The sequence below is a fragment of the Pseudopipra pipra genome, chromosome 10 (assembly GCF_036250125.1).
Source record: "Pseudopipra pipra isolate bDixPip1 chromosome 10, bDixPip1.hap1, whole genome shotgun sequence".
Taxonomy (NCBI): Eukaryota; Metazoa; Chordata; class Aves; order Passeriformes; family Pipridae; genus Pseudopipra; species Pseudopipra pipra.
In genome coordinates, this window is record NC_087558.1 from 2,339,400 (window position 1) to 2,483,578 (window position 144,179).

Sequence of the window (144,179 nt, forward strand, 5' to 3'; positions counted from 1 at the left end):
TTTGAATTTTTTTATTTCTTTTATCATCTTTATTCCAAGGTGATCACCTGCTTCCTGCACAGTCTGTGTGAATGATAAAGCTGTGAACTGCTTCAGTGAAGTTGGTGTATTCAAATAATTATATAATTTTATTTGCTGTAAGGTTTTAACAGCATCTGAGCACAGGTGTAGAATAACTTCTGGAATGAACTTTCACACTTTTCCAGGAATCACGAGCAGGGATAACCACCTGCTGCTGCAGGAGCTGCTCTGGGGAGCGTTTGCTCCTCTTCCCAATCCTTTAGGAGCTGCATATTTTGTGATAGCTGTGGTCCTTTTTGGCTTGTCTGTGGGTTCATTTACTTAATTTCTCACTCAAATCAGTTTGCTCTGGTTTTTCAGAATAGATTTTCTCTTGGAGTTGTTCTCTAGGACTGAACTTTGAGAGCAAGAGTCATTACTCCAAGGTTTTGTATGAATGATAAGCTGTGAACTGCTGGAGTTAAGTTGGTGTATTCAAATAATTGTATCATTTTATTTGCTCCAAGATTTTAACAGGATCTGAGTACAGGTGTAGAGTAACTTCTGAAATGAACTTTCACACTTTTTCAGGAATCAGGAGCAGGGATAACCACCTGCTACTGCAGGAGCTGCTCTGGGGAGTGTTTGCTCCCCTTCCCAATCCTTTAGGAGCTGAAAACCTCGTGATAATTGCGTGATCCCTTCTGGCTTTTCCTATCTGTGGGTTAATTTGCTTCATTTCTCACACCAATCACTTTGCTGTGTTTTTTTTTTAATAGATTTTCCTTTGGAATTGTCTTCTAGGACTGAGCTTTAAGTGCTAGTGAGCCACCTTGGGTCGTGTGGTCTCTTGTATCCCTCAGGATTTTCCTGCTTGGCCCAGCTGGGAGGCACTGGTGGTGCTGGTGCCCTCAGGTTCCTTTGGATGCTTCCAAAACCAAACATCAGAGGCCTGAACCTCGTATTTGCTCCTAAGCACAGCTGTAAAGTCATGTCTGTGGTTTCTCTGTGCCTCTGGGGTGCAGGGGCTGCCATGTCTCTGATTTGTCAGCTCTGCTCCCTCTGCTAAATCCAAGGAATTGACATTTCAATTGGTTTAGGGCTTGGTTAAGTTCAATTTTCCCTGGTGATGTCAAGATCAACATTTGATTACATCATGAGGAATGAAGGATCCAGACAGTGAAGTGAGCAGGTTTGTTTGTTCTCCTGGAGAATTTCCATGTATTGCTTTTCCTTCTCTGTCTAAAATCCTGTCCTAGAGTGGATCTGCACCTAAAAGGCTCCAAATTGCTTCAGTAGACCGAGGTACTTTAGCCCAGTTTAAAGGAGATTTGCTTAAAGAATTTATTTGATCTGTTCTTTACTTTTGAAAGATGACTTATAAAACTTCAGTGCTTTGATAAGTTGGCATCATTGTTTGCTTCTTTTTATTTTACCTCTCATTTTGAGCCTTTTTAATCTTTATCCCAGTATTTGAATAACTGGTGTGTGTGTTTTGGCATCCCTATCCCAGGATTTGAACAACTACTGTGGGTGCACAGTTCACTTATGAAATTGGTGCCACAGAGAGATGCAAATTGTGAAAACAAAAGCAGAATTATTGTTGTTGCTCTTGGATGCCCCTGAAAATATCAGCAAATCTGAAATATATGTTAACTGACCTTATTAATACGTGAAAAAAAGAAGCAGATTTTTCAACCCTGCACCAAATTTCCATTGATTTTTAGATCACTTGCTTTTATGAGGTTTTATTGTTTGTTTGTTTTTAACATAGAATCGGGTAAAGATTAATTTATTCCCTCAAAAACTTATTGCTGCCATGAAAAGGTTGCATCCCAACCTCTTTTTTTTTCTCTTTTTAAAGTCATGAATCTGAACAAATAAATACCAAGATATCCTTTGTTATTCTGGCATCCCATTAAGTTACCAAGGGGACTTTATTCTCCTGATTTGTGTTGTTGCTCTGGTTTCTTTTTCACAGTTGCCTTGAAATGTGGATAAAAACTGGAAATAATGATAATAATAATGATAATGTGTCACATCTCTGCAAAGCAAATGTCAGTTGTGGTCCAGCTCCTCTGTGATCCAACATATGCTTTGCTCAGTGTTTTCCAAGGCTGATTGTCAGGCTGGAGACACTTGGAGTAAATAACTGGTAAGGAATATAATTGTGCCATATGGTTTTAAACCTTGTGGAGAAGTTTGTGAGTTTGAAATCCTCGCTGTTTTCTGTTTGGCTCCCAGCATATGGTGGTGGTGACCTTCTGCCATAAAGGACAGGCAGGTTAATGCCAAATATATTCCCCATATGTTTGTTCCTGTTGCTGTCACACAAGGGTTAGTTGGGAGGATAACACCCAGATACAGAAATAGCAACATCTATATTTTTTTCCCCATGGAAAAACTGCTGTTCAAACATTAAGGAAGAAGAACTACTTGTGATTCTTTGGAACAGGTTGGGTTGGGAGGGAATTTAAAGCCCACCCAGTTCCACTCTCTGCCATTGGCAGGGGCACCTTCCACTAGCCCAGGTTGCTTCAACCTGGCCTTGGACACTTCCAGGGATCCAGGGGCAGCCACAACTTCTCTGGGCAATCTGTGCCAGGGCCTCCCCACCCTCCCAACCAGGAATTCCTTCCCAATATCCCACCTAACCCTGCCCTCTGGCAGTGGGAAGCCATTCCCCCTTGTCCTGGCACTCCATCCCTTGTCCAAAGTCCCTCTCCAGTCACCTCCTAGATCATCTTTAGGTACTGGATGGCACTTAGATACTTTTGTAATAAACACCCAGGAGGAAAAGGAATCTTTATTTAATTAGAATAAGAATGTTAAGAATGTGCAATAAGTTGTACTTTGTTCGTGGGTTTTGGTGCAAGAAAATGAACCCAAAGTGTTAATGCAAGATATAAAGGTTGTTTGTTTTGGTGTTTTTTTTTTTTCCTGCATTGCTGTTTCCCTGGCCTTGGACACTTCCAGGGATGGGGCAGTTACAGCTGCTCTGGGCAACCTGGGCCAGGGCCTCCCCACCCTCACAACCCACAATCCCTTCCCAATATCCCATCTAACCCTACTCCCTGTCACTTTGAAACAATTCCCCCTTATCCTGTCACTCCATCCCTTCTAAACACTCTCTCTCCAGCTTTCCTGGCTGCCCCTTCAGGTCCTTCAGGGCCCCACTCAGTCACCCCAAAGCTTCTCTGCTCCAGCCTGAACAATCCCAACACCCAAACATCACACACCCCAAAACATCTCTGTGAGGAGGGGTCATTTTATTCTTTCATTACTATAAGAAGTGAATAGAAGCAAATGGCATCAGTCCAAATCCAGCCTGATGGGAAATCGAGAACTGGGGGTTTAATCCACTTGCTCACATTCCTTCATCCACCTGCCTGAGACCTGAACTGAACTTCCAGCCAAGGGTTTTAGGCAGCTCATTGCAGATTTCTCCTCTTTTCCCCACTGTTCTCTAGCATGTTTTCCACAAACACAAATCAACTTTGTGTGTCCATAAACCTGTGCACAAATACACACATCTCCATGGGAATATAGAGATGAGAGAGTCAAGATTAACTGCTTGTAATAAGTTCAAAATTCAAACATTTCCTTTGGACACTGTGGACATTTTGAGATGGAAAACTTTATGAGGAAAACAACAGATCTTTCCAGCTGGAATTAAATCAAAATTTACCTTTCTCTTTCCCAGGCTGAACAATCCCAACTCCCTCAACCTTTTCCTCACGGCAGAGCTGCTCCATCCCTCTGATATCCTGGTGTCCCTTTCCTCTCCATATTCTGTATAATGCATTACTGCAGCGTAAAAATAATGTTTCCCCCTCTACATTTATTGCAGAAATGATGAATTGTGTTTTCCAGCTTTCCCTAAGTGGAAGTTGCCTTGGAAAATGAGCATTTGAAAGCCTGGTGTGAGGTAGACCCTGTCAGTGCACATTAACGACGGGCTCTGCTGTTTGATGGAATTATCTTGGTTTGTAACATTCCTGGCTCATAACAATCATTTTAGTGCTGATAATATTTATGTTGGAGCTAAACATCAGAGTGCTGTGGCTAAAATGATTTTTATTAATAATATAATAGATCACTAATGGCAATTGTGCTTGAGAGGAACATGGCCCTACTGTAAATGAGCTCTCCTTCCATCTCGCTGCTGATGGGGCCATTTTTAAAATTGCTTGTTTTATTACAGGGAATAACGAGTAAATATGTAATGAGAACACACACAGGCACCTTGTGAGAAGTGTTACAGTGTGATAATGGGCTCAAACTGAGTTATGTGCAGCAATTCCCTGTGTTTTGTCCCCCCCAGCCAGAGCTGAGGGCGGTTTGTGGGGCAGAGAAGGTGGTTTTCTCACCTGGAGCAATTTTTAAGCTAATAATCTCCTCATCCTGGGATATTATCTGGATTATTTAATTAGTCTGAATAATGTCTTTGCAGGAATAATCCAGGGAGTCTGAGTTATGGTGGTGCTGTGGGGCTGGAGGGTTATCACTATTTCTAATTTCCAATTTTAGAGCCTCCTTGGAGCCTGTGATCTTCTCACCTCTGTTCATGTACCTCATATTTGGGGAAAAAACCCCAAACAACTCCCACCAAAACCTCAGAGAACCCCCCAAAAGACATGAGCTTATGAGAAACCTCCCCATACACAAACATTTAGTATTAAATGTTTGTAAGATTAGACTTAAATTTTTTAGCCAGGAAAAGTATTTTGAATGTTACAATATAAAAAAAAATATTAAAAATGGTATAAGGAAAGAAACAGGGACTTATAGAAATGATTGTCACCTCTCAGGCTCTGAGTTCATGGGACTTGACAATAACATCTGTGACTCCTTTTTTTTTTTGTAGAAAAAAGGTGTCAAAATAAGTGAAACATTTTGGTAAAACTGAGTAGGTAAAATGCTTATCATGAATGGATTGCATGTCTAAAAATGTATTGAGTTAAAATCAGTGTGATGTTATTGATTATTTCTCTTTAGAGAAGGTCCTGGTTTATAATCCAGGAGAAACTGGAGAGGAAGAAGTTTGTACTGGTGTGACTTGATTTCTTAAGAACTCTGCAATGGGAAGGATATAAGAACAGAAACCATGAGAAAATTCATATATATAAAATAAACATATCTTATCTATAGCTCTTGATTTATAGAAATGTCCTGCCCATGGCACGGGGGTTGGAATTAAAGGATCTTTAAGGTCCCTTCCAACCCAAACCTTTCCCTGATTCTATGATATACATAAATATATACGTATATATAAAATAGAAGGACTTATGCAGGAGTTTTCCATCTGTCTCCTCATGGACTATTTTATCCATAGATCCATCTCAAACCCTTATTTCTTGTGAACTGTATGATTTTATTGATTATCATCCTTCAGGACCTGTTGAATCCCCAGCTAAAGCCTGGGGCTCCGTTCTTGCCTTGCAAAGATTTCCACAACCTCCAAAAAAAAAAAAAATCCAAAAAAGGCCTCACAGAAGATGTTTTTATGGGTTTTGAGCTAAACTGTGAATGACCAGGGCTTTGGGCACATGTGCCAGCCTGGCCTCAGCTGGCAGGGCCCTGCTGAGGGTCAGAGCATCCCCACCCTTTGCTCTGCACTCGGGCACTTGTTGCTAATTTTAGGTTCAGCTCCTCAAACTTGAGCCCACAGGCTGGATTTTCTCAAGGAAACTCAAGGTCTCTTGATCTTTCCCAATAAATATTTAACTCCCCTCAACTTGCATTTCATGGGTTGGAATGATGATTTTCTCCTGTTCCTGCAGTTCCCCAGGCAGGGAGGCTCTGGGAGGAGGAATGTGGCACATCCAACTGTCCCCTCAGTCTCCTGCTCTCTGGATGCCATTTCATCCCAAACTCGCTCTCACACAATTATTTCTCCGTGCCAGAACTTTGCTCAAAAAGTATCTGCTTGAAAAACAAGAGGCAAAAGACCTTCAGGAGGCAGATCTTTATTATCCTGGATTGAAGAGAACATTTGGAATGCGAGGCAAAAGAGGGAGACAGCAAAATAAGATTAGTGAAAGACACAGTACTATGGACCAGCCCAGTGACAGAGACTGATTAGAGTTTAAAAGATTCTGTCCTTAAAAAAGTGAAGAGGGAAAAAAGAAGAAAAAATCAAGCCCTTCAATCAGAGCATTTCAGAAATATTATACAATAATTTATTTACCCACTCTCTGAAGCTCTTGTGCTTCCTGTGTTGTTTGAAATCTGTAATTTGATTTTGTTAAAAGTCTTCCTAATAAGAAAATTGCCTTTTTTTTTTATGGGTTTGGTTGGTTGTGTGGTGTTTTCTTCTCAGTTTTTATTTGCTGTGTCTTCAGGATGCTGTTTGAGGAGAGGATTCCCACACTGACCCACTGCAGCTCTCGCTGTCCCAAAGGAGATTTTGAGGGGACAAGAGGAGGAGGAAACTCCTGACAAAGGCTTCAAGGAAGGACATGGCAGAACATGGCAACTGCAGGTAAGAGAAGACTATTAAAAGTATTATTAGATCCTTTTTAACCCTCATATAGTAACCAGAAATGAAGAAATAAAATATTTATTAACACTTCATTAATTAGTTTTAAAAATAACCTCTTAATTAGTTTCTTCCGAAGTAGGAAATTCCAAATTATTTTCTGAATCGTTTTCTTCCAAATCTGTCTTGACTGAAATTTGAATACACTGGGTAATGCTAAACATTTGGCTTGATTCAAGCTGAAAAGATGTAATTTTTTTTCCTCATAAAGTTTTCCATCTCAAAATGTCCACAATGTCCAAAGGAAATGTTTGAATTTTGAACTTATTACAAGCAGTTAATCTTGACTCTCTCATCTCTATATTCCCATGGAGATGTGTGTATTTGTGCACAGGTTTATGGGCACACAAAGTTGATTTGTGTTTGTGGAACACAAAGAGTGGGGAGAGAGGAGAACAGTGGGGAAAAGAGGAGAAATCTACAATGAGCTGCCTAAAACCCTTGGCTGGAAGTTCAGTTCAGGTCTCAGGGCAGGTGGATGAAGGAATGTGAGCAAGTGGATTAAACCCCCAGTTCTTGATTTCCCATCAGGCTGGATTTGGACTGATGCCATTTGCTTCTATTCACTTCTTATAGTAATGAAAGAATAAAATGACCCCCCTTCACAAGAGGTTTTTGGGGTGTGTGATGTTTGGGTGTTGGGATTGTTCAGGCTGGAGCAGAGAAGCTTTGAGGTGACTGAGTGGGGCCTTGCAGGACCTGAAGGGGCTGCCAGGAAAGATGGAGAAGAGAGTGTTTAGAAGGGATGGAATGAGAGGATAAGGAGGAATGGCTTCAAAGTGACAGGGAGTAGGGTTAGATGGGATATTGGGAAGGGATTGTGGGTTGTGAGGGTGGGGAGGCCCTGGCACAGGTTGCCCAGAGAAGCTGTGGCTGCTCCTGGATCCCTGGAAGTGTCCAAGGCCAGGTTGGAGCAACCTGGGCCAGTGGAAGGTGTCCCTGCCCATGGCAGGGGGTGGATTGAGATGATCTTCAAGGTCCTTCCCACCCAAGTCATTCTATGATTACAAACCCCTCTGAAGATATTTAACTGTTTGCCAGGGCAGGTCAATTGGCTTTGATCATTATAGCCAATATTTCCCACAGTTTCTGCCCCCCAGTCTCAAGTAAAAGAATATTTTGAAGCTCATCCAGGTGTCCTGGTCCTCTGGAGAGGAGGTGGCTCATCCTGGGCGCTGAGTGGGAGCAGGTCCCCTTTCCAAAGTGTGTTTTGGAGAGCACTAATCCCAACAGAGCTCCATTTACTTGTTTGTGCCAGGAGGAAAATTCATATTTGGCATCTTGAAGTTAATATTGTGATTTCCACTTGTTTCCATTGAGAGAAGCCTTGGCTGGGGGTTGGATTTTGCTTCTCCTGCACTTTGCTGAGCAAACCAGGCTGATGCAGCCACAACTTGTTTTTGTTTTCCGGTTCCTTCGAACAAGCGATTCTGTGGCTGCTTGAACATGAATTTGGGAGGATAAGGAGGTTGCTTGGCAACTAAACTGCAATATTTGCACTGGTACCTGCCTGTGGTTTCCCAGGGAGAGCACAGAGCTCCCTGTTTTTATTTGTTGCTCACTGTGCTGGGTGCCAGGACTCACTGCTGCTCCTGGAGCCTGTTGCTGTCATGCCCTGGACCCCGAGGACCAGGAGGGCTTGTGGTGGGCACGTGAGCTGCTCATCCAAATTTCTGTCCCTTCTCACATCTTTTGCAAACTAATTTCAGTGAAATATTCAGCTTTTAGAGATGATAGGGCAGAGCTGTGTCTGTGGCTTGTGGAATCACAGAATGGTTTGGATTGGAAGGGACCTTAAAGCTCATCCAGTTCCACCCCCTGCCATGGGCAGGGACACATTCCACTAGCCCAGGTTGCCCAAATCTCCATCCAACTTGACTTTAAACTGTAGCCTGTCCTACTTTCCAGTCAGAAAAGAAAGATCTAGAGCTCTGTCCTTTCAAAATGATCCTTATCCAGAAGATCCTTTTATCTCAGTAGTATTATTATTCAAGGAGTTGGAAAAAAGTGATCAAGAAAGACTGACTATCTTTTTTCTTAGACTACCAACAAAGATAATGCTAAATGATAATATATATATATAAAAAAAAGTCCAGTAGAAAACCACCAAGTTTCCAGAAGTTATTATTCCTGGCAGGGGCTGGGCAACCAACAGGAATAGTTTTCAGAAGCTTCTGTGTTGTTTTATTTCTGTTTAACTGAGTCTTAAGGTGACAGTTGATCTTTTATTAATGGCAACTTGAGCTAATCCCCTCATATTTTCTTTTTTGGAATTTAGAAAAAGCCAGAAAGTATTCCAAGATTAGTCATGCTCCATGATATAATGTGCACACAAAGGCCTATGTTTTATTCATTGCTGATATGCAAAGAGTATTTCCAAATAGAAATGTTCCTCCCGTCCTCCTACACCACCATGTCTGACAACAGTTTATACAAATGCTCCCTTGAGAACACCTGCTTTTAAAAAAAAAAACCAAATAAGAAATAAACCAAAAAAACCCCCTTTCCCTTTTGTTTTATGGACGTTGTTGGGAGATTTACAAATTATTTATCCTGTATAGAAGCTAAAAATAAACTAAAATTGCAAAAAAAAAATCTTTACTGGAAATGACAAAGGTTTCTCTAAACTCTCTCTGTTCCCATTTATAAATCTGAAATGTTTCGTGCAAAGAACTTGGCAAAAACTTTCCTATTCTGAAGTTTTTAAGGGACTTAAACTCTAGTAAGCCTGAAAATGGGACTTTTGAGGCCTCTCCCAGATCTGGCCATGCTAAATAGCTGAATCCTGTTCCTTTAAGTTGTATTTTAAGAGGAAAAACAAATGGGGTTCTGAGCAGCACTGGTTTTTATTTTCAGACAGTACTTTGTAAACCCTGCTTGGAGAACTTTGATATCAGAGGGTATGGTTGGCATGACCAAGCCAAGTGTGCAGGGATGGCTGAGGAACTGCTCTCCAGGATGAGAGGGCACTTGGAACATCTGGAAACCCTTCTGTTCTCATGGTAGAAATTGCAGCTGGAAAATCCTTTAAGTGGAAGTACAGAATGGTGCAGGCCAAGGGACCTGAGAGCCCCTTCCATGGCCTAGAGGGGCTCCAGGAGAGCTGGAGAGGGATTTGGGACAAAGGATGGAGGGACAGGACACAGGGAATGGCTTCCCACTGCCACAGGGCAGGGTTAGGTGGGATATTGGGAAGGAATTGTTGGTTGTGAGAGTGGTTAGGCCCTGACACAGGTTGCCCAGAGAAGCTGTGGCTGCTCCATCCCTGGAAGTGTCCAAGGCCAGATTGGACAGGGCTTGGAGCAACCTGGGCTAGTGGAAGATGTCCCTGCCCATGGCAGGGGGTTGGAATTTGATGGTTTTTAAGGTCCCTTCCAATCCAACCCATTGTGAGATTCCCTGATAAATGTGGATGTAGGACAGGTAGGATGTCACATTCACCTCCTGGCTGCACAGCCTGAGCACTGCTGGGGTTGATGGACATGAGACAGCTGAAGGGGCTTCTTCCCTCCCACCCCCTTTGTGTCCATCTGTAGCCACTGGCTGTGAATTAAAGGAAGCAATCAAAGGGATTCTCAAATGTTAAGTACTTTGATCCTTCACCTCTCAAACTTTGTCTGTTTTGAGCAGGAGAAGTTGAGCAGGGAGGACGTTCTTCCCTCTGAAGAAATCATCAAAATCTTTAATATTGAATTTATACCCAAAGTCCTGCTGCCATTTGTGCCCCTAAGTGCATCAATCCACCTTTCTGGGGAAAAAAAGCAATCAAATAAAGGCAAGATGAGTAATTTTATTGCTTATACAGCCCCTGTTTCAAATCATCCAGGGTGCAATTTAAGGGAAGGTCCCATCATGTGGGACCTCAGCTTTGTCCTTGAGCCTGTAAAAAATAGAGTACAAGTGTTATTTTCTTTGTCAACGTGGGCATTTCGGTGTGGAAGGCTCAGTAATTAGGGAGGTGAACTGATTGCTACCTCCTACTTCATCCTCCTGAGGGAAGGTTGGCTCATCAAATTCAAAGGCTGACCTTGGTTGGGGTCCTACAAGGAATATTGCATTTGGGTTGACCTTCACAATCTAGATCAGAAAAGATGAAAGGATTAGCTGGAATTGAACACCGAGCATCCAAGGAGAGGGGGAAGGAAAAAAAAAGCAGCTAAACCCACAGAAATATAAATTATACATGAGAAGCCTTGTATGCTAATGTTATAATCTTATGTCACCAGACTTCTTGCATTAGCTGGGTGTGTAGGTGTCTTCTGAGGTGAATAGTAACAGAGCCTTTAAAAATAACACCTCCAGCGAGCAGTCCTCCTGCAGGGAGGGAGATCTACTTTTTTTTATCATAAGCCAAAACCCCTAAACTACATAAAATATTTGCTGTTCCTGTAAGTACAAGATTTGTGGGTGAGCTGTGGTGTTTTTCCACCTGTTTGGTGGTGGTTTTGTTTTTTTTTTTATCTTGTGAGAGCAGCAAAGGTAAGTAATTGCAGATTTAGGGGAGGGAACGTGCTGTGCCCTCCAGTCCCCACTGAAGGTGAAGCTTTGTCACAGGCCCTGCTGGGCTCCTTCAGGCTCCCACTGTGACCGTGTCACCCTCACCTGGGGGTCCTCCCAACTCCTGAGAACAAGGTACTTGCAGTAATTAACCTGATGGATGGTTTCTATCAAAGGCCTCGGATCCCGAGGAAATGCTGCCGAAACACCGGGAAAAATAAAACCTGACCCTAAAATAGCTCCCAAATTAAACAAATCCCCCGCTTTCCCCTCCCTGCTCCAGGTTTGCTCAGCACGTGGCGAGGTTGTTCTGCAGAGCTGCAGGTTTTGGAATCAGTTTTTACGGTTTAAATGATGATTTAAAATGCGCTTCTCTGTTTCTGTCAAGATTGCTGATCCTCGATAGAAATGTTATTTATTGAGTGGCAAGGAGTAACAGAGTAGAAAGTTTTTTCAGGTAGACAATGGGGATTCTCAGGTTTTTTCCACTAAGATGATTTATTGCCACAGAAAGGGAGTTTCTGGAGAACTTACTGTTCCTTAGCACAGAAAAATCATGTTAAAACTTCTATATTGAATTTTTTTTCTTTGTCTCAGGGTATAAAGTCTGATGGTCCATACAGTGATATGATAACGTTATGTAGAGCCACTGCTTTCTTGAAATGCTCATAAACTAATAACAACCAGCATGGCAGTATAAAAGTTATCTATATTTTTTTTTATTGAATCATTTAGTTCTGTTGTTTCATTCTCTGAAATCATCTTTCCTGTCCTGCAACCTCCTACTGCTATATTTTCAGGATAATTAATATATGTAAAAGTTAGCAGACTAAGATTTATATTTTTTTCTCTTTCTAATCCTCAGCCATTTTCTATATTTTTTTTAATTTTTAAGTCTTGCTAATTCCCTTCCCCAGGACTCCCATTGCTGATACGGTGCCTTTGCAGCACCTTTGCTGTCACCATTGGGATTTTTTATCTTGGCAGTAAAAAACTGGGAGATCTCTGTAATCTTCAGCACAGTTCCAGTGCTGATTTGATTTACTCTTAATTCTGACACTGTCTCTGCAGAATCTGCCCATGGATTAAATCAAGGGAGGGAAGACATTGATAACAATGAAAAAATAGAAGTTCTCTCAGGATGGGCCAGAGCTGCTGGTTCACCTGCCCACCCTGAGCTCTGCAGGAGCTTTCAAAGCCTTGTAATGTGAATTAAACTGTAAAATTAAGGGCCAGAAATAAGAAGTTTTTCAACTCCAAGCAGATATTTTAATTTTAAGGGTGTTTCAATGGGTTTCCTCCATCCTGCTGTACACCTCGACGAGCTGAGAGCAACTTCTCTGCACAAAGGTAAACTTGGTTATTGTTAAAATACCCAGTAAGGCAGTTCAGACACCTAAAATATTAATTTTTTCCCTTTAAACTTGGACTCTAAAGCTGGTCTGCATTGCTAGAAAAATCAATGATAATTCATATTAAATTTAACTGTGGTGTTTCCATAGAGATGATGTTTAACATGAAAATAGCTGAAACATTTTGTCACCGATCCTGAGCCTCTACTTTCTAACATCTTTTTGAAGCAATGCTGAAGTATGGAAATAAATCCTTCATTTCAATAGGAAAACCCATGTGATGAAATATGGGAAAGTAACAAAATGTGTCTCTAATTTAGGGTAATTAAAGGCAACTTCTCTACGAATTGGAATATGTGACTTAGCTTGTTCTGTCAAGGATGAGTTAAAAGGAATGTTGTAATAGAAATGGGTTAGATGTTTATAGGGCAAGGAAAGAGAAAATGTTGGTCAATAGAGATGCTGGAAATTTGTGTTAGAATTGATTTTTGGGGGGTTCACTTCACTGGCAGCAACTGCAGGAACACTCAGAATCACTTCAAGTGTTTCTAGAGGTGAAACAAAATTATCTCCCTGAACAGTCCACTGAGCAGCCGATGGGAACACAGAGATTTTTTTGGGTTTCATCCTGGAAAAGGAGCCAAATCTGATAAACATGGTGAAACTGAAAATTCAGTGATTATAATGTCATTACACAGGAAACTTAGTTTGGGTTATTTGTGCTGCATGGGAGCTTTTAGCAAGGTGGAGTTGGAATAGCAAGAGGAAGGAAATGCAGGGCCTCAAAATTTCAGGATAAAGTGTTTTAGTGGAAAGAGAGAGACTTAAAATTACAGAATAAAAATGGACAGTTGACCACAAGTGCAGGTGGCCAGTCTGAGATTCCAGAGGTCAGGAACAGAAATGGGAAATAGAAATGGAGAACCTCTGAATTACTGAAGCACTTCAGTATAAATTTGATCTGGAATCCATCATTTATAAGCACCTGGAAAGCCTGGATGAGATGTAACAATGCAGATTGCTTGAACCACGCATGTGTTCCACCAGTTTCAAACAGGTGCAAATCTGCAGGGGGAGAGGATTTTAGGATATGATTTAGGCTAGGATTCAGGCTGGATTTAGGCTAGGATTCAGGCTGGATTTAGGCTAGGATTCAGCCTGGATTTAGGATTGCTGCAGCAGGATGTGTCTCCAGCTGACTGTAGCATAGAGCTCTTTAATTTCCTTGCATTAAATACCATATGCTGTCTCTTTGTGCCAAACACTTACCAAACACTGGCATGCTGCTGCCACTAATATTCCCTCTAGGAATAATGCCATGTCCCTTAAAACCCCCCTCTCTAGAGCTCTGCTTTGTTTCTGTGGGACTTCCTGCTCACAGGCAGTTTTGGTGCAGGAGCAACATGACTGTTCTTCCTTTTGGGTGCAAAAGCACTTCCATAATTCAGGATGTCAACAGAACTGTGTGGGTAGGTTGGCAATGCCCCTCTGCCACTGAACTATGGGGTTTTGTGGCATTGTATCCCAAATAAAAAGCTTTTCTGGGAAAATGTACGTTCCTCCTTTTGAACTCTGTGTCCTAGTTCATGTCCTGCTGTGCACAAATCCCCCCAAAACTTAAAATCCTATGAAGTGCTGTTATTTCCTACTCAAAATGATAAAGTAAATTTTAAAGCAGCCTTTTGAGGTGAATTCTGCTTTGCATGTTTGGGGCTTTTGCTGTACTTTTTTCTGTGGCCCTGACAAGTGCTGCTCACAGGGCCCAGTAAAGATCTTTTTGTGAAGAACCCAACAAAGATCATACCAATGTCTCATTACTTCTGCTTTTGAGTCCCCAGATAATCACAGGGAACTTATTTGGGTACTAATGTGGAAGCTGTTAAGTGGCTGTGCATGACTTCCACTGAAAATCAGCGTTAATTAAAACATAATTACTTTAAATTGTCGTGATACTTTAGAAACAATATTAGAAACACGGAAGGGGAAAGCGACTGAATTGATTTCAGATGAGATCCTGCACGTCCAGGCAATTATGAGGATTTTAAATGGAATTCTCCTGAAACAGGGGGTGGAAAAGCAGAGGTCAGGTACTGCCTGAAGCAAACTAATGACCTTGGGAAGCTTTCCTGGGCTCCAGGCTGACTAATTGCTGTGATTTGTCATTATTGGAGCAGAGATGGTCTACCAGGCACTGGTGCTTTTCACCAAGTTCTGCTATAAAGAAGCCATAAATAACTAATCAATAAATGCAATAACCATTACAGGACCATATTTGCAGCCACTGAAAAATTGGGAGAAGTTTATCCAGTCCTTGCTACACTAAAGTCGTGAAGGAAGTGATTTCCTTCCTTATTAAAGGCTTTAAATTGAATTGATTAATATTAAGTTGGTGGTTTTCTGTTTAATATATAAATATAACTATTTTATTCTTAAATAGAAGGTACAAAAGCTGTGTTTATATCCAAGGAAAACTAAAAATAAAATGCAAAAAAGACCATAAAATAATATGTAAATGAGACTATTGGCATTGGGTCTGTCTCGTCCCACAAAAATTGATTTAAAAGCATCCCCTTGTTGTATTTAAAATGACTGTAAAAGCAAAAAGAAGAAGTTAAGAGACTTGTGAGGGGAATTTTAAGGAACTCCTAATTTTTTTTAACGATTTTAAATTGAGGTTGTGCTACTGGAGAAAGCAAGAGACAACCTAGAGGGGTGAGAACATGGAGATGAGGACCCTTCTAAATGAGGTGCTCTTGAGTTGGATATACAGGTGACAAAAGATGGAATGTGTCTTCCTAGTCATGGAAAGACTGGGAAATGAGAGGGGGGGAAAAAAATGTGAGGGTTTTGGGTCAAGTTTTGCACAAGATCCTTTACCATTATGAGTGAGAAGATTTCCTTTTGAAAACCATGAACCCCAGAAGGGTTTGAGTTGGACAGGACCTTAAAGATTATCCAGTTCCAGCCCCCTGCCATGGACACCTTCCACTGTATATATTTCTTTTTCATGATAGAACTGACATTGTCAGGTTTTGTCACAGAGGTGAGGTTGTTTTATTTAAGGTTTCAGCAGAAATGTTGCTTTCTAAATCTAATAATTTCTATCCTTGATTATCCACAGGGACAAGGAAAAACAATTGGGAAAAACCCAGTTGTGGAAAGTAGGGTTAAAGCTGCAAGGTTTGAGCTGTTGGGGCTGTAACTTGATTTTCCAGGCAAAGTTGGTGGGTTTTTTGCAAAGAAAACAAGGACAGAGGAAACTTATTTTTGAGGTTTTACCAAAATCTTAAATATTTCAAAGTGATCTTGAAGTGTTTTCAACAGAACAATAAGACAATCTCTGTGCCTAGAGATGCTCAGATTCCTTTATTTTTTTATTTTATATTTTATTTTCTTTGTTTGCAGTCCTGCAATTCCCAACATCCAGAGCTCTGTGAGATGATGGAAGCCCTGGAGATCCAGTGGCAGAAATGGTGATCACTCCAATTCCAGGGCTGAGGTGTCTGTGTCAATCACATCAAGCTTTGAGATCTATGGACTTGGAAAGGATGTCCTGGAGAAGGGAATTTCTGTGGATGAAAGGATGAACCCTGATGGGAGCAAAACCTTCCACTTCTTCAGGGGGTTTTGTGCCAGTGGAACTGGGGGAAAAAAAATCATCTGGCCAGTGGGATGTGGAGCAAATTGGTTGTGATGGGGTGTGTGAAAGACATGAGCTTTCATTGGAGGGAATAAACGAAAAATCAGAGATCATTTCTCCACCTGGAATGGAAAACTCTCTCTCACGAGACTTCAAAGGGAGCAACGAGATGAGATTGTTCTACCAAAACTGGGGGGATTCATTAATGGGAAAAATATCCCTAATTCCCTGCTTGCCAGGGAAAAGTATCTACAAGTTCCCTGCTTGCCACAGGTGACAGGCAAAATTGCATTTATATTTTAATTCATGACAGGGAATTGCTACTAAGCACCTTCTATTTGTAAACCTGATTTAGCAGTGACTTGTGCTTTGGGAAGCAGATGGTTCTTGCCTGTTAGTTGGAGCACCTTTGGGGAATTGTGCCTTCCAGGAGAGGAAAAATAGTCATAATAAACTGGTGTCATCTTTAATCTTGACTAACAAATTTCCAGTGCTTCTTTTGAAAGTGGGAGTCGGGCAGGATGAGCCTCCTGAGCTCAGAGAAAAGCAGAGACAGGGACCTGCGGTGGCTCAGCTGCAGATCCAGCCCCGCGTTCCCAGGTGGGGGCTGGGAAACATCCCTGTTTTCTGGGAGCTCAGCTCCGACTCCTCCACTTTCTGGGATCGCCCCACAGGGAATGTGAGCACGGATAAAGCTGGAGGTGGGGATGGATTGGCATCACTCATCAAGAACTGCAGTTCTGTTGTAAAAAGTGCTGCCTTTGTACTTCCAGGAGAGCGGGGAGCTGCGCCTGAGCTGGGCACAGCACGATCCCTAAAACCCAGCAGGAATCAGCCCTCCTGGATAAAACCACTCGCTAATTTTAGCCTTGAAGTTTGTTTTGCTCCCTCAGCTGTCTTTTAACTCGCTGCTTGCAAGAGCTTGTGCTGCCGTTTCCTTCTCGGGAGGTGCAATTTCCAAAGCTTTTCCCACTTTTGTTCTAGGAGCTTTGAGAGGAGGGGAAAAAATGGAAGTTTTCCTTCTGATACCAGTGTGTAATTTGTGTTAATTTGCAGCTACTGCCTCAATAATTCATGTGACAAGCTGAGCCTTTGCTCTGGCAGAGGATTCATCTCAGCAACCCGAGTGTGTCCATGTGTTTGCATGGGAATCCAACACACTGTGATGTTCCTGCTGTTAACTTTCCTGTTGGATCATGGAATCTGGGACCCTTTAATGTGTGTGTCTGACTTTGCCTGCTATCAAAAATTGAAGGTGGCAGTAAATAATGAAGCAGTTTTGTTTTCTCTCCAGCTCTAAAGAACAAACAAGGGAAGGAGAGGGGGGAGAGGGGAAGCAAGAACATGAATTTTTAAGCTCTTTCTTCTCTTGCTCAGCCTGGGGGAGGTGAAGGAGAAATCCAGAGAGTCCAACCCCAGGATGATGCTTCTGCTGGCTCGGGGTCCTGTACAGTGAAGGTCAGGGCTCACCCAGACTGCAGCAGGATCTTCATGAGAACTCCTTCATGGCTCTTTAGAGGGAAAAATTCTTTGTTTTTCGGGACATGTGTCATGTTCTTTTCCAGAGAAGGATGTTAAATCCAGTTCAGCTTACCCTGAGCTCCTATAGCAAGAAGCATCTCTGAGTTAGACCTTGTCCAAGAGTAAAAAACTGAACCTTTTGAAGGATTTTCTTATTTTTCCCACTCCTGACACTTCCAAGTAAGAAAATCCAATGACTCCTGTCCCTCCAGAGAGTTCTGCCTCAGTTGCTGCTTAAAGAGCTTACCTGTGGCATTGATTTCCCTTGGATTTAGTCTATTTTTTTTTTAATTTGAGGCTGTACAAATAATATAAATAGCAATCAGGGACATTATAACTGGATTTTCATATGCAATCCTAGGGCATCCTCATGGAGAAAAAGGTGGGGTATTTTAATTATGAACCTGCAATTTTAAACAATGGTTTTGGTCAGGATTTGCTCCTTTTTCAGATACTGGTGATTCTTCTGGTAATGTGGGGTTGTGGTGGGAGAAAGAAACCTTCAGAGGTGGGGTGTGAGGGTGCTGATTAAACCCCTGTGGCCCTGAGGCTTCCAGACCTGAGCTCAGCTCAGCAACTCTGCTCTGGAGCCAGGCTGGGAGAGCTGGGAATTTTCACCTGGAGAAGAGAAGGCTCCAGGGAGAGCTGAGAGCCCCTTCCAGGGCCTAAAGGGCTCCAGGAGAGCTGGAGAGGGACTGGGGACAAGGGATGGAGGGACAGGGCAAGGGGGAATGAAGTCAAACTCAGAGGGTGGGGATAGATTAGATGTTGGGAAGGAATTCTTGGCACAGGTTGTCCAGAGAAGGTGTGGCTGCCCCTGGATCCCTGGAAGTGTCCAAGGTTGGAGCAACCTGGGCTAGGGGAAGGTGTCCCTGCTCATGGCAGGGGGTTGGAATTTGATGATCTTTAAGGTCCCTTCCAACCCAAAACCTTGTAGGATTCTATGATATTCTCCATGATGTTTCCAGCTCTGAGTTGACACAGGCAAAGGGCCACAAGCTGCCATGGGAAATTGTCCTGATTCCTTTTTCTGCCCCCAGTGCAGTAAAAAAAAAAGGAGTAAAGAAACACAAACCCAGGATCCAGACTGGGTGAATGCCATGAAGAACGACTGAAGTGCTTTGTTAATTAACTCACTGCTGAAACACTCTTTTGTTTAGCAGGAAAAGTGTGTTTGTGTGATGCAGCAGCAGCAGTTTGGACAGAGGGCTCTGTGCCAGGAGTGCTCCCTGTGCTGCATCAGAGTGCACTCCAGAGGAGCAGCCTTTGTGTGCATCCAGGAGCCTGCAAACTTTTGGTTTTTATCCTGTTTTAAAAGTTATTTCAACTCTCTTAGGAAACAGAACTTTTAAAGAAGGAACAAATAGAGCGAATCAGTTGTGGGAAGAAGAATGAGTTTGCTGTTCTGCCGAGATCAAAGGTGGAGCGACACCTAAAAAAAGTCAGATATCTGACCATTGCAGGCATTTAAAGATGACTCAGCTCGAGCTGGGTTTGGAGACAGTCTCATTTCATTGTAACCAGAACATCAATTTCTGTTTGAAGCACACTGTCTGGGCTCTAAGTGTGTTTGCCACTCAGGAAATGTTAGAGGAGCTGCTGCAAAGAGCTGCTCTGGAGTCACGGCTCCCGTTTCAGTTTGTGCTCTCTGCATTTCCTTCTGCCCACTGCCTCCACAAATTGCTTTCACTGGAAATCAAAGGGAAAATTGGAGGAAGGAATTTTCTTGTTCTGTCTGCAGCCTTCAGGTTTCTGGCCCTCTCTGTGACTTTTGCACTTGCAAAGTCTGTTTAGTGCAGGATGCAGAGGTGTCTGCAGCCACAGGGACTCCCCATGGTGAGTATGGATTTATATATGTATAAATACCCCTAAGGTCATCTTTTCCCCTGGGATCCAGGGGTAGGAGGCATAGGAATGGTTCAGAGCTGTGCTGGGAGGTTTAGGCTGGACATTAGAAGCGTTTCTTTTCTGACAGGGTGGATAAACCCTGGAACAGGATTCCCAGAGAAGTGATGAATGCCCCAAACCTGTCAATTGGACAATGCCCTCAACACACTTTAACTTTTGGTCAGCCCTGAACTGTACAGGCAGCTGAATTAGATCATTGTAGACCCCTCCCACCTGAAATATTGTATTTTATATAATCCCTCTCCCATCACTAAGGGCAAAAATGAGGTGAATTGCAATGACCATAAACTCTAAAAGTTGCTGATTTTTGTACTTATTTTGTCTTTATCATTATTTCTATACAGTGTGATGGAATGTTGGTAGAAATCAGTGAAATCTTGAGATTATTTGTGCAAGATTTGAATTTTCAGGACCCTAAAAAAGGGGGGGAGAAGGACTATTATATAGTGACAGGACAAGGGACAGTGGTTTTAAACTGAGAGGTGACAGGTTTAGATCAGATGTTAGGAAGGAATCCTTTACTCAGAGGATGGTGAAACACTGGGACAAGTTTCCCAGAGAAGCTGGAAATATCAATTAGACAATACTTAATTAGCAGTGCATGACTGAAGGAGGCTCTGGGAAAAATCTCATGGGTTGAGAGCTTTTCCCTTTTCCTTCCCTGGAGTGGTTTATGGGTCCCTGAAGCCCTGAAGTTCCTTTAGTTCCCTCCCTGGCAGGGCTGTGTGTGAGCACTGCTCTGTGAGCCTGCAAAATAGGCTTGCTTTTATTGATTAAAACAGCTCAATAAACTTTTATATTGGCTTTGTGGGTGAACCAAAGCCTTTCACTTGATTTTTCACTAATATTTAACCAAAGGAAAACATAGAGCAGGGGCTTCAGGGAGAGGAAAAAATGTTTCCCACCAGTTCACCAAGTGTCCTGATGTCGTTTGGAGAAAAGTTCCCACTTCAACAGGTAACTTTTTTTTTCCCCTCCAAACGTAAAAATACCTTTTTAATTAGGACCAATCTAACGTGATTGCTTTTATTTTGGAGCATCGTGATGATGAATCACGCTGAGATAATTGGCTTGAATAAACTGTCCCTACCTGTGCAAATAAAAGATGGAAAAATCGGATTTATTCTGAACATGTGCTGCTCAGGCAGGAGGGAAAGACTTCCAGGGATGCTGAGGCTGAAGGCTAAGATTAGTGCTCCTCATCTGCATCTATTAGTGCTTTTTAAATTTTACTTCACATGCAAAATGGGCTTATTTTATCTAGAACTTTTAACAAGGTTCCACAGTGCTTTAAATACACACAGCCCTGTTGAGCACTGAGTAAAGCCTAGAATAAGTTCTGACTATTGTGCAATTGTCCTGGTTTTGTTCAACAGTTGGGAATACGTGTGGGAGAGCTCCTGGAGGCAGACACTGCTTGGAGTTTTAGTCTGTGCTGATTTGCTCCGGAAGGTTTTAATTTTGTGGGGGTGTGTTTCTAAGCTCTGAGACCATTTCAGGAAATTTAAGAATTATATATTAACACAATTTTTTAAAATTTTATTTATTGATTTTTTGTGAACAGAAAGGGTTGTCAAGGATTTGGGAGACTTTTTGTTATCTGTGATGCTTGTGACCATGAAGATTTTACAAAGAAGTAAAAGCAGTTTTTCCTGCCTGAGGTGAGGATGACCATGTCCAGTGACTTCTGCTTGTGTCCTAAACATCATCTTCATGTCAACAAGCAGCTCCAGACCCTGCTCTCCTCTTTGCTAGGGGGGCTCACACCACTTTGGTAAAGGAGGAAGAGCTGCAGAGGTTCCTGACCAGTTTTTAGTGAGGAGAAAGGGGAATGTCCTGTTCCAGCTGTGTTTCAATCAGACCATGAGCACCAAGTCTTTTTTTGTTTTCTTGCTAATCCCAGAATGGTTTGGGTTGGAAGGGACATTAAAGCTCCTCCAGTCCCACCCCCTGCCATGGGCAGGGACACCTCCCACTAGCCCAGGTTGCTCCAAGCCTTGTCCAACCTGTCCAAGCCTTGTCCAACCAATCCCTTCCAGGGATGGGGTTTAATGTGTTACACTGTGAAGGCAATATCCTAAACCCCTGCAGTTTATTAGGATAGAGAAGGTGTGTTGCTGCTGTCGAGTTTGTCCCCAGCCTCTCTGAGGAGGGACAGAGCAGACAGAGCTTTCGTGGTGCTTTCCTGATGCTTTCCTGGTGCTTTCCCAGCTCTACACTCCAGGGAGCTGGCGAGGGAGGAAGAGCTAAAACAAGGCCAGTTCACACATGCAGGAGAAAAAGAGACCTCCAAAATTGCCTGGCAAAGGAAGGTAAGAGATTGGAGAAGAGCTGATGCAGCTCAGAGGATGAGATGTGCAGGGTGGGGACGCTCCAGAGGGCAATTCCCTGCCTGGGAATGCTTCTCATCCCACTCAGCCCTTGCAGTCAGCAGGAAACAACTTTTCTGGGCTTCTGTGCAGCTGTATCACTTTTTCCTTCTGTGTCAGCCCCTGAAGTGCAGCTGTTGGACAAACAGAACCCATATTTTTCTCCAGGCACCCCCTGGGAAGGCTCTTAACCCATTTCCACCTCCCAACTTGCTGCTTCAGTCTGCAGAGAGGTACCTGTGCTCCCCTCTCTCCTCCCTGCCAGTCAAGAGTGGCTTAATGTCAAACTAGATTATGGAATTTAGGCAGAACTCTTACAGAGTGATCATCAGAAATATTAAAGTATAATTGGAAGTGAAAGATTGGAGTTAAATCTTCGAGGTAATTAATTATCATTGCATAAGCACATAGAAAGGGCTGTATGTACAACTTCTGAAATCACTTTATCTAAGCTGTATCATTAATATTAGAAATATTTGGCTTGGAGACAGCAAAATTGCTGTATTTAGTGCAAAGCTAATGAGTTAGACTACTATTATACCTAGAAAAAAATTCTCAGTGGATGACAAATTATTAGTATTAAAGAGAGTGGGTACTTTTCATAATTATTTTTCTTTGCACAATGCAGGAGGTTCATAATAGATTTTTATAACAATAAAGAGAAAATTTGAATCCTTACCAGTAATCAAGTAAAACTGCCATGTGGTAGCATGATAAATGAGGTCTGAAAGGAGAGCCATCATTCTGAGCCAGCAGTCCCAGGAAAGATTAGATTAAAAGAGCTGAGATAGAGAACACTAGAAAAAGTCATGACTGTGGAGGGATGGAAAAGGATGAATAAGAATTATCCAGTAAAAATGAAAGGGGAGAAATAGGAGAGAGGCAAAGAACCCTCTGGATTGGGGATAAGCAATATTGGGATGTTGGGTCTATAAAGAGATGAATTTGAGCACCCAAGGATGCTGTGCAGCTCTGCTCCCTTTCCCACAGAAGGTGGAGGAAGTTTAGCTTTTTGGAGAGGTTTGAACGCCTTGGCTCCAGAGCCAAGGTGTTGATATTGAATAAAGAGCTTGTATTTATGAGATTACACAGTATTTTTGCTGAATGTTCCTTTCCATCCTTTCATTTTCCTTCTTTTCTATATTATTTTGCCCCCTCCAGTAGGGAAACCACTGGTGACACAGTGACAAGTGGTAACATCTTTTTATCTTGGCTCCTTTGAAGTTTCTCCCTGTGCTCTGAGGCTCTGGAACAGGGTGGCTTGGGGCTGTTCCCATGTGTGCATGCCTTGGGATCATCCCTCCCAGCAGCAGATATTCCTGGGGAAGGACAGATTGGCTGAGGGTTGAACTGTCAGTGTAATTAGGTGGTTGGGATCCATCATTAAAATCCGTGGGCTGATGGGTGCTGTGCTGTCAGAGGGATGGAGCTCTTTGGATGTGGGTGGGACTCGCTCCTTTATTTTGTTTATCCAAGTGGATAAAGATTTTCTGTCCTTCAGAGCAGCTGAATTCATCTGAGAGGGGGCATGAAGAGACTGTACCCAGCACAGGAAGGACATGGAGCTGTTGGAGTGAGTCCAGAGGTGGCACCAAGAGGATCAGAGGGATGGAGCAGCTCTGCTGGGAGGAAAGGCTGGGAGAGCTGGGATTGTTCAGCCTGGAGAGGAGAAGGTTTCAGGGTGAGCTAATTGTGGCCTTCCAGTGCCTGAAAGGGCTACTAGAAAGAGGGAGAGAGATTATTTACAAGGGCCTGGAGGGACAGGACACAGGGAATGGCTTGCAACTGCCACAGGGCAGGGTTAGATGGGATATTGGGAAGGAATTGTTGGCTGGGAGGGTGGGGAGGCCCTGGCACAGGTTACCCAGAGAAGCTGTGGCTGCCCCTGGATCCCTGGGAGTGTCCAAGGCCAGGCTGGACAGGGCTTGGAGCAACCTGGGCTAGTGGAAGGTGTCCCTGTTCATGGCAGGGGGTTGGAACTAAACGATTTTTAAGTTCCCTTCCAACCCAACCCATTCTGTGATTCCGTGAATTAAAACATGAAGTTTGCTGTCCAAGTCCCACTTCAGAGTCTGTGGGTTCCTCCTGGCTCTGTCAGAGTTGCCTCACTTCCAGTTTGTGCCTCACAGACCCAGAATATCTGTGCAGGGGCTGCAAAGCCTGGCTCAACAACTGGGTGCTGTTGGGACAAAGCAGCATGAGAGACGTTAAAATAAATGATTTTTTAATTTGATGTACTTATTGTTTGAAATCTGAGAACCGTTTTCCTCTTTATTCCATGGTGAGCTTTTTTCTGTCTTTTCAGACCAAATGAATGAAGAGCTGTAACAAATATTGAAGGCTTAGAATTCATAAGGCAGCGCAGAAAAGTCTCTCTCCCAGTTTATAAATCATATTGTCCATTGGAAAGATTTTGCTTTAATGACTGGAAATAAATTGGAGGCTGAGGTGTTTTTCAAGGACCCTTTCTCTGTGAACAACAAAATAGCTGGAGCAAACTCTGCAGCAGTTAAATGTGCTGAAAGGAGAACAATTGATTGAGAACCCCAAATATATGATGCCCTTTTTCAAATCAATGGAGAAATTGCTGAAGACGTCACAATTAACTAGGAGTGAGGACAGTGCCCTTCCAGGAAAGGAGTTTTATGCAGATTGAATTATTGCAGGGATGCTCTTCCCCTCCAATTCTCTTGTGTGCATCAGCATCAGTCACTGGAATTGATGGCAGCTCCCAGCAGCTCCAGCTGGAGGCGAGGGAACTGTGTCAGGGAAGTGGCCATGGCACGGTCAGTGCCCATCCAAGGGCTCAATAATCCCTTGGTGTGACACACTGAGAGCAAGGGAGGGTTTGTTGGACATGGTGCTGATCCCAGGGATAGTTTTCCCTGCCTGTGAAGCTCCTGTGCTGTCGGGGGGAGGCTGAGGATCAGAACCATGGGATGTTGCTGTTGGGGGTGAGGCCTTTCGGAGTCGTGATTCCTCATCCCAGTTTGGTTGCAGGGAATGAAATGGAAATGAAATCTCTGGATTTTTGGAGTCACCAATATGTGATGAGCTGAGCCTTGTTGCAAATGAGGGGAAGCTGCAAGAGGAGCAGCTGAGGGCACTTGGTGTGTTCAGCTGGAGCAGAGGAGACTGAGAGGAGACCTCACTGCAGTTCCAACTTCTTTGGGAAGGGCAGAGGAGGGACAGGGACTGAGCTCTGCTCTGGGGGGACCAGGGACAGCACCCAGGGAATGGCTGGAGCTGTGCCAGGGCAGGGTCAGGTTGGATCTCAGGAAAAGGTTCTTCCTCCAGAGGGTGGTTGGCACTGCCCAGGCTCCCCAGGGCAGTGGGCACAGCCCCAAGGCTGCCAGAGCTCCAGGAGGGTTTGGATGATCCTCTGGGGATGGACCTGTGCAGGGGTAAGGATTGGACTCCAAGATCCTTGTGGGTCCTTCTAACTCATCCTGTTCTGTGAAATGCAGCATTTTTGTGTTCCCTGATCCACATCCCTCTGTGCTAACCCCCAGTTTAACCCTGTTTTCTAGTCAGGCTGTGCCAGTGCCTGTCACTGCATGTGCATCTCCTGTCCTCCTCAAGGCAAACCCCCCTCACAGTCCTTGCAAACGCACTGGAATTGCTTTTCAGATGCATTTGTCACCGGGGATTACAGTCTGTGCTCCCCATTAAGGCAGACCTACCCTTGACCCCAGGCTTTGTTTCTGCCAGAGGACTGGGAGCTCCTCCATCGACGTTGGAGTTAAATGATACAGTGAGAAAAAAGAGCAAATTGTTTTCAAATGTGCACCGAGAGCAGACATTGAAAATACTCGATGAAAACCAGATTGAAGCTGCACCGTGAGTGATCCAAAGGGTAGATGGGGTTGGCTTTTAAAAAAAAAGAAACAAATGGGCAAATTCTGTTCATACAGTGCTTGTTCCTCAGTTTTTTTACAGAGGGAGCCTGTAAACTTACTTTTACACTTACTTAGCCATGACAACCTACATCTCAACCCTGATTTTGCCAAGGTAGGCACAAGCACATGAGGGAAGGGCATAAAGAAACTTGTCTCCGGCACACTCTGCCCCATATGGACACAGTCATGATCTGTGTATCCAGCCAGCTCAGGGCTTAGGGAAAGGAAAGTATCCTAAGGGTTTGTTTTTCCATGGTGGTGGTGGTTGGGGTATTTTGGGGCTTGTTTTTTTGCTGCTCTCATCAGACCCTGACCACAGAGGACGTGTCTGTCTCATACTGCTGAGCAACAAAGTTGAAATGATGGTCTCCAACATCATGTTATGGAGCTACAAGAGAGCTAGAGAGGGAATTTTGACAAGGGCCTGGAGTGACAGGACATTGGAAACGGCTTTAAGATGACAGAGAGCAGGTATAGGTTAGATATTGGGAAGGAATTCTTGGCTGGGAGGGGGGGGAGGCCCTGGCACAGGTTGCCCAGAGAAGCTATGGCTGCTCCTGGATCCTTGGGAGTGTCCAAGGCCAGGTTGGAGCAACCAGGTTGCAGCAAGGTGTTCCTGCCTATGACAGGGGGTAGAATGAGATGGTCTTTAAGTTCCCTTCCAACCCAAACCATTCTAGGATTCTGTGATCATTCTACCAGGGGAAAACCATCCCAGTAACTAATCTCCACCACCCAGTGCCTGGACGGTGCCAGTCCAAAACGTGGTAGCATGATGACAATCCCTCTCCAGGCTGTGCTGCTCAGCTTCTGTCCACATGGACCAAACATTTCACCCTCTCAGGAGGCTCGTCAGAGTCCCATTAGCATTAATTTAATCTCAGCCTCATGGATATGTTTTCCAAATGTTGCTCCTCTGTCTCCACACCTGCAGAAACATCTCCTGGCCCTTGAACTTCAGAACTGGGGACTCCTGAGGGTCCTTCACTTGCGTGGGCAGAGCTGTTGTAATTTGTTTGATGACTAAGAGTGATCATGACAGCAAAAACCTGGTTCAGAAAGTTGCTTTGTGTGTGTTTTACAGGTGGCATTCAGGACAAAACAATTGTACTTGCTCTGAGCACCTGGGGGTGCTTCAGAGAAGAGCCACTCCGGGAGCTGGCACCTTCTCCCTCCTGCATGTGACTTTCTCCAAAGGTGCCATTTTTCTCACCTTCAGTTTTCCAGCCAGGCTGCTGCTCCTGCTGGCTCTCCAGAGCCTCTCCAGCGAAACAATTCCTCCTGGGATAAGTCCCTTCACCCGTTTCCATGGCAAAGAGTGAGCACCTTCTCTTTTATGCTGATTCACTGATCTGTTCTTTCCCCTCAGGAATTCATACTGGAGAGCGTGTGGAATGTGGCAGCTCCTCTTTGTCCTGAAGAGTTGTGTCTGAATGGAGCATCGTCAGGATTTAATTACAGCCCATTCTCAGTCCTGAACATCCTCAACAGCTCGTGGGCTGTTGATGGAAAAGTGGAGGTAAGAGGCTCAGGGAAGGCAGATAGATCAAATCCAGACATGCAAAGAGAACAGTGCTCAGTAACCCTTAGAAAGCACAAGGTCTGAGTGGGGAGTTGGTTTTCTGTGTTTTTTTTTTTAAGGTTGTTTCAGTGCCATCAATAAATAAATTTAGGCACGTCACAACTGAGCTCTTATGGACGTCAAAATTAAGGAACATCAAAAGAAATCTTAAATGTAGTTTGCTTAATAATCTTTTAGGGTTTGTTCCACTGCTGTTTGTTTTTCCAGCCGTGGTTTTTTGCCCTGCTGTTTCCTTGTTTGCCTAATTTCATGAGGAATTGCTGCTTTGGGAACATCATGGAAGTACCTTTGGAAGTACCAAACGTATTGACCAAACAATTCTCTGTTCTCTACTCCCCCAAATTTTTTTTGCAAGCCACGTGGAAGGAAACCACGTGCTGAGAATCAGATTCCATGAGCAAGAAGAGACTATGGAATCAATTTAACTCCTGATCATGGTTTGACCAAGAGTCTGTTTGGGTTTTGCTGGGTTGTAATGCCATGGAAGGAACCTTAGACCTAAAATGCTGTAATTGAGCATATTAATTAGCAGGAAACAATGCCCTGGAGCTTAATGGCTCCTGGAAGGTGGAAAAGAGACAACCTGACAGCAGCCAATTAGGTCAAGCAGCAGGTACTTCATTTACTTGTTTTAGGCAGCCTTTAAAAGAGGTTGGGAGTGGAGATGCTCAGCAGAGATTGCAGGAGGTGGGAGCTGCAATTTGGGGCAGTGCAAGAGCACGTTAAAACTGGGTGCTATCAACAAAGTTGTTACTGCTAAAGAGGGGTTTGGCACTTGAGGGAAACAGGGCTTCTGGTGATAAACTGGGGATAAAATATCTAGGATCAATTATACAGAGTTCCTGGGAAATGTGGGAAAAAAAAAATAAATGTGGAAGGAAGATGAAGAATCGGGGAGGGAGAAGGAACAGCCAAGTAGGTGAGGAGAGAATCGAGGTTATTGCAGTGATAACCATTAAACAGGACTGTTTGCCAAGACCTCCCACTGTAAAATAGCAGGGAGGGAGTTTTGTGGACCAGGAGAGGTTGTTCTTATATATTTCCATATGTCACTGCAGTGGGGTTAAAGAAGGGTCCTAAAAGTAGCCAGCATGGGAACACAGTGTTATTGCAAACCTGCCATCACAACTGAGAGAGATCCTGAGCAACCAAATTAAAATAAAAGAAAAAAAAGCTAATTTTAGCTCAGCCCCTGAGCCTAGTGTGGGACAGAATAAACCCAGTGTATTTGGAAGTGCCTTGAGGCTTTCCCAGTGCCTGAAAGGTCTGCAAATCCAGCAGATAATGCTTTTCCACTGCTGTTATCACTCCAAAGATAACTCAGCTCCTCTCTATCTCTTTCCTGATGTAGGTTCTGATAAGTATCCGTTTCTTTTTGTGACCTAAAGCAGCTTTCAGCAACACGGGTATATTTTAAACTTAGATATTTGCAACCACGTCACAGAATAGTCACAATCCCAGAGGACACACAGAACCCACTGGATCCCTAACCCAAGAAGGGATGGGGAGTTTTCTGTGTGTGTTTTGTGAACTGGTCATTAAGAACATTTAATATGTAATTTATCAAATCTGGGAGCAGAAATTAACCACTTGCAAAATAGGTGAAGTAGTTCAGAGGAAAATGTTCTTGCACAGGAAATCTGATTTGCAAAGAGGGAAGGGGGAACTGCGTGAGAGGAGTAAACAACTCCAGAAACCCCTGGGACACCCAAATTGGGGGTGAAAAGGGTCCCCAAACTACTGGGTGTGAGACAGTGGATTGTTATATTAATTATTGGCTTGGAGAAACTCAAGTGTGTGTGTGTGGGGGGGAGGAGACAAGTTGAATTTCCCTGAATTTTAAATAGATGTATTTGTTGGGTGTAAGCAGAACCTGCACCCTGTGAGTTGTATTAAATGATACCCATTTAGGAACAAAAAACCCATATCAAAACACACCAATCTCCCTCAAAACTGGCTTGGCAGCTGTGGTTTTGTGTTGTTGGATGGGGCTTGGAGCAACCTGGGACAGTGGAAGGTGTGGAAGGGTGGAACTTTAATGTCCCAAACCATTCCATGACTGTATGAGACTGAGTTTGTGGGATCTTCCCCAAAACACCTGCTAAAATTCACAATGTGCAGTGAGCTAAATCAATAATTCACACAGCTCAAATCCCAGGGCTTTCTCTCCAAACTGGGAGCACTTTTAGTTCACTTACCTGCTCTGCAGAAGAATATTTTTTGGTAAATTTATGTATGAGAGAAGGTGCTTAAAAACAGGATTTCTGTGTGAATCCGTGGAGTTTGTTCTTACAAAGATAAGTGGCTGAACAAAAGTGAACAGCCCTAACTCTCACATGAGGGTCTTCAGGAGGGATGTCAGAGAGCCTCACAAAGGGGATGGGGAACCTCTCTCCTGAATCCAAGGGGGAGAGAGAGGTCTTCACACCAGGACTGTCAAGCTGTTGAGAACAGACATCTCAAAGAAATTCAAGTGCTTGGCTTGTAAAATGAATTTGGCCCCAAAACATCTCCAAATATCCCCAATATCTCCATTTCCCCATTGCCCTGGGAGAGAAGAATCTGCCTAGAGACAGCAGTCAAGTTTGGCATGAGCTGCTCAGAGCATTCCCATTTTGCCTCCTGATGTTTCTGATTTTAGTATTTTGTAATTTTATTACAATATACCTTTCCTTCAGCATTAAAAAATGCTTTCTGGCCCAAAAAAACCCCATAGAAAATAAATAATAGAAAGCTTTGCTATTTCCAAAATAGTCGAAAATATAAAAGTCGGAATAGTTTAATTCCAAAATTCAAAAAATGCCAAGATTTCAAAAAAAGATTCTTTGGGAAAATCCCTGTAAAGACGTATTTCATGTTGCTCTTTTGGTGGGAAAAAAAATACCTTTTCTTTTTTTTGGACAAAGGTTATTTTAGAAGGTCAACTTTATGTTGGAGCAAAGCTTCTGGTATAACTTTCCATAAAACATATTAATACTGCAAAGAAATCTGGTGATTAATGCATTGCTTTATGATTAATGTGTCGCAAAATGATTCACAGGTCTCTGAAATCAACACAAAAAATGCCATTTACCCTTTTATTTTTCTCCTATTGATTTCAGTATAGGTTAGATTTTAACTTTCAGGCTTTCCCAGCAGGAAACCAACCCTCACAATTGTTTCAGACAAAAAGAAACGACCTGTTCTTAAATAGGAAGTCACTCTGGTTGTAATATCATTACTGGGGGTAGGACAGAATGTTTGCCTGCCCCTCTGTGGGGTCTGGAATGTTCCTTCTGAGTGATGCCTGTCAATTCTTTTGTGTTGGCTGACTCACAGAATGCCATTGCAGAGGGGAAAAAAAAAACCAAGCCCACACAAAAGAATTGTGAGTAATGATATTGATGGGAACTAAGAGCAAATAATGATGCTTGGAAAATAAAGCTGCACATTCAAATCCCCTTAGAAAAGTTTGGGGTAGGGCACAAGAAGTGGGTAACTTTTATAAGACAGGGACACATTGTGTTCTTGTCTTTATTCCTGCAAAAATAACCTTTTCACCTGGAATTATATCGACTGGGTGGCTGTTTAGAAACCATCAAATATTTCTGTGGTTTGAGTCCTTTTTTTTTGTAATTATATTTTTCTTCCATCCATCCTCTTTTGTTTGTGCCGGGAAAGACGCTTCCTTTTGTTCTGATTTTTATCCCCTTTCCCCCCCAGAGAATTGTTATATCTGGTTTTATTCCCTCCTCTATTGTTTTCCTAAGATAATCTCCTTGTTTCCTTTCAGTTTGTTGTTCTCTTTGCTTATTTAGACTCGTTGTTTGTGCCTTCCCTTACAAACCTGCCTTGATCTCGTTTTGCTCGAGAAGAATTGCTCCACTTTGAAGCTGCATCTAGTTCTGCTTAGATTTTTTTTTTATTATTATTACCATGACAAATCCTTTTATTTAAGGGTATCTTGTTAAGGGAGCATCTTGTTATCTCTGTTCCTCCCTGTCCTCGGTGGGTTTGAGGTTTCTCTGCTGCCTTTGCTGATGAATATTGTTTTGTCCACTTCAAACATTAACTTGTGAAGGATGTGCCACTTCCCAGCTGTGGGTTTTCTCTCTAATTTTGTGTTTGATGTGGGGTTTTTTTATCTCTGAATCACCTGCTGCTGGAATTTTGGTCATGCAGGGGTCGAAGGTTCACTCAGTGATGCAGTTCCACGTACAGGATGCTGAGTCAGTGCCTGGGAGGTGTTCACACAGTCATTTGTGCTAATTACAGTTATTTGCCCGAATTTTAACCAAAAATCTGTTCTTTATATTTTCTTGACAATTTATTCACGAAATTACCCTTTTTTTAAAGCTGAAAACTTCCCTATTATGTCATTTTTTTTTCTCAAAATGATGTTCCTTTTTTAATACCTGCTTTTAAATTTTGTATTATAAGGCTGTTTTTAGTTCTCCAATTTTATTTGAATATTCCTGTATTCTCTCTCAGGGTGATCAAAGGTAACATTTAACAGAGAAAAAATGTCAGGCCTCATTCATTTGCTAATTGCAAGTGAGGAAGAGCCAGTTTAAAGGGGGTTAAATTGATCATTTGCCAGTGGGAAACTTCGAATTTAAAACTTTCAATATATTCATAGACAGTTTTTGTGGAGAAATTTTGAAAAGGCAAAAAAAAAAGGCATTTTTAAATTCTGAACAACTGCTCAATGGTGCCACTGGCTTTGTAACAAAAGGAAATTTTGGGAAGTGTGTTCTTGGTGGTGTTTCTATAGATAAATATCAGATAAATAAAGGCACATATAAGTAAATTTTATATTGAGGTTATGCAGGGAACTACACTTAAATAGCTTTACTGGAGGTTCATTTGGCCATTCCCATTGCCTCTTGCAATGAAAATGAGCATGGACAACTTGGTCTCTCTTCTGCAGCTCTTGTTATTGGGGAAGAAGTTGCTGTACAAGATTCTGTGGAAGTCTCTGCTCCTCCAGACCCAGTTCAGTTGGACTTAGAGCAGGAATCAAACCCATTTACTGGGTGAAGCTTTAGGATCAGTGAAAATGCATTTGGGAACACGCTCAGCTGCAAGTTCATAATGTGGAAAGTGTTCTTAAGTCATTTCTGGAGTGAATTCCACATTTCTTGGAGTAGGAATGTGACCATTCCTTACCTGTACAACCCTCAGAGGTCCAGCTAATTACTGCAGCCCATCAGAATCACTCTGATATTCTGTTAAAAAGCTCTAACTGGGGATGTGCTGCCAAAGCTGAGGGACATTAACAGGATGAAGTGTGGGGAAATGTGGAAATGTGGAAATCAGGGCCTCCCTGACTGATCAGGTTGGCAGTGGGGGCAAAACCTCATTTTCCATCCATCCTTCCTGTCCTGGTTTACTGGGAGAGGTTGGGGCTGCCAAGGGGTTGGGTTGGTGCTTTAGCACAGCCTGTTCAGCCCCTCTTTGTGGCTGCAAAGTGCTTAATCCTTTGAACTCTCCCCCATCCTGCTGGTTGTACAACTGCTCTCAGTTCCGTGTCCCTGCCAGTGTCTTTGTAAAGGGACATTAGATGCCAGCATTTTTATTGCATTTATGATTTCTCTTTCAGGTCATAGCCTATGAGACTGCAAGTGGGGCTCTGACAGCCCAAGGAGGAGATGGAGCCTGTCAGCAGCGAAAAGGGTTTTCTCTTCCAGCTGACAGGTAAAGGGTCCATTCAGTCTGACAGTCCCCTCAGAAAAAACCACTAATTAACACTTGTCATCTGCCACAGTCACAGGTAATTCCCACTCTGGCAGGTCTTTGCATGGATTCCCGTTATTCCTTTGACAACTGGACCATGAAATCTAATTTTGCCAGGATGGAAAACGATATCAGTGTTTGTGCCAGGTTTTGAAATGCATCACAATGAGCAGGGAAGTGTCTGCAGAGCTCTGGGAGCACAGAAGTGCTTCTCCCAGGACGAGGGGCATTGCTCTGACAAGCTGCAACAAGTAATTAATTACAAACAGCAAATTGGTCTCACGGGGCAAGCTTGGAGGTCATAAAAAAAAAGCAAAAGAAAACCCAAACAACTTGTTGATGGTTAACTGCAATGAGGTAATTAATGAGTGAGTGCACAGAGACAGCAGAGAACAGTGCCTGGCTTTCATCCTGTAAAATATTTATGATTAATGAAGTTATAGTGCTGTGAATGCACACTGAGCAATCCCTCTGTGACAAGTAGTCACTGGCTGAGGAACAGTCACAGTACCATGGAATATCCTGAGTTGGAAGGGCCCCACAAGCATCATCAATCCAGCTCCTGACCCTACACAGGACACCCCAATAATCCTACCAGGTGCCTGAGAACATTGTGAAACTGCTTGTTTGTTCTGAAATGGGAATAAATGAAGAAGTTTTATGCACTCATGGCACCAACAGTGACATAGTAATTCAAGTAGTAATTCAAGAAAAATACTTCCCATTTGCAAGGAGATGAGAATCATCTGTCTAAACCCACATATTTAGTATATTCTTTCCTGGGACACCACAAACAGAACATGAAAAGGGTTTTCTCTTCCAGCTGACAGGGGAAGAGTCCATTCAGTCTGACAGTCCCCTCAGAGAAAAAACCATTAATTAACACTGCCACACTCACAGGTAATTAATTAATTAAATCTGCCACACTCACAGGTAATTCCCACTTTGGCAGGTCTTTGCAGAAGTCCAAGCAATTACTGAGACAATTTGCACCCACTGGAGGGGATGTAATTCTTGCCCTTTGACATTTTTTTTCTTATCTTTTGAATAATTTTGCTTGTAGATAGGAATGGGAAGGGGGGAAGTAAGGAAACTGCACACAAACAATAAATATGTCTCTTCAGTAGTCATGAACTGACATTTTACAGATGCAGAGTTCTACTCCATGTGTGCTTTGAGGTGAAGGAACATCCTTGTAGTTCACAGAGGAAATCACAAATCCATGGCTTCTGCATTAAGGTTATGCTCAAACATTTTTTCTACCCCCATCCCTTCTCCCCCTTTCCATCTTAGATATCAACCATTTCCTCCACCTCGGGGCTTCGCTCTTCCTCCCCTGGTTGATTATTTCCCCAACTTTCACCTTTCCCCGGCACTAACTCCATCAAATTCCACAAAATAGCAATTTTCCACTTTATGTTGGAGCATTTGTTGGTGCTGAGGCTGTAGTACCACACATCCCCTGTGTCTGCCAGTCACCAGCACTCCATACCTGCCTTGATTGATGCTCTTATATCTCTTGGAATTTGTCCTGTCTCGCTCCCCCCTCCCTCCCCTTCTTTTTCAGGAGCTGCTGCTCTCCCATAAAACCAGTTTATATATCAATCAATGTTAGATGGGAATTTAGTGGTAACATCTGTGAGAAGTGCTCTGGTGTTCAGGGAATGGATAAAACTGCAGGAAAGTTTGGTGCTTCCTAAAGTCCCTAAATACTCATCCTATAAAACAAGATTTACAGTGTTGTATCCATGGCACGGAAGTGCTCAACTTACTCCATAATATTCTTGGAAGGCTTTGCCTTGTCTGCCCAGCTTGGATTTGTGAGTGTGTTTGTGTGTGTTAAACTTCTTTTTGCAGCTGTTTTTAGCTTTTTTTATCCGATTTTATTGTGCTGTAAACTTTTGGTGGAAAGCTGGGTAATTTCCCTCACCACAACGTGCTAAAAAAAACTTGTGGCTATAAAGTAAAAAAAAAAAGAAAAATATATATATATATATGTAATGCTGTGTTTGCCTCCAGCCTTGTTTCATTTTGCCTCTGCCTCTGTGGCCTTGAAGGTGATGCTCATTTTGCAGAGGTGGCTTTTTAATTAAACTTCTTTTCTTCGTCAAACTCAGCTCTCAAGGATTTTCAGCTTCCGCTGGCTCAGAGTAGAAAAAGATTTTACTGAAAATCATAAAGTTCTGAAATTTCAGAATGACTTACCAACTACAGGATGCAGGTTTTTTAAAATATATTTCAGAAATTCACCCAAAACTCTGAATATTTTCGAGAGATAATTAAGCTCAGCCTTAATGTTAAAGCAACTGGGTGAGTAGAAACAAACAGAAGGGACTTTTCCAAACTTCTGGCTACACTGAAATATAAAATTGACTCTTTTAAAACACTGAAAGTTGAAAAGGGCAGAAGAACCCACAGAGGAATAGCAGGAAAATTGTCTTATCCTCCATTTCATGTTTATTTTATGTGAGCTTTCTGTATCTGAATAAATTATATGGACTTTTACATCCTAAATGGCAGGGCATGGATGATCAGTTCCTGACTGCCTTTCAAATGTCCTAGTTTTTTCCTCCAGGTTTTGAGGATTTAACCTTGGAAGTGTCCATGAGAGGCCAAGGAAAATAATGAATTAACTTAGATCTTGGTGAGTGGGCACTACTCAAACTTTATGAAAAAATCCTGGTGATTTTTTTTTTTTTTTTACCTCAAAAGTTTGGACTTCTTGGGAATAACATCACTCAAAGTGTCAACTCATGATGATAATGATGATTATTATTATTTTCCTGAGCAGGGAATGTGCTCCATTCAGAAGATAAGGATTAAATTCTCTGTACAATAGATTTCCCTGCAATTTTTGCCTTTTCAGCTCAAAGTTTTCAAACAAACTTCAGGTAAAATGGGGAATATTGGTGAGAAATGTGGTGTCAGCCTAAAGGAATGAGGTAGTGACACATTTAAGTCAAGCAAGAACTTGGCCTGGAAATGTAATTAATGTCTTTTTCATTGAGTGAATAATAATGAAAGTGTAAAAAATACCTAAATACTGGAATACTTGAAAAAGGAAAAAAAATAAAGGAATTAAAGAAGAAAATATCATGACCACCAAAAAAATTCTGAGCAATCTGTAGGTAGTATTTAAGGGCTACTTGCAATGTGAAACATAGAAAAGGATGATTCTGCATTTAATATTAAACCATAATAATTTCAAATTATTCACAGAAAATATTAAAGTGTGATTCAGTTTTCCTTAAATATCCACTTTAATTGATTATGAAAAACAAAACAAACAAATCTTTGAGCAGTTTTTATGTAACAAATGCATGTTTTGATCACTTGAAAGCTGTTTTCCCCCTTTTTTTGTTCTGCTTCATTTGTGTATCCAGCCAAGTTTCCAGGTGTGTGGGGCAACAGAGAGATGGGTAAAGAAAATGATTGATTACAAAGTTACCAAAAGACAGAACAAGTTAGGAATGAAGTGATCATTTTTCTACACAGGGAAAGTTTCTCAGGGGAGAACCTCCAGTTCTGTTCCAGGGTGACTGGGTTTAAATGTGTTTTTAATGAGCTCGGGGAAAGTGCTGAACAACAGGAGCAAAATTAGGCAGATTTGATGAAATTATTCAGATTTATTTGGCCAAACAAGAAAAGATGTTGGAGGGATCTACAGGAACTAGGAGGATAAAAGATAAAATATGTATGTGCATTATTAAGGTTAAAAAATAGTTAATGAGTGTGGAAAGGAAAAAAAAAATATTTGATGGCTCTGGGTACAAAACCCAACAAGGATTTTTGCCTGTTTTAGTGCTGCTCAGAAAAACAAACCAAGTTTTGAATTCCAGGAAGGAAATAATACTTGAATTATTATGGGAGAACTTGTGAATTCAAGATTGGAGTTGTTTGAATCAGAAACAAGGAAGGAAGATGATTTTAGTTTATCTGTGGTACAAAGAAGGGAAGTTGCTCAAACTTGTTGTGTTCCATATTTCAGGAGTCCAGGGAGAGCTGAGCTGGATTAGGATTGATTTAGGATGGACTCGTGCTGCAGCAATGGGAATGGAACAGATTTAGGTTGGAATCAGACCTGGAATTCTGGGGTCTAAAACCCACCCTTGAATCTAGAAGCACCAAATATCCTTGGAGTCACAGCCAGTCAGGAAAAAGCTCCCTTTTTCTCAGTTTTCTGGCCTCAAATACCTATTACAGTTGTCCCAACATCCTGACTTGAGCAAGTGGCTTCCACCTGCACTCCAGGGATTTTTGGAATGTTGTCCCATAAAATCACAGGAGGTTGGAAAAGACCCCTAAGGTTGAGCCCAACCATTAACTCAGCCCAAATTCACCACTAACCCACGTCCCCCAGTGCCACATCCACCTGTTCTCTGATCTCCTCCAGGTGATTCCACTGCTCCAGTGCCTGACCAACCTTTCCAGGATATCATTTTTCCTGATATCCAACCTAAACTTCCTCTGGAGTAACCTGAGAAACAGCTGGAAGAACATTGGATCAAGCCTCTCCATGAAGACACGTGGATATATCTGATGCAGGTATATATCTATTCCTTATCTAACTTTACATCATGTTTTTCCAAAAAAAAAAAAAAAAAGAACTTTTTTTTTGATGGTAAAGCAAAGAAACCACATTTCTTGAGGTGCTACAGCTATTCCTGCTCTTTAATCCAGGGATGGCAATCGATCTTGTGGTGGGATTGCTGATAATAATGGATAAAGAGATGCTGTGATTCCTGAAGATTTCCTAACAACTCTTGTGATCACTTGTTCCATGTGTTCTTGTTTACCTGATTTCTACACTTCACAACCAACAAGACCCATGTCTTGGTATTTTCCTGGCTCCTTTCTGCTGCTTCAGAGCTGGAATTTCTCCCGGTGCACTTAAAAAAATCGGCTTTTTCAAAAGCCATTCCTTGAAGTGAGAGGTGAGAAGTTGCTGTTTAAGAGCAGGTTTAAATTCCAAGTGAAAAATGCTTTACTGGTGTACAGCAACCTGAGATCTTGCAATATCTTCAGCTGCTATTTCAGTCTGTTCTCAGAGACTTTAGGCTTCATCCTGGAACATCCCTGGAGATTTGGGAAAGCAAATATAGCAAATGCCAGTCTGCTCTTTATAAATGTAGACTGGAAATGTGTTTCAAACCCAAAAGTTAAGCTGGCAGTATCAGGAAAAGCTCCATTTAACACACTCTGGGTGATTTTTTTTTTCAATGACAGCTCTTGATCAGATCATTTCACTATTAATTTTGACTGGGTTGGGTGAGTATTCTTTAATTTCAGTTAAAACTCTGCGTGGTTTTACACATTCCATGACATCTTTCCCAAGGGTTGCAAGTATTATGAACACCTGATTTCTTTCTGGATAGTTTAGTGGCTTTATTAGTTCAGAATCAGCTGATTTTAGAACAAGGCAAAGGGAATAAATACACACTCCAATTTCTGCCACTGATTATACTCTCCTTGGCCTCTTGTCACCCTATTTCTCACCCATCAGATTTCAAGGACTTAAAAGCAATATATTAAAAACCCATGCAAATATGTGTAGAATTGTTCTGTGTTCCAGCAGATCCCTTTGGAAGATGAATCCACACGTAGGACTCTGAATTTGGGCATTAAATCACCAGGTCCATATTGAGTTATGCAGTAAATTTGATCCTCCATCACCTTGGAGGATCTCAAAACTTACTGCAAACAATGAAATAATCCCCATGAGTGGAGTTTCACGTGCCCCTTGCCCATCCCATCACTTGGATGTGAGTGAAAGCAGGACACAAAGAACTGATGGTCTTTCCCCTTGAGCTGCCTTTGCAAAGGGATTAATCTGATTTCTTTCATTGGATGTCTGAGTTCCACTCAAAGACATCCTGTGTTTGGAGAGGAATGCAAATCTGTGGAATAAATCTGATTCTGGTGTCTCCTCCCAGCAAAATCAACTCCCCGAGTTATGTTTAGCAGAGGGAGATGCTGCTGAAGTAGGGAAACAAATCTGTCTGGGCTTTCAGTGGGGCTTGGTAATGATGAAAACCGATGCCTTGAATGCATTTTTGTTCTTGGTTTTGTGCTCTCTGGCTTTATAAACCCTTGAAAATTGCTATAAATACAGCTGGGCACAATGCAGCATAAACAGAGGAAAGCATCAAACTGTCCTCTGTATTTTACAGTTCTATACATTTCACTGAAATGCTTGTTTAAAATATGGATTGCTCCTTGCATTTCTGTGATCTCCCAAACATGACAGACAGAAGAACAAGGGACTGTGAGGGATTGTCATTCAGGTCTGGAGTGTCACCAGTCTGAGAGAGAGGAGCCCAACGGGGTGAAAACAAACCTTCAGCTGCATAAAAAGAAGTAACCGAGTGAAGACAAATATTCAGCAGCATAAAAAGGAGTTTTTTGACCCCTTCATGTGTCAGTCATTCCTGCTGTCCGTGGTACAGGAACACACCTGACAAAAAGGCTGAGTTTTATTGCTCCTTTCAGGTGCCCCTAAATAACCTTTGTTGTTACAGCTGCCAAGACTCACCTGATAAAACATGTTTGGACTCTGTTAATCATCCTTTCTCTGGAGTCAGAGAAGTGAGGAGACAGTTCATCTTTTCTGAAGGGGAGAGAATAGAATTTAAAGCCTCTGAGTGTGTTGTGGGGTTGGGAAGCTGTTCCACACCCCATTTGTGTGATATCCCAAATTACAGCATCACAGAATATGCTGAGTTGGAAGGGACCCAAAAAGGTCATGGAATAAGGGACAGATATTCTGGAATATTTGATAAACTGGGCAGTCTTCTGGAATTAAATGGGGCATTCAGTCTAGAAAATAAAGGCTATAACCCCCTCTGGACATGTAAGCCTATGTCTTGATCTGAAAGATTAAGGAGTTTCTTGCCTTTTGTGGGCAGAGCTGTCCTGAGGCCCCACTGAACACAGGGATTTTGAATACAGGCACAAATGAAAAATGTATTCAAATGATGGATTAAAACCTCCTCCCCCCATCTCCATCAAGGTTCCCTTTTGTCTCTCTGCTTATTTCCTGAAATTTAAATAAAATTCCGTGTCCTGGGCTGTGGGACAATTTGCCCTTTGAGGCCACTTCTCCTTGGTGGTTTTGACGTTCAAGGCAAGAACTGGACCTTTCTGAGGATTAAACACATCAACTGAATTAGATAAAGTTTTTATTAATCCTCTCAGGCAGGTTTCAGGAGCCCCTTCAATTGGCAGAAGAGATGAGGAGGAACAAGCTTTACCTGCAGGTGCAATTTCTGTGATTGGGATGAAGGAGGAAATAAATGACAACCTCTGGTTGTCCTCTGGCAGCACCAGCAAGGAGTGTTTGCATTTCCTCCATCAGGAAAGACTCAGGAGAAGGATATTTATTAAGTAATATCGACTTATCCCATAAAACCTTTTATTTTCCTTGAGAAATTTCTTTAATCTCACTTTAGCAATTGGATTATCTAATGCTGGAGCTGGTTTTCCTAGAAAATACAGTTGATATTTATTATGGATTTTAAATTGCATGTGTTGTTATTTCTCCAGATTTCCCTCCTGGCCACCTGCCTTCTTTTTTGATTCCACATATCTTTGTGAAATCTTAAAAAAATCTTCCCCAAAACAATATTTCTGTAGGTAAGTGATGACAGTTATTAAAAAAATGACTTTACTTTGGTTCCTATCAATCCAGGAACACGTTGGATGGCTGACACCACCCTTAGATGTGTAGGTGGAATGGTGACATCCACATGGATTCTCCAAACCTTTAACCCACAAACTGATTTCTCCTGTGGTGACTCCCAGTCATTTAAAACACGCTTAGGTGTGTTTAATTGTTTTTGGTTAAGAGCTGAAATTATAAACTCTTCTGACGCGAAATTTAATTTAATATTTTTGCTGAAAATGGCTTTTTTTTAAAAAAAATGTCCCCAAAAATTATAATTAGATCCTACAAATGGCCTGAGAAAGGGACAGCCCTGTGCTGGATAAAAAAATGAGAGGGAAAATCATTGGCCAAGCACAAATCAGTGTCCCAGGGGCTCGTGTTGGACTCACAGTGTCGTTCACAGCGACGTGTCCACTTTTCTCCCTGTGAAAGTTGCTACTGAGAGTATTTTAATCCTTTCTCCTCTGATCCCTGGGCACACACAAAGAGATTACTGCAGTCCTTTAAAAGACAGCTTTTCCTCTCACTTCCACGTGTTTTCTTTCCACTCTCATGTAAAAAAACCTACTATATTTTAGCAGGGATCAGAGCAGTGTGGAAACGCTCCATGGAATTCCCTTCCCTGGGCAAAGGGAGCTGTTTGAAACAGCTGATACTTTGATCTGACTTGCAGATGAGAGAGGGATAAACAGGCATTTCCCAGCATTTTGCCCACGTTCTTACTTGCAAGAATAAGGCATTGTGTGTAAACAGTGGATCTACTGCTTAGTGGATTATATTTGCATAAATAACAGAGAAAAATGACTGTTTATCTGGTTTCCTCCTCCCCTACTTCCACAAAGCCACACTGAATCTCAATGCATGCCTGATTAAAAAAAAATCAATAAATGTTATGGAGCAATTAAAATAATTAGAGTTATTGTTTTAAATAGGAGAAACACTTGTGAATATTGCCCAGGTATCCATAAATAACAATACTAAGTGAACAACAGCCTGTTTTCCTGTATAATGCTCTGTTTGTTGTCCTGTATCTGCTGTTATAAATCATGCAGGATGTTCCTCCAGCTCCTCAGATACTCAGAAGCAGCTTTTGCCAGGTCAGGAGTTCAGGAATGTGCTGTTTGCCCAAAACATCTGGTTTACATGCTCACCTTCACCCCAGGTGAGCGATGGCACAGGGAGAGCATCATTATCTTTGGAACTGTGCTTGGTTATTTGTACAGGAGCCGTGGCCTTATTGAAAAAACATGAATATTGCCAACTGCAGGCAGTTGGAAGGGATGGAATGGCAAAAAAAAAAAAGTGTTTGTGGAAATAAAAACTTAAAGAATGAATTCCAACAACTTTCTTTTGTGCAGCAGACAGAGGGGAGGCGAGGGATGGAGTGCAAAGAGTGAGACTGTTGCAGTGGAATAATCTGAGAGGCTGTAAAAGCAGAATTTGAAGGAAGGGAAAGGAAGGCAAGGACTTCTGTTGCAGAAATTTGTGGAAAATGGGGATATTTCAGCACAGGCACTCGTAGAAAAGAGAAATGTTTGCAGAGGGAAGGGGCAGATGGGACATTTCCAGCATGGTGGTGTGACAGGAGGAGATGCATCCATGGTACTCCATCTCCATGGGCAGCAGGAATCACTTGTAGGGAAGGGATTATGGTGGGAGTAAGGCCAAAGGTTTGGAACTCTTAGAAACCTGCCTTAAAATGCCTAAGTTTGTCTTTTGAGGACAGTTATTTCCCACAGATTTCTCTTGTCTCCAGTGTGAGCTGCTCTGCAGGAAAAGGCCAAGCCTTGTTATATTGCAGTGGAACAGAAGAGCTACCACGTGTCAAAAAAGGTCTTTTGGTTTCCTTTTACGTTCACAGCAATGGCAATTTTGCCTTTTTGGGCTGGGGTGGCTGTTCAAGCTGATGTAGGGCTGGGAATGTTGCTCTGACCCCCCCCCATACACATCCCAAATCAGGTTTCTTGGAAGTTTGCTATTCCTTGCATGTGTTGTATCAGCCGTGTCCAAAACCTTCCCCATATTTATATTCCTTTGTTCTGGTTTGTGTTGCCTCTGTGAGGCTTCTGTCACACAAGAGACCTAGCTCTGGGATGTCCAGGAAAACCTCTTTCATCTTGACTTGGGGAGAAAAGGATGGAAAAGAGCAGCAGGGCAGGAAGAAGCTTTGATTCAAAGCAAAGGTGAGACCTCGCTTCCTACTTGCTGAAATAATTAATTGCATTTATCTTTACAATCAGACCTTCAAATTTCATTTTGGCTCGAGCAAAACAACCCAGACTATCAGTACATGTTATCTTTTAAGTCTCATTTCTTGGCATCCTTGTATTTCTTTATTCATTTCCTGTGATTTCACGACACAGCAGAGCAATGGAAAAAGTGCTCTTAATGGCAGCTTTCATGGAGCTTAATGTCTTTGTACTAAATTCAATTTAGGATTTACAACACTTTCAGCATTTTGCAACTAGGCTCTCATATTGTAGCAAACCTGTCCTTTTGGTAATACAGGTATTTCCCTTGTTAGCTCGAGCCTGTGGCTTTTATGTTTTGATGTAATGATTTGGTCTAAAGGCCAAAAATGCTGTTTTCAGGTTCCCCTTCAGTTGCTGACTGAGAAATAAATTTACTGGTGTGCAAAATGTAAAACAAGAATGTAATAGAAAAGGCTTGAATTCTCAGGAGTGGAGAAATGTGGCATTGCAGCCTTGTGCCTGATTTTCACAGGTCTCAGATGATCTGTGGCAAACTCTAAATGGGGATAATGCAGAAAATGGGCACTTGGATTCTTTTTGTTCCAAATGTCTCAGGTTGTAAAATCCAAACTGCTTTTTACACAATATTTGTGCCAGTCTCTGACTCGATATAAGCAAGGAATGGGAGGAAATGGGATCACCCAGATTCAAACAGGAGGCTCTGCTGAAGTTCCCAATTATTAAATGAACACAAAGATATAGGAAGAATATCTTGAAATCTGCAGTGTATCCATTACATCTACCATAGAGTATTTCCTTCAGTATTCTGCACCTTTCCTTCAATAACTGCACCTTTCAGGAGTTGACTTGAAGATGACAATTCATCTACAAAATTTAGGGGGAAAAAATCAGAAGAAGATAAACCAGGAGAAGTTTATAATTTGGCAAAGAGGAAAAGATCAGGTTTAAAAAGAATAAATCCCACTTTCCCCCCATTTCCCACCCCCCCAAATATCACTTACTCTTCAATAAACAAAAACTAGACTAGGAAAACCTGTTTGCCTGGTGAATAATTTCAGTATTAAAGTGTAACTGTGCTTCCAATTAATTCTTATTCCATGATTGGAAAAATCTTGTGGACTGATTCTCATGGGAATTTTCTCAGAGTTCCAGTCTCCAGGGTCCTTTATCATGGATTTCTCTCCACTCTTCAGCAGCAGTTGGGCTGCAGTGAGTCAATGTGTTCACAGTTGGATGGGTGTGGGCAGCAGGAATTGCAGGAACTGGGATGTGGGATGGACAGACTAGATGTGAAAACACACACATCAAAAAAAAAAGGGCTGGGAAGGGACTGCAGAACTTCACAGTTGCTCCTCATAGACCAAAACACAGATTTTACACCAAACTTCACAAATGTAGCAGCTGGCATGTCGCTGCAGAAACAAAGATTCCCACCAGGAGAGGTTTAATTTGGCTATTAGGAACAATTTCTTCCTGGAAAGGGTTGTCCAACCCTGGAAGGGGCTGCCCAGGGCAAGGGTGGAGTCCCCATCCCTGGAGGGATCTAAAAACCCTGTGGATGTGGCATTTGGGGACATGAGTTAGTGGTGACCTTGGCAGTGCTGGGTTAAGGGTTGAATTGATGACCTTGGAGGGCTTTTCCAACCTAAACCCTTCATTTTTTGATATATAATGACACTGGGTAGACATCAGTCATTGGTAAAATCTCTTTTTGGCAGCTGGGTCTTCTGGTGAGGGCATAAATCAAGAATAGAAACTTAAACACTTGAATAAAATGCTTTTCCAAAGGACCTTTTGGAAATTTAATCCTCAGTCTGGGTACAGTGAAGGTTTTGGAGGTGGGAGCAGAACCAGGCTGGAAGCAACCACTTATTTTGAACTGGTGGCTTCAACTCAACCAGTTATTTTGAACTGTGAGTGATGAACAATTCTGGAAATAACCTCTTTCTAAAGTTTCTAAAGCAGTGTGTGAATCCAGGATGCAGCAGAGATTGTGGGGGATTTTTTGAGTGTTTCTTTTTTTTTGTTTTGTTTTGGTTTTTTTCCAGAAATTTCTACCCATACATTTGAGGACAAAACTACACCTCTGAGCACTTCAGGTACAATGCATAGAAACAATTAATTTTTTAATGGGAAATAACATGAGTAATGCATCATTACTGATTAGCCCAGGAAGAGTTTATGGCACTTTCAATTTTAGCCATTAATAAACAGGCTGATCATTAACATTCATTTCCTAGGAGTGCATTGGATATCCTATTATTGAGTTATTATTGCATTATATTATTGAGTTGTTATTCTGAACACACAGCCTGCTAAATGTGGTATTTAATTGTAAATTACTGCTTCATTGCTCCATGCTCTAAAACCACAGGACGATATTTCACAGTTTTAGTGGTTTATATCTTAAACTTTGGGGTTTGTCACCACCTATTTGTGAAAACTTTCTTTTGTGAGGAGTTGGGTTGCTGTTCGTTGCTTCTCTCTAAATCATGATTTTGATGAAACTTGTATGAGCTAAAAAATGGGAGGGTGAGAGTTTAATTCTTCTTGAAATGATGTGTAATGCTTGGAAGAATCACTTGTACCAGGAGCCTTCATGCATGTTCCCAGAATGGTTTTTTATATAGGAAAAGTGAGGAATTTAAGAGCTGTTTCAATCCAGCTTTTTGTGGAATGGCAAACTGATTATCTCTTGATTGCTAAAAGCACGATTTTAACCTGCTGAACAAATCTACTGTTAATATTTTACTGCTTATATAAATGTATATCACCTTATAAATGAGGAATTTCCATTTAGGATCGTGTTAATGGAAAAGTTCAGCTTCCCAGTCAACAGGATGATAAAAGTCACTGGGTTTCAGACTTTGGTTCCATTTGGGTGTTTGTAAAACTCAGTGACTGGGCCCCAGAATGACAACAGAGCACCTGGAACATTAGCTGCACTTCTGATCCTTGCAGTCTATGAAAAGAGGAAATTTAGTGTGGGGAGATATTCAATTTCTGAGCTTAAATATTGGGTTTGCATCTGCATAAGGGAATATAAAATTCAATCTGCCATCTGAAGGCCAGGGCTCTGAGCAGCTGGTGAAATCATTCCGAGGTGGATGTTGTTCAGCTGGGGGTGTGGAAGGAGTTTGTCCTCTTGGACCAGTTCTTGGCTCTTGAGAGGGGTCTGGGTCACCAAACCACACATCAGCTCTGGGTCTTTGTCTTGGCTTTCATTCCAGCTGGGAAGGATGTCTGTGGAAAGGGAATTTAGGGATTTATCTGGGAAGACCTGTATAATCCTCACTTTTTGTTCCTGCCTTCAGTGGTTACAGAGCTGAGGGCACTGGAGGAGCAGGAAGGAATGAAGATGAAGGGGGGGAAGGAGATGGTTCTGGTCATAAAAGTTGCAGGAGAGGCACAACTTGTTTTATTGATGTAAAATTCCCTGGGGGCCTCAGTGACTTCAGTTCTTAAGACAAAGTCTTGGAGATGTTTCAGAAAGGGATATTCTTCTAAATGAATTTATCTGTCTGTGGAGTGCTAAATATAGATTTCCTCTCTGGTGATTTCTTTAACTTTGAGCTTTCTGGCTTTGGTAAATGATGTTTGAAGCTCCTGTTTTCTGCACCACCTCCATGGAAGGTCTGTTACTTAAAAACTTGGGATGACGAGAACAAGAAATATTTTTCTTGGATTTCCCTTTTTGCAGGAGAGGTTGTTCCTGCTGTTCTGCCACTTCAGGATCTGTTTCCCCGGGAACACAGACATGGAAAAAATCTGCTGACATGGTTCTGCAAGGGAACCAGACTGTTATTGCAGAGGTGTCAGTGTTGTGAGACTTTATTGGAAATCTGGGAAGATTTGTGTCGTGCCTGGCAAAGGCCTGTCCCAGGTGGTATGAGGTGGCCCTGAGGTAGAGGGGGAAAACAGAGCACCCAAAAGATGTTCAGAGCATCTCCTGAGGGATTTTCTGCCTTTCTCCAAACACCACAATATTTTAGGATGTAGTTTAAGACATAGGACAACTCTGCTTTTCCCCTCCAGACAAACTGAGCTCCTTCTTCCCAAGGTAAGAAGCCCCTTGTTTGGGTATTTTGTACATAATAAATGCCCCTATATGCCAATGACAACACCACAAATGGATTAGTGATGCATAAAAGGTTGTTCCTGGCAGTGCAGTGGCACTCACAGAAGCTCCTTCTCTTTTCAGGAGCCTCAATTACTTTTCTGAAGCCACTGGGACATCACAAGGATAATTCTGCCTTTCAAGAAATCTCTCTTCAAGCTTCCCACTGATGGAAACCCTATGTTGCTGAAAGGTGGCAATTAATCCTTAAACAAAGACAGATTGCTTGTCATAGGTTCCTGCTGGCCCAGTCACACCAGAGCCATTTCTGGCTGCTCAAATCTGACTTTCTGATGTTATTGTCTCCCCCCATCTCATAAACATCTGACAGACATTTTCTTCCAAATAGGAATTTCTCTTTCATTTTGCCATTATGGCAGCTCGAGGAGGTGTTTTTCATTTCATAACAACATCCCTGAGGGCAAATAGCTGATAGAGAGACTAAATTCCCTAAAGCAATTTCCTTTGCTATCCAAACCCTCTCCTCCTCTATTGGTGCAATCAGAAGTGGGAGATGGATAAAAGCTACTTGGTTACAAGTTCATCTCCTGTCAGTGCAGGAGTTGTTCTCTGCAGTTTATTTCTGGTGTTTTGACCAATCTGTTATTTCAAAGTTTATTGTATCTGTCTGTTCAGAGATAGAAGTTTCTCCTCTTAGTCAGCCTAAATTATCATCTTCCTTTTTTCATCCTTTTTTCCTCCCCTTCCTCTCATTTCTACTTTCTTGCAGCTGGAAATTACAGAACCTCACACCTTTAATACTGACAGGAAAGAAGTTTTTTTTCCTGGAACGATAACAAATTGGGGAAGTCTCATGTAAAATTTTATTTCTATATCTTAAGATAAATCTGGGTATGAGACATAAAAGCTGCTGGAGAAAAGAGCAGGCTTAGGATCCTGGTGTCTCTGGAATTGTTCTAAGACACCATCTCTGGCTGAGCAATGTGTAACAAATTAATTTGATAACTGTTGGCTTCTCCATGGGTTTTGTAGGGTTCTTTTTGGTGTTGTGTGTGATGAACATTTGCTGTCCACTGCTGGCTTTAGCAAATCTAACAATCCACTGGAAAAGCAAGAAGTGGAGGAGAGTTTTAGGCAATTTTTTCTCCTTTCCCTGTCATTCCCAGTGTTGGCAGCTGTCAAACCCACACACCAGACAGATTTTTGTCAGGAAAGGGAATCAACAGTGCTGCCTCTGGAAGAAGGAGTTGTAGGACTTGTCCCCAGCCAGGACTTCAGCTGAGTCCCTTTTTGGAGCTGCATCCCGAGGTGCTGGTCCCTGGGAGGGAAGGGCAGGGGACAGAGCAGTCTTGGCACACTGAGAAGCCAAACTTTCTGCACGGACAGCAGTGCTGTGGAAAAGGGGCTGCTTTGGGAGGTAGGAAGAGGTTAATAAGCACTGAGAGAGGGAGAAAGAAGAAATCAAAGCACAAAAAGAAAATCTTGCTCTGTCTGCTTCAGCCCTTTGGTGTAGAGTTGCTGGCTCTGCTTGGCCTGCCCCCTTTTTTCCCCAGTCTATTCATAGGGATGTATTTAACACTTCTGCTTGCTTTAAAACCCAAAAGTACACCAAGGCTAAATATAAGCATCTCTCCAGCTCTTTGTTCTCTCTTAAAAAGGCTGTAGCTGAGTCTTCACTCCCTTGCACCTTGAGATCCTAATTACACATGTCAGATGAGGTGTGGGCTGCTACCACCAACATCAGAGGAGGATTGGCTTTGATGTCTTACACCTTCCCTCCACCGACTGAAATCACTGCCAGAGGTGCAAGACAGACTAATACCTCCCTGTTTATCTCAATGCAAAGCTTTCTGATTAAAATATTTGAGTGAAACAGTGCACTGGTGATACACTCCTCGATTTTTAACATGCTGCTTTTATGAAGTTTATAAAGGCAAGTTGATCAATCATTGCTGTGCCAATTCCCCTCTCACATGGTCAGATGGGGACACACAGCGTGGCCTTAAAGGCAGTTTGAAATTTTAGTTCAATAATATTTGTGATAAAGCTTTTTACTCTCATGGAAGAGTAAACTTTATACTTAAGGTAAGTTTAACATTTTTTTTTCATCAATTAAGCCAATGTATTTTCCATAGAATTGCTGCAATTATCTCTCTCTAGTCCCTGAAATGAGCTTGTGGTGAGATGGGGGTCAGCCTCTTCTCCCAGGGAACTGGTGGCTGGACAAGGGGAAGTGGCCTCAAGTTGTGCCAGGGGAAATTCAGGTTGGATATCAGGGAAAATTCCTTCACTGAAAGAGTGGTTAACCATTGGCACAGGCTGCCCAGGGAAAGGGGGGGGAGTCACCATCCCTGGGAGTCTTCAAACAACAACTAGAAGTGGTAGTTTGTGATGTGGTTTAGTGGGCAGGGTGGTATTTGGTCAAAGCCTGGACTTGATGATCTCAGAGGTCTTTTCCAACCTTAATTTTATTGAATCTATGACTATGAGCTCTTTATTGTGATAACTGCACAGTTGCAATCATCCTGTTGCACCCCATGGCACGGTGTGTTTGCTGATATTCAGCACTCCAGAGCACATTGAAATTCCCTCTCACTCTGCTTTGTCCTTCCCTGGGCCTCTTTCCCCTAATTTCAGTCTTTAATGTGTAACCAGGATCCCATTTCCGTGGAGGCTCTCTCATGGACCTGTTTGTGGTGATTAAAGCTCAGCAAGTCCAGGAACCTTCAGACTTTGTTCTCTGAGAGGAACCTTTCATTTAAAATCCCTTAACGCCCTTCTGCTCTTCTGTGGAAATAATAAATAATAACAGAGGTCCTTACAGATAAGTTATTTTTCATTTGCACAGAACCTACAGTACTACAGGATAGTAAAATATGCCACTATAGGGACAAACCCCTTTGTGCCTTGATAAAACATCAGGGTCATCCACATTTTTTGGGCACGGGGGATAAACCCTGGAATGAGTCTTATAAGGAAATGTGTCTCGTAGTAAACAGGTTTCAAAGAGTTGTTACAGAGCTGCCACGATTTCAGCTTTGAGCAAGGAATGCTGTAAATATCAATTGCTGTTATAAAAAGCAGTAATTGTGATTTCCAGGAGTTTTACTTTCTTATTTTATCCTGCTGTTTGTATCCCACCAAGAGCTGTAGCAATATAAAAATACATGGATTCATTCAAATGCTCACTAATACACTGTTTAATTCAAATTGTTCTTAAATAGCTTCCTAAATTCTATTTCATTTTGTTATTTTGGGATTTATTGCTGCTTTAGTTCATAAAGCTGCTGGATTCCAAAATCTGAATTACAGTCCCTCTGCAGTTTTTTGTTTTTTTTTTTTTTTTTTTTTTTTTATACAAGAAGTTGTACACAAGTATTCTTGATTACTTTCCTTTAGTTCCTCGTGAAATAATAAAGTAACAGCTTTTTATGCCCTATTTAAAATTTGAGTGCCAGCCAAACTCTGGTTTAGCCTCCATTTCAAGTGAGTTTGCTCATCATACATTCCCACCACACCATAAACCTCCCCTCACTGTCTTTGCTGATCACTCCAGAGATTCCCAGCTTGGGAAATTATTGGTCATGCTTCCCTAACTCTGCTTCCCCCAGGAATGTAACCCTTAGGAAATTCATACCTTGAGCTCCCATTCCCTGATTTCCAGAGATGTATAAGATTCCAGGAGCAGATGGTGTAATTTGGAAGGTCACCATTCAAGGAGGTTGGAAAACTTCAAGTGAATGTTTCCATTTTCTACAACCTCACTGATTTTTGGGTCTGGTAAATTTACTTGGTTGATCTTAAACTCATTTTTTCTCTGAATGGTCCTCTGAGTTTTCAATTAAAGACCTAAAAGGACAAGATTTAGTTTTAAGTCCTAATAATTAAGATTCCTGTTGATGTAAAAGGACCCTTCACCCTTTTTGGGGCTCCTCATGATGCCAATGTTTGCTCTTCTGGCAACGTTCAGCCAAAGCTGTGCAATGTAGTGTCTCCAGTTTGAGTCACACGAGGTAAAAATAAGGCTGAGTGACTCTGGAAATCAAAATCTGTCTGTGATGGTTCAAAGGGTGGGGAGAAAACTGCAGAACTCAAAGTCACCCTGTTCAAAACTGCTGCATGACTGGCAAAACACGTTCTCCCCCCACCATCCTCTCTCATGATGAATTTCTGAGAAATTAAAAGCAAACAAATAAATTGAAAACTAAAATGCACCTCCACACATCCAATTTTTTTTGTTGTTGTTGTTATATTCCCTAATCAGCCATGGGCTGCTGTTGCAAATGAAAAACTCGGATTATTGCTGCAAAAAAAATCTCTGCAGAGAAAAGAGCAAGTTGTTGAGATCCAAGAAACGGTGCTTAACTGGGGCTGTAAAATGAAAAGACAGTCAGCAGTGGGGAGAACATCACTGTGAGCTGGGTTATTATGCTCATATTTGAACATTAGCAAGTCTTGAGATGCAAGATGTGATTTCTAAACACCTCCATAAGCCTGTGCTCTTAAAACTGGATTCACTTTTAGGAGGCTCTGCAAGGTTTCCATCCCCACAAAGACTCACTCGGGTCTTCTTCATCCTTTCCCTACTTCTCTCTTATTATGGTTAAATATTATTAAGAGTTTTATTCATAACATCTTTTTTTTTTCCTCCTGTGTCTTCTGAGATGCTTCTATATGAAAAATGGCCTAAATTTTAATACTGTGGTTGGTATTTTATAGGATGTTGTTCCGCATTGTGTAATATGTAGTCGGTGTATATTTTGTCTTGTTTCCAAAGCCTGTCTTTTAAAGAGCAGCTCAAAAATTTGTTGTCTGGCTCTTGCAATAAAGCTGAATAGATATGAAAATACTCCTACTGATGTCTCTAGCAGTACTTTTAACAATCTTCCTTGATTCTCCAACTTTCAAGGTCAGTTCACTCCTTCTTTATTAAACCAAACTTTGTGGAGTCTCTCTGAACAGAGCAGCGACTTGGGATTTTGGTTGATTTTCTCTTTGTTCCAGAACAGTTTTACCTGGGCTTTAAACACACCTGAGGATAAGAAATCTATTCTAAGCCACGCCAAGGACAGAATCTCCTCTGCTTGTGCTGCTGGGAGAGGGTTAAAATGCTCTGTGTGCAGTGGGTTTGCTGTGACTCACAGTTCCCACCGACGCAGGTTTGCAGTGCCTGGTACAACTCTTTCTCTTGCTTCCGTTGGTTTCATCCTTTCCCTTTTGTGTTTTGTGTTTGAAGGGAAGGTCACAGAGCCTCTCATCTGTGTGGGCTCCCAGCAGAGCAGGAGGGAGCTGAGTGAGAGCCCAGGCTGAGCCATGCAGGGGGATGGAGGACGCGGGCAGGGAAGTTCTAACAGGAACAAAGAAAGCTGGAAGGACCCAGAGGTTTAAGCCACAACCCTTTGGAAGCAAGAGGTCAGCCAAAGGTTTAAAATTGTATATAGTTTTCTGCTGGCTTTGATGGAAAGTTCTTTTCAAGCCCAGCTGGAAGAAAGGATTCAAAGCGATGGGAGGGTTTGCAGGAGCACTGATTTTTCTGCCTTATCATCAGTATTGCACACTTTGCAATACCTGGAGTCTTTTACTTTGCAATATCTGAAGTCTTTTACTTTGCTCCTCAGAAGTCTGTGGAGAGAGGAGTAAATTATTCCCTACAATGACAAATTGACTGTGTGAGCAAAGTGCACACACAGGAAATTAATTATAGCAACTTCACCTCCGAAGATTTCCTCCTTCCTTCCTCCGCACAAAGAGAGGCTGTGGAAATGTTGCCTCTCAGAGCTCCCAGCACTGTCAGGCCTCCCTTTGTGCAGCTCCAGACTGTGCTTTGAACACAGGGATGTGGAGAGGTGACACTCCCTTTGAGCTGAGAATGTCTCCACAACACCCAGGGCTGAGGGGACCAGCAGCGATGGGAATTTTTATAAGTAAGACGATGTTGGTGAAACACATCAAATATCTCCTCTTCTCATTTAAAAATTCAAATCATAGAACCATGAGATGGTTTGGGTTGGAAGGACCTTAAATCCCATCCAGTCCCACCCCCTGCCACGGGCAGGGACACCTTCCACTAGCCCAGGTTGCTCCAGCCTGGCTTTGGACACTTCCAGGGATGGGGCAGCCACAGCTTCTCTGGGCAGCCTGTGCCAGGGCCTCCCCACCCTGACAGGGAACAATTCCTTCCTAATATCCCACCTAACCCTCCCATCTGTCATTTTGAAGCCGTTCCCCCTTGTTCTGTCATGTACAAAAAACATCTCAGGACTCTTTGCACAAAAGCCTCTGCTTTGGCAATTTCCATTTCTTTACCTCTTCTACTTTATTTTTTTTTGGCAGCAGAGTTGCAAAAGGGTGATACTCTGACATTCTGTAAAGGACAGCAATCTGATTTTTTCCTGGTCCAGAATTAATTTGGGTTTCAAACCTGACCCAACAGACACACAAATCTTACTTAAACTTGTCAGATCCAGGATAAAATATTTCAGTTGATACAGGCTGACATTTTTAACTGAGATGTTTGATTTGCAAAAATGTTCTCGATTCCAGCTTTTTTTTTTTTTTTTCCCCCTCATGAACTGTGAAGGGAATAGTTTTAGACATGTCATTGCATATTTGACTGACCAGTGATTCACTTGATTGCTTTACTAGAGCAACACATGACATAACTAAATCATGGGGCTTTAAATGCTTCTGTTTTGTAAATGCGAGGACAAGGCTTTAATTATTAAATTCAGATCAATAAAGCAGAGCATCTGCATTACAAAATTCTGAAGGCTGACAAATATTCCTGGAATCAGTTGGACAAACTCCAGCTCTTCAGATAGAAAAGCCAAACCTGTGAAACTTTCACTGTCTCCCTGTTTCTGACCACCCCTTAAATAAGAAAGAAATCCTTCTTTCATGGGAAGTAAATAAATATACAGGCAGCTCAATGGGCTTCAAAGGGATTAAGTAAAGGCTTGCACATAAAATACCTAAATTACAGTATTTTGAGCCTGAATTTCTTGATCTTTTTAATCATCTGTGAAATAAATCTTGTTTGACATCGGTTGCTCTCATCTAGAAAGCAGATTGCACACCCTGAAATTCCTAGAAAAGTTATATTAATATACTGATTTAATAGTTTCACCCTTCATAATATACTTTATTATCACTCCATCCAAAACCTGAATTATTTTGCTGATAAAACTTCCATACTCTGTATTGTTTTCCCATTGCTTTTGTGAGCACTGAATAATAATTTATATTTAAAGCTTTCTGTTTTCCTTCTGAAGTGTAACTATTGGGGGAAAATATATATATATATATATAGAAAGAGATGCAGTTTTATTTTTTTGCCTCTCTACAAAATATCCTCTAAGATTTAAATTGACTGCAGGGAGGAAAAATCCAAGGCATCCAAGCAGACACTTGGTGTGCTCTACACCAAATTATTCCAAGCCCCTGCAAATATTTATAGTGAAAAGGAGAGCTGAACCTTGGCCACAGCAAAACTGGAGGTGGTGCTTGAAAAAACCTGAGAGGTTATATTTTAATCAAGGAAACCATTTGAATGCTGAACCAAGAGGGAAGGGTTTGCAAAGGTTTTACATCCCTGAGGTGGAACGTTGTTGGGTTTGGAGAGTTTTTGGCTGGAAATGTGAGGGAGGTTGGGAAGGGAAGCCTTGGCTTTTCCTGGGCAGTGTGTGTGTGTAACGGGACATTTTGCTCTTGGAATGTGGTCAAACAACTCAAACAAGGCCCTGTTTTGCCAGGTTTTGGTGTTGAATTCTGCTAAAACCAATCTGGCTCATCAACTCCAAATTAATCTCCTGATAGTGAGGCAAAGATTTGGCAGCTGAGTTGCTCAGCAGACCTGGGCACTTGACTAAATCAGTCCCTTTATGCTCTAAAAGCCCAGGCCACTTCCAGACCATCAGATTCTTCCACCTTAACCCTTCCTGGAGTGTGTGGAGTTTCTCCCTTGTGATGGGGACACTCCTGGAGGTTCAGAGAGAGAGATCTGCTCACAGGCTTTGGTTTGGTGAGTTACATCAACCTCTAATTAATGATTATTCCTTGTTGTCAGCTTTAATATAATTGCTTTGATATAACTGCTTTGACATAATTGCTTTGATATAGTGCACTACCCTATTTTATATTACCCTACCAGGAGTTTTAGCTTTTATGCTCTGTGGTAAATAATTCTGATTAAGACCTTTTGTCTGATCATTTGTCATGATAAATAATTCATTTATATTAATATACCCAGCTTGCCATCTTTAACCCTGTGGGACAAAGTTGGACTTAAACTGTTGCCTAAGTCTGAGGCTAAGACTGGACTCAGGAGGAGTTTAGAAAGCAAGGGGGTCCTTTCTCTAATAAACTTTGTCTAAAGCTCCTCTCACCCACAACAGTTTGTGCCCCTGGTTTGCAAACACTTCTACACAGAGTCAGAAAGTTCAATTGGCTGTTGATAGAGAATTAATTTGCTGCTTTTTGATGCCCTGCTCAAACTGTTCTTGATAAATAAATTACTGGATGGGTCGAGCCCAGAATTTACATATCACGTCTGATGAGAAGTTATACATTCATTATTCACAAGTGTTTGATGAACAGCTACTGAAAAAAGAAATAAACCCAAACATTAACCATGTATTTTTTAGGATGATTGACTCAGCTCTAGTGATAAAATTGTTTTTCCATGATTGAGAATCTAACCATAAAAAAAGGAGGCAGCTCAATCACAGAAGTGTTGAACCCTGTTATGGATAAGAGTCTTTATTCAGACAGCTAAAAATATCTATCCCAAGAAAGAACAATTATTAATGACTAATGGAAATAAGAGTTGTGGTAACTGTGGCTGTGGAGTTCAGGATCTGTTTAACAGGCTCACACCAAGCAGTGGCTTGGAGCTGGAAGGGGAGGCTGATGAAAAAATGCAGCTGAACATGACAGAGAAATTGGAAATAACCATAGAAAACCGGTTATAAATAACATAGAGACCAGGAAATGATTGCTTTTGAAAGCAAAGCAGTGTTTGGCTGATCCTCTGGGGCACAGGGTGTGACTCCTGGGCATGGTCCTGTGCAGGGCTCAGGGTTGGACTCGATGACCCTTGTGAGTCCCTCCCAACTCAGCATATTCTGGGATTTTGTGATCCTGAGGCTCAAAAAACTCCCAAATCCTTCAGTTTTGCTGACTCAGACCATGGCAATAGTTTGGGTTGGAGGGGACCTTAAAGGTCATCTCATTCCACACACTGCCATGGGCAGGGACACCTTCCATGGACAAGGTTGCTCAGAACCTCATCCAACCTGGCCTTGAATGTTCCAGGGATGGGGCAGCCACAGCTTCTCTGGGCAACACATTCCAAGTTTTTACCACCCTCAAAGACTCATTTTTCACTTTATCCAAAGTCCAAAGACTCCAGTCCATGGAGTCACCATTGATACATTTTGTGAGGGCTTCATGGCCTGCATTTAATTTGTAAATTTTAATTAATAATATAGAAATATGGTCACAGCAGCACAGATCTATAACTCTGCTAAGGCTGTTCAGTGTCCCAGGGTGTTGGAAGTTGCTTGTTTGGTCCTCCATCAGCTTGGGCAAAATAAAATGTAAACCCATGAGACAGCACCAGAAATCTTGAGGAAAACTTTGTGTTATTAATGTCTAAAATGCCCCAAACCATGTGAATAAGCAGCAGTGACCTGGTTATATGAAAAAAAACCCAAACACCTCACAGAAAAACCTACCCGAGCTGTTTTAATTGATTGTTCAGTCACCTGCAAATGATGCCCCTGGCTATGAAATGCAAATTTACCTCAAAATATTCGTGTTCATCTGATGGTAAAAAGGTCTGTTGTACTTTGAATCTCAATAAGCTTGGCTTGAGAACCCTCTTCTCTGCACACCACAGGTTTTATATTTATGTATTTATATATTTATATATTTATATATTTATATATTTATATATTTATATATTTATATATTTATATATTTATATATTTATATATTTATATATATTTATATATATTTATATATATTTATATTTACATATTTATGTATATTTGTGTATATTTATATATGTATATATCACACAATCTGTTAGGTTGGAAAAGACCTCTGAGATTGAGTCCAGCCTGTGACCAAACACCATCATGGCACTGAGTGTCATGTCCAGTCTTTCCTTACATGAATATATGCAAATTATGTATTTAAATGGAGATGTATCATCTATTTATTGGTATATATCTAATAATATATCTCTCTATATAGATATATATAATATATGTAATAATGTGGACTTGCAGGCAAATTTAAAAGGTAAAAAAGATACATCACATCAATTTTGGCAGTTAGATGAGAACCTTAGCCCAAGGCAAGCACTACAAATCTGCCCTTTGTAAACATATAGAAAGGAGATGAAAAATCACCTCAGCCTCTGATTATGAATCATTTGTTGCACAGGAGGACCAAGGAAGGTCAATAATTCCTGTTCACTGCTGGGTGGTGGGTATGAAAAACCCCTCTTTTGAGGTCAGGAGGCATTTTCTGCTTGAAGAAATGTATTTACAGACTGGGGCCATTGTTGTGCAAGAAGTGGACATTTTGTGCTGGTCAGATCAGCTTAACTGGACTTGAGCCTGAGTGGCACCTTCTGCTGTCCCCTTTGGTGTCCATGGTAGGAAAACTGTCTCACCTGCATTTGGCAAGAGCTGGAACCGTTGCCACAATTTTATTTCCACGTTTTCTCCTCAAATCCTGGAATATCTGCTGCATGTTTTAGCTTTTAGGGTATTTTCTCCAATCATATCTGAAGTAATCTATATTATAGTGTTTATATTTCTCCCCATGAGAGAAAATCTGATATCACAGTCTTATTCCACAAGCTACTATCTCATGGTCAAGAAGACCCATCCCTTTAAGCTGTACCCCCTTACATCACCCTACATAATTTTTTTCCTACTTCAGCTCATTCATCAAATATTTATAGGTAGTTCATGCCCCTATTTACTCATTACTCAGCCAAATTGTACACTCTTAGCTCATCCTCTGGTGTTTAAGTATTTTCCCCAAATGTTTATTTTAGCTCAAAACAGGATTTGATTGCTAGTGAAGAAGAAAGATGATTTTTTTTTCAGATTTATGTCTCCCTAAATACATTAAGACAACATCTGTGCTCATTTATACATTGTCAATGTAGGCAGGAATACTAAAAAAAAGGATAGAAATTGGTCTGTGGGGCTTATGTTGCACTTTAGGCAGAACTTGGTAATCTGAAGTGACATCAGATTTACTGTCACAGAATTCCTGGGCCTTGCAGAGGCATATTGCCTTTGTCCTCTGCTTACTGAAGAGGCAGGGAAGTAACTTTGGTGCAGAAATCAAGAAGTGGTTGTTCCTATGGATCTCTGGGTACATGTGTGGACACATGGATGGTGAGAGGCAGTGGAGCTGCTTGCTGAGAGAAGGAACTAGCTGAAAATATTAATAATCGGTGTTTTCACATAGTTGAATTAATATTTCCGTGCTCCTTTTCCTCAGTTGAGGAAATCCATGCATTCTGATGCCGAATTTTGCCCCAAAAGGCGCAGAGGAACTGCTCAGAGACAGAGTTTTTAGTCTTTAAGCAGGAGGTATTTATTGCAAAGCAGCGTTGGGGAACTCCCAGCTCGTGCTGGACAAAGAGCTCCAAAGCAGGCAGTGAACAGCTGGATTATTTATACAATTCTTGTTAAGAGATTACATCATTTGCCATGAATCTTCATAGTATTGCAACATCTAGTTATAATATTCACAACAGGCAGAGTTAGGGTGGAGTCAGGGGCACGGTCTTCATTTTGGGGATAATCTTGGTGGCACATCCTGTTACTTCAGCCTCAGGGGTCTTAGTTTTACTCCTCTTTCTCAGGTAAACTTTTGAACTTTCTTTAATTTGGCTGACTACTAGATGTATTTGGCAGGGGTTTCTGAACATCTGGCAGGAGTTTCTGGACCCTGATCCTCCTTTTCCCCCTTATCTTCCTGTGTTCTTACCATATATCTATTTAGGTGTATGATAGCGTTCTTAGTGTTCTATTATTTCCTTTCCTTTATGTTCTTGTGTCAGTGTGTCAGATTTCTGTATGTGTTATTTTCTGTCAGTCCTTGAGTTCTAGTTCTCTTATTTCTTTACTCAGGGTGTGCATTCAGAGTTAACCCTTCAGGCCTGGTTTTGCTACACTCAGTTAAGTTTTTCAGGCCGTGCTCTGTTTCATTCTCCATCGTTTTCTTGCTTTCCAGGCGCTCAGAGCGTCGCGTTGCTGTGACTCCCCTGAGCTGGCAGCCGGCTCTGTGCTCCAGCCCTTTTCCAAAGCTATTAGAGGAAATCTTTCCTATCGACTGGAGCAGTGTGGGAGCTGCCACAGGGCCGTGCTGAGCAGCCCAATTTATTGATGCTGTTCGTGTTCCTGAACCGGGGGGACCCTCCTGAAGCCGCCTGGCGAAGGAGCCGCGTGCAACTCTCAGCTCCGGCGGTCTCGGGTTCGATCAGGGAAGTTAAACTGTGATTTATTTGGAGCTCTGCAAATCTTTATTCCTGGCTATGAACAAGTGTTCGGGGGCAGTGGTGTGTGGGCCATCTGCCAGCATTGGATGTGCTGCTGAACCCCCAGCCTGAGGCTCTGGGGACGGAGGGAAGAAACTTCCCTTTCCACAGCGTGGAAATCAGATGGTGGCAATGGTTCCAGCTCTTGCCAAATGCAGGTGAGACAGTTTTCCTACCATGGACACCAAAGGGGCAGCAGAAGGTGCCACTCAGGCTCAGGTACAGTTAAGCTGATCTGACCAGCACAAAACGTCCACTTCTTGCACAACAACGGCCCCAGTCTGTAAATACATTTCTTCAAGCAGAAAATGCCTCCTGACCTCAAAAGAGGGGTTTTTCATACCCACCACCCAGCAGTGAACAGGGATCGTTGTCCTTCCTTGGTCCTCCTGTGCAACACATCATCAGAGGCTGAACTAATTTTTCATGTCCTTAATGATTTTTCATCTCCTTTCTATATGTTTACAAAGGGCAGATTTGTAGTGCTTGCCCTGGGCTAAGGTTCTCACCTAGCAGTTATTTCTGATTTTAAATCAATCCTTTTTTCCAGGCATGAGGCAGTTTTAATGTTTCTCCAATAATATCTTGCAGAAAGAGCTGGAAAGTGCTTTATGGAGCATAGAACAGTTTAATTTTCCAGGCAAAGGGAGCTACCACAGATGTTGCTTCTTTGCTGCTTCTGCAGCACCTTTGCCTTCCCGTGTACATTATCCCACATTCCTGAGCTCTGCCAGAGCCCAGCAGGTCCTGGAGCCTTTCACAGCCTCTGCTGGCACCTTCCAAATGCTGCAGCAGCCCAAGACTTCTTGGTTTGTCACAGCTCCCAAAGTGCCAAACCCATCCTCAATCCAGTGCCCACCTCCCCATGCAAAGGCACCTGATGCTCAAATATAATTATTTCCTTAAATAAACAACCAAGTGAACAAATGTTTGGAATTCATAGACAAAAAAAAACCCCAAAATAAAATAAATTTTCAATGACAGTTCTCATTAGAGCTCTAAAACTTTCACAACTTTTTCAACCTTTTTTTTTTTTTATCTCCTCCAGAAATAGCTCTGAAGTGTTGATAATGTCCAGGAGGTTAATTCACGGTGCCTGCCACAAGGTGGGGTTTCTGAAATGATGTGCCTAATCTTTGAAGTATATTTGATGTATATTTGAAGTCTATTTGCTCACTCAGAGGAATGGGAGAGGACACATTGTAGAATGAGGCACCAAGGTGGTGTAAACCTCTGCTTTGCAGCCAGGACAGGGACTGGTACCAACAACATAAAGAAATTTAGGGTCCTTGTTTATAATCAGATTCATAAGTATAAAGTGCTCCCACACTGTGTAAAATCACTCCTTTACAAGGTTTTTTTTATATACACCGTGGTTTTGGGTTTATCTGACATGAGATTGCATTTTAGGGGCTTAAGCACAACCTTATCTTTCCTTGTCCCAGCTGAACCTGGATTAAAGGAGAATTGATCTGGCAGGAGATTTATTTAAATGCCATCACCTGAATCCTCATCCCCACACACCTGGGGAAGCCCTGGGGGGAGTTGTCTGGAGCTGATGGTTCCTGTTCCACTGTTCTCCCCAAGGAACTGCAGGAATCCACAGGATCAGGTGAGACCCAGGGGGGGTTTCTGGGAGTTAAAATTTCTAAATGTATTTTTTTTTAACTCTTTAGATGGTTATTTATCTCTCCTCCAACAGGTTGTGGGGAAAAACCTCTCCCTGGGGCTGTCTAAGTGCTCAGCACCAAACTCTTGGAATGGGAAAGGCTGCATGTGATTGGGGATACAGGGATGAGTATTCTTAAGTTATACCAGGGGAATGTTTAGATTGGATATGAGGGAAAATTTCTTCCCTAAAAGGGTGGTCAGGTGTTGGAATAGGCTGTCCAGGGACGTGGTGGAGTAGGTAAGTTCTCAATTTTTGAGTTTTTGGTCCCCTGTAAAACCCTGGCTATAAATGAAAAAAATACGGTCCTTTCAATTTTGGACTGGGAGGTCACATTAAAAAAGCAACATTACGTTTTTGACAGTGAAGTTTATAAAAAAGGAAGATAAATAAGAGAGCTGGGGAGTGTAAATCAAAGGGTGAAAGGTTTGTGGTGTTGGAGGCCAGGAAAGCTCAGTGTGTTTGGTTTGGAGGAAGGGCATGACCATAAAGAAAAGGCTGCAAATCCATAAAGGGATTTCATAGGAAGTTGAGGGACTGATTGTTCTTGTTGGGCTTCAACTTAAAGAAAAGCATTATAGGGGTAAATCATGGAATCCCAGAATGGTTTGAGTTGGGAGGGACCTTAAAGATCATCCAGTTCCTTCCACCAGGCCATGAGACAACATAAAATGAGACCCCTTTTAAGTTCCCTTCCAAGCCAAGCTATTCTGTGATTCTCATTTTCCCACTTTCAATAACAAGTTGAGGTGAAGTTTTAAGGCATAAAACCTGTTTTTTAGAAGCAGTTGTTAAAATGTTTGGGGTTCGTGCATTTAAATGAATTTTTAATGTTCTATCTCTGTAATTAAGAAGGGCAGGAAAATAGGAATTCTTCAGGGGCAAGCAAGAAGATATCGTTTGATATTTTGAAAGTGCTCCGAAGTTTAGGAAGCTTTAATAAAGTCATAAAGCAGGAAAAATGTATTCCCTCTGTCCCCTCTCTCTTATCTTTCTCAATTTTGGGAGCCTTGAAAGATTCCAGGGAAGGTGTACTGACAGTAAACAGGCTTTTCTTGGTTACCTTCAGTGCCTCCAAAGTAATCCATGGCCCCTTGGGATCTGCAAATCATGGACTGAGAGCAGCTCTCCGGGTGATAAAAGCTGCAGGATAACTCATTTAAAAGTTACTTTGCAGAGATGATGATTACTGAGTCTTGCAGCAATATACACATGAATTGTCTCTTGACTTCGATGGAGTCAATTAGAGCTCCTTAATTAGTGCAGTTAGTAATCATCTGCTGAAATTACAGACGTTCTTTTGTGCTATGATTTGTATTTTAATACCACTTTTAAAAATGACCCTGCCTAGAAAGATTTGGTTGAACATTTTCTTTAGTTGCTTTGGCACTGCAGGACTACTTTAAAATAATTTGATATCTGAGACTTCTCTCAGCAACATAATTTCTAGGGTGGTTCTCTATTTTTCTCCTTACTTATGGTTTTTGCTTTGGTTCTGTGCAATCACACCTTCTGAACTCTGAGACTAATTAATCCTTTTTCCTTGGCTTTTCTTTTATTTTTTTTTTCATTTTTCCAATGAATTTATTAATCATGAAAGACCTTCCATATGGGAAACCCTCATTTGATGCACCAGACTAAACTCTTAGATTGCTTTTTGATTTTGAAACAATCTGGTCTCTTTTTGAAGGAGTTACAGCACAGGGACACCTGATGGTTCTTCATTAAACATAAATAAAGGGAAAAAGGCAGTGGAATAAGCAGATCCTATAAATCCCCATGGAAGAGCCATGTCAGAGGGACAACAGGCTCATAACTGCCTAGGAAATTGGTGGGGTGGGGAGGGACCTGGAGTCATTCCAGGCAACACAATCATGCAACAAAGCTTTTGGATATTGATTCCTCTTAACTTCTACAAGCAGCAAAATCTGTTTTCCCACGTAGCAGGGATCCTGTTCTTGCACTGTCTGAATGTCTCTGTCTAATGTGTCACCTGGAGCATCCCAAATGGGCAATTTTTCTCCTGTTAGGAGCTGATTCCCCTCACACAAAGCACTGGGATGGGACGTGGCTCACGTTTAGTTCCCGGATTTGACTCTCCGCGATGACAAATCCCTTTAATTTTGACTTGCTCGTATCTGTGGAACGAGTGGGGACTCCGAGATATTGCAGGAATTATTTTCAAGCAAAGCATTTGTTTTGACAGCATTGAAAAAAGCAGGAAAAAAAAAAAGGGGGGAGAGATATTATCCTGTGACAATATATCTTTTTATACCTGAGAGGCATCGATTGGCAGCGGAGGCATTTATGTCTCCAAAATTGTTTATAAGAACAGGAAGCATCTGCCAGGCTGAGCTGGGAAACTGGGAGGATTTTCTGCTGTAAAAATGACTCCATATTCATGCACCCAGGAAAGGATGGGGTGGGTGGAAGATTCCAGACCGGATTTACCTGCTGGTTGTAGGGATCAGCAAATGGAAGTAAGAGGGAGTGAGATGCCAAGACGTGAAACAGGAGAGGAAGCAGAAGGTGCTCCAAAGGGCACGGAGGGATAAGGGGGAATGGCTTCAAGCTGAAGGAGGGGAGGTTTAGATGGGATATTGGGAAGGAATTCTTCCCTGGCAGGGTGGGGAGGCCCTGGCACAGGTTGCCCAGAGAAGCTGTGGCTGCTCCATCATCCCTGGAAGTGTCCAAGGCCAGGTTGGAGCAACTTGGGATAGTGGGAGGTGTCCCTGCCCATGGAAGGAATGATCCTTAAGGTCCTTTCCAACTGAAATCATTCTGGGATTCTTTTCTCCCTGCAGAGATAAAGGAGCATCTGTCCCTCATGGAAGAGCTTTGGTTCCCAGAGCTCTTATTATATTTAGTGTCAATTCATTCAAAGTGGAGACCCTTAAATCTTTCACGTAAAAACTGAGCATGGAATTATCTTCAGGGAAAATTCTCATTTGCATTGATGTGTCCAGAGGGGTCAGACTGAAGTCAATAAGATATTTCAGATATTTTTTGGTCTTAATATTCTGCGTCTGAATTTAAGTTCAGATTCATAGAATAAAAGATAAAATAGAATGTAATAAACATGACCCAAATGAAGTATTATTTAAATGAATATATTTGCTTGATAAATATAGCTTGTATTTTAAGTATTTCTCAGGTTTGAAGAGTGTAAGACCATATAGAACGTGCCTTATGTTTAATTTCTTTATCCATTCCGTGTGCACGGCCTTGACCTTGTAGAAAACGTTGGTAAATGTGTATTATATCCATGTGACAACCTGAATGGTAAGAATTGTTCCAATACACAGATCAATAACACGTTGGAATGCTGTTATTAAACAGAGAGCTGCCTCAGTAATGAAAAAAACACATCAACTTTCTATGAAATGATGTTTTCGAGGCAGAGTGAGCCATAGATCAAGCTTTGACAAATTCTGCTACTCTTGAATAGATTAATTTTTTTGCTCCTGGCCTCCTTTCCACCTGGAAGAGAGAAAAGAAAGTAATTCCTGCTCCAGAGACAAAGGGATTTAAAATGAGGGGAAGGAAGGCACAACTCCCAGCAGCAGCATTTTGATTCAGAAGCTTAAATACTGGTGCATCATAAACTGTAAAATGTGCTGATTTCCACTTAGTGATAATTCCTGGTTTAGGGGGAAAAAACTCTTTCTTTTATATTTCTGACCCCCCCCCCAAAAAAAAAAAAAAAAGTTCTGCTGTGTTTTTTCTCATTTATTTTGCAATTCTACGAAATTTCTTTTCTTCACCAAAAAAAAAAATAATAAAAAAAAATCCAATGGCAAAATGTTAAAATTTAAAAACTTTAAGAAGCTTTGTAGCTGCAAAGGGGTTTTCTTGTCGAGTTGTCCTAATTTCATAATTGGGTTACCATTGGACAATTATTAAATGTTTCATTTCTAAGGAATTTGCTTTGGCTCTCTGATTGTTAATATATGTTGACCTTAAGCCTGAACAGCTTCTACTGTTCATTTCCACTACATTCAAGTTTGAATGTCCTGTTTGCTCCTAAAAATGCAATTGGTTTTGCTTTAGAGCTGAATTCAAAATGAGATCTTTTTAACAGCAAATTCAGTTGTGAAGTGGCCAGTGTCCCTTGAACATAAGTAATCAAGGGAAGCAATTTGGTTTCTTATATTTGTGGACCAAATAAGGTTATTTTTTTGCTTTATTTATGAGTGGGTTTATGCTGCTGATTTGTTTATACACTGACAGTCATTGTCATCATAGAATCCCAGAATAGTTTGTGTTGGAAGGATGTTAAAGCTCATCTCATTCCATTCCAAAGGGACACCTACCTCTAGGCCAGGTTGCTCCAAGCCCTGTCCAACCTGGCCTTGGACACTCCCAGGGATCCAGGGGCAGCCACAGCTTCTCTGGGCAACCTGTGCCAGGGCCTCCCCACCCTCACGGGGAAGAATTTCTTCCCAATATCCCACCTAGCCCTGCCCTCTGGCAGTGGGAAGCCATTCCCTCTTATCCTGTCACTCCATCCCTTGTCAACAGTCTCTCTCCATGTTTCTTGTAGCCCCTTCAGGCACTGGAAGGCCACAATTAGATCACCCCAAAGCTTCTCCTCTCCAGGCTGGACAATCCCAGCTCTCCCAGCCTTTCCTCCCAGCAGAGCTGCTCCATCCTTCTGATCATCATCTTAGTGCCTCCTCTGGATTCTCTCCAACAGCTCCATGTCCTTCCTGTGCTGGTGATCCCAGAGCTGGAGGCAGTGCTCCAGCTGGGATCTCAGAAATCAATTATCAAATGTGACCAGCTATCAAATCAAATTATCAAAGGGCTGTTGAAGTTTGGTTGCCCTGTGTGGTGCCTTCCTGCCCACTTGCCAGAAGAGGGTTTAAGATTTAAATGCAGCAGCTGGGCAGTCCCAAACCTGCTGAAAATTATCTCAAACAAAGGACAACACATTCAAAATGATACCTGATGTTAAATTACTCATCCCTGCCTGGAAAATCAATGTCTGTGTGCTGAGAAATCGCATTATAAGTGATGTAAGTCTGACTTTGCTTGGCCTGCTCATTTCTGCTGCTCCTCTGCTGTGTCTCTGTGACCCTTCCCATGTGTCTTTGAGATGTAGAACAGTGAGAAGTGTTCTCTGAATGAGGCAATTTCACTCAGCAGATAAAATAATCAGCCTTTTTCTAGCAATCTCCTCACCCTCAGTTCAGTTTGAAGCTCTCCTGTCCTGCTGTGGGAGATGGAATTATCTTTGCCTCTCTCATTTGCGAGGTTGGCCATCAGTCTCAGCTGTTTACGTGTCAAAGACAACATCTCAAATCCCCAAACTGCACCAAACGAGCACATGGAGGCAAAATAGCTTCCAAAATGTGAAATATGATGCTAAAATACCTCTGGATTATGTCAACAAATCCAGTCCAGAGGATAACTCTTCCAATGTAGTAAATGCATTATTTAAGCAACCACGGGAAACTTGGAAACACAAGATATTTGAAATCTCATTTGACAGAGATGCTTCACACTAAAGCAATTTCTCTAAAAGAAATGTGGATCTAATTTGCCAATTGTGATTTGAAGGAAGAAATATTTATATTGATTTTTTTGGGGGGGCCTTTTTTTCTTATCCTCCTGGGCTGGATTTTACTCCAGAGCAGAGGAGAGGGACAGAGGACAAAAGTACTGAGTTCTTCTCCTAAAATAACACTTCATCCAAGTTCCTTGTGAGCAGAAATGTTCCATTCCAGAGAGGTGACAACCCCATACATCACCAAACAATTTATTTTTAAACCCTGTATAATATTGTCATGAACTACCTCCTAATGAACACTAAATTTGAGAGGAATTCAGGAAATTTGGTGACGGTGTCATCAGTGCTGAGTCCTCCCTTCAGGACCACCGAGGTTTAATTTGAATTAAGACAGGTATTAATTTGCAGAACAATAGAAATATTAAAAAAAATAAATCACATTGAATAACAGTTTTTCCTAATATTTTTTCCTATATTTTCCATTTCCATTGAGAGCTGGAGATAGGGACACTTTCAGAGTGACGATTCCCAAACTTTGCCACGTGAGGCCACTGAAAATAAGAAGTCCAAGTGTTTTTTTTCACAGGTTTTATGAAGTCAAAAAGAAGGTGCAAAACTAAAAGTAAGATTTTTTTTTCTTTTAAGGCACTTGGGAGTAGAATTTTCCAGCCTGAATTTTGCAAGGAACTCCTTGCTCAGGTGCCATTCAGGGCCAAGCTTTGTCCTTGTAACCTGTTATTTTAACGAGAGTCCTTTGGAGCCTCACAGGCTTCCCGTTGTCACCAGGTCCAAGGAAAGATATGAAAAAGCTGGATGGGAATGACAGGGAGATTAATGGACCAAAGAAACCCCTGGGAAATCTCCAGCTGTTTTATTTCAAGGGCTTAACACTCATTTTGTACCTCCTGGTGTTGTCCACTTTCAACCACAGTGTTGGTTTTTTAATAATGTATTAACGAGAAGGAGAGAGGATTTATTATTTTTCTTGACTGTAACTTTTATTTATGGTATTGTTGTTTCTTCCCCTTGCAAAATCTACTGTTCTCTGTGTAGTTTAGTGCTAAAAAATTTTCAGCTCTTACTAGAAAACTCTGTTTAAACTCTGAGTGCTTTTCCCCCAGCCATGTTAATCCAGTGACATAAATACTTCATTTTGGTATTTTTCACTTGTATATTTGTTTCAGCTTCGGTTTATACACAAACAGTGGCTTTGTTTGAAATGAAAGTAGAATATTTATGTTTTTAATCTAAATCAAAATGTGTTTTTCTGCTATACAAGGGAAAAATCCTCTTTACAGGGTTTTGGAGATGCCAGGGAAGGCAGAACCACTCTCTAACTTTGCAGTTGCAAACTCTCCCTGTTTCTCTGTTACAGGGCAGATAAACACAGGCTGATGGGCTGTTTCTGTGCCACTTCTGTCATGTTATTTTTCCCTGTATTTTGATTCCATAATATGATATATGAAGCAAAATCAATAATTTTCCCTCGTAAGGTTAAGAGCTGACTAAATAATTCATGAGTCATTTGATCAATGTGACTCAGAGAATATCCACCAGCAGAGAACGATTTTTCTCAAATACCCCCCGTTATTTGAAATTATCTGACTGTTGTCTGGGGGAAATTTCTAAGTCCTTATATTGACCAGAACTGATTTTAAATAAGCACTTTCTATTTGTGCTCTGCTGCTTCTTTGTGACCTGCCAGCTCTGAGTCACCTTGTGCTGCCTGGCTGATTGGATCTGCAGCAAGTCCTTGATGAACAAGCATGAATAAGCCTTAAAAAAAAATAATAATAATAATTCTTGGTCCTGGTTGCAGGAGGAAAGAAAACAAGTTTAAACTTGCCTGAAGTGAACTGATTTCAACAAGAGATTGGGCAAAATTCAGCTCTGGGTGAAGGTGCTTTTGTAGAGACTCTCCTCTCCCAAACCTGACTGCAGGGGGGTGCTGGTGGCACTTTGGCTGAGGTGGGACCTTCCTCTGCCTGCACTGAGGGAAGAGGGAGAGAAATATTCAGTTTGGCTGCTAAATGCAAAATTATAATGGGATTATAATTATTAGAGCTGTGACTGAAGTGCTGATAATGGTGTTAATTCTTAAATATGCTGCACCTCAGGCGCAGTATTTTGTCAAATTACCTATAAATTCCATATATCACATTTATGTGCAGAACAGCTGTTTAGGGTGTCAGGAAGTGTCTTTTGGGGGGGCTTTCAGAGCATGGAATGACAGAATGGTTTTGGTGGGAAGGGACCTTGAGGACCACCCAATTCCAAACCCCTGCCATGGGCAGGGACACCTTCCACTGTCCCAGGTTGCTCCAACCTGGCCTTGGACACTTCCAGGGCTGGGGCAGCCACAGCTTCTCTGGGTAACAGTGGAGATTTCCCAGGGCTTTCTTGATCCATTAATCTCCCTGTCATTCCCATCCAGCTTTTTCATGTCTTCCTTGGACCTGGTGACAACGGGAAGCCTGTGAGGCTCCAAAGGACTCTCGTTGAAACAACAGGTTCCAAGGACAAAGCTCGGCATCCCATTCTCTGAACAGCACCTGAGCAAGGGGTTCCTTGCAAAATTCAGGCTGGAAAATTCTACTCCTGAATGCCATGAAAGAAAAATCTTAATTTTAGTTATGAGATTCTTTTGACTTCAGAGAGGGTCACCACCCTCACAGAGAAGAATTTCTTCCCAATATCCCACGATTTTCCTCCTAGCGATGAATCCTCATGGCAAATCCACGTCTGGGGATCATGGAATCCCAGACTGGTTTGGGTTGGGAGGGACTTAAAGCTCATCCAGTCCCACCCCCTGCCGTGGGCAGGGACACCTTCCCCTATCCCAGCTTGCTCCAAGCCCTGTCCAACCTGGCCTTGGACACTTCCAGGGATGGAGCAGCCACAGCTTCTCTGGGCATGTGCCCACTTTCTGGAATGGAGAAAATATCCATATCATTGAGATCAGTGCAGCCCTTTCCAAACACTGTATTTTAAGGATATATTGTTTTGAGTCGTAATCCTTTATCCTTCTTATTCTTTATTGGCCCTGTGGAAACAAGGGTTACAAATGCATTAATCTCCCTGCCCTCTCTTTTTAAACCTTCATCCTGGAGTCTGGAATACATTTATCTCTCAGTCCCATGGGGCTGAGCTGAAGGCCGTGGAAATCAATGGCACAATTGGCTGGGCTTGCAGGGAACAGTGGGAATGGGTTAAAAGGATGGTGGGGCACGTTCAGCTTGGAGATATTTCTTGCAGTGTCTTGAAACGTCTGTGCTGGGGAGTGGCAGAATCCACCATCAAAACATTTTAATTCAGAGATTGAATGCAGAGATAGAAGTGCAGGAAGGAGAGACATCAATCAAAAGTTCTCTAATATTCAGGTTTTACTTGCACAGTTTCCATAGTAGGTTTATAATATGTGTTCCCATACATAAGTCTTGTCCATATCACATCTTCTGTTTCCTCCAACTGTGACAAGTCCTGTTTTACCTGCTAAAAAAAAATCTGATTTTCCTAGTCCATTTCTGGGAGCGTGGAATTTACTTCTATGAATTTCTTAGCTAGGTTTTCTGTTTTAAATTTTCTCAGAAATTTAAAATAGAAATTTAATTAAATAAATTTAAATAAAATTTAAAATAGAAACAAAGGAAATTGTTTCTAGGGTTATTAACAGCTTAGACACCTCTGAAATATTATTTCTCTATTCTTTTCTTCCAAGTCTGATTCCTCCCATGATCACACTGAGGCAACAGCTCCCATAGATATGTGACCATGAAATCAGTCATGTGGTTCTTTGCTCATGTGCAAATTGACTTCTTTATCTTCTCCCCCAAACTCTTAAAACCTGTTTTTCCCATAATAAATATAATATAATACAATATAATATAAATATTTATATATATAAAATAAGAGCCAGGGTGCTGCTGCACTCAGAGCACTTTTTTTATCCTTCTGGTCTCTATTTTCTTCTTTTGGTGGACTCCTACTTTTTTTTGTCTTCAAGTTTGGTGGCAAATTCCTGGCTGGGCAGCTTCCCTAGTAAGAGATGTAATTCCTTGTGTCCCTGCTCGCTGAACAAAGCTCCAGGCACTGTATTTATCCAGATTACAGCTGATTTGTCATATGTCCTTATATAATACATTCTAATAGACTTAAACTGGGGGAGCCTTTTGTAAGTCCTGTGTAGGAGCTTCATCATCAAATCCTATTTGTTTTTCGGATTTGGGTTTTAATTCCCCACGAAATCCCTCTGTAAATGTCTTTTTCTTCCCAGAATAATGTCAAACAACTTTTCTGATTGCTGTTGTTTCTCCTAGAACATGATGGGTTCCTCACAGGTAGGATTTGTCATTTTTACATCTTTTCTCGTCGTGACTGAGAGTATTAGAAGTGTTTGGATTTTTCTGGATGCTTTGTCCTGCACTTCCTAAGACCTTTCCTTATGAATAAACTCATGGAATTTTGTTAAGTGGACTGGAATGTAAGATAACTAATTTTTGAACTCCAGCCTTGGGTGCAGTGAAATCTTGTATATTTGGGGCTTGTTCTAAGCACAAGTAGTTTTGCCAGGTATTTCAAGAGAAAAAAAATGACTTTTAAGAATTATCTGGTTGAGATTTAAGGCATCTTGATGCAACAACAGAAAGTTCTTTTGGCAGAATAAGGGACTCCCTGATCAAAATAAATAATGATTCCATAGGATAATCAGCTTGCAGCTACACTGGGACGGCTGTGCTGGTCTGCCTGCACTGGAAATAAGATTTTAGCATTCCTAGATCCCCATTTCTAGTCTATAAAACTGAGATTTCCCGTGGAGGAATGGCATAGTCATCAATAGATTCATTTTATATAATTGGGTACTCTGGTGCTGCAATTAGAACTGACATTAAACACAAGCCAGGCTGCCAAACCACAGAAGTGATGGTGCAGAACAGGATCCTGCAGCATTTACACTTCCCAAAGCACCTCTGTTGCTCTGGTCAGCAGTCAGGCAGCAGGTTTTAAGTTTATTAAGGTGGAACTAAATTTGTTGGTTTGGGGTTTTGATTGGTTGGTTTGTTTTTAGACATTTTTTTACACATTTTTAGACATTTCTTTTTTACACAGGAAAAAAACCCCGTATAACTTCATTTTACCTGCTGTTACTCCCAGTGAACAACTTAAATATTCAATATCACAAATTTAAAACAAATACTATAAATACATTCCTAGAAATACAGCCCCACAATAGCATAGGAGCATTTGGTGATTTGGTGACTTATGTTCTTAACAAATGCTGAAGTGATTTGAGTTAACCAAGTAAAAACATTAACACTAACTTTTTCTCCAAAGACTGGGAATAAAGCTTTTCTGCTCCGAAAAATTTTAATGCACATTTATTGGGTTTCGGGTTTATTATCATGAAATGTTTTAACTCATATGTTCATTCATGTACCTCATGTAGCATATTTAAGGGGTAGAATTAGCCTTTTTTATAAAGATGCAGAAACAGACCATTGTGTGTTCTCTAAAGCAATAAAAAAATGGTAAAGGAGGTTTGTGAAAAGCACTGTACATCTGTTTGGCAACAGAACAGCACCACTGGCAATGCCTGTGCATGTGACCATTAAGCTGCCTAAATAATGGTGTCAGGACTGTGTACCTAAAGCAGAATAGTCTAAACAGTATGTGCTAAACAGGGTTTGCTGACTCAGGTCTCTGCTGCTGGGGACATCTGTTGCCTGCTAGAACATGTCTTGTGCTTATGGGACTCAGCCAGACAATTCTCATCCTTTATTCTCTTTCTTCACCTTCTCTGGAATTTTAACATATTTTTAACTTTTTCTTCAAATGCCCAAACAGTTCAGGCCATTGAATCTTCTCGCTCTGTAACTGCAGTGATATTTCAGGGACCATAAATAACCTACATTTTAGAGTTTATGCTTTTCCTCTTGGAAAACACGATTAAAACTATGTTCTTACTGTTCTGAAGGCTTAATTTATTTGTCTTTCGCAGGCAGATTATTTAAAGTCTCTAATATTCAAAAGTAAATAATCAAATCTAAGTCCTATTTGCCGTAGATCTTAAAAGAAAATCTTCATTCCTTCAATCTTTGCCACCAACAGAGGAAAGCATCTTATGCAAGAAAAGAAAAAAGAAAAAAAAAAGCATTTGCAGTTCATCTTTTGGATAAGACTATTACAAAGCTATTGGAAGCAAAAAACCAGCCTACAAAAATGCATATTTTGTTGTATTGCCTCAGGTATGGAAGGATGAATTACAGGATTCGAGTCGTATTTATTTTCCACAACAGCTTAAGAACGTTAAAGAACAAGTTAAAAAGTCCTCACTGGCCTCTTTGTTCGTGGTTTTGTTGTTGAGGCACTCGGGGGGGGGGGGGGGGCAGGAATTGGGGCTGGGTGGTATTTTTTTTCCTCTTAAACTTGGTGAAAGCAGAATGTGAAAGTGGGTCACTGCAGCAGAGAGAGGGCCTTGGGTGGCTGAGCACAGCCCTGCAGCCCCCAGGGAGGGAGGGGTGGTGTCACCCCGGGCTTTTGGAGCTGGCTCTGCAGGAGCAGAGCATTCCAGAAGTCTGGAGAAGGGTCATCACCCACCCCCAGGACCTGCTGCCCGAGGCACTTGCTGCTGTTGGGCCCTTTCTGCCCCAGCTTTGGGCGTCAGCCTCATCCAGGGCCGGGGGGAACAGGGAAGGGTGAGCTGGGCTGCTGCAGGATCCGGTCACTGGGGTCACTTCAGGCTTGGAGAGTGTTCAAACATGGTCCTTCTGCTCTATGAAATGTTCTCCTCCACCTTAGGCAGCTTTGATCTGAATTTAGGGTTTAGATCCTGATGAGGATCTGAATTTTCAAACTTCTGTATTTGTCAGATAATGTCTCACTTTTCTATTTCTTTAAATGATGAAAGATGGATTTTTTTTTTTAATGACTTTTTCTTTTACGTTTTCTTAACAGGGATGACATTTAGACAAGGAAAAAAAAAAGAGCAGCCATCAATAAGTGGTTTTATTGGTTGAATTTTAATGTTATTTTTAAGCAAATAATGAATTACTTTGACTAATAACTGTAGAGCCAGACATGATTCATTCCATAATTAGGTTGACAGTCCCCATCAATCCTGTAGTTTTAGTTCATCTGATTATAAAATCTTGTCTCCTTTTCCCATAGAACATCTTTCCAAGCTGCACCCCATGAAATCCAAAGTGTTCCTGAGGACTCTCCGAGCAAAGCTTTGGCAATTCCAGATCTTCAGCCAAGGTGGGTCAACACCCAGCCCTGAGACTTGGCTTGGGGAATATCCACAATTCAGCCTTTGCTGATCACAAGGTTTTTTTGTATCTCCCTGACTCCTACACAGAGTTTCCATGGGAAAACTGCAGAATTCCTACACATGGTAATTTTTAGATCAATACATTCAGATGCATTGAGCTGTTGTTACTTCTGTAGATAAAAACCCATTTTCTACCTTTGCTCTTATTCCCATCAGTGAGGGAAGTTGTTGGAACCTTCTTGAAATTTCCCACAGTAGCTGGAAAAATATTTATCATATTGACATGTCTGAGAATAAGCATTTATTTATCAATAAAAAACAAGGAGTACAAACTTTCTGGCATGGTCTGAGTGTCTAACACATCAGCTGGGCAGTGGTGCTGTGGGCTGGCTGTCACACAGCCAGATTTCACTGTTCCCTCTGCAAGAAGAAACACTCCTCTTATAACAATTGGCTCCCAGTCTTAACTGGGTTTTTATACTGTAGTTCACACTTTTGCTTGTTGACAGATTTAGAGCTCTTTGTGAAAGCAATAATTGGCCTGGGAATATACCTGGCACGATTCCCCAGAAAGGAGCAGGAATTATATTGCCTGAGGTCTTTCATTAGCTGGGAAAACTAATGGAACGTGCTGCTGCCACTGCTGTGTCCTTCCAGGAGAGCTGAGATCCTGCTGCAGGACTGGGAGGACAGGACACACCACTCCCCTCCCTGGCTGCACTGGAGCTGTTTGGCAGCTGCTGCAAACATTAATTTACAAGAGCACTGAGTGGCAGGACAAGGGGGAGTGGCTTCAAAGTGACAGAGAGGAGGTTTAAATGAGACATTAGGAAGGAATTGTTCCCTGTGAGGGTGGGGAGGCCCTGGCACAGGTTGCCCAGAGAAGCTGTGGCTGCCTCTGGATCCCTGGAAGTGTCCAAGGCCAGGTTGGACAGGGCTTGGAGCAACCTGGGCTAGAGGAAGGTGTCCCTGCCCATGGCAGGGGGTGGAACTGGGTGGGCTTTAAGGTCCCTTCCAACCCAAACAATTCTGATTCTGTGATAGTTTTTAGCACTTCTGTGGTGGTTTCCCTCATTGAAGCTCCTGAGCATCCCCTATGGGAAGGAACTGTGACTCCTGCTTGGCTCAGTGTGGGAGGAGAGAGGTGAGGCAGATCCTTGACATGTGCTCCATCACTCTTTGGGCTGCAAAGCAAACCTGCAGAGACCTTTCACTCATCCCAAGATGCAGCACATCACAATCTCAACCCTTGGACCCCTCTGAAGGACCTTCCAGGGGCTCCAAGATCTGGAGAGATATTTTGGACACAGGCTTGGAGTGACAGGACAAGGGGGAATGGCTTCCCACTGCCAGAGGGCAGGGTTAGGTGCGATATTGGGAAGGAATTCCTGGCTGTGAAGGTGGTGAGGCCCTGGCACAGGTTGCCCAGAGAAGCTGTGGCTGCCCCTGGATCCCTGGGAGTGTCCAAGGCCAGGTTGGACAGGGCTTGGAATAACCTGGATAGTGGAAGGTGATTCTGTGATGACCTGAGAGACCTGTGATGTCCTTTTGGTTCAGAGGAGAGCCCAGGTGGGATTTGGGTCTCTGGGGGTGTTCGTTGCTGCCAGGACAAGCCCAGAGAAGCTGAGCTCAACCACCTCAAAGAAGGGATCTGAGGGTGGGCAGGGAGGTCTCCTGTCCTGCAGAATTCCCCATTCTTTGTCAGGAAAAACAACAGGATTGGACAGTGGGAAAGATATTCAGCTGGGTTTGTAGTTCATTTATTTTAGTGTTGGAGGTTTGCATTTTTTGGTTGGGTTGTTGTTGTTTTTTTTCAGACTGTATCTTTTATCTACAAAAAAACCCCCATAATCTCTTTTCATGAATTTGTAGAAAGATGCTTCAGGAATTTAATGCCACATGGTCATATTCTGGCTATTAATATTAATGCCTTAATCCTGGATTTGGAGGCACTTTCTAGAATAAAACTAGAAAACTGTGCACTTTTTGAAGAGTTGTTAATAATACAGGAGGAGTAAAACATATCCCATTTGAGCTATTTTGGATCCAAAAGTATCGAAAGTTCTTGATCTGAAGAAGTATTTCTGAGGAGATTCAAAGATCCTGAAAGAAATCCCGTATAGGTAATCTTTAAATTAATTGTTGGTTGTATGGAATCGACACCTAAGGAGCTAAAAAGCTTTATCTGTGCAATCATTGTATCTTTTCAAAGTGAAGAGAGATTGGATGGAAGTCAGTGGGAGAGTAAAAATAGAATTATTAAGTAAAATTGTTTTGGAAAGAAAAGGAAGTGTTTTTCCATCCGAGACATCCCAGTTTGTTCCGTTCACTGTGATTCTCTTTCCTCTGGAAAAAAAAAAAATCTGATTATATTCCTTATGTTTTCATTCAGTGAAGGTAATTTTAGGAAATTAATTTCCCTCATTAGGTTGTATAACTCAATCCTGATTTACTGAAATGATCTTAGGAAGGAGAGGCAGACTCAGCTTTAGATATGAAAGTATTTGAGTAAGAAAGCCTGCAAGTTTATTATTCCTGTCAGTTTGGAGATTTTTAAGGGGTCTGATTTGAAGGATGGTCTATGAAATCCCTAATAAACCTCTCTGCCCTGGAACACTTCAGTGTTTTAAGGCTGCTCTAATATTGCTTCCACAGATGTGCTACTGAATGAATCAAAACTAAGTTTATGCCCTTGGGTTAGGCCCTGTCTCTACCTCAGACAAAAAGTCCTTATTCAGGAAAATCATATATATATGAGATATAATTTGTCCTGAAGTGCTTCTGAGACCCTGAAACTAAAGCAACTAAATGATAAAAAAAATTCATAATTAACCCAAAAGGTCATTTTTGGTTATTTCATATTTTTTCAGAAGGAAATAAAACAAGAGAAATAACAGTTTGATCTTCACATTTGGGAGTGGATTTGTATCGTGGCAGTTTTATGAGTAAAATCATCTGTGTTAAGTTATAATGTAATTAATTGTTTGTGGAGGTATAGATATTCCTATAGGTGGTTCTGGCAGTAAAACTAAAGTAGTAAATTAAAATTAAAGTAGTGATTTATGTTTTATTCAAGCCAGTAATACCAAACATAATCCAGTTTTACTACCAGCCCTCTCTACCTAAACACCTGATATCTGTAAAATGACCCTACCCATCAATACAGAAGCAGAGAATCCATGAAATAAAACTTAAGACTTTAAAATCTTATCTGATACAACAGCTGAGATGGTTTCTGCAATCAGGACCCGGGAAAAATTAATGCTCATATTTTATATATCCTTCAAAAACCAATCCAAGCATAAAATAAATATAGTTGGCTAGAAAATTGTCCCAAATCAGTGTTATCTCCCAGGGTTTTGCTGATCTGGGATCTGATTTTGAAACCAATGCACTGGTGCAATGCTGTTGATTTTGTCAAGAGATTTGAACAAAATCTGGGGTTTTAAACTTGGGTTCCAGTCAAGCCTTGACTGGAAGGAACTTATTTCCATTTCTGTGTCTCCAGCTGTTAAAACCCTGCCAGTAGCTCGGAGAGGAGACAGGAGAAATTTGGATTTCCCTGCTCCTGCATAGGAATAAATCCCCCTGTTAACTCCTTTCTGCTGGGGTGACCCAAGGAAGCTTCACAAGAGCAAGGTTGGGGGGTTTTTTTGGAGAGAATAGGCTGTTCTCTGCAGGTATCCCACTCTCTTGAGGACCAAGAGTCATTCACAACATGCACAGGCCAAAATTTTCATGGCTGGATGCTGAAAATTAACTACTGAGATCCTAAAGATCATAAAAACCCCACTGGAACTAACCCCTAACACACATCCCCCCAAATTATTTTAGTATAAAAGCCTCCTGGTGAAATTCAGATCCTCATCCTGGAGGAAAAAAGCCATTCCCTCCTTAAGCTGATGCCTAAAAATCCCACTAAAGAGCCAAGTTTTACGTGACAGAACAACAAAATAAACCCCCATAAACCCAGATATTCCCACTACTATGAGGATATGAGAATGTCAGGCTAAAACTTGAGCGTTAAAAGTCCACCCAGAAGTTGATTAATGATCTTAAATTCCAGTAAATAACGAGGGAGCTTCAAGAAAAACAGCTTGTGCTGAATATGCTTTTCAGCATAAGAAATGAAGCCACAAGTTGAGAGCAGGACATTAAATATATATAAATGATGGGAACTGGGAATAGAAAAAAGTGAAAGACAAGTTGGTGTGTTACATAAAACATGAACAAATGGTTAGCGACATTTTCAGTTGAAAAGAGGAGTTTTGTTGAGCATGTCCAGGTCATTTGTGTCTGTCCCTCTGCATTTGAAAATTTGCAGCAGATATAGTTGCTAAATTTATGCATTTATTATGCAATATATATATTATACATGTTATATAAATGTACACATTCATTTGTATATGGACAAACTCACACAAAATCCAACCTATCAGAGAGGGAAAAAGACATAAAAACTGATATTTTGGGCTTTTTCAAATCCCACTTTAGTTGGACCATGTTTTTAACCAGAGGTTTTATCAGTGATACTTTGGAGGAGTCTGTTGCTGCCTCAGTCTTCAATCTGGGCTGAAAAACTCAAATAAAAACATTGTCTTGCTTCTTTGCAGCTTTAAGGAAAGCACACAGGTCCCTTCTAATCTATTGCCTTGATTTTGGCTGCTTCATAAATAAATAAAAGATTGCCTTTAACATTTTAGCAGTTGTTTAAGCAGCAAAAGAGATAAAAGGAAGTTAAAGGACATGCAAAGATTGAATTAAAGCCTTTCCCAGCATTTTGATGACAAAGTTTGACCATTTTGAGGAATAAATCAATTTGCAGTCGCTGTGGACAAATAGCTGAGACTGAAGCTGAAACTGTTCCTTTGGGAAATGTGCTAAAAGATAAAAGGAGTCAACTTTCTTTTGTGTGAAGAAACACAGAAAGGATATTTGGGACCAGGAGATATGCAAAACTCTCCTAGCAAAAATGAGAAGGGAGAAGATAATGTTTATTATAGTTCTAAAATTTCCCAATTAGTATTCTAGATCTGTTTCACATCATTGAGAATTTCCAGTCCTAAAATTTCCCCAATTGACACTTTAGACATGTTTCACATCATGTAGAATTTAAAGTGAAACCTGTATATCCATTACAAAAATCCAGTTATTTAGAAGCTGAGCACATGTTTTATATATATTGTTCTTTTGTGGTTTACTCTTAAAGAATGGTGGGTTCCTAAGCAAGAGTCCCATGGTTTGGTTTGATGATCTTGGAGGTCTTTTTCCAATGTTGATGAGAAGCTGAAGAACATTTTGAGGTGCCACTGGAACCAGGAGAACAATGACAGAAACACTGAAGAGCAAGGTAAAGAAATCCTTGTTAGATTTCCAAATAAGTGAATTTTTGTAAACGTTTCACTTTAAATTCTAAATAATGTGAAATATACTTAGAATATTACTTGGGAAATTTTAGGACTATAACGTACATCATCTTCTCCCTTACATTTTCCTCTTTTTTTGTCTCATGTTTTCTCATTTCCTTTTTATTCCTCAAGAATCCCTAAACAATCACAGACATTCCTCATCCTTCTCGAAGTCGTTTGCTGTCCTTATCAGGATTTTGTCACAAAAATGAAGAGTTTAATTCCCCCTAATCATACATCAAATGGCAAACCACTCCACCTCCTCAGCCTTTGGAGCATTCTGCAGTTGGATGAACAGCCCATTGCTGCTGTGCCCTTCTGCAGCCTCGGCAGCCTGGGAGGAGCTGGATGGAAATCCAGCATTTTGGAAGGTTGGGATGGTCAGTCAGGCCGGGTTTGTTCTGCCCACGTGCTAAGCTGAGCACGAAGATTTATTTTGTGTGGTGGTTTTATTTTGTGTTGCTTTACGACCATGGATCAAACTCGAAAAAGCCCAAACTCAGGAGTGGCACAAATTCAATTGGTGTGGTTTTGACTGTAAGGAGAGAGAGGGAAAAAAAAAAGGGAGGGGGCCTTTTTCTCTCTGCTTTCTTTTTCAGCTGTGTGTGAGCTGCTAATTGAAGCCATCTCCTGGGCTCCAGCTGGTGGAGTTCCAGCCGGGAGGAGGGAGGAGGCTCCTTCGGCGTGGCAGTGAAGGTAATGTCTGTTTGAATTTGTAAAGCTTTAACCTGCCTCAGCCAGCAGATGAATTCTTTTATAGCTTATGATCCATGGGAACACTTAAAACTGAATTTCCACATGCTGGAACGCTCTCCCAGCATATCAAGAGACCGAGTAAAGCCCTGATTAAAGCAGTGTGGGAAGCCCTGGGCACTCCCCCCGCTCCAGCCTGGGAGCTGCTTGGCTGCCAGAGCAGAGGGGTGTGAGGCTCTGGCATTTTATCAAGCAAGGGGACGTGTCACCATCCTTTAACATGGCTAATGAGCCTTGGGGATTTAAGCTGGGCTCTTCCTCCCTGCCCCCAGCACAAGGAAGGGAAGGAGGTTGATTTCTAAAATGGGCAGGGTTTGGGAGATGCTCTGGAAGAGAGGAGGGACCACTTTCCACCCAACAAGCAGCCCAGCTTTGCTTCTTCTCTGGGGATATATCCCTGTAATCCTTTGAGAATAATGGGTAGGAATTTGATTCCTGTATACTTAGATTTCTACTTGCACACTTACAAGATACAGACCAAAGGCTCCTTTAAATAATGATGCCTGGAAACAATTAATTGACTTTATATATGTGTGTATATATATATATATATATTTACATCTGTGACATATAGCCTGACTGTTTCTCTCTGATATCATAGAATGGTTTGGGTTGGAAGGGACTTTAAAGCTCATCCAATGCCACCTCCTGCCATGGGCAGGGACACCTTCCACTATCCCAGGTTGCTCCAAGCTTCACCCAACCCTGTCCTTGAGCAATTCCAGGGGTGTGGCATCCACAGATTCTCTGGGCAACCTGAGTTATGTAGGATAAGAACTAACTCAGCCCTGAAGCAGAGAGAGTTTTCAGGGTAAAATGTGGTACTCAGAGTGAGGGATCAGCACATACTCTGAAACCAATATCCCCTGGATCTCCATCTAAGCACTAACAGCACAAAACATCAAAGTTATACCCAAAAAACTGTCTGGCTACCACTTCTAAAAACACACTGAACCATTCTGACTTCAGTTCCACAGACATTTCCCTGCTGATGTGTACATGGAGTGTATTAGTGACTGGCTGGGAGTGAAGCTCTGACTATTTACACGTAGCCTAAAGCCCAGTAGTCACATCCAGTGAAATCATCTGCTTGGCTGGGCACTGGTTGTGGTGCCTACGTAACTGGGAGAGATGGTAAAATACTTAAGTGCTTCTAGAGAGCTTTGTGTCACAGTTATTTTATAATAAATGTGTTTTCAGAGCTGTTACAGACCAGACTTGCGTCCCTTTTTAGAGCACAGCCCTAATTTCAGCAGAGATGAGGAAATACTCCTGATGTGTAGCCCTCCAAGAGGAGATCTTTTTCTGGGTTAATTGGATAAACAATGCCATCTTGAAAAATTAGAGGTTTAGAGCTCTCAAAAAATATTCTGGGTGTATTTTTGCTTCCTCCTGACTCAACCACAGCTTGACCTAAAAAGTGCTTAACTTGCTGTGTTGTGATGTCATTTCTTTGGGCTTATTTGATTTGGAGTGCTCTGTGTGTCTGATTCCAGCATGGCCTGTCCATGCTCAAGGAGAGTGGTATTATTTTCTCCTCCCACACCCATTTCAGTTCAATTAAAAGTAAAAAATCTCGCATTTCCACCATGAAAACCATCGATCCTCAAAAATCAGTGAAATTCCTATTCGTGCTCCACGTAAGACCTCGAGTCTTATTTGGGGCTGCAGTGGCACAAAATGATGAAGTTGCCATTTATTCTGGGTAATCTGAGGAATAATCCAGTCAGCATATTTTCCCAAACACCCTTTAAAAAAAAATAATGTGATTTCAGAACTAGACCCCCCTCGTAGCAAAACACTGTTCGGTGCAAAATGATCCCGCTGGGGTGGAGCCTCGGGGGTGTCTCAGGAATGTTACCATTCCAAGATGCTGGCAATATTTCCATCAGGTGGTTTTAAGGCCTGGAAGAGGCGTGGGACACTTATTTTTAGGTTCTGTCCTTTTCTTCCCCCTCCCTCCAGCTCCCCCAGCATCGGTGTTTCCTTAGAAACCCCGACTGGCAGCTGGCATTGGGAAAACATGGAATGACACCCGGCTGCCATTTGAGGGAGGTGATTATTGTGCAAACAACGTGTTTTCTAGCGCTGGCAGAAGTCTTGGGTTTGATCCTCTTGCCGAAAACAATAATTTCACCGAGTTTCAGGAGTGGGAGGAGCCTTTTTCTGCTTCCTTTTGCATTCCTGGTTGGAAAGGAGCAGCACTCTGAGGAAGAGCTCATTGCTATGCAGAGATAGAACCCTTTTTTTCAGTCAGGTTGTGCTCCTGGTGCTGGATGGATTTGTTGTCAGGAGAGCTGCATGCTGGGGTTGCATAACTCTTTAGAGGTGTTTATGTACAAGCTCTCCCAGGGGTGATGTTTTATCAAACCTTATTACAAAAGCTCCCTTCTCTGCAAGCCATCAAATTCTTATGGAGCCATTAAAATTCAGTGTGGTGTCTGGTCAAGGATAAGCAGAGGCTGTTTTTCATATTCATGTGAGTAAGATGTAACACCTGGAAGTTTCCAGAACATTTGGTGTAAGCTGGAGCTGTCCTGTGCTGTGGTCACTTATGGGGTCCTGCTTTAGAGGCAGAGAATCCCAGACTGGTTTGGGTTGGAAAGGACCTTAAAGCCCATCCAGTTCCACCCCCTGCCATGGGCAGGGACACCTTCTGCTATCCCAGGTTGCTCCAAGCCCTGTCCAACGTGGCCTTAGACACTTCTAGGGATGGGGCAGCCACAGCTTCTCTGAGAAACCCATAAGAATGGGTTGGAAGGTTGTTTTCTGTTGTGTTCAGATATTTTTACTTCTTCTCCGAACTGCTTGTTTAGAAGTGCTCTGATTTACCCCTTTCCCTGCCTCCTCTGCCCTCTGTGTGCCCCCCCAAACCCCTCTTCTGCATTATGTCTGAATTTCTGACCTCCTTCTTTAACCAACTTGGGAATATGAATTGGAATTTGTTGCTGAAATGTGCCACTGCTGCTGATTGCATTAAAGAAATTAAGGAATATAATGCCAGCTGGGGTTTGTGGTTCTTATACATAAGGAAGTACTTGTCCCCCTGGTGAGGCCTCACTTGATGATCTTAGAGGTCTTTTCCAACCTAAATGATTTCATGATTCTATAATCCAAAGCTGGTTTCTTCCCTGTGTGGGAGGTGAGGGAAGGATTGAGGAGAGGAGGTTCCTGGCAGAGAACTTTCCAGCAGAGACAGAGCAGGTGAATTGTGGTGTGGCAGCTGCAGCCTCAGCACTGAAAACCCCTCCCCTCACACCTGCAAGCCCCAAACACCTCTGGGGCAGTCAGAGGGGAGCAAATCCTGCATGAATTCCCCATGAAGTGAACTATCCCAACCCCCTGAGCTGCCCTGTGCTCTCTGCTGGGCTCCTGGGGGGGGGGGGTTTGCTCCAAACTTGGAGGTATAAAGGTGGATTTGGTTTTGTCTGATAATCTGCAAACTGCTTCCATATTTGTCTTTGAGGACTCTGATGATGACCCAAGGTTAAACCCTTAGGAATGGCAGCACTGGTTTATTTATAGGCTGACACTTATCAACTAATAACCAATATAGACTATAACAGAAAGGACACTGATATATTTGATAAACAGACTTGTATTCAAATATATAACATTTTTTCTTTGCATTCACATTTAAAGGTAACTGTAAGTGCAAAATATCCAGGTATAATTTGTCATGAAGGCTTGAACCTGTTGCTCTGCAAGGTTTGAACCTGTTGCTCTGCTGGAGGGTTTCTTTTGGGATGTACCCACAGAAGGTGGGACAAGTGTTGGAGCTCCCACCTAGCTGGGCTTAAACATCTAATAGTTGGGGTTAAGCAGCTAATACGTGGTGTACAGGGTATCAGGTGTGATTTACAGTGTGAGAACAGCCTCAGTGCTCAGGAAGGGTTTGCACATCCCAGGAGTTTCTGCTCTGGTGGTGCTTGGCTGCCCCGAGCCCGTGGCTTCCCAAGCATCCATGGGGGTGACGGGGCAGAACGGAGCTGCCAGCGGTGCCCACACAGATTTATGGGGGCACTAAAGTGTGTGGGATTGTCTCCACACAGCCCCAGAGTGTGTGAGGACACAGCAGCTGACCTGTGACTGGAAGGAGGGAGCACCTATCCATTTACATTTGCTGGGAAGTCTTGGAGCACTGGGCTGTGGACACTTTATCAAGTGTTGCCTGACAGCATCTAGGAAGGATGTTCTGCAACGTCTCACAGCATTGCCAGGCACCCTTTAGAGGAGAGAGATCTCCCTTTAGAGGAGAGAGATGCTTTCTGGGGCCCTTGCATTGGTTTGTTTGCTCAGATAACATTTCACCCAGCCAGTGTGGACTTGCTCATTTCTGAGCTTTTATTCCTTTGTGTTTTGGTCCCGTTGCCTCTTGGAGTTCAGCCATGCAATTTTCTCCCTGGTGACACTTGGCTACTTCCCCAGCAATTAGTATGGACACCCTGCCTTGTCCTTGTTCCCATGGAGCTCGTGTGTAACCTCAGTCACAGTCCCTTGAGCACTGCCCTGTAAAAGCCCCTCCTCAGCCAGACTCAAACAACTGAGGCTTCTCCACATTTGTTGTTTTTAATTTTATTTTTTTCCCCTGCCCAAAATGAGCTGTTGCATCCAAACTAACCCCCATAACTCCTGCTCTGCCATCTGATCTGTCCTCACAGAAATTGTTATCAAATGGGGGTGATTACTCTGTTTTCTCACAGGTCTTTCCTATTCTTGTGCTGCTGGTGTGCTGTGACTGTCACTTAGGATTTTAAATATACATTAGAAACTTCCTTCCTCTATTTTTCTGCTGCTTATACTTAATTTTTAAGAGGTTTGTGTCTGTACCTGTGAGGTATTTTCTCTCTTTCTGGAGATGTATGTGCCATTGACAATCTCTATGTTACATTTTTAATCATTTGTGCATTAGAGTAGTTCATAAAGGGTTGGATTAATAAGGTGTGTTTCATATTCAAAGTATAAATGACTGCCATCAAGATGATAGTTGAGAGAATAAAATCTCACTGGAAATCATAGTCCTGAATAAACCTGAAAATTCAAATGCCCTGCAGGTGGGAGATGCTGCAGGATCCAGACAGTGCACAGGGAAAAAAAAGCACTTTTTCAGGGCTGCAAACATGAACAGTGTGAGAAAGGGTGAAATGAAAACCAGGGAAACTGAGTCATGAGACATGGAAAAGGGGGCAAATTAAATGTTTGCAGCATCTTTCTACTCTATTGCTTGAGCAATAAGCCAATATTAATTGCATGTAAGTGTGAGTTAGGATTTAATGTGCCCTTATGTGATATAATGTCATAGACCTGTCCATATGGACTTAAAAATAAATTCACTAACAGAAGGAATTTCTCATTTAATACCTAAATTTGCATATAAAAGTACTAGTACATATAAAAAAGCCAGATATCCAAAACAGAGAATGATTTGGGTTAGAAAGGACCTTAAAGACCAACCAGTTCCAACCTCCTGCCGTGGATGGGGACACTTTCCACTGGGTAAATAAATATATATATAAATCTACTTAATAACTGCATAAGTCCTGAAAGAAAAAAAAAATACCCTGCCTTTGAAACAGAGGAATTTCTGTGCTGGAGCAGGCTGGGAATGCCCTGATTTTTACCTCTCTTTCTGACGGTTATTCCTTAGGAAGGAGCAAGGAACTCATCACACACAACTGGGGAATGATTTCCTCACCAGGAAATGATATTTTTTCCCTATTCCATCAGTTTGCAGCTGAGCTGTGACCCGAAGCACCGGGTTTTGTATCTTTGATACAAATTATTTTTTATCTTGGGTAATGCAAAAATCTCAGAGCTCCCGAAACCCGGGAAAACAGATGTGATGTGCCCACCGTGCAGAGAGGGAAAGGAAAGCACATTCCCTTCTCTTTGAGTTCTTCCCCTGCAGAAAATTCAGATCAGGAAGAATCAGAGACAAACACTTGAGGAAAGGTCACTCTGCTGAGGTGCTTTGAAACTCAGATGAGAGAACAACCATAATCCCGTTGTAGAGGTGCTTTAATTCAATCCCACTGAACGGAGCCTCTCCAGGGGGCTTCCCAGCCTCAGAGCACACAGAGGCTTCACTGCCCATGTGGAATATTTGTGCTGGGGGAGAAGATGCTGGAGGAGAAGATTCTGGAGGCACCTTGAGCTGCCTCACTGAGGAAAAGGGGGCGAGGGCCACGGTGATGATGGTGGGGGACACTGTGTGGGCACAGTGGTGCTGAGGGAGAACATTCCACCCCAGGGTGATACAAAGCCTTACCTAAAGTAAATTACAGCTTTAGGAGATTCAAGTTTTGGGGATTTTTTGGCTGATTTGGACAGAGATGCTGTGCCAGCCCCCCTGTGGGTGGGAAGGGGCACCTGGTGCCTTCTCCTGCTGGTCGAACACCGTGAGGCCAAGGAAGAGCTTTTTATTTTCAGTGTGGGTTGTTAAATTCTTCCCTCTCTTCAATTACAGACCTCAATTATTTTAGGAACTGTGACTTCAGTGCCTGCAGCACAAAATCTCTGCCCCTGTTACAAGGTCAAATCTGATGTCCTCTGTTTATGTTTATTTTACAGCTGAGCTGTTATTTTACAGTTTTGGTCGGTGGCAAAGGTCATTTTGCTGTGATTAGACATTGATAGAATAAGATCCACAGGGTGATAAAGTTATCACTTGGAAAACGTCTCTTTTTATAGTACAAATATTATGAATTCATTCTTTCCTTTTTTGACTTGAATTAAAACCCACCAAGTGCAGCTATCTTTGCTTCTCTTGTCTGACACGGCTTTGCCAGTCTGTAAATTCTCTTTCAAATTAGGAGACCGAGTTTCCTTATCAACCCTTAGCCAGTTGCAATTACTGTCACTCTTTTCAGCACAGTTAATAGGTTTGTGCCAACCAAACTGAAACTTTTGTCGTAAATTGTGATTTCGCCGAGTGCCCCGAAGTCTCTGATATTGTTTTAAACAGAAGAGCTGTTTGAGATGTGGCAGGCAGAGCTAAACTTTATTCTTTGCCTTCACAAATTGCACTGGACAACTCCACAAAAAGCTGAGGGCGTGAAGGATTAGTCTCCCCCTTCATTTTTGGGAGGGATTATACTATTTTTTTGTTCTCGGAATAACAATTAAAAGTGGAATAAACAGAAGGCAACGTGCACAAAAACCAGCTTTTGAAAAATGTGGGGTGCAAATGTAGGGTCTGTTGGGGAATACATGTGATGCCATCTAAAATGCTTTTAAGAGTGTTAACTAGCCACATATATCCAGGACAAGATACAAATATTTCATATTTAAAAAGTATAGAGAGCTAAGAAGAAAACACATACAGATTCCATGGCAGTCAGGCTTCCCTTGCTATGTTTTCTCACTAATATTTGTGGGAAAACATCATATATGGCAAAAAAATGCCATAGAGAGGTGAGTGTAGGGGTGCTCTGAAAAGAAAGATGGTTTTAGCCGCTCTCTGATGGAAGTATCTGGTTCCACTAAGGACACTTCACATCTCTTCCTAGTGCTGTTTGCCAGTAAATATTTAATTTACCAGTTTTGGGGGCTTTTGAGATCGTAGGAAAGGGATGGATAGCACAGCAGCCAGCTGTGTAACCCTGTAAAGTTTGGGATGGTGACTCTTGCCCAGACAGCTGACAACTGCATGGGACTTAAAGCCCTTTTTATAGAAAGTAAGTATTTTTCAAGGTGGCTTTTTTAAAAAAAAGCAGTGAAAGTTTGCCTTGTTTGCCTTGTTTCAGAAGAGCATCCTTGCTGTGGGACAGCTCCTCTTCCTCCCTGCTGGTCTTCTGGATGCAGCTGTGGGAGGGGAAGTCAGCAGAGGGCATTTTAAGTTGGACATATATTTGTATATAATACTGGGGGATGGTTTTTCCCAGGTTTTCCAAGCTTTTTGCTCCAGCTGAGCTGAAGCTGCAGTGGGACTCTCGTGCCCAGTCCCAGCACTGACAGCAGAGAGAGGGAACAGCCCCAGGACCACCTGCCCTCCACATCCTGCCTCTGGCAGTGACCAGGAGCACATGTCCAGGGCCACAATGTAAGAACTGGGCAAAACTGATGGATAATCCCTCTGGATACCCTCTCCCAGCTCCAGGGAATCTGCTGTTTAAGGGCTTACTGGCCAGGAAGTGGCAGCTCCATCACTGCCTCTAACAGCCCTCAGTGGACCCTCCTGCTGCAAATCCTGCCTCGTTATCCCCTAGTCCAATGGGGTTAATGATTGGAACAAGCAGCCCTAAATCAGAAATTTTTTTTCCTTTTTAATGCTGGGTTATAACCACTCCAAAACATTCTTTTAACATGATTTATACTGACTTGACAAAAAATTGAGGCACTGCTGCAGTCAGACCTCCTAACTCCTTGTTACTGGTGTCTCTCTAAATAGGTGTTGTGCTACCAGTCGAGTATAAAGGGCAATAGTTTCTATAAAGAAACATGGTCTAAGTTCCTAAAAATACGTTGTTTGGGGGTTTTAAGTCACATTCCTGCTTCCAGCAGGGAAATTAATTTGGTTGTCACTGACAGAGCCTTTGCTCCCTGTGGGTGAATCTCCAGAGCTGTTTCTTCAGGGGATAATTAAAACATACAGTGCTGAGAGTGAGGGAGAAGGGGATGGACACAGTGTAATAATAACAGTGCCCAAAATGGTCCTTTCATTACTTCCTTCTCTTCAGATCTCTTTCCTGGCTTGTCTCTTTATTTGTGTTTGTTTTCCATCAGCAGGATGCAGTCTCTTCATGAATATATTTCCCCAAGTAACTCCCTGGAAATAACCCACATTTGATCCTATGGAAACTGTTTTCATGGGAACCAAAATCCAACTGAGAGAGGAGCCTCAGATCCAAAATATATATTTATTAAAACCCAAACCAAATAAACTGAAAAAAACAACCTCTCCCAAACAAACCCAACCCTCAGGAAAAAAAAGTTTCTGCTGATACTCTATTTCTCCTTCTCTTCTTTTACTCTTGGTTACTTCTAAATGCAAACAGCAACACTGCTTCAATAAATATTGGATCAGGCTCCTGCTGCTCCTGTAGAACCATCAGGAATATCTGTTTTCAAAATTTTACAGGATAGTTCTTGATTTCTAGCAAGGAAATTTCATTAAACCTTTCCAAGTTAAGAGGGAGGACATTGTGCAGAGAGGGACTGAAGGATCTCAGCCAGATGTGTCTGTGGAGCTGCAGGCAAGTCCCTCTCAGAGCCTGGGGATGTCAGGATAGAAATATTAGGAAAAATAGTAGAATATTAGGAAAAAAATTCTTCTCCATGAAGATTGTCAGGCGCTGGGACAGGACCTTTTAATCATGGAGGGATTTAAAGCTGTGTAGATGTGGAAGTTGGGGAAAGGGGTCAGTGGTGGCCTTGGCAGTGCTGGGGAATGGTTGGACTCAATGATCTTGGAGGGCTTTTCCAACCTTAACCATTCTGTGCTTCTATTCTGGAATCTCCAAATTGCTTTGAGACCCGTGGAAACTACTCCACCATCCAAGTTCTGCTGGGGTGTGACGAGCCTTTCATTCTGTCACTTAAAAATATGAGCACAAGACTGATTTGACTGATTTAACATCATCTTCCCCTTAATAAATGCCCATAATTTAGAGGGTCTCTAAACCCCGTGGTTATTAAGAATACAACACAGAAGAAGATATTCATGGAAGTCTGAGAGGGACTGGTGGTCACAGGACACTGGAGCCTTGAGCAGGGAGGTGCCAAACCTTGGCCAAGAATTTCCCTCTTGCTCTGCCACTGTGACTCTTTAAAAGCCCTATTCTGCTGGATTTTGAAAGCCTCATTTTAAGCCAGGCCTTGGGTGACCAATTATTAGAGAAAAAAAAGAAATCCCTCCAACTAGAAGCACAGGACTGGTATCCTTAGGGGTTCTTCTTTACCCATCTCACTTAAAACCCACAGGAATTCCCTCCCTGAGCTGTCTGTGGTCCCAAGGACCACTCTCTGTGCAACTCTTCGTCTCCCATCCCAACCAAATTCCTTCCCAGGGTTTGTTGCACACAAACATCAACCACTTGGTTGTTCAGGCTGTTCTTCAGAACTCGGTGGCAGCAGCTCCTCAGGGGGGTTCTCCAGGAAATGGTCTGGTGGTTCCAGGCACTTAATGAATTATTTTTTCAGTTGTTTGCACTTATAAGCAGAAATGCTTGGGTGTGTATCAGGTTTTCTTGGGGGTTTATTGCCAAACTATGATGTCAGTGGCTACATGAAATAAGGCTGATTGAGGTTAGCAAAGCTTGGCTTGCTGTCGACTGCCTTTTAACGGGAATATTCAACATGCAGATGGGCTCAGAGAGAGGTTACCTGGGGTCAAGTGGGAATTTAAATGTAGATTCATAGATTTTTTTAAGGCCAGATGGCACCACTATGATCATCTTGTCTGATCTCTTGCATAACACAGGCTGTGGAATTGCACCCATTAATTCCCATGTCAAGCACAATGTTACAGAAACGTGTTTCCTGCAGATGTTTTACTTCTCCTCCGTCAGGGCAACCTCTGAACTGACCTCACGTGGATCTTAGTGCTGTTAATAACCCAGATTAATGTAATATCAAAGAGAAATACTTTCAGGGTGTTCACTGGAAGCTTGGCTTGGTTGCAACTCTTTTTTTTTCCTTTTCTTTAATTATTTTTTGTGAGATCAATAGAGCTGTACAGTTGTTTTCAGCAGTATTTAGTAAAAACTCCAGAGGGAGGATCTGACAACCTTGCCCTGTGATGTATTGGCGTGTCAGAACAGCATATGGTGAAAGGAGCAGAAAGACAAGGGGGAAAGCCAAACCAGAGCTTTTTAGAAACATCCTGATAAATGGGTTGGTGCCTAAATAAAGGTTTCTCGCTACCAAAAGTGCAGCAACAACAGCAAAAAAAAAAAAAAAAATTTGGTCTGAAAATAAATCCCTTTCTTGCAGAAAATCATTGTCTTTCACTTGTTCACTTTAGGAGATTGTTATTTTTTTCCAGCAGGATTTCTCACTTTGGTGGAGAAACAATGTGGGAAACTTTTCCAAAAAGAGCAAAGCCATTTTTGATGTGGCCTCTCCAAATCCTGGTGTCGCTGTGTCAGCCAGGCAGTCCAAACGTTTCCCAGAGCACTGTGAGCCCAGTCCCTGCTCTTTGTTCACCCAGAAAGGCATTTGTTCTTTGCAATAGTCTTATTTGGTCTGACAGGAGCTCAGCACGTGAATAAAACATTATGAGACATGAAAAATGATTGCAGGATCAGATGCTGTGCTTGTAGCCGGTTTTAAGAAGGAATAAATAAACCAATAAAAGTGCAAGTGTTGTTAATGTTCATTTTGCAGCATTAGCTGAAGTGAGTTCAGTGGCTCTGGCTCAGAGCTGGGAGTTGCAGCATTCCAAGTGTTCCTGCTCAAGATGGGGGTGTTTCAGCAGGAGGTGCTGAAATGAGGGTGGCAAATGGGGACAGCGATGGGGCAGGGAGTAGAGGATGGATATAAGCAGGAAAGTGGATGATACAGAGCTTAAAAAGCCTTTTAGGGCTCAGTTTTCAGTGCCTCTCCTCATTTCTCCTCCCAGCAGTGAGAGCTCATGACCGTGTGGTAACAGAAGGTGTGGAAGGGGGTGGTGTAACCCAGCCCTCTGTGGGGCAGCTTCAGATTGACAGGGTATGAACCAAATCCTGTTGGAATCATGCATCCTATCCTAATGTCTTTCATATGGAATCATAGAATCCATAATGTTGGAAAAGATCTCCAAGGTCATCCAGTCCACCCTGTGCCCCATCCCCACCTTGTCCCCCAGCCCAGGGCACTGAGTGCCACAGCCAGTCCTTCCTTGGGCACCTCCCTGGGCAGCCCATTCCAGTTTTTAACAACCCTTTCCATGAAGAAATTCCATCTGATGTATGCATGGATATGTGTACAACTGCTGATTGCAGGCTTCCTTTGTCTTCACATGGCTTTTGGGGAACAAGCACTAAAAGCAATAACTCACTAAAAAACTAAAACCCCACAAAGCAAATCCTCAGACATATAATATATGGAATATATAGTCTGGGACAGTGTGGGAAGAGATAGTCTTTTAGTGGAGATCTTCAAACAAGAAGCCTTTCCTGATTGTGAGCAGAAACACCTTGGCATCCCTCACTTTCTTCCTGGTCAGAATGACTTTAATTTACAATCCACTGAATAATCTGCACGGTCCATAAGCAGTCTGTGAGCAGAAAGTGCATTCCATGGGAAGCAGGAAGCAAATCTTTGGGTGTTAGCCCACAGTATTTACAGCTCCTGACAGGATGCCTTTTCGAAATGAAGGTTTCAACATGGCTTAGCACACGCATGCTGTAATTTGTCTGTCATTTCTCTCAAAGTTCATTGGCATTGTCAGGTCGTGTTTAACTCAGTAGGGGAATATGGATTTCATCCCTGGTGATTTCACAGAGCATTTTGATAGCCTTAAGGTTTCCTGTTAAACCCACAGCCTCCCATCTCCTCCCCACCCCCCCCCCCTTGAATTACTGCACCTCTTCGTGGGACTTCATCATGCAAACGACCCAAAAATGAATTGTGAAGGATTCTTTCAAACTGTGATTCTTGTCTTAAAGGATTAAATGTCTGGAAGACCTGGAAGCTCCCTGAATGTGTGTGTGAGGTGTCTCTGTTGACAGAGCCAAAAAATCACCTGTTTCCTCAGTGCAATTCATTCTGAGTATAACAGAACTCTGCTTCTGCACTGGGGAGAAGTATGACAGGAGTACTTTGACCTTCTTCTTCCCCTTGTAATTTTTATGGAAGAGCAGGAAACTCTCTTTGCAGGACTGTGCCTGATGGCCTCATTCAGTACCCACTGACAGAAAATCTCAACTTTGTCTCAAGTTGCCCAGGCCAACAATGGACCCAACTTTACACAGCTGCTGTTACAAACTTCTGTTTGAGACCAGTATCTGGAGAACATTTAGTTTCCTGTGCTCAACCATTTAGTTAAACATGTTTACAGGCTCCATTAACAGAAATCAAAGCTGACAGATTAAAAGGAATTTCATTAATTTAGGAGGTGCTCCAAGCTGAAATAGAGCTCAGTGCTGATCCTCCAACATTCCGACCTGAGTTAAGCAAAGTCTGTGTGGGTCTGGGTGAGTAAATATTCCATTGCTGTGTCAAAATAAGGGTGCTTACATCAAAACATTCTTTATAATTTATTTTTCACTCTTCCACTATTTTGAGTTTTTAACTCTGATTTCATGTGCACATTCATGAGAAGTTCAGAACAGTATCATTTTACCTGATAAGTGCAAAGGCAATTTTTATAAGCAAAGCCCAGTGGTGACGAGGAAACCTGCGTCTCTTTGTGGTACAAATAACATAATTGCAGCAAAATGCTGCTTTTGAGAATCTTGCCTTCAGCTGCAACCCTGTGTGACACCCACCAGAGTTGCACAGACATTCTGTTCCTGGAAAAAAAAAAAAGAGAGGAGACTTGTGTGTCTGTTGGTTACAACTTGAAGACAACTTCTAATCATCGGGAGTCTCTCAAAGCGCAGCCTGGTTATCGAGTCGGAGCAGGGGAAGAATGAGCTGACCTTTTCTGCTGACTGCCCCAAATTGACTTTGCCAAACTCCAAGAGTAGATTATCATTGCGTGTTTCTGTCTCATTGTTTGGACTAGACAGAGCTGGCTGTGGAATATGGGATGTGCCAGAGTGGATTATTGTTAAACTTCAATCTCCAGCCCTGGTTTCAGCCGGAACACGCAGTGCTCTTTAATAGTGGTGCCTCATGTACCCACTGCTGCTCTGATGAGATGGGAGAGCATCCCACACTGACAGGCTGTCAGGGCATCACTGCAGTGGGAGGAGGAAGGTCTGGGATGATGTGACAGGTCTGAGGACAAGCAGGACCCACGTGGAACCATCACGGGGCAGAAGCAGATGCCACAGGTGGGACGTTGTAACTGGATCTTTCCCCCCTGGGCTCCTCCAACACCTCAGCAAAGCATTGCAGGGCTTCTCTGGGGGGATGTTTGTTCTTCACATCTCCATCATTCTGCTCTTACTCTTCCAAAATTCAGGAGTGGAAAGTCATCGAAGCAACTCATAATGATGACAATTCTGTAGCAGTTTTGTTAATGCCTCCATAATTAGCATTTGTTCTTACAGATGGAACAGCTCCCTGTAATCCAGACATAAGTATTCCATTTTAAATAGGCACCTGAATTCCAGCAGTGAGTGGGGTAAACTTTAATTACATTTCAGAAGTGCATCTCCCTCATAATCCCACACTTTTTATTACACACAAAGTAACATTTCTGCTCATTTTGGCTTGATTTCCTTCTTTGCTTTTGTCTGTTTAAAGACAAAAAATGTGAAGAAGTATAGGAAAGCCTGTTGACTTAGATAAATTAAACATGTACAGAGTAATTCATACACAGGGTTTAATTTTTTCCCTACTTCCTGGTTAAGATATAATACTTTCCTGAATCAAAGTCTTAAGCTTCCTAGTGCTATCTATTAATGAAAACAAATGCTAGTGTCATATGAAAATTATTATTTAACATATTACAAAGCTTAATCTCTGTTGTTATTTCAAGCTCATGTTGTTGAGCTTCAGTTATTCAGGGAAAAATACATATAATTTAATTTGATGTAGGTCTCCGTTGATGGAATCCACAGACTTTGCTTTCCAACCAGGATTAACCTGCTGATCTCATTTTTCCATGCAGGAAACCTGAGCATGTGTCTGAGTAAACGCAGAAATGGGGCCTGACACTTTAATTCTGAAGGTGCATCACTGTGAGTAGAAACATCTCGTTAAACTTTGGCTCGAGGGCCTGGGGTGGCAGGGCAGGGAGTGGTGGCTTTAAACTGAAAGCCAGCAGGGTTAGGTGGGATACTGGGAAGGAATTCCTGGCTAGGAGGGTGGGAAGGTCCTGGCACAGGTTGCCCAGAGAAGCTGTGGCTGCCCCAGGATCCCTGGGAGTGTCCAAAGCCAGGTTGGAGCAATCTGGGATTAGTGGAAGGTGTCCCTGCCCGTGGCAGGGAGGGGAACAAGTTGATGTTTAAGCTCCCTCCCAACCCAAACCTCTCCATGATTCTGTGGTTCACTGAGCTAAAAGTAAAATAGTCTAAAATGACAAATAAAGGGTTCAGGTTTAAAGCAAAACTTTCTGTCATTTCTGAAAATAAACTCAACAGCTTTAACAAGTTGCATTTTTGGTGTTTCCAGTTGACAGGTCCTTTTTCTCTCTATCTATTTTTTGAGTCTTATCTTTCTACTCTGCTTGTCATGACTACCTGAAGTTCTGTGAGACAGAGGCTTTGGTGACATTATTAACTTCAAAAAGTTCCTCTCTCCTTCACTTTACATTGTATTCAACTCCCGAGATAAGTTCATGGTAATATTACATAAATCTGATCCCATTTATTTCAAGGTATTGGTTGGAAGAAAGTTTATCCTTCTCTCTATCTTTAGGAATTACCCAAAGGTGTTAAAAGTCCAAGCCTAACTATTTTTCAGAATTAGGCTGATGGGGTTTGATGCCTTTCTGAAGGAATAACATGAGAAATATGCCCAGGATAACAAGATAAGCCAGGAGGTCCAATTTTCCTGATAATTTTTCTTAATTATCATTTGGGGGCTTTTCACTCTGGGCTACTTGGTTATATTGGTAATAAAAATAATCCCCCTGTCATAGCTTGGAAATAGCCAACAGCCAAGTAAGTCTTTTGCATCTAATTCTCCTCATCTCCACAGACCCTGCAAGCTGCCTGCAAGGTATAATTAATTTATATTTCGTACCCCAAGGAGGAAAAGTTGAGTGTTCATCAGCCTGTATGTTCTGACACTTCAATGAATTATGATCAGGGATGTTATCAGTGTTTATTTGAATCCCCCATGATAAACAAACCTGTGTTATTCGCCCTTCATTTCCTTCTTGAATGTAATAAATCAAATTCCAGCACTGATCATATTACATCCACTTATTATTATGATAATTCAGACTAGTAGAGGGCCTGATCTTGGTGCTCCTGGAGGTGGATTTCACCCGAAATAATAAAATCCAAACACAATGCCCGGGAGTTGGCTGTGGGTTGAAAGCAAATCTCAAATTTGAGTTCCAGCTTTAGAGTTGCTTTGTGATGTAGAATTTCTTCACAGGGCAAGAGAAGCTGCACAGTTCTTAGTCCAGCTCATAAATATATTTCACAGAATATCCCAAAATATGCTGAGTTGGAAGGGACTCACAAGGATCAAAGAGTCCAAGCCTTAGCCCTGCACAGGACCATTTGTGGATGGCTTGGGAGCCAGAATTCCAGCTCCTTATCTGACAGAGCAAAAAGCCCATTGCCAGGAGCTCTTGTTCTAATGATCTGCATTATTTTGGCAATTTCAGGTGAGTTTGTAAGCAATTTTAATTTTACAGATATTGAAAGTATGCCTTTTCCCAAAATAGTAAGTATTAGTACGATTTTCATCTGGAGATTTTTATTCATTTTATTGCCTTCTAATTTTGCATTCTATTTTCTCTTCCAATTCTAAAATGAGCTGTCAAAAAGCCAGGTTTTTGTGTCTAGCGAGTGTGCAGAGAGAAAAGAAAAAAGTCACATTTCTCTGTTCTTTTATGTCCTTAATTTACCAGGAGAACTCAGTCTGACCCAGGACTCCAACAGGGAGAAAAACACACCTATAGAACAGCTCATGGAAAGAAAGAAAATAGCAAACAGCAATTAAATGTGATATTCTGGTGGATTAATTTATGGATGAAGCAAATAAATCTGAAATTATATATATATTATCCTTTTCAGAAATATTAATTAAGTGCTGGTGAACTTAATTAAGGTCATGAAGGGATTACATAAATCAAACATTGCTCTTAGGGTGTTGCACCCTTGACATTCCCTGTGTAGGGAATCATGGAATATTGGAATATCCAACTCTTTTCTTGTCTTCCTTCCCCCTCCTTTAGTTTCTCCCTCTGGAAATTTGTACACCTTGCCAAAGTAACCCTGTCCTGGGCAAATTTATGGGCTAATTTTTTAAATCCAGGGAAAATATTCCCATTCCCGTGAGGCAGGTGATGCTCAACACAGGGAGATGAGGCAGCTCCAAATTCTTCTTTAAGAACTATCTGGAAATGCTGTTTTCTTCTGAATCCTGATCTTCTTGCCCTTTCCCAGTCATGTTTGCAAATGGCAGAGCCTTCATGTCCCTAAATCTTGGGAAAATTCCCTTTAAAGAGGTCATCTGAAGTCACTGGCCAAACCCTGATGTTTGCTTTTCACCCTGAAATATGGTATTTATTGACTTTCCCTTCTGAAAACCAGACAACTTTGTTGTCATCATTTGTAATTAATAATGCTTGGCATGTTTTGCTGCACATTTTACTGTCCATATTTATAGAACTTAATTAAATTCAACATCACATTAGGAATACATATATATTAAATCCCCGAGTCATGGTTCTTCTTCCTTTTTTTTTTTTTGTGTTCCTCCCCACATACATTTAGTAAAAGAAACATTTCCAAAATTCCCATCTGTTCCGTACGTAAATCCAGTTAATTATACACTGATTGACAAGGCTATAAAAGGACATTTTTTGGGAGATGATAGGTTTAGAGGCTGCACTAAAAATTACCATGTGTAGGCATTCTGCAGTTTTCCCATGGAAACTCTGTGTAGGAGTCAGGGAGATACAAATAACACAACAAAATGTGCTCTGACTGTCACCCCTGTGGTGTCACAAAGGTTTTGGGTTTTTTGGCACGTATTTACCCCTCCTGGAGGAAATGTGGGTGTTGGGAGGGATCAGTTGGCAATTGGGCACCTTGAACACAGCACTGAGGGCTGCAAAAATGAATTTGAGGCATTAAAACCTTGGAATTGAACCTTAAATGCTGGACTTTTGTCTAAATATCCGTGATGCAAGATGAGCCACTCAGTTTCTTTTTTAATAAATTTTTTTAAAATGATGCATTTTATGTTTCTTAGTTCTTTCTGTCCTTTAGGGTTTTTTTGAGGGGGTTGGGTTTTTTTGTTTGTTTTGGGCTTTTTTGGGGGGGAGATTTTTTATCTACATAGACCACTTTCACTCTAGGCCAGGAAGAAGAGAATTTGTATTTTATAGGTACATTTATTATGAGCAGAGGTATTTATGAGAGAATCTGGGAGAGACATTATCAGAAACACCACCAGAAAATTTTGACAGAAATGGCAGGAAATCGAAGACAGGAAAAGGTCAAACAGAAATCAGACAATTTCTTAATTATGTTCTTAATGAGGGTAATTAGGCATTGGAACAGATTAATAATGGATGTGGTTCATGCAGCGTCAATGAGGGTCTTTAAAACAAGATTGAATCTCCTGCTAAAATGCCTGATCTAATTTCAGCAGCAGTTATTGGATTAGATGAGGGGACCACGAAATAAAATCCCAATCTGTGGTGCAGAAGAAACATTCCCAATACTTCTGAGGGCCCTGAAAATGTCCGACTGTGGAAAAATCCACCAGGAGAAAATTCCATTTTTCCACTGAGGCGAAAGGTTGGTGTAATCAGGTTAAAATATTAACACATCATCTAGGAAAGCTGCAGTCACGTCAGTGCTGAAATAATACCCTGAAATATTCATTTTGGGCTGCCTGGTTTGAGTTTCTGGGAGGGGAGGGAGAGTTAAACCTCCTCAGCAGCGTGTTCTGAGGGTCAGGGGCGGCGCTGAGTTAAAATCTTGCACCGAGTGCCCGGACCTGGCTGTGAGGAGGACCCAGGTAAGGATGTTCCTTATCCACAACATGGTTCAGTATTCACAGAGCGACATTCCCAAGCCACTGCCCTCATTAAACTTTGAAGGTACACCTGGTTTACGAGTCTCCCAACGCTTGTACTCCCATAAATCTCTTTTAGCTAATGTTCTAGTCTAGTCCTTAGAATAATACTGGTTTGGTGGGCTTTTTTTATTTTTTTAATTTGTGGTTTGTTTGGTTTTGGGTTTTCTTTTTTTTTTTTTTTGAGATTATACATGAAAGGATTCATCTGTATTTTATATTTTCTGTTTTTTTTTTTTTTAAGATTATACATAAGAGAAATAATCTATATTTTATATTTTTCTTAGTTGAACACAACATTCATATGATACTCTCATTGATCACCTCTACAAGGGGTTCCTGTAGTTCCCAGATGCTTGTAGGGAGTTTTAGGTCATTTTAAGGAGGTTTTTTTTGAGGATTTATATTTGACACGGTGGGGGAAGAAGAGGGAAGGAAAGAGCAGAGTTGAATTGCTCCTCAGATGCTTGGCCACAGAACCATGTCACTGCCACCCTGTCCCCTCTTTTCCTTCAGGGAAATCTGTGGGAATCCAGGAGCACCATTTAGCCCTTGTGGGAAAAGCTAAATCTGGAAATTATCTGTTTAGTAACTGAAGTGTCTTTTCATGAATGGGATGGTTCATCCCCAGCAGGAGACAACTGAGGGCTCAGCTCCAGATGGAGAGTGTCAAGCTCCTCATAACCCAATTAATCCAAACCAAACTCGTGCTAATTTAATGAGTTGTAGTTCACAGAACGGTGTCAGTGAGGACCAGAAACGTTGGCTGAGATCTGTGGGGAACCTTGAATCACAGAAAAATCCTGCCATGAGCACCTCCAGAGCACTTCTGCAGAGCAGAGCAGCAGAACAACTCCAGGAAAACAATCCAGAGGAATTTGTAGCTGCTCTGAGCTTGTGATTAAGAGGACAGCACATAATCCCTGCTCATTGCAGGGGGTTTGGAGTAGATGACCTTTAAAAGGTCCCTTCTAACCCAAACTGTTGTCTGATTTTATAGTACTCACAGGGTTGCACCGTGTTTGCAATCCCACATAATTTGGTGACATTCATGCACTGAAAAAAGGGGAGAATCTTGAAACAGGTGCAAATATTCCAACCTATTGAAAATTTAAAATTGATTTAAGAAAATCAATCACACACACAAAAAAAAATGAAATTAGAGAGTGCTGAGAGGAGCAATCCAAGCACTTCTAAACCCAACTGCTGCCCAGCAAAGGAGTTGTCCAACTTCTTGTGCATAAACTCATTTTACTCTCTATGTTTTTGTGTTCAGGTAGCACAAAAAAATAAACCTAACAGGGAAGGAGGTTCCAAACACCTCTCACTAATAGAAACAACAACTGTTTCAGGGCTGTATCCCAGAAAAACTCTGCAGGAAGAAATGATTGGCACAGACAATAGCTGTGTCTGGCAACTGTCACTTCAATTTGTTGGTACAATTCATCTTGGTTTGGTGATGGTGATTTACAGTAACTTCCCCCCTCACAACTGAATTCATCCCTGAAATGATTCCATGACAAACAAAGTGTAATGCTTATTCTTTATTTACAGTAGGCTTGTTAGAATACTGAAGCAACCTAGCATCAAGGAAGCATCAAAAATACAGGGCACAGTCAAAGCACACATTAGAGAGCACAAACTGTGTGACAGAACTGTCAAAGAGAGGGTTGGACACTGGGGGCTGAGAAAGGAGAGAGATGAGGGTAAAAGAAAGGGGGTTGTAAGTGATTTTTGTCCATATTATTACGTTATTTTATTTAAAAAAGACATTTTAATTTAATTTTAATTTTTATTTAATAATGCATCCGATCATTCATTTATCTATTTATTTTAATTTAATGTTTCTATTTAATTCATCTGTTCATCTGTTCATTTATTTATTATTTCTTTTTATTTATTTATTTTAATAGTAAGGGTTCACCCTACTTTTTATTGAGTTGCTTGGCAAGTTTTCACCCTGGAAAGGCAGAGTCTTTCCCAAGGAATGCTGAGGTTGATGAGCCCAAGTCAGGACTGATTCCAAAATTGGAGCCTGTTGCTCATCACTCTATTGGAGGAGGTCACAAGGATGAAGGTTTGGTGTTCCCTGCCTCTCTGCCACATCCCAGAGTGCTCCAGATGGGATGTGGTGGCTCCATGGAAGGAACAACAGCCAGTTATTTCCCCCTGAACACCACGAGGGTCTCAGTGCAACAGCAGGAACCTATTTCCAAATCATGGAACTTCTGGGGGAATGAGACTTTAATTTTAGTTTGCCTTTCTTAGAACCAGGGCTACAAAAATATTTGGGTTTTTTTTTTATTCCCTCATTGCTTTTAATTTACACCAGAACCCTTAATAACCATTGCTTAGTCACCAGGAGGCTGAATTTATTTAAATCAATATCTAATTAGGTTTCTAAATTTATTACCTTTCACTTCAGAAATTTAAGAAATTTAAGCAATTAAGTGTCTGCACGGATAACCTACTGTTGTTTTTTGTTTCTGCTTGACTAAATTTTTTGTAATTGATTATTTATAGACCCAAATGTCACATTGATTTCTTTAGCCAGTGGATTTTTAAGAAATGAAATCATTACATTTTGGGGGTGGGAGATTCTTTCATGTTAATTTTCTTTTTTTTTTTCCTGCAAGAAGATGAAATTAAAGGGTGTGAAACATGATTTTATTAATCCACAACACAACACAAAGGTGTGTTTTCCTCTTACTTCTACCTTGAAATTGCTTTGATTACAAGGGAAAAATTGCTCCCATGAAAAGGCATATTTATAAAGGGTAGAAATCCCTATTCACAGGCAAAGGAGAATCTTTTAGGAACTTTTTAGTGTGGTGGGGACAGGGAAATCCATCATATGATACCTCTTGTAGTACTGCATTTGATATAAAATGCCTAGTGAAACCTTTTATTCCTTTTAAGATTCCCTGCTGGAACAAGATGATCTTTAAGGTCCCTTCCAACCCAAACAATTCCATGATTCCATGACAATAATCAGCACAGATATGGCTGAACAGATTTATTTTTTTGGCAGTTTTCAGGAGCTTTTCCTACATGAGGGCACTATGGAAATGGTACATTATGGAGAATAAATATCACTACATTTCATTTTCCCCCTTGACAGGAAAAGTGGCTGTTGGAGGTGTTATAGGACAGAGTCTGGTTTAGACTAAACCAGAAGGGATTTGTGGTTATTACAGCACTGTCAACCTGAAATTGTACCTTCTAGTACTTGGAAATCCTGTTCACACAGAGACATCAACTGTAACAAACAGTCTGTTGGCTCATTTTATTCACATTCACCTCATTTAGCCATGGAAATAAAGAAAAATAAAGAAAAATAACCCACTCGCTGAATGTTTCTGGATACACATTTGCCATTTATGTCACTGTAAAAATAGCTTCATTTTTCTGGTGTGGGTTTTTGGGACATGGGAACAGAATTTTTGGCTGCCTTGACACCAAGTTGCATCAGAGATGACATTTCAAAGACACCACCCAATAAATAAAGTCATTGTGCCCGTTTGCCCGTATTTCTGAGCTCATTGTTGGAAACAACAGCTCCCTAATTGTGGCTGCTTGTGCCATTAATGAAGCAGTGCTATCTGGAGCGTGGATTTTGTAATCTTTTATGCATCTGAATAGTCTGAAGTTCAACCTAATGATTAAGACCCACTCAAAGCCTTTGGTTCTGCGAGATGTGTTTGGTGCGTGGCTTTCAGCTCCCTTTGGCTTCCAAGTGCCTGGGATGCTGTGAATCCCAAGCACGAGCGAGGCTAAAAAAAGGGAAAGAGGAGTAAAAGGATCAAACATAAAGGGGTGGTTGGACTCTCACTGCTGATATCCCAGCTCTGGGCACACGACAGCAACACTCGACTCGAAGAGCCGGAGAGAGAAGCGTCGGGGTTTCCAACGAGCCACCGCGATTCCAAATGTGCCTTTGTGGGATGCAAATGTGGACTTGCAAACATCAGTGTCGTGGTTTTTGCAGGCTCCAGGCTCGGCTTTTTGGGGTTTTGGATGCAGAGAACACCCCCAGCACCTGCATCCACAGGTGCATCCTCTGCTCCCCCCCTGATCCCGCAGTTCATCCAAGCACAGCGAGGTTGAGCCATGCACAGGATGACCTTGGAGAGCAGGAGGAGCACACACAGGTCCTGGTTTGGTGCTCACAGAAAAAAAGAGAAGAATCTGCTGCTGATCAATACCACACACCACCATTTGTTATTTTTTTTCTGCTCTTTTCTGCCCAGAGCAGGAGGTTTGGAATTGTGCTTTAATGGCAGCCTGCTATGGAAGCTTATCCTGGGAAGGGATCTTTAATAAGGCTGTGCAAACATGAGCCAAGTCTAATGTAAACTATTTTTTTTTTTAGCCTAATCTGCTTCAAGAGAAATGGCAGATTCACCTCCAGCACTAATGAATGAATATATTCCAATCTCACTTTATTTTCTAACAATCTACTATAAGAAAAATACACGGAATATCCCTTATACCAATATATAGGGGTTGAACTCGATGATCTGATGTGTCTCTTCCAGTATGAGATATCCTATGATTTATGAAATAAAGGTTGCAGGTAAAGACTGAATTTTAGAAGTATTACTGCCACTAGATAGGACTTTTAAGCACCAACCCCTGTATTTTCTGTCTCATATGGGTAAAGATTGGTTAAATTGGATCTATATTTTATCAGCTCCTGGTGGCTTTTCATGATTCCTAGTTTTTGGCTTATCTATATCATACTGACTTCCCATGCCAAATTGAAGGCTCCTGGAAGTTATGGGACAGAGACACAGCTTCTCTCTGGATGGTGGGAACAGGAATTTTAGTGTCTCAGGTTGTTCTTCTTTAATATGGAAAACATTTAAACAACTCATTTTCTTGGGAAAAAAAGCCCATTATTTCCAAGTTGATCTCTTCCTGAATAGGTGTTCCCCAAAATACTTCTGAAGTCCAACTTTTCATCCCGATTTTCAGGTGAAAATAAATATTAGATTTGTCCAACAGGCTGGAAAATCTATTTTTGAACGAGCTTTGTAGCAAACATCTGCAAAATGAGAGGGAAGGAAAGCAGTGTGGAGATTTCATTCCCTACCTGGAGGGTAAAACCCAGCTGTTGTTCCACGGTTCAGAGCCATCAGGAACATCATAATTAAAAGGCACTGATGGGACATCTCAGGTGGCACAATAAACTCACCTGTGTCTTATCTCTGTGCTAGCAAAGAGATTTTCTATGAAAATGGTTAAAATGAATGTTAAGGCAGGAAAGAAGGAAATATGTCCTATTTGCTGCACAAATTGTCCCCTTTCAGCTTTATTTTCATTTGCAGCTGTGCAAGCTGGGTATAAAATGCAGCTATTTTGACTTTGTAGTATTTTATGCCTGGTTTGAGCAGTTGTAAAAATTGCAAGGCAGCTAAGAATTGGACCTTCTCCTTCTTCCTCCATGGTGCTTGGTTTTATGTGGCACCTCTTCCACTAAACCTAAGGCACAGAGGAGCCTAAAGAGTAAAATAAAAGTCTGCCATGCTCTACTAAATCTTATTACCCAAAGCAGAATAATTTTAATGCCTTAAAAGTTTTATCCACTAGGTCCCTATGGGAGGAAAACGTTGGGTTTGTAGCAGATTTATTTTCCCTAAATATCTGAATTTCCATCAGGTTTGCTCTAATAACTGTCAGCTGACCTGATTAAAAACTACCTCTCCTCTGGTTGATTTAAATCAACTTGGCTGCCACACAGGAAGCTGGAGCGCAGGCTACTTTAGCTGGCCATCTGCTGCACTAAATTCATTTATTTTGGAGAACTTTGCTTTAATTCAATTACCGGGACCATATTTCACGGCAGGTGTAGGAGAGAAATCTGTATTTCGGGTTCCTATGTGGGATATGGCGTAGGCAAGTGAGGAGTGAGAGGAGGGCCTGGGTAACATAAAAGAGAGGAAGAAAGGATTTCCCTGAAAGCTTTAATTACAGTTTTAAAGCAGAAAAACTTAAACAGGTTTTAGAACGAGAAATATTGAAAAGACTCGTATTGTGACCTCGCAAATCACTGCTGGTGTTACACACCACGAGAGGAATTATATAAATACTGTAACTGGGGGAACATTTGCAGTATCTGACTCACAAATTACCATGAAAATGGTGAGTATTTCAGGCTCCAGCGAGGTCTTTACCCGTTGCTTGGCTTGGGGTTGTGGATCTGAAAGCCAAAGCACCAGGGACGGCTCATGTGTGGCTTTTGTGTGGCATCCAGAGCCCTCTCTCACATCTGTCACCTGCTGGGAGGAGCTGCCCGGGATGGAAGAGCTGGCAAAGACCCACCAAGGGGGTGTGGATGTCCCCATCCAAGGGGAAAACATGGAATTGTGGTTTAAAACCACAAACAAGCTCCTGGTCTGCTCTTGGTCTCACGAGAAGGGTTCCGGCTCTTCTTAAAAATAATATAAAAGTCAATTCTGGCCAGTGCTCGGGTTAAGGAAAAGAAGTAGGTTTGTTTTTAATGATGCCAGGGGAGGGTCAGGTTGGACATCAGGAGGAATTTCTCCCTGGAAAGGGTGGTCAGGCACTGGAAGGGGTTTGGAAGGAGGTTTGGAGTCCCCACTCCTGGAGGTGTTCAAGGAAGGGCTGGATGTGGCACTCAGTGCTCTGGGCTGGGGGACAAGGTGGGGATCAGTCACAAGTTGGACTCGATGCTCTTGGAAGTCTTTTCCAACCTTAATGATTCTGGGATTCTTTTGATGTGTCTTAAATGAGAACTAATGTTCTTACATTTCAGCAACTCCTAGGTTTATAATTCAGGTAATGTGCACTGAGATAAAACCAAAAATGTCAACACTGAATCAGTTTCAAAGAGAAAGGAAGAAAATATTTTAGCAGGCTGAGCATTTTTAACACACTTTATAAAGTTTATTGGTTATAATTTCTTAAGAAATTGTTAGGTTTTTATTTGTAATCCTAATTTGAAAGGAAAGATATTTAGGAAGTGCAACATTCTAAATATCACCACAATAAATCTATTTTTTGCCCAGTTTTACTCAAACTGCAGATTCATTTCACTACAAACTAGGTTACATTCTACTGAAAGGTCAAATAAAAATGGTCTTTTATTACTGGCCTGACATTTTATTGAAATTCTGGCTGTTTTCTTGTGTATAGGAAGAGAAGTGTTGGTGTGGGAGTGGACAAGGGGGACAGGGAACCTCTGCCAGCTTTGGTTTCAGCCACCTTTGCTTCATTAAGGCACCTTTGCTTCATTAAGGCACCTTTGCTTCATTAAGGCACCTTTGCTTCATTAAGGCAATGCCATCCCAATTAAAGTAAGAGTTAGTGCCTGCTTTAAGCCCTGTAATCAAAATTAATGGTTTTCATCTCTCAAAACCATTAGACAGTTAATCAGGGTGTGTGTAGTCAAACAGATGTGGTTGACAAAGATTTACAGGGTTACCAAAATAGCAGGGAGAAGAAGAGGGAGAGGAAAAAAAAGGAATATTGGTGGGACTTCATGTTTGCCACTCCTTTAGGAGAAGAAACCATAAATCCATCACTGCCCTACAGGCAGAGAAGGATTTGTTTGAGCTGGTTTCGTGTTTCTGATCAACTGGTTCATGTTCTGGTGGACAGAGATTGTAAAACACTTTCATTTTTCCATCTCTTATTTAGGGTTTGGTTCTGTATAGTTTCATAATGGCTGGAATTTTTCCCCTTTACGTGCCCTGTTTTCTCATGCTCTGGAGTTGAAGGTGATGGGGCTGTTAGGAGGAAGCAAATGCAGAAGCTGTAGAAATGTAAAAAGTCATTAATTGTGTGTGAAAAAAAGTCATAATCTGAATGGTTTGGATTAGAAGGGATCCTAAATATCAAATTCCACCCCCTGCCATGGGCAGGGACACCTTCCACTAGCCCAGGTTGCTCCAAGCCCCGTCCAACCTGGCCTTGGACACTTCCAGGGATGGGGCAGCCACAGCTTTTCTGGGCACCCTGTTCCTTTCTGCCAACCTACAGCATCTCCCAGCACTCCTTGGGCCTGTCCATCCCTGCTTCCCAGTGTTCCCTTTCTGTGCAATACAGTGTGAATCAGTAATTGAAGCAAATTCTAATAAAAGGGAAATTTTCCAAGGGCTAAAAGCAATTTTGCCTTTTGCAAAGTATTCACCAGCCTCCATTAAATATTTTCTCTTTTTAATTGCAAATGTCAGCCCAGAATGGCTCTGTTTTTACTGCACTTGGGAGCACATTAGTTTCTGCCCTCCAGGGGAAGAAATGAATTTTTCCCCTCCAATCTAATGAAATAGAGAGCATTTAAATCATTTCTTTCACAAACACATTTTTCAGTCCCGCCTATGAATGAAAACAGATTTATCCTTTGTGCTGGATTTGTAGGTTTGTTGTTTTTTTTTCATTCTACAATTTGGAGCTTATATTTTTTTTAAGCAAAAACGAAGTGATTTCTCAATGCAATTGTGAAATTCCAGTTTTCATAGTGCATTGCTGACTAATCTCTCTACATTTATCCACAAGGGGGGAATATAGAACCGACTGAGGACATTAACAGTGATATTTATTCAACTTATTTCTGACTGATTGATATAATTGCAGCTCTCCAAGGCCTATTGTGATCGCAGGACTGGAGATATACTTTTATTTCAGTTTAGTATTTTGGAGCAATGCCTTCTGAGGAAGAAAGAAACTAATAATTTCTTGTCAGCAGCAAGCTGCAATTATATGTATTTATATTTAACCTTTCCAGATACCACTCATTAACATTTCCTTGGCACAGGCACAGTTTACATTTTGATATACTCCTTTGGTGGAAAGGTTATAATGACTCTGGGAATCTTTGACTTGCTAATGTTCCCTCTCCTCAAAGTGCTGGGGCCACATCAAAACATAAACCTGGAAGAACGAGGCTTAAACTGTGGATTTTACTTTAATTTAATGAGATTGTTGAGCAGAATGGTCATAGTAACACTAATTTAGCACAATGAAGTCAACAAAAGCCATTCACAGTTTAAGCCTTGATGTCATGGCACTGTCACAACTCCTTGGTGCTTGGAATAACTCCAGTTGAAGGGACCTCTGGAGAACATCAGGCCAAACCTTCTGCTCAGGCCAGAATTGGCATCCAAGTGAGATTTAACTTCAAAATTGGACTTCAAAGTTGGACCAGGCTGCTCAGGGCCTTGGTCATGCAAGTTTTGAACCAGGGACAGGAGAAGACCACACTGGACCCCATTTCTCTTCCATCCTGTGCTCTGGAGGGACGTCACCTTTTCTTTTTGCTCCCCAGGGATGGGAAGGTGCAGCTGGAAATACTGGCCTGGGCTGAATCCTCCACCTTTCCCACCTTCTCCAGAGGCATCCTCTGAAAATGAAATTGCCACACAAAATTTGAGGTGGCAATAAAAGAATCGATCTCCTGTCACGACAGTGACTATTCTAATTGTGGTCTAATTAGCAGAAAAGCAAGGGGGATGCTTGGAAAGCCACTGTTTCTCAGAAGGGAGGAATTTTATTGGCTTGATTTTTCCTTCTGCCCCAGCTCCTCCCTCCTCTGTTGTTTGGAGCTGAAAAGAAAAAGAATTTAGGAAAAGAGAAGTGATTTAAGTTGCATGTTGGCACTTATTTCTGACCCCTGTAAGGTTATTTTAATCTGATCAAGGTGGATTTCCTCAGTGAGATCCATTAATGGCAATGGATGTAATTAATGGTTCACCATCAATTATTATTAAATTATTTGAAAATTATTAAATTATTAAATAATTATTAAAGAATTAACCAATGAAAATTTCTGCTGCCCTAAATTATGCTAAATTTAGGAGTTTATTTGTATATATATATATTTATAATGTATTGGGTGGTGCTTTTCAAACAAGTCCCATGTGATCAGCAGCCATCTCCTTGCAGATGGTTGATATTTCTATTTGGTGTAGTTTTGGTTTTTTTACTACCAGTTAATTTTCTGTTCAAAGCCAGTTGGGTAAATCAGATGAAGTAACAGCCCAGGAGACATTAGAGATGATTAGGAAAAATAAAGTTCCTGATAAGAGTGAGACATTGACTGACTGAAAGTTATTTCTTCATTAAAATTTCAACAGGTGGCCAAGAAGATTAAAAGTGAAGTGGTTAAGCTACTGCTCAGCATGCAAAATGGGCAAGTTAAAAACAAGACAAAGAAACAAATAAACAACCCCTTCAGATTATATTTGATCAAATAAAGAGAAAAAAAATAGTAGTTGAATGTCTGATGCTGAGTGAGTGAGATGCAGAGTGATTTTTTCACCACTCCAAATAGAGTGAATTAATTGCTAAAAAACTGAAATAAAAAATGAGGTTTTGGTGGTCTTATTGACCTGGGATTTTTCACACATGATCTCAGCAACTTAGAAATATCCTGGTAGTCAACAGGTCAAACAAAACAGTGGTTATTGGGGGGGGGAAAATGAGATGGAGATCACATTAAATCAAACTTGACTTTCATTCTGGTCAGAGAGCAGCTACATGATCAGACATTAATGTTTCATAGAGAAATTTGCTTAAAAGCATAGGAACTTGTGGAAGAGTAAGTAGAGCATCTGAATCTGAAGAGGCTGTAAAAATGTTGGAGTAAAAAAAATCTCTTAAAGTAAATTATTAAAAGCATACAGAAATTATAGAACAATGCAGTGGTTTAATATCTACTTTGTGCCACCATTGTCCTTTGAGTCTCAAACATTTTAAGATCCAACTGGACTCTGTTTCCAATGAAAATTTGGATTTATGGCTTGGGTGATCAGCCCAGGACACTCCCACTACTCCAAGGAGCTTCTCCCCATGGGTTTCTTAAATATAAAAGATTTACTTTTTTTTTTTGAGAGTACTTGATATATCCTACAATGAAATTTAATATTACATTTTCATTTAAAATGACAAAGAGTTGTGATCCTATCAAATCCTGCCATGGGAAACCTAATTTTTTTAATATTAAAAACTACATAAAGTTAGAGGGAAGTCTTAAAAGCATTAATCCACGAGCCAAAATCACCATATCTTCCAAACTCTAATATTTTGGGAAGCTTGAGTTGGACAGTGGGTTGAAAAGTGGGTTTTTTGAGCAAAAGTATTGTGTGACATAAAGCAGAAATGTTCCAGCCTTGTCTTTTAAAGTCTGGAGGGTTCATGTTTAAAGAAATGCTTTGCTGTCAGCAGACAAACACCGAAATAATTGTTCTCTAGGGGATGAAAAACACCAGTTAAAATGCAGCCACACACCCAATTCTTCATTTTTAGAGCCCACTAAAAGTTTGATACCCCGAGGACTGACAGATTGATCAGGGAATGGGGAGGTCGAACAACAAACATTTCCTCATTTCTCTGTCTGCACCTTCTGAAACTGGGTTTTTAGATGATAATGATTCAGTGTTAGAAAACGTTGTGATTCACCCCAATTATACAAAATAACCTCCTGCTGAAAAGGTTGTGCTGGAGGAATGGGATGGGATGTGATGGAACGTGGCCGGTTCGTGCAGGGTCCCTGCCTGCAGCTGGTGGATTTTTAACCACAGGATATTCTGGGTTGGAAGGGACCCCCAAGGATCATCAAATCCAACTCTTTAGTGAGTGGCCCATCCAGGGGTTTGAAATCATGTTTGCTTTGAGGACTGCAAGGCTTCAACTGGTGTTGCAACCAGCGGGATGGTTCCTGCAATTCCACCTCACACAGGAAGATTTAATGCTTTAAGACTAAAATTTCATTTCCTTTAGGACTAAAATTTCATTTCCTTTAAGACAAAAATGATTGTTCACTAGTTCTTATCCTGTGAGGTATGCCATGGTCCTCACCATATTCCAAACTCCCAGCTAAGTCTCAAGCTGGACTGGCCATGCCTGGGTTGGTGAGACCCTGCTGGGATCATCTTGGCTTGGCCACCTCAGTCCTGCTCTCCTTCCTCATCATTTTTGGAACCTGATGGATCTACTTGAGAACTCTGCTGAAAGAAAAACCCAGTGCCACAAATCAGTCACCTTTTTTTTTTTTGCAGTGAGACATTGGACAAGACAACACACAGGGAAAATCACAGGAATCACTGGAAACCCCACTCACTGGAGTTCTGGGATTGCTTCGTGTGGAGATTTTTGTTGTGATCATTGCAATGCTCGTGTCTGCACACTGATCTCCCTTCAGCTGCTCTCCACTGACAAGCTGGAATTATGTTGGTGAAATCCCAGTGGGAAAGATCAGTTGATTTATCTTCTGAAATGCTTTCAATCAGTGGCAGCCACATAATGGCCTCAGTCCCAAACCTGCCTTTCCTTCCCCACCACTCTGGTCTGGAGCTGGTTTGGCCTGGAACAGGGATGGAGGGATAGAAACAGTTTTCCCTGGTCCAGCCAGTTGGGAATGGGGTGCTCCCAGTGCTCCCTCCCTCTTTGTACACATTCTGAAGGGAATTTGGGTGTTGGAAAACCCAGTGGGTCCTGAGGGCACCTCACTCCATGCAGGGGCATTTCTTGGAATGCTCCAGAGGTTCCTAATGGAGGGGAGTTCCAGCCTCAGGGAGTGTGATGGGAAAGGAGGACCCTACAAAGCTGTGTGGGCATGGGTGGGAAGGGGTCAGCACTGGTGTTGGGGTGGAGGTGCTCCCCATCCTGATGGGGTGCCAATACCAAAAACAGGGCAGGAGAAGCATCACCTGCTGAATTATTGTGCAAAACCAGGCACATTCTGCACCATAAAGTGAGATGGCACCTCCAAAGCCTTCCCAGAGTCCAAACCCTGCCCTCACCACAGCCCTGTCCAGGCTGTTTTGGTGACCAAATGGCTTCCTTAGCAAAGCTGAGGTTTCCAAAAGTATAATAGTATAACATAATAACTCAGCAAATCTGCAAGACCAGAGATGAGAGACACCTGGGAGCACTGGGCTGAAGGAGCCCTGGGGTGGCTGGGAGGGTCAGGGGCAGTGGGACACTCATTGGGCCCAGCTGGGAATTGGGGTGGGTTCAGGTTTAGGCTCAGAGTTAAGAGGGATGAGGAGGGGAAATTTGGCTTTTGTTTTCATAGAATTATTTTGGCTGCGAAAGGGCTCCAAGATCCTCAAGTCCAGCTCTTCTCTCTGTTCTCTCTCCACTAAGCTATGTCCCCAAGTGCCACCTCTGCTTCTGGAGAAGACAGGGAAGGAGGTGTCCTTGGTTGTGCTGTTCACAAGGACTAAGGTAATACTTTATATGGCTTTTTTTTCCCTTTTATTTGTATTTGTATCAATGATTATTTGTCCCATTCTCTGTCACTGAGACCTTGGGTAAAAACCTCAGCTCTGATAACATTGTTTAACATTAGATGTTGTTCAAGGTGTTAAAAGCAAGCAGAACTTATGTTTTCAACAGCATTTTGGCACAAGTCTCTTCAGAAGAGCTGTTTGTTAGGTACTCTGGCTAATGAAGTGTCCTCTGATAATTCATTTGTCAGATTCAATTTATTGTTTCGTAGGGGGAAAAAAAGGAATAATGTTGAAAGTCTGGCTTTGTTGTAAAATTCAGGGTGAGTGGGTTCAGGCAAAGCTAAGAATAGTAAAAATTGGTGTTGGGGGGTTCAGCCTGAACCTGCTGGGATTAATCAGTCTTGGCACTGGATTCAGTGGTGTGGGAGGTGGCCTGGGATATGTTGTAACTATATAGGATATGGGAATATGAGACCCGTTTCTCTTTGTGTGAGTTTGTTTTGGGATAATTCCACCCCGGGACTTGACCTCCGTGTCTGCACAATAATTGATGGAGTTTCTTGTGTGGAGAAAAAAAATTGTATTTTCCTTCCTTGGTTTCAAACATGTTGGCAAATCAGATGCTCTGCAGGGAAATGACTTTTAGTGGAGGTGAGCATTAATGGGAGAGGTTTGCTCTGCACTAGGAGGCCTCAAGGACCTGGTTTTCTCTGTCCAGGTGCCAACACAAGGGAAAACTAAAAGATACCAGGCAGCTAAATGGTGGCTGAGGGTTTCTGGAGCTCATATCTTGGTGCTAAGATATTGATAATCTGTGAATTCTGTTTTTGTTTCTGGAAAAAAAAATCCAAAATATAGCCAATGTAATGGAGTTGTGAGAGCTGGAAGTCAAGTAGCTAAAGGTTCTCCCCTGTGCTCCCTGGTTTCAGGAATGTTAATTAGATGTTAACTGACGTGGAATCTTATATTTTTCTATTTTCTGGTAATTCTCTCTGGAGGTGTGTGTATTAATAAGCTTTGGGTTTTGGTTACTATGGCACTATTAATAATGCAGGTCTGTTTCTATGGTAGACACTGAGAATTTCTTGTGTGTAAAGATTGGTCAAAGAGGGGAAAAAAAAGACACTATATTTACTTGATAATGATGCACATGAAGGTTTTGATTAGAAGCTTATTAAAGCTTTAAGGATAAATATTTTATTATATTCACCTCGTTGATTTGGGCTGGAAGCAACTGTGTCCAGTTTAGCTCAGGGCTCCTCCTCAGACTCATCCAGGATGTCATTCCAGGCCATATGAAAGATCTAATCCTTGTTGATACACAAGAAAAAAACATATTTTAACCAGCTGTTGAAGAGCAACCTGGTTGTTGGCAGGGTTTGTCAGGGGTGGGATGGGTTGCAACCACACCTCTGCTCCCTTTGGAACACTGCAATTTTCTGCCAAAATAAAAAGCCAAGTGCTGGTTACTCTGCGTGACTTCAGGGAATTAAAATGTATTTATGCACGTATCTCCATCGTTTTGATGGCCTCCAGGAGACTTGTTTTCCCTCATATTCCACCTCCCACCACTCTCCAGCAGTGCCATTGTTAGTGAGGTTGTGCTCAAAGTACAAACCCCGTGGTGGCCTCCGGTGTTTGGTTGTGTTTTGTCATTAAATTTCGAGAAAATAATTGTCAGAAATGTAGTTTTGGTTTGGTTTTTTTTTCCCCCCTGCATGTGTTTATACCTCTGCCATCAGTTTTTAAAACCCCCAGTGCTTTGCCTGAAGGAGATGCTACAAGTCCTTCGTGAGCTGCTTTTATTTGTGGGGTCTCCGTGTGAGACAATGACTAAACGTTTCCTTGGATGCTCGAATGTTGGAATCTGCAAGGAGGGAAGCTGGAATAAATCCGGGACTATTTCAGCGGGACGGGAGGCTTCTCCCTGCTCCCATCCATCACTAGATGGCACAATGAGTGTAGGAATGTGGGAAGGCTGAGCCCTGCCAGGCGCCGAGTTAATTCGTGGAGACGCAGAAGTAAGTGAGCAATGACAGGCAGTTCACTCGGAGAAAAGCCGGGTGAAAGGGACAAAAGCTGAGCAGACAATTAACTCTGAGGAGCCGCGTGTGGCACATGCTGAGTGCACAGATGACAGACGTCAGCCCACAGCCCTCAGCTGGGTACATGGCACAGGGAGCAGGGAATGTTTGCTGTTAAAACGTGAAAAAAATTTGATTTTTTTCCCCCTTTTTTTATATATTGCTTATTTTTAGTGTAGATGCTCCAGGTACACAGCTATCAAACGGCAGCAAAATCCAATTATCGTTCAATGTTCCAAGTGCTTGTGATCAAATGTGCTCCTTAAAGCACAGCAAAGAGGCAGCACTGGAACTTGATATTTTTATATGATATATTAAGAATTTAAGCTTTTAAGCAGACACAAAACTAGTGCTTGGGGAATTTCAACTGGCAGCAGCCAAGCTCCTGCTCTGTGCTCCTGGTGCCAACACCAACTGCTCTGTCTCGTGACAAAGGGAGTTGCTGCTTGTTCAATCCTTGAAAAAAAAAAATCCTACTGCAGTTTTGGGTCCTTAAACTCTACCTGATGGTTTTCCTGACTCTTTTGAGGTGTTTCATCTCCTGTATGCCCAGGTTTTGCCATCCATGGGAGCAGTGCTGGGGATGACTCCCATGGGGCAGCCCTGCCTCTGGAAGCAGAGTTAACTTGTGCTCAGTGCTTCTGGAGCAGGTGGTGTTTTCTGTCCCTGGGAAGAAAAAAAGAAAAGAGAAAAGGGGAGAAAATGAAACCCAGACTCAAACAAATTAATCCTTTGCCATACCTGACCCACACTCATTCACAGAAAGTGCAATCATGGAATAACAGAATGGTTTGGGTTGGAAGGGACCTTAAAGCTCCTCCAGTCTCCCCCCCTGCCATGGGCAGGGACACCTTCCAGTGTTCCAGGTTGCTCCAGCCTGGCCTTGGACACTTCCAGGGATCCAGGGGCAGCCCCAGCTTCTCTGGGCAACCTGTGCCAGGGCCTCCCCACCCTCCCAGGGAAGGATTCCTTCCTGACATCTGCTCAGTTTGAAGCCATCCCCCCTTGTCCTATCCCGTCTCCTCATTATTCTATTTACTGCCAAACATGGTGTAATTATGCTGAGATCTCCTGCAAGGTATAACTGTGAGAGCAGTGGGAACTCCAGCCAGCTGGGACCTCACTGTCCAAGTCTGGTACATCAAGGCTGCCAGAGAGGGATCTCCAGCTGCTTTAGAGTTACCCACGGCGTTCTCCCCACCTGTATTTGAAGTGTTGCACCCTCACTGACACCACTTGTTGTGTTCTGGATTTAAACCCCTCTGGGAGCTCTGGGTGGCCCCTGACTGGGTGCTGTGGTGGGGCAGCCAAGGAGATCTTGGCTCATTCTCTTCAAGAGGAGCGAGCTGGGTGATAAAAGAAGTTTTGATCTGTGCCCTGGTGAGTGTTGCTCCTCTGCTGAAGGGTCCTCAACAGAGCTGAGGAGATTGATTTGTGATACTCAAGTCTCTTCAGCCTAAAGGCTATAAGGGAGTTGGTATGTTATTCCAAGGAATGTGACAATGTTTTGTCAAATGCCTGCAATCCCTCTAATGTGACTCAAAGGCACGGATGAATCTCTGATGGAGGCCTTATTTCACAGATATTTTATATCTTCCCTCCACTGGAGACATTTCAGGCAACTTAATGACAATCCCAAACTTCAATATCATGGGAAGATCAACGGGCTACTGAAGATTTTTTGAGTTTTGGCTGTTTCTGTGCATAGTTGTTGTGAAAACAGCATGATCCATTCTATTTCTGATGCCTCTAAGAGCTCCAAAAAGGGTTATTATATGTATTGTCTGCATTGTGGGCAGCTGGATCAACAAAATCTTTGTAAAATATGGCCACAGTATCTGTGGGAATTCGGTGGTTTTATCACCCTTTGAAGAAAACCACAGCACTGGAGTTAATGAAGGAACAAGCAAAGCCCCAGATTAGCTTAAATGCAACAAAATCCAGATTCTGATATCTCAAGAGCTAAAATCAAAGCTATTTGTATAAACATGGTGCTCCTCTGAAGCGTGGCTGCTTTTAAGAGAGTTAGTTAATCAAAAATCCCTAGAAAACAGGGGAGCACAGCTTTGGTAGGAGGGCAGAGTGATAAGAAAATGCCAGGAAACTGGTTTTTTTTTGGAGAGTGCTGAAAGAAATTCTTCCAATTACATCATATTTCAGAGGAACAACCAGTTTGTGCAGGAGGAGTTTGAGACCTGGGAAGTTGTTGTGGTGAACTGGATAAGATGTTGAGATAGAGATTGGCCTCTTTGCTTTCATTTTTGAGCTGGTTCTTCTGTCACAGTACATTTATATGTTCATAAATTGGAATTCTGCCTCTCTGCCAGTGATCTCCTCCATTGGGAGAAAAACCTTAGACCATTAAGGAAATCTTGCCTGTTTAATGAAATGCTTAATTTTAAACAAGTGGTCAAGATCTCTTCTTATCCAGTAAGGTTTTTTTTAATATTAAAAATAATAAAGCATGTTTGTTGGCCCAGCAACTCCTTCCTCTTGTACCAGCACTGCTGACCTGCAGCAGCCAGGAGAGTGTTCCTTAAATTAGAGACTTTTATTATATTCCTGATGACTCCAAAGTCCTGCCCAACTGGACTGGAAAACTTGAGCTGGACTGGAAAACTTGAGCTGCAATCAATCACTTTATTACTTTAATGATTTTTTTTTTTTTAAATGCTAACATCTAATGTGGTTATCAAGCTCCTGCTTCCTCTGGTTATGGAACCTCTCAAGTGAGGTCAGGCATGTTTGTTTAATCAGGGGTTTCATAACTGGTCATTGGTGTGACAATCTGGAGCCTGAGTTTGGGTATAAATGACTAAGTATAAATGGGTTTTGGTTTAGGTCTGTAATGCAAAAAAATTTGATTAATGAAAAATGACGTGTGTGTTATAAAAAGGAAGAATAAAAGGAAAAAATAAGTGATTGTTTTAACTTAGAGACTAAAATGATGGAGGAAAACCAGTGCTAAGATTTAACATGTGTCTGAAACCCAGAACTGAGCAGTTGTGTTGTCCAGGGGGTTTGAAACACAAAGCTGAACAGGATAAGTGGATCAGTAAACTAGTCCTGCCTTCATGTGTTAATACTGGGAATTATTTCTCCATTTCCAGCCTAGGAACAGACACTCATCCAACAATCATTGAAATGGAATCCCAGAATGGTTTAGGTTGGAAAGGACCTTAAGGATCATCCAGTTCCACCCCCTGCCATGGGCAGGGACACCTTCCACTAGCCCAGGTTGCTCCAACCTGGCCTTGGACACTTCCAGGGATTCTGGGGCAGCCACAGCTTCTCTGGGCAACCTGTGCCAGGGCCTCCCCACCCTCCCAGCCAAAAATTCCTTCCCAATATCCCACCTAAACCCTCCCTCTGTTAGTATCAAGCCAATGGGATGGGAGGTGGGCAGGGAAGGAGGCAGAAGTGAAATAGTTGGATCTGGAGTGGGAAAAGCAGCTGAAAGTTCACTCCAATACTTTTACCTGGTTTGACTTTCCATCTGCTCGAAACCAAGTCGGGTGGAAGACACGTGGTGGTAGAATGAGGCTGAAAGAGCCCTGCTGGGAGAGGAGCAAAGTCCCTGGGATCTCACCCAAACCAGCTGCTCTTCAGATCATCTAAAACTTCATTCCAGCAGCTATTTCCTCCCAGCCTTTCCATTGGGAGCACTGAGTCCTTGCAGCAATCCCTCTCTGGACCTGTGTGAGAGGGTGGGATGTGGGATATTAATGTGAGGTAGTTTATAGTGAAATTCACTTATTTGAGTGGATATGCCATAAATTACAATTAATAATTATTTCTCAGTACCAAAACCCATTTTGGTTCTTTGCTTGAAACTTAAACATCCCCCAAGGAATCAAATGAAGCCATGTAACATAATTTATATCCTGATTTGAAGCTGTATCATCTGGTACATAATTCCTGTGAGCAACTCTTTTAGAGAGAAGTATTGCTGCTATCAATGGCACTTTTATGTTGGAATCTTTTTATACAAGCACACAATGCAAAGCTGGAAAGACAAATGTATTATTTCTTTCAGTCACTCATCCCTGTAAACCCCAAAGACAAACAGCTGAAATGCCTGGGGGCGAGGCAGAAGCATTTATCACTCCAAATTCTGGTACACAAAGCCCAGGAGATCAGCCTGGTTTCTGAATGCTGAGAGACAACTGACATCAGACTGGAGGGGAAGGGGGGAATTTACTTGAGAGTGGAAAAACAGGGTGAAAAAACATGTTACAGAAACAGAGGAGAGATGAGATTTATCTAGGATTACTCCTTTTAAAATCCTAGGTGAGCTGAAATAATTCTGAAGAAATGGGTTAGGGCCTGTTGCTTTTTATTTAATAACCCTCAGTACAAGACCAGCTCTGATCCAGCAGCTCATATAGAGGGACCTCAAGGCAATGGTGTTTTTTCTCCCCTCTTTTATAGATAAAGAGAATTAAGGGAAGCAAAAGTGAAGCTGGATGGCAGCAAGTGTGAGAAAGGGAGCCCAGAGGGGTTTTGGGTGTAGGTACCTTGATCTTGTGTAATTAGGATGGGTCACTATAGCATGTAACTAATAATTTAGTTAGTTCTGGACTAATTGCTTGATTGAAGGAATGTGGAGTGGTGGGTGCTGTTACACACATGGAATTCTTCCCTGTCCCTTTATGCCTGTGCTGCCTTGGAGGGGGGGAACAAATGGTTCAGCAAAGGGGCAGGAGGAGGTGGGAGATGTCCCTTCCCATTAAAAATAGATTATCTTGAAGGTCCTCTCCACCCCAAACCACTCCATGAGGTTCAGCCACTGTGGCTGTTGCTTCCCCAGCTCCTCAGGGCACGCCTTGGTGTGTGTGTGCCCCCTGTGTTGGTGGGAGCTGTGCAGAACGTGCCCATGGGACATGAGGAGTGGTTTAAACAGCCCTGTGCCCACAGCCTGCTCAAATACCAGAACCTTCCATTTCCAACTGTAGGGTTTTCCAGCTGGATCAGGTACCTTTGGGTGCCAAAGTTTACTTTTCCTACAGTTCTCACGAGGTCCAGTTGTATCCCTGAAGCTCTGTAACCTGGGGCATTGTGTTCTCTGTTGCTGGCTTTAACTGGAGAATGATAAAGGAACCTACAAAAAGTGTAACAATACTTGTCCATGTCTATATCTGTTATTAAAAGGGTTTTTTAATCTTGCCTTTTTTTTTAAAATGGTAATTTAAGAGAAATAGACTTTATTTCTCTTTCTAAAGGTGTTAAATGAGGGCTCTGGGCACTGAAAACACACAGTTCATACCCCCAAGCAACATCACATCTGCACCTGGTGATTCCCTAGTCCAGTACCAGTATTAGCAAGAGAATGTGGTGACAGGACAAGGGGGAATGGCTTCAAACTGAGAGAGCAGGTTTAGATGGGATATGAGGAATAAATTCTTCCCTGGGAGGGTGGGGAGGCCCTGGCACAGGTTGCCCAGAGAAGCTGTGGCTGCCCCATCCCTGGAAGTGTCCAAGGCTGGGTTGGAGCAACCTGGGCTAGTGGAAGGTGTCCCTGCCCACGGCAGGGGTTTGGAATTTGATTACCTTTAAGGTCTCTTCCAACTCAAACCATTCTGTTTTTCTATGATTAAACTAAAATATGGCAGTTTGTGGTCACGAGGGGTCTGTCTTAATGTTAATTGTGACCCTAAATATAATTCCTGCTTAGTCACAGGATGATCCCATCTCTGCTCTATGGTTGCAAGGTCAGGTAATACCAGTGTGGTCAAGCAGAATCATTTGGGTTGAGGATAAGTTGGGTATTTCTACACTGGGACAAATGTTCGTGTCAATTGTGAAACAGTAAAAAATACAGTTTGTTTTAACAGACACAAAAGTCTCTAAGAAACTGTGTGTGTGTGTCCTTGCTGAAGGGGGTGGTAAACTGTGCAGAGGAGCTGAACAGAATAACTCGAGTCTTCACAGATATCATAACTCAAGTGGAAATATCGACTGCTTTTGATGGCAAGACAGTCTGACTCTTCACAGTTCTTGGCATAGCTGATCACTGCTGGGAATTTAACTATTTAACTCGAATTAATCTTTGACATACACACATACATCTCCAGGGAAGGAAACAGATCCTTTTCAGATGGGTTTGGGACAGACTTTTATTAAACAGCTTCAGTTTTTGAGCTGACATGGACCTTCCTGATGTTTTTTCCTCTCCACTAACCCAAATCCTGTCCAAGTGCAGCTGCCTCTGCAGAGCCACCAGATCTCTAAAACTAAACTGTATTAACCCGAAACACAGAGATATTTTGTTCTGTCTCCTCTGAGTTAATTACAAGATCTCACAGCTGCTTCTTTAATTTTAAAGCTGTTCTTTTCCCTCCCTGAGATGTTTGTTGCACCGGGGGAGGGTTTTTTAGAAACTACTTTTGTTTCTCGAGGCAAACTGTGAATTATTAAGTTCTTTGCCCTTCCTGCACCAGTGGACCTTCCTTTGACGTGGTTAAGCACCTGAGAGGGGAGCCCTGGGGCTTTCCTCACTGTGGGCAAGAAAATGTGCTTTATTTCTTCAGGTAAAAAAAACCCAAAAAAAAGCCCAAACCACTGCCTTTGAAATGTGTTCAGTGAGGGAAGTGTGCGAGGTTAGTGCAGCCCCGGGGCCACAGAGATGTCTGCTCCATCAGCTGCACGAGTTTGACATCGTGGGGTTTGGAAACAAAAAGCTGCTGCCAACAGAACCCTGCAAAGCACTGCTCAGTGGGCAGCTCCAGCAAGATCTCTGAGATGCTGGGAACTTGAGGAATTAATGCAGCCCAATTACCACATCACTGAGGAGTCTGAAGTTCTGGTGTTGTTCAGTAAAGAACAACTTGATTTTCAGCTAAGAAAGGGTTGGGAGAATATTTTTAAGGGGTGGGATTTGCCCCTTCTGCTCAGATGTGCTGTGGGGACTCTTGCAGGTCCAGGGTAGGTTGTGCTTATTTTTGGTGGGGTCCAGGAAGCCTTTGGAGAACAAATGTATATGTGCAGGTAGTTGTGGAGCTAGTTATTATTGACAAAATTAAGTGCCAGGTCTTTAATCATAATCTTTAATCCCAAATCCAACTTCAGGTTAATTATTTAGAGCTGCTGGAAGCTTGAAATGATGTACATGTTCAGGAAAAGACTTCAATAAAACCCAGGATGTGTGTTTAAATACCTTATTAAGTGTTTGCTCTTCAGGAATGTTCTGCACATTTGGGGTGGTGTTTTGATTGACTTGAAAGGAGAGAAACAAGAGGAAATTTACGGCATTATTAAAGAGGAATTTTTTCCTCATCAAGTGGTAGTTGGGCTAAACAGAACTTGGCCAAAATTTGCAAAGAAAAATGTTAAATGTAGTTATTCAGTGTATTCTTGAAAGCATTCCTTGGTGATGGAGTGGGTGGTTTGGTTTTTGGGGTTATTTGTGTGGGTTTATAATGTTTCTCTTGGTGGTGGTTTGGGTTTGGTTTTGTTTGGGGTTTCTTTTGTACATTTGAATAAATGGTGGGGGATTTTTTGGCATGAACTGGTCTTGGGTCATTTGAAAGAGTTGCCTGCCAGTCCCTGGAGCATTTCTCTCACAGCCAATAGTACATGGAAACTGCAATCCAGAAATGTCATTTAAAACTTGTGACACTCAGTGATTTCCCCCCAAGAATGACCTGAAAAGCAAACAACTAACCCCCCACTGTAGGTGGATGATGGAGAGGTTGAAATTCTCCTTCCACACCCATCAAACCCCAAAACTCTACTCTGTATGCTGTGAAAAATAATACATTTAGGGCTGATTTCTTTTTATTTTTTTGGAGTGGTGCATCCTACAGCTACCAGGATACTTGTGGTCATCTTGCATTTATTTTTTTACCCCACATTTATCCAGAACACTGTAAATAGAGTTGAGATTTCATCCCAAACAGACTGTGAGTGTAGAAGTGCACTTTAACAAATGAGGTCTCTTCTAATTGTCTAGCAGAGCTATGATTTTTTTTTTTATTTGATAAATTTTCTATAGATTTCTCTCTTTCTATTTGCTGTTGCCACTGTGGAAAAAATCCCCAGGGAATTTATTAAGCTGAGTTTGGCCAGGGATGTCACCTCTTGCAGGATGAGTTTTGTTGCGTTATCTGAAAACAGGGTTAGTTTGACAGTGGAAAAATGGAGATAACCATGATTTAAAGAACTGGGAGAATTCATGGCAGGAGTGGGGATCTGTCCTTGCTGGGAGCACTTGATCATGGGTATTGATTCAGCCCATCAAAAGGGGTTGTAGTGGATGGAATTGATGCTCTGACCTTCAGACAGCTCTGAGCTGGAATGGAAAAACACGGCACAGGTACTTACAGATGGCTCCACTTATCACCTGCTCCAAGGAAAAGCAGGATGGATGGAGGAATCCCAGCAGCCTGCAGGGTGAGGTGGAGGCAGCAGGGACCTTCCAGAGGCAAAACCAAGTGGAAATGTCTGTCCTGTAGGCACTGCTGCAGCTAAAAATCCAGTCATAAAACTCCTCAGGTAGAAGAATTCCAACTGCCAGGAAGCAAACAGCTCTTCCCTGCTTCCCTCTGCAGCTCCATTGTGGGTTTATTTTAATTATAAATGCAAGGTATTGTTGGTTTGATTTTTTTTTTTTTTGTTTAGGCTGATTCCAGGGCTGGGAATTGTGTAGTCATTTGTAGGTGAGTGAGGTACTTGGGAACATGGTGTTGGAATGGGAGTTTCTACCTATTGCAAGGGTTGGGGACATAATTAAATATAATTAAAGGAGCAGAGCAATGAAAAACATGGTGGGGAGAGGGATAATAATCACTGTGAAGGCAAAAGAAGGAGCAGAGGACTCTTATTTCCTACTAGGAAATTTCTGTTGGTGAACATTTTAGCAGGATGACCTAAAGGAGGAGGAGGAGAGGACTGTAAAAGGCCTTCATCTTTAACTGAGTTATAACTGCAGCATGAAAATACACCATATAAACAAGCCAACAGGAATTGTAAATTCATGTCAAGGTGTCAGTTTTCTATATGACATCCTGATATGTTGCATTTGATGAGAATTGAGGCTGGCCTTGTGTGTTTGAGGATGACCAGGCTGGAAATGACTTACACTGCACCACCTTTGTGTTTGATTAAAAACTCTTATTCTTTGCTGGCACCCTGGTCATGAAAACTGAACAAATCTTTCCAAAGAGGCTGTAGGAATTATGGGTTATTTCCAGAACTGTTTTTCTACCTTTAAGCCAGACTCACTGTGTCATTAATTCAGGTGTAGACTGGGGGAACTGTGTCTTCATAAAGTCACAGAGTGGTTTGGGTTGGAAGAGAACTTAAAACTCATCTAATTCCATCCTCCTGCTGTGGGCAGGGACACATTCCATGATCCCAGGTTGCTCCAAGCCCCATCCAACCTGGCCTTGGACACTTCCAGGGATGGGGCAGCCACAGCTTCTCTGGGCAGCCTCTGTTTTTGTTAGTATGGTATGGAAAAAAAACCCAACAAACTATATTTTGAGGTGGGAAAAGAGGCAGCTGTGAGATTGGAGTTTTTGGCTCAAATGCCTGGAAAGATTCCATGTGTTAGTAAAATTCAGTGACTCTGGGACACGAATCCATTCACACACAGAACTTTAAGTGGTGTAAAGAGCACGTGAAGTGCTGGTCCATGGCTTGCACTGGTGAGGTGGGAACACCCACGAGGGTGTTGTGAGATGTGTCTGTGACACAAGAGCTGCAAATCCTAAAACACACCCCAGGAATTGTGTGTGTTTGTCCTGTAGGAAGGAGTACACAGACATGTAAAAACAGGGAGGGTGAGAACGTGGAATATTTTCTTGTAGCCTGCAAATCCTCTGTGTAACTACATAGAGGTATTTTTCTTTAAGCATCTCAAAAAAAAAAAAACCAAATGCCCCCTTCCCTCCCAAAAGGCACCACTAAACAAGCCACCACCAAACCACCCACCTTTTTTGGGAGCAAAAATGCAAATCCAGTCTCCTGGCAAGTGGCACATCAATTATTTACCCTGACAAACTAATGGGAACAGGGAAAGGTACAACCTCATTACCAACTTTAATCTTCTGGCACTTCTTGGATGCACTACAAGTGATTCTATCAGTCTGGAGACAAAGGGATTATTTTGGGGCCAATTATTCAAGCTCAAATGCTCCAGACATATGAAGAGGGGTGATGTACAAACCCACAGGGTGGATGGGGTTGTGTTGGCAACGTGTAATTTGTTTCTTTAATGAGATTATTTGTCCTGTGAGAGCTCAGAGCCTTCTGCCAGCTGTGTGTGTCTGTCTGTGCTGACTCACCTGGCACAGAAACCACCTTTAGGTGACAATTCCTGTGATTTTACTTTCCTTATTGGGCTCCTTCCATCCCAGTGATGCTGTGGAAAAGAGGGTGCAGTGGATTCCTCCACAGCTGTAATTCCCAACCAGCCTTAAAAAAATCTTGCCTGGTGCTTTTTCCCTGATGTTTCCCTGGAAGTCCTGGAGCAATGTAACTATGATTGATTAGCAGAGGCAACAGGCATTTAAAGAAGTGATGTTGCTGCTTTCTTTGTGCATAAAACAGATTTAAAAGCCAGCAAGCACTTGTGGGAAACCTAGAAATAAAGTCTTGTTTATCCTGGCAATGGAATCATGTAAACTGGGGTGAATAGATGAGTGAATCTGAGGAATTTATGCTTTTTTGGGGGGTGTATTTTTAAAAAGCTTAACAGAACTCTGGGGTTTGGGGGGTCTTCTGTCTCATCTGAACTGGAGAACAGCTCAAAGGGAGGTTGTGCTGGCAAAATGCTCAGCTGTGGTGGGTCCAACTGACCAAATTAGATGAAAAGGCATCTTCAGTGCCCATCCTCTGTCTCCTGATGCCACCTCCTCATGGGACATTGTTTTTTTGCCCCTCTGCTCACATCTCTGCCCTTGCTGGGGGATACCTGGTGGCACAGGTTGGATATTTTATGTTCTTCAAGCACCATTTTATCCCAGGCAAGTCCTGTGGTACCAAATGGCTGCAATTTCGACTCTCTTAAGAGGTAGCAGGAACAATTCCTGGTTTAATTATTTATTAATTCACTTTTAAACAGGATTTGGCCACGTGCCTCTGAATTATTTGGGGAAAAATATTCAGCTCAAGGTGTTCCATTGTAGTGATTAGTCTATAAAGGCCTTGCCTTCTTGGTCTGGAGTTTTTGTTTTCTTCTAATTACTGGATGTAATCATGCCAACAGAATTTAGCTAAATTCCTGGGGACTTAATAAAAAAGGAAAACATGGCCTTTCCCTACATGAAATGTTTGACTGAGTTGAAAAGGGACCATTTGTGGTTTGGTCAGAGTGGTTTTGGTGTCTCCAGGAAAGGAAATAGGTTGTTTTTGTGCTGCTGGCTGGGGAGTCCAGCTGGTCAGTGGGATTGGATTTAGAAGGAATGGAAGAATTGTACAAGAAAAATCCCAGTTAAGAAATAGGGAAGAAGGAAACCAGCGTGACTATTTTCCCTGTCAGAGAGCATCTTATAATATTTCTGAGCATCTTACAAATATTTTCTGCTCTGCACTCTTTCCCCAGCAATTAAGTTAATAAGGGGAGTCGTTTGCATCAGTTACAGGAGATTTTTGGGGAGCATCTTTTCAGTTTGGGACATATTTATCCTTTCTCTTACCCTTATTTATTTTTCCTTGTGGATTGCTAAATTAAACAGTTCTTTTGTATGTGGGGGGATTAAATTCTTCCAGTGAATGATCATTCTTGCTAAAGAAGGGGTGGCAGTGGCTGGCAGGACAGCTGGAGCATGTCAGATGTGACAGTAATAAATGAGGAATATTCCACTACAAAGAAATAACTTCCTTCTTTTCCTTAACATTAAGAATATGTGTGGTTAAAAGAGGAATGAAAGAAAAGAAAAAGAGAGGGAAATAAAGATTAAACACTGGAATAAATTATCCAGAGGAGTGTAGGACTGTCCCTTGTTGGGAGTGTTCAAGACTTGGCTGGGCATGGACCTGGATGGCAAAGTGATGTCCTTCCATTTAGTGTCTCCTGCAGCCCCAAAATTCTTTGCTCTGGGGCCACACAGAGGAATATTTTGCAGCTTTTCTCTCCTCCTCCCCCTGTTCAGAGTCAAAAGTTGTTGCAAGCCTCAGGGTAAAAGCAGTTCAGGTTGGTTGCATTCAAATGTTTAAGAAATTTTAAAAGGGCTCAGTTTTCTCCAAACAGACACCCTCAGGCTTCTGCTTGAGGAGTTGGAGGCAGGAATCCTGTTTCAAAGCTGCTCCAGCTGCACCACGGTTGTACCATCACAAAATGATTCTGCCTGTGCAGGGCTGGTGCCTGGGGTGGATTGAGAACCCCCAGCCTTTGTGTCTGTTAGATTTGGATCAGGCAAAGTAAAAAGAATTTTTTGGGGAGGTTTATGTGTGAGGCTGCCGTGTCTGGCAGTACAAGATTTGGTGTTAATCGAGATATTGTGCTTCCCCTGCTTTTGGTAGGAATAGAAATGCTGTTTTCAGTCTTGTTGGAGTTGAAATCCCCTTGTTGGTTATTTCCCCCCCCCCCCCAACAAATGACATGGGTAATCAGTGCTGTGCCTTTGAATTACTCTGGAATTAAGTTTCGAGTGGAACAGCATGGGAGCCATTTCATTATCTCGGAATTTATTCCAGAATTAGGAAACCACGTTTTCAAATTTCATTTTCTTGTGTAGCTCCTTGAGACAGCACTTGTGTGTGACAGGCTGAGATACAGCAGGAGCTGTTTTAATATATTAATTGGAGGCAGCAGGCATTGAAAGGTTCTGCATTTGGCCGTGAATACACAGATATTTGCATACCTCAACCAGAACAAATGGATGTCAGTGCTCAGCCCTGGACTTTCAAAGGAGCTCAGGAAGTTGTTTTTCTCTTTGAACATCCTAAGCTTCAGTGGAAATATCCCCTTTTTTTTTTTTTTTTTACTTTGCAGTGACTCTGTAGTTTCATAACCATCAAGAGGAAATATTGATGGTGTAGTAACTCAAGTTCAGTGACTCTGTCCTTCTCCAGCCCAGCTCTGTGCAGTTATCTCAAAGTTACTCCCAGTGTAGTTATCTGGAAGATCCTTCTCTGCAGTTGTGCCCTAAATTTGTCAATTATTAAGTCATATTTCTGGAATTCTGTCCTCTCTAAACAAATGATCAACATCTTATCTGCAATCTTGGCTGCTGTGACTTCATTCAGTGGCCCATCCTTTATCTCCTGAACTTCCTTCCAGTCCTCTCTGAAGCTGCTGAGGTCGTTGCTGTTGTCTCTGGCACTGACAGCCCCATCAATTTTGTATCCCTTCACTGGTCCCCTTTCTTCCTCCTGCAGAAAGATAAACCTTTATTTTTATTTCTGAAGGCTTTTTTTTCTCTCTGCTGTCAGCTCTTGTCACGTTGTCCTCGTGCTGTTGGCTCCAAGAGCTTTAGTTTTCTCTCAGATTTCCAGATCTGCAGCACAGGCTCTTGCGTTCATTACCCCCTAATTCCAAGCACAAGGCTTCCTGTCATCAGCTCTTCCCTGTTCTGCAGGGGCCAAAACTTGCTTCCACAATTAGAAAAATGCAGTGGTTGAGGCTGACCAGGTTGATTCAGTGCCCACCTTTCCAGCTGAGGAATTACAGATTCTCTTCTCTGGCACACTCAGGACATGCCAGCCTCTGCAAGAGCATGGAAAATGCCAAGGAAAACTAGGTAATCCTGCCCTTCTCTGTGAGGAAAAGAAAATCCTGCTTTTTCCTACCTCCTCCCTCCTTCCTTTAGCACTGCAGAAAGCTGGACAATCAAACCACTCTTTCCAGTGAACTTGGATTATGTGAAGTTCAGTTTGATCTTCCTGTCACTAATTTTCTGCTGGCTTTGTTGCAGCACTTTTGTGCTGAATCCTTTATTCCTGAGGAGTTTGCTGTTGTGTTATTAAAAGTTTCGTCAGCTTCTCATCTTGCTCATTCCAAAAAAGCCATTTATTCCAGTCAGCCATCAGTTTTATCTGCTACTTGAGAATGATCCCAGCTCTTGTGACTGATACAGAGCTGGAAAACTTAAGCCTTGCATGGAACTGAACCTTTTTCTGGGAGGTGAGAGCTTCTCTTTGTGACTCACTCCCTCTGGGCACAACACAAACCTCTCCATGAGGGGCAATCCACCTCTTATTTTTACTGCTCACACTAAAGCCACCTCTTGCTCTCTCCAGCACTTCTTGATAGCCTGAGGAACATATTTAGTTGATGTGTGCTGGCTTTGAACCAAATCTCAATTTTTTTAAATCCCTTCCAAGGACAATCAGTTGTTTGCAGCAGCTGAGTAACATCTAAGAGAGCGAATCTGGCTTGTCCAAATAACCACCCAACTTTGGAAAACTAGCCTGACACGAAATGAGATGGAGTCATTGCAAGATAATTAACATCCCTTGAATATTTGCCTGTGCAAAGGTGCATTTGATCCCATTCCTACAAAGACCTGAGCATATTATGGTAATCAGAGCCTTCTGAGATGCATTGTTGTTATGGGCAAACTTCTTTTGAATTCAGCATGGTAATAATTCACTTCCTTTGATCAGAAGAAATGTCAATTATATTCATATTTGAGCTTGGAGATCACATAAACAAGCCCAGTCCTCTGACTAGTGCATGGTTAATACAAAAAAGTAATTAAAGTACTTCAATAGCATTTATCAAAAAGCATATGTAGAGACTAACAACAAAGTACAGAATCCTACCCAGCTTCTCATTATTTTCTGTGTTAATAAAAGATATTTTTACATCAACTTGAGGGTCCTGCACATACTCAAAATACTTTCCTCCCTGGCATTGTCAGATAATTCTTCCTTTTCTACCTTCTCTAAGAGGAGAAAAGCACCTCTGTAGAATTTAAGTAGTGGGAACATACCCAGTCAAATACCCAGGAATCTTTAGAGGGGCTCCATGTGATGATATCAGGGTGAATTATCTTCCTACTCAATAACTGGATTGTTGACCTTTACCTACTATAAAATTGAATATAAAATAGCAATTATGTGTCACTTATGTCCTGTAACTTCCCAAAAGAAGAGGCCAGCAGGAGGATGTAGGAATGTTCTTGGCCTGTGTGCAGAAGGTGGGAATTCTGTAACGTTGTTTTAGGGAAACTGAGTTATGTGTGTCTCTAAAGTTTGTTCTTTCATCAGCTAATAAAAAACCAGCCTAATTCAGGGCAAACAGTTTCTATCTGTCCAGAGTGGTATGAAATCAGAATCAAGAGCTCATTGCAACCCCCTACTGAAGGATGGAAAGCAGATAGTTTGGGGTTGTTTTTTGGCTGGAATCTTGATCCCCAGATCCATTTGGCCATTGCTCTCAGGCTCATGGTGGGATTCTTGGGGCTCTCCTGTGCAGAGCCAGGAGCTGGACCTGGATGATCCTTGGTGGTCCCTCCCAACCCATGTTATTCTGTGATTCCTTTAAATCAGTGTCCATGTCACAGTGGCTAAAATGGGCTTCTTGGCCACAGAAGCTGCTGCAGGACCAAGGGGGCAGGAAATGATGCTGAGTTGGTGCTAAATATGTGTAAATCAATCATAATGTAGTGACTACACTGTGTAAATTCCTAAGGAAAGCCCTTCCTAAAAAGTAGTAATTTAAATACTGGTGGTTAACCACTTTTGGGACAAGTCTGCAATTCAGGAGATGGACAAACACTGATTAAAATCTTGTCTCTGATCAAAGCTGAATGGCAAGAAAACAGGGAAAATATTCACTCTTCTCCCCTGCAAAGCATCCAATGTTGTGTTCCAGGCCAGTGATGCACTTTGCTAAACAACTTCTCAAGGCACAGCAACATGTAGAGATTCTTTGAGATGCCTTATTAAGCATTAAATATTATTTATTTATGCAAGTACATGGACAGAACTGGTTAACTGGGCTCTGGTGGGAAGGATCCATGAGAAGAAAACAGGACTGTTGTTATTCCAAGGCAATTGTTTCAGTGCTGTGCAACACAGGGTTTGCACAGAGCAAATATCTCAGAGCAGACACTGCTTTCTGTCACTGGCCAAAATTTTCATGGTCTGCTTCAACAGACAGGGTTGCAGAATAATAAACAAGATTTTTTTTCTGTATGTGACTGCAGCAAATACTTGTTGACAGTAACTGCTGTATTTCTGTCAGAAGTGCTGCCAGCTTTAATTAACTCAGGTTTACTCCGAAACACAGCGAGTTTAGGAACTTGTTTGCAAATCTATTTGCATTGTAATGCACAAATCAGAACATGGTTGTCCTCGTGTCTTACTGGCTGCAGAACCTCTCCAGAGGTGGGTTTGAACTCTGGCCATCTCTGCTCCATTTAGCTCCTGCTTTTCCAGCCCAGGTTTGGGGACCCTCACTGCTTTTGGACAGCTGGAGAGAGAGGGGGGTGGCTGCCAGGCTGCCTGTGCCTGTCACACTGAACAGCCAGCAAGTCCTCAGTGTTTCTTTTCACGTGTTTTTGTATCATATTTGATAGTTTTTCCACTTCACCACCTGTCTGTGAGCACTTGGTGTTTAATTCAAGGACTGGGCTTGAAGCTCCTTGAGGCAGAAGTTGCTCTGCCCATGGCTGTGCAGGGCTTAGAGCAGGGAGATGTATCCTGGGGGAGGGTGTTTTGGGTGTGTGAACTCTGCTGTAATCACACAAGAGTTGTATAAACACACACTGCAGGTCCTCCATAAAGCTCCAGAAAAAATTCTCCCAGTATTTCACTATTTATCGCTTCATCTGCAGACCTGGGAGGTCTGACTTTTCTCCAGGGGTGCTGCTGCTGCTCCTCCTTCTGCTTAAACTTCTGCTCACTTAAAATTTCAGCAGCTGGCTGAGAGTTAAGTTCTGGGTTAATGGAACAGAGCAAAGCATGTTGGCACTGACAGCACCACTGGCCAAAATGACAGTTCCCACTCTGGCAGGGACAGAGATTGATGCTTTTGTGCTACAGATGAAAAAAGCTGTAGCAGTGCTGGAGAGAGAGAAGGGAAAACAGGGATAATGGAAATAGAGGATAAATAAGTGCTGCTACGAAGTTCATTAGTTGATTGTGTTAAATTGGTTTGGACATGATTTGCTTTTGTTTCAGGGGAAGGGAAAAGCAAAGTTCTTCACACCACTGCCACAAAATGCATTGTGTGGTTTTTATTGTAGTAAAATCGGTTTCTAACGTTGATATATTTTAACTCATCCCTTCAGCTTTCAGTGCTGCATTCATTACTGAAAACTATAATTATTTTTACAAAAATGTTTTCGTAACAACAGGCCAGTCTCTAACAAAGCAACAAAAAAACCATCCTGTGCTGTCATCCCCCTTCCATTGGCACAGAGTGCTGTGTTTGCTTGTCCTCACATCATGGAAAAAAGGAGTTTTTTACCTTGTGCCCTTTTAATAAAGTCTTTATCCCTCTGCTGACCTGCTGGTGCCATCCTCCCACCCCTGGGGAGAGCAGGGCTGCCCGGTGCAGTGGGAGGTGTGCTGGGAGGAGGGGAATTGTGGCTGGAATAGCTCTGGAAAGGTGACCTTCAGCCTCAGGTTTGGTGCAGAGCTCTCCTTCATTTCTTCCACTGCTCCAAGCTGGCCTGGGTCAAGTGAACCACTTAACCAGTGGAGATCCTCACTGCTGAGAGCCCCTGCAGCCCCAGGACTCATCCTGCTGTGATAAAAGCTCTCAGAACACCGTTGCTCTGTGTGGAGTGAAATAGAGACCTCAGTGATTTTGAAAACAAACATTTCTTGCCCAGGAAGGCCAGAGATGGAATAGCAGAATAGCCACCTCCTTGTGCTCTTATTTGGAGTATAACTCAGGTCTCCTCTCCTGTCATGAATGTTTTGAGTTCCTGCCAGCTATCAAATACTAATATTATTTGGTATAATGGGGCCCTCTGCTCTCCTCTGAAGGACCAAGAGAACTGTAATCAGTGCCTGAGGGGGTTGAAAATTTCAAGTGTTTTTGCTCCATAGTTCTGCAAGGTTTCCTTTGACAGCAGCCCTGCCCCAGGGGAGCCTCCTCTCCTCTCCATGAGCAGGCTCAGCAACTCCTCCTGACACTAATGGGGGCTGTGCCTGCCTGAGGACCCCGTCACAGATCCCATATAATAAAGCTCAGCCTCAAGGATATGAAATGCAGTGGGGAAAAAATGATAAAATCATAAAAGGTCCGACTGATTTTGCCCAACATCTGTTTTTAGGTGATGAATAATCCCAGCTTCCCACAGATTCACTCTGTGCATTGTTTCTTGGGTTTCTTTCTCTTCCTTGTGCTCAGTCTGCTCGCTCTGAGCTCAAAGGCTGAGCAGGTCCTTCAGGTTCATCACCCAAACATGTCCTGAGGGCAGGCTGCTGTCACCTCCAGAGCTTTGCTGTCCACTCCTGCTGGGGCCCCATCCATCAAGGGAACAGGTTGGAGCAAAACACAGGAGCTGTCTGAGCTGCCAACCCCAAATAAATCACGGCTCTGAACGGCACCAGCTTCTCACTCTCGTTTTTTTTCTGCCTCATCACTGTCTCAGAGCTTGCCATCCATTCCTGGGGCACTGGAAGAGCTTGGATTTAGTGCCAGAGAGGCTGGAAATGGTAGTGACTGCAGGATCTGGGAGGGAATGTCTTGTGTCACTCAGCCATCCCTGGGCTGGGTGATCTTGCAGGGTATCACCAGGGATTCAGGGCTGGGAGATGCTCAGCCACAGGCACTTGGAAAAAATGGCAGTGTTGATTTTATTTATTTTTATTAACTTCTTCCAAGGTAGAAAACAGCCTCTGCTTCATTGTATGTGATCCACACATGGATGCTGTCCTTCTCCCTGAATAAGGAATGCCAGTGCATTATACACACAGATGTATAATCAAGGAACACTGATTAATGTTTTTATGAAAAGTACTAAAACCATGAAAAAGCTGAAAAACAAGCCAACTTTGGCAGCTCTTTTGCAGTTATCAGGCATCAGAAAGTCAGTGGTACAAGACTTCTAGAAAGCAAAAGCAAGGATGGAAGAGGAACCCTTCCCTTTCTTCTTTTTTTTTTTTTTTTTTTTTTATTAGAAGGAACAGAAAAAAACCTCCCCTTATCTGGGTTTTGAAAATATGCTGTGTATGATGAACCATGACCAATCCCTCCTGAACAACATTAAGGAAAGGTACCAGTGCATTTCAGGTTTAATTTTTCTGGTTTGGAGAGTGCTTGGATCTTTCTTGAAGCTGTTTTGCTTCAAGGAACACTCAGTGACTCTGGACAGGATGGAATGAAATGATGAATAGTTGTGTAAATGTCCCTGATGGTGCTGCACAAACATGCAAACACTCCTGAATTGCCTGGATGGAGGATAGACAGGAGCTCCTTGGAGCTGGAACTTGGGAAAGGCAGGATGTGGAAAGCCAAAGTTAATTGCTAATAATTTATTTTCAAAACCACTTTGAGTTTCTAGCCTTGACTTCTAGACATCTGACTTAGAAACAAACCTGCTTTGATCCTTTTTCATGTCTTTATTTGCTTTATAGGGGTTTATGTTGCTCATTCAATTTTACACCACTAAAAGGCAAATTCATGGTTAATAGGATCCCTTTAATTTCCTTCTTTTTTATTTTTCCTTTTTAATAGCACACCTTGGGACACCTCTTTGCCACAAAACCTTAATTTTAATCACGTTCTGACAGCAGCCTTTATATTATTCAAGCCATCTTGGTGGAATAAAAAATGGAAATTGAGATTTGCCTGTAATGGAGAGCCATTATGTGGAGGCTGTTGGAGATATAAACATGCCAGGCTTTCACTTCCCAGTTTCTAAAGCAAGACTTCCAGGTGTGTCAGGATTACACATGGAGTATTAGGAGCTTTAATATGTTTCTGCTGTCAAGATGGGAAGCCACAGTAATGTAGAGGCATTTGATGCAATGCACTGTTCCTAATAGAGGTCGTTATAATGCATGTTTTGAAAGTGGTGTTATTGATGAGCTGCCTCTCCCCAGAACCCAGATTGCCTTTCCAGTGAGCTTTCTGCTCATAAGTTGTTTTCTCAGTGGGAAACAAATTGTTTTCACTGTGGGAAGTGTTGGTTGTTTACTAATAAGTTGTTTTCTCGGTGGGAATAGATTTTGGGATGTTAAGGCAGAAGATGGTGCTTTTCTTTGTGCTGGTGAAGGAAGTGCAATGTGCTTCAAGTCCTTGAGTTATTGGGGCTTTTTAAACAAATTATGATGTCCTGTGTCAATCTTGCACCTCATGTGCTTTTAAGAGGACACAGGGAACTGGGTCATAACAGCCACTCAGACCTGAGTGCTGGTCAAGCAGGTCGTGGTGGGGGAGGATGGATTTCACTTGAACTTGTGCTCACCTGCATCTTCTTCAGGGAAATAATCTATCTGTAGGTGACACATGTTCTTGAGCTAAATATGGTGTGTGTGTGTTGAATTCCCTCACAGCAAACCCCCCTGGGTTCGTTAAAACCCCCACAAAACGCCCTCTGTGTGCTGGTGGGAGCAGTGGGTGGACATTTATTTCTGGAGGTGTTTGGGACAGGACCAACACTGAAATATGTTCAGTGGAACAAGTGTTTCACAGCCAGGAAAAGGTAATTGAGGGGGAAAACACACAGAAATTAATTTACTTCCAACTTTTTTCTTCAAACTTTGTGTCAGTAGTTCAAAGTAACTCTTTGATGATGGATTTTTATGTAAGATAACAATATCATTCCAGAGTGCACGCAATCATCCCAGAATGGTTTGGGTTGGATGGGACCTCAAAATTCCTCCTGTTCCAACCCCCTGCCATGGGCTGGGACACCTTCCACTGGGCCAGGTTGCTCAGAGTTCCACCCAACATGGTCTTGAACACTTTCAGGTCTCGTGTTGGTCACCCAGGTTCCCCATATTTGTCCCAAACCCACCACTGGAAATTTGAATTCCAATTTTACATTAATACTTTGGTGATTGAATTGTTTCACACCCAAAAAATTAACTTGGGTGGTTTGAAACTTGCTCTAGATTGATGAACTAGTTAAACCAACAGGAGAGTGTGCTAAGGTTTGACTTCCTGCCATGCCCTATTTCCAAAAAATTAGTGATTGCAGCACATGATCTTCAGAGAGGGTGAAGCAGAACAAGCTGAGGTTTGTTCCATCTCTGTGGTAAATACAGAGTGAAAGAAGAGCTTCAAGTTTTAGCAAAGCTAAGCCCAGAAAAATGCATCACTGGTGGCAGAGAATGGGTGACTGAGCTCCAGTAAGTCAGCCCAGGCTGATATACATAGAGAGTGGAGTGAGTGGAATAAAAGATCTCATTGAGGCAATCTTGAAACTTGTTCCTCTCCAATGGGTGGAGGGAAACCAGTTACTACTCTTATTTCAGTAGTTATTTCATTTATTTAAGAAAATTTGGTCTTTTCCAACCTCAATGGTTCTGCGATATTAATAAAGTCAAAAAGACACCGAAATCCTAATTGTAGAAGCAACAGCTTTTAAACTTTCTTCTCTTCCTTTGTTGAATAAATCAAGCTTGAAGGAATAAACCCTTAATCCAAGCAGTAAATCAGTGGAGAAAATAACTCACAGCTTTGCAGATTGTCACCAAAAGCACTTGGTGGTGGCAGCCACAGGTCAGGGAAGGCTGAATACATCAAACCTCAGACAGTGTCTGCAGGCACAGGAGTGTAGCACCTAAAAACAGAAATGCCATGCAGGTCATGCTGGCACTCACCACTTTGGGGTTATAAATCATGGCTTTAGTCAAAAGGTGACAGACAACAGCAAATGAAATCCTGCTATAGTTAGAAATTGAAGAATCTAATTTCAGCTCTTATTAAAAAGTTGAAATCTATAGTGCTGGTGGAAAAAAACCCCACACTTTTGAACAGTTTATGGATCATATGTTGGCCCTGTAAAGGGAATTTTGAGAGATAACAGTGCTGAGGAGGGGCTGTGAAGGAGCTGGAAGGAGGAATTCTGTGGCTGGGGGCAGTCTGGCTGGTCAGTTCTACACATTCCTGAAGCTGGATCCAGAAGGATCCCATTGCAGGACTTTTATTAAATTTGGGCAGACTAATCACCTCCAAGAAAGCAGATTTTTTTGCCTAACAGAACCTTATAAAATAATTCCCTTTAATGATGAACTGATGGTCATTACAGGAGCTGGAGAAAAGCAAACATGAAGTTCTGCCAGTGTTTCCCACAAACTCCAGCCACAGCTTTGCCTTGTGCAGTTCTGTGCAGAATAAACCAGGATGAGCATCTGGATTCCTTGCTTTCCACTAATTCCCCCTATTCCTCCTTTCTCCTGGCCCAGGAGTGTGATCTTCCTGTCATCTTCATGTCCCACCTGGCTGAGTGGAAACCAGACCTCTCCCTGTTTGTCTGTGAGCAAGAGCTGGGGGTCATTTCAAGCTGATGAGCAGGTCAACTCTTTCATAAAATTTAATTTCAAAAACATCCCCCCTCGCTCTGGGCATTAACTCCTTGCAGTTCTGTATTGGGCAGGATGATGTGCAGCATCCTGGAGACACTTTGGGCTTGGAGAGAAGGTGGGAAGTGATTGTTTTGATGTCACCTGGGGCAGCAGGTTGCTCAGATGTTCCTGCAATCGATGCCCCAAATTTGGAGCTTTCTGGTTCCCTCAGGTTTGTCACTTAATATCTTACTGAAGAAACCACAGGATTTTATTCATACTGGTGTAAATCCAAGGTCATTCCCACTAAATTTTGTGCCCTGGTGTAATTAATGGAGACTGCAGGCCTTGTCCAAGACCCTATTCCATCCAGGGAATGCATTTTTCTTACTTGGACCAGGGATGCATCATGTTATCTAAAACCAAAAAAATGAGGTTCTAACCCTATTTGGGGTGTTTTGGTAGCTGGAATGTGAATGTGATTCATCTGCAAATCCTGTATCCTCCCTTTTAGGAAAGAGCCACTATCTGGTGAAAATTCCTGCTAGTGGAGGGTTAATGCTCTTATTCTTGATAATCTGCTACTTGCTAAACAAAACTCATCCCCACGGGTTAGTTTGGAGAAAAGGAGTCTCAAGAGGGACCTTTTCCCTCTCTACAACTCCCACATATCCTTTAAATCCTTCCAGGGATGCTGGGCAAGGAGGCATTTTAGAGGAAAAGAATATTTAAAAGCTCTGAGCAGGAATGCAGATTGTTGTTCTTAAGAGGAAGAAAAGTTCATGATCTTCGTGTGGCAAAGTGGAATTTTAACTTGGATAACTGTTTTCCAAATGGAGCCACAAAAAAATTGTCTTCTCTCAGCCACAATAGGGACATTTTAGGTCACCTTTTGTTTTTGCAAACCTTGAGACAAACACACCTTAAGATAGAAAATGGTCCTGAATGTTGTAGACTGGCTACGTGAGATATGTGCATTTAGAGAATACATTTCTAATAGATTAATATATGGGATTTACAGCTACTCAGTAGCTGAATTAAAATGGAATTGTATTTTATTTTTAAAAATAGACCTGCAGAAAAACTTACTGGGAGCTCAAAAAAGATTTAATCCTTTGAATTTCCTGTATAATGCCCCAGTTTCTCTGGACGTTGCTATCTTTAATAGAAACTTTAGAAACTTCTCCATTACCTTGAGATAAATTGTATGTATTGAAGTAAAAAGAATGTAAAAGCACAAAGTGGAATCTAAAAACAGGTAGATAACTCTTTTTGCTGACTTTTTAGATTACTCTTGGTGTGTTTCTACCAAGTTTTTATCAAGTGTATTCCTTTTTTTAGGTCGTTTTCCTGTAGTATAGTGCTGAAAATATATATATTCCCATTCCAATTATCAGTTTAGCTGGAAGTATATGAAAGGCACAGCAGTGAGGGGTGTTTGGTGAGGAGCACAACTGGGTTTTTGGAGGAGGAAGGTGCCTGCAGGGGAACTGCAAGAACATTTCTGCATGGCCAGGCTGAGCTCCCTGAGCATGGACACCCAGGACCTAATTCCAACCCCCTGGCAAAGAACTTTCCAACTATTCCAGCTCTATTTTACAGCAACTCAGTGTTTTGCTCTGGTTTCCTGATCTCCCAAATTGGGCCTGCAGGGTCAGGGAGTTGTTCTCAGTTCTGGCCTGAAAGGGTGAGTGGGGGAGCTGCTTTCCAAGGATAAGAGGGGAAAAAAGGAAGGAAGTAAGGGAAGTGAGGAAGAGAGAAGGAAGGGAAGGAAGAACAGTGTTTATCTGATATACAGGAATGTCCTATAATGGTGATTTCAGTATCCTCTTTTCTTCCAATGTTAATAACTTTTCCTTTACTACTTCTTTAAATGTCCATTGGTTAACCTGGAGATATATATATATCTACGCATCTTTTTATATATATATGTGTGTATATATATATATATATGTATCTATGTAGATATATAAAATATAATATCCTGTAAAATGTAGTCCTGTGTGGAGAACAGTTTGTTCTCTCCATCCTTGCACTTCTTTGCCTGTTTGGGAACTGCTGTGTTTCCATTCAGTTCCCTGGAGCCAAGAACCATGGAATTATAAAACTGTTTAGGCTGGAAAAACCCTCTAAGATCGAGTCCAGCCACTACCCCAGCAGTGCCAAGCCCACACTAAACCGTGTCCCCAAGTGCCACTGCTGGTTCCATCTCTGAAACTGGGTTTCTCATGTTTGGGAGCTTTTCTCAGGACCTTCTCCCTCCATTCCATGCCTTCAACAAAGTGTCCAAAATGGATCACAATATTCCAGGTGATGCCTCCTCAAGGACACAGAGAGGGAATATCTTCATTTCTCATTCTATTTTACTCCTCCTTGTTTTGACATCAGTTTAGATTTGTCTGATAAAGACCTGCCACCACCTAAAGTTACCAAACTGGGGCAGGAGGGAGGAGTTCACGTTGGGATTTGTCTGTCAGCAGAAAGGAAAAAGGCTAAAAATGGGGATTTTGTGGCGTTGGAGCAGAGGAACAGATGCATGGCTGCCAAGGTTTCAATTAGGTCAAGTCCAAGGGAAACCTAATTAACAAGAATTACAGCAGTTGAGACTGGTGGTGATGATGTATTAACAGAAATGATGATTTTTATATTAAAAAAGGTAATTATCTGTTACTGCAAGCCAGTGGAGGAGACACATCAGAGCTGTCAGAGAGTATCTGGTGTATTTTACCATGGAAGTCATATTGTTAAATTGAATTATAATCATGTTATCAGCGATGGGGAGACTGAGGGCTCAGGAGGAGATCGCTCTAGAAACGAGGAGCAGGGTGTCACTCGAGATACTTTGGGCAGTGACTGCACAGGGAATGTGACAATTCCTATTTAGGAGCCTTCCAAAGAATTTATCAGGTTTTCTTGGGCCTTATTTTGTGGGTATGACTCGGAAAAATAATCCGAGTGGATTTTTTTCAAACGGATTATTTTAACTGCACCCTGACTCGTGGACAACCAGAAGCTTGGAATTCAAGTGGTCTCAAATGGCCTCAGAAATTAATTAAGCAAAACTGAAATAAGGCAACGTTAATTCTGGATGTCTGAGAAGCCTCAGAGTCCTTAAGGCACTTTTAACTAATCCCCTTTCACTTCGTATTTGCAGTTAATTTGGATTATATCTCAATGTCCCTCTGCTGACAAACCCTGATATCAAAACCCATGTTCAAATGTGCTTTTTGGGAGGGATAAAGCAGAATATTGTAGTGCATTTCAATACCATTTCAAAGCACTGACGGGTTTGCTTTGCTTTCCCTATTTCTGGAATTGTGACCAGGCAAAAATTGTTTTTTTCCATGGAACAAACCTTACCTTTGGCAGGTGATATTCCAAATGTTATTTTACCTTTTGATTGTTTTGAGGAATGATTTAATTTCTTTATAAATAATCTCCTCTATGACAACAATTTCCTGGTGGCTTTTTGAGCTTCCCAGCTTTTTCCAGGTCAAGCCCATAGACAATTATTGTCGTTTGAAGGATGTAAATGGCAGTACAATTGCTCAGACAGCAATTAAGCAGCTATTTAGGCTTCTTAAAAGATACTTCTTTTTTTGTGTGTGTGTCATTCCACTTATCAATATATTAAATTACACCCTGGGCCTCTTGAGCAATATTCTCTATGAAAGCATTTTAATGCAGCCCTGACACCATGGGCTGATCCACCCTTCCCATCATCTCCCCATTCCTGTGGGACCCTTTTCCCACTTCAAGATCCCAACCCAAAGCTCTCCCAGCCCTTTCTGGTTCAGATTTTATCCTCATAAAACCCAGAGCAGTATTTTTGTATTTTATTTTTTTTTTATGTGTGTGATAAAAGTTGTATTTGTTTGGATTATATTGAAAGAAAAGTATTTCATGGTGAATGTTCCAGACAAAAACAAATACTTCTACATGCAACTGTAGCACTGCCAAAACAAGGGAATTTGTACAAAATCCTGCCATCTGTAACTCCTTTTTTGGTTTGTTTGTTTGTTTTCTCTGAGGGAAATCATAATAAAAGATGAGACTGAAAATAGGCACCGTGTCTGGGGGTGATGGATGTGTTACCATAAATAGTTGGGGCTTCTGGGGGATTTTTGGATGTCACCAAGAAATCAATCTTGTGATAATTACTCTGAAGAAACTGGAACAACAGCTTTCTCCTTTTTTTTTTTTCTTTTTTTGATCTATAAGCAATTTGAATGATAATATAATAATGGACATTGTGAAAACTGTTTAGCCTCTGCCATAAGTGGATAAGTTCTAAGAGTGAAACAGTGATTTAAGCTTAAAGTTGATGTGATCCCAACAGCTTTTCCCTGGGTGTGGGTTCTCCTGTGGCTCTGCCACCAGGAATGTAAGAAATTGCAGGTTTTTTATCATAATTCAAGCACCAGCCTTGTCTCCCTGAGACAAAAATATTTTTGGTTGCTTTTGGAGAGAAGTGGAGGGAGAATGACTTTTTTCCTGTATAAATAGATAAACTCTCTCTCTAGACTTATAAAATATATATAAATATATATAAACTCTCTCTATAAACTCTACCCCATTTTACCAATAGAACTGCATCCTAAGGCCCCCAGTTCTCCTATAAATATTTTCTTAGTAAATGGTTTTAGGAGGATACTCTTTTTCTCTGTAGTCTTGTGTATCTCATGGGGGGTTTTTTTATGCCAAAATAATTATTAAAGGATGAAGAAATTTTTCTTAGTGAAAAAAGCCCCAAACAAATCAATAACCCCAGATCCCATTTAGATCCATATTCTCAGTAACTTTAATTTTATTTTGAACTTAAATTCCCTCTTTGACTTCCCCTCTGTGGTCCTCTTAAAAGCTGGACTTGAAATCTTCTAAAATTTTACATTGATGCTTTTTATCTGGCTTAATTATAATTAATCAAAATGGTAACTTTTAAGAAACTGGACAACAGAACACCAAACAGAATGGCATTGTTATTTTAAACATATTTTTCATTTCCTCTGTCTTATTTTCAATTTTGATCAAGTCACCTTGAGGGGAAAAACAAAAGGCAATAAGGTCTGACTTGAATTTTCTAGGACTAAGAAAGGGTTTAAACTGCACATAAAAATTATTAATATTTGCTATTAGAGGGAGGATAGTTTTGAACTCCAGGGAAGTTCCGCCACTAATAAAGTGGGAAGAAGTTGTTTTCCTGCTTAGGTTTGCTCTGGAGTGATGCTGAAAAGGAAGAAGAGGTGCCTTGTTAATATTCTGTAATTATTTTATAGTTCTTCAAGGGTCTGGAGGGGTTTTGGGCCATCAATGCCACGGGAATGATGAACAGTTATAAAAAAAATCTGGATAAGAATGGACTGGATGGAAACAAAATCATCTTGTAGATGTTTTGAACTCCTTTCCATGTTTTGAATCCCAGAGGTCCCTCCAGAAGATGCTCATTAAACATTTGGGGGCCTCCCAGGGTCAGCAGTCCCTGCTTTGACACCAAGGAAACTCTTAATCCATTTACCTGCCTTATGTACATACAGATTTTATGTGCATATAGATCCAAGTAGAGCAAAGGCTTCTGTATAAAGCTTAAAAATGACTTTTCTAACACCTTCATGGCTATTAAAATAAGAGTATTTGAGTCCAATCCTATCTATAGACAAGTTATTAATAGGTTCCAGCAAGAAAATGATTTGTCATTGGCAATTATTAAAAAACTTTCCTCTTAAATCCGAGCTCTAACCTTTTGCTTAAAACCAGAGAGGGGTGAATGATTATTTTAGGTTTCATCTGGGTCATTTTCAGGCATGAATAAAACATTTGCCTTGCACAAATCCTTCATCTCCACGAAACCTTCATTGAAGGGTTGCAGAAATGACCAGCAAAGGTGAAAGATGTTCGTGCAGATTTTCTTGGTGACAGAAAGGCTTTTTAGATACAAGGGTAGAAAAGCAAAACGGGAGAAGAAATACAAGTGTAGGGGAACAAAATGGAGTGTTTGGCTCAAATGGCAAAAAATTAGTCAGGTTCTGAAGGCAAAATATGTTCTCTTGGATATTAAGAGTGTCCTCATGAGGGATTCCTGTTGTGTGCAACATCAGTCACGGATCAATCTTCTTGTTGGATTGAATGGCTCTGGGGAAAGGTGATTTAGAGTCTACACTGATTGTCACTGTATCACATGTGAGGGTGCAGAGAAATGGGTAAAGCTTTATTGTCCATGCCTCACTTGAAAATTGGTATGACATTAAATCTCGTCCCTCAGTCATAAATCAGAGATGAAGATCCAGTGGCTTTATTTGTGGCTGTGCTTGTCCCACCTGCTTAGTTGGTGCTGCTTCAAATTCACCTGTGGGTGCTGGGAAAGGAAATCCCAAAAGCATCAGGATCATTAGGAGCTGATATGAGCAGTATTTTGGGGTTGCTGCTACAAATAGCTGTGAGCGGGCTCTGCCTTGACAGAAATCACAGAGGAGTAGTTTTTACTTAGAAAATCTGAGGGTTATCTCTGGGCACTCAGTTTATTTGTTCTGCTGGGCATTTTGGGGGGGAATAAATCGGAAAGTTAATCTTGTAATGTGACATAAAACCCCCATCCTTGTATTTAATCCAACAGTATTTATGTTGTGAGTGATGTGTCCTGTTGGCTCAGATAAAAGTAGTGAGAATATACTTAAGTCACCCAATTGCTGAGTTTTAAGAAGTAAATCTGTCACAGACTGGTTTGGGCTTGAAGGGACCCTAAGGTCCATCTAATTCCACCTCCTTGCCAGGGGCAGGGGCACCTTCCACTAGCCCAGGTTGCTCCAAGCCCTGTCCAACCTGGCCTTGGACACTTCCAGGGATCCAGGGGCAGCCACAGCTTCTCTGGGCAACCTGTGCCAGGGCCTCCCCACCCTCCCAGCCAAGAATTCCTTCCCAATATCCCATGTAACCTTGTCCTCTGGCAGTGGGAAGCCATTCCCCCTTGTCCTATCACTCCATGCCCTTTTAAAAAACCCCTTCCAGCCTTCTTGTAGATCCTCTATATGTTGTTCTGTCGAATTTTTAATGCTTTATGCAGAAACAAACTAAGAAAAATAACTCTATGAAAGAAAATTTCATTTATTTTCCCTTTACAGTTTATCTTCCTGAAATATCTGTTTTAAAATGAAGGAGTTTCCTCCTTAGATGTCCATGTACTTCCTCTTGTGGTTGCCTTGTAGCACAGTTTTTGGTAGCACTAATAGGAGGCATTGCATGTAAAAATGGGGTTCCATACTTCACTGCAACAACCATTCTTAGGGTCCACAAAGAAACAACCAAAAAACCAACTCTGCTATTATATTTGAGTTATATTTTTTCCATGTGTGTGATTTCATTTGGGCTTTAGAGGATTAATTTATTGAGTCTGAGTCTCAACAGAAATGCTGATTTTTTTTATTTTTTTGTTTTTTTTTAAATCAGTCAGGAATAATGAATTTTAGAGTCCAGCTCTTCCTGCTCCTTTTTTTTTTTTTTTTTTTTTGTGAAAGTTTTCCCTGCTTTTCAACATGTTTTCTGTCCTTATAAAAGTGTTGGAGTTCTACCTAATTTCTGGAGATTCAGAAACTC

The 144,179-nt window shown here is 41.9% G+C and overlaps 3 long non-coding RNA genes across 3 annotated transcripts; all 3 read left to right on the forward strand.

The window, feature by feature from the left end:
- The first annotated feature begins 2,436 nt into the window (after nt 1-2,436).
- Nucleotides 2,437-16,500, forward strand: LOC135419423 (uncharacterized). The gene is made up of 3 exons (XR_010432978.1): nt 2,437-3,985; nt 6,345-6,484; nt 15,796-16,500. It is a non-coding gene; the product is annotated as an uncharacterized LOC135419423 (long non-coding RNA).
- Nucleotides 16,501-26,898: 10,398 nt separating this feature from the next.
- On the forward strand, nt 26,899-50,311 carry LOC135419424 (uncharacterized). Its single transcript, XR_010432979.1, has 8 exons — nt 26,899-27,246; nt 32,891-32,985; nt 34,173-34,263; nt 35,600-35,668; nt 37,013-37,569; nt 44,949-44,999; nt 46,601-46,960; nt 47,102-50,311. It is a non-coding gene; the product is annotated as an uncharacterized LOC135419424 (long non-coding RNA).
- Nucleotides 50,312-54,396: 4,085 nt separating this feature from the next.
- Nucleotides 54,397-98,102, forward strand: LOC135419425 (uncharacterized). Its single transcript, XR_010432980.1, has 6 exons — nt 54,397-54,998; nt 60,992-61,158; nt 73,892-73,981; nt 79,256-79,344; nt 80,002-80,098; nt 94,857-98,102. It is a non-coding gene; the product is annotated as an uncharacterized LOC135419425 (long non-coding RNA).
- The last annotated feature ends 46,077 nt before the right edge of the window (nt 98,103-144,179 follow it).